We start from the raw sequence: 144179 nt of genomic DNA, 5'->3' as shown, positions 1-144179 counted from the left end.
TCAGATTACTCCGGAGCCTAACATCTCTTAACTTCATCTTATGCCCTCTCATTGCAGAATTTCCTTTCAAATGAAAGAGACTCGACTCATGCACATTTATATTACGTAGGTATTTAAACATCTCTATCATATCTCCCCTCTCCTGCCTTTCTTCCAAAGTATACAGATTGTCACAAGCCCAGCACTACAGCTAGTCTTGTTCCAGCCAGAAAGCAGAGAAACTTAACCCTGAAGCTTAAGAGAGCTCTCCAACTAACATGGAGCAAGACCCTGTTTCTGTAGAGTTTCCCAAGAGCAGGAGCCCTGGGAGGAGTGGGAGCAGGATGAAGACAAACACTCCTTTAAACCTAGACTAGGCACTAGTAAGACACAACTTAGGAAACAGGCTCCAAGTCCTTTAGGCGCACACCTGCTGAAACTGATTGAAGAGCTGAAGAGAGCTGAGGGAAAGCTGAAGCATGCCCATCTCCCACACAGGCTGGGGTGTGTGCCTCACAGAGCAAGACAGGTGGAGCAGTGCAAGCCAGGGAGAGTCAGAGCTGAGCAGCAGAGAAAGCAGACTAATGCCTATGTGCTCCAGAGACAAGGCAAGGGAATGAAGTGGAAATGCAGGATTCAGAGGAATCCTTACTGATAAACCAGCCAGACTGCCTGAGGCCAGAGGAAGCCATGGAACCAGTTGATGACCGAATGGATGAAAGTTAAGTTTTCTTTTTGCTTTCAACTGCACTGTGTTGTTAGAAGAAGGAACTGTTTGCTGGCTGTTTGAGAATTTAAAAGCACGTTGCAGGGAAAAGCTGCTCTGTCTGAAAAGGACTTTGGACTGTGGGGTGTTTTCCTGTTTTGGAAAGTTAAGCCACTAGTTGCTACAGTGGGGATTGTGGGGCAGAATCCACATAAGATCCACAGGGTTGGGATTGCGGGGCCAATTTGGCTGTTTTGAGAGTGGATTCAGCAATTCCCCACCCCCACCAACATACTAGGGTTGGTAGGGGAAAGCCTGACTATATTTAGGCAGGCACAGTGTGCTTTTCAAGGTCAAGTTGGTTATTTGTTGGACTATGCAATACTCACCAATTTTTGAAGGTTCTTCTTTTTGCTTGAAAGAAGCCGGTGAGGAATTTCCAGGACTTACCCTGAGGCAAGGGTGTGGCCAGCCTTGTGCTGACTTGGCAGTCAGAGGGACTGCAGGGCTACTAGCCAGAACAGATGAACTGTTTGAGTTGTTTTTTTTCTTATTTTGGATATATTTTGAACATTGGCTACACTACTAAATAAAGCCTTCCTTATTGTAACAGAGACCGAACGTGAGCCTTATTGTGTTGAGAGAACTGTGACCATTCTGACTATTATTCTCTCGGAACATTATTATCCCAGCAGGGCTTTCAACTTTTGAAGGCACGCCAGAGTTAGTGATTTGCGCTCTGCCCGGTATCCAACTCAGAACCCGATATCGGGAGTGCGACAAGATTGAGATCTTTGTCTGTCCCCATACGCATTATCACAAAGACCACACACCATTGTAGTAGCCTTCCTCTGGACCAACTCCATCCTTTTTATATCTTTTTGAAGGTGCAGCCTTCAGAATTGTACACAATATTCTAAATGAGGTCTCACCAGACTTATACTGGCCATACCTCTCCCTATGCAACCTAGCATCCTTCTAGCTTTTGCTGTCACCTTTTCAACCTGTTTGGCCACCTTAATAGCATCAAATACAATCACACACAAGCCCCGCTCTTCCGTTGTGCACATAAATTCTTCACCCCCTAAACTGTACTATTCCCTCGGGTTTTTGCAACCCAAATGCATGACCTTGCATTTCTTAGCATTAAATTTTAGCTGCCAAATTTCAGACCATTCTTCAAGCTTCACCAGGTCTTTCTTCGTGTTATTCACAGCATCTACTCTATTGCAGATTTTGGTATCATCCGCAAAGAGGCAAATCTTACCCGTCAACCCTTCAGTAATATCGTTTATAAAAATATAAAAAGAATAGGCCCAAGAACAAAACCTTGAGGCATACCACTGGTAACATCCCTTTCCTCAGAGCGATCTCCAATGATTACTACCCTCTGTCGCCTTCCACTCGGCCAGTTCCTGACCCAGCCTGTCACTTTGGGATCCATCCCAAGGGCACTCAGTTTATATATAGACATCTGTGTGGAGCACTGTCAAAGGCTTTGCTAAAATCTAAATATACCACATCTGGTGCACATCCTCTATCCAGTTCTCTGGTCACCCAGTCAAAGATATTGATCAGATTTGTCTGACAAGACTTACCTCTAGTAAATCAATGTTGCCTCCGGTCCTGTAATCCAGAGGATTCCAGAAACTTCACCATTCTCTGTCATAAAAGCGTTTCCATTAATTTGCTTACCACAGAAGTCAGACTTACCGGCCTGTAATTCCCTACTTCTTCCTTAATTCCACTTTTGAGGAGAGGGACCACATCTGCCCTTCTCCAGTCCTCCATTACTACTCCCGACGTGTTGAAAGGTCAGTCAGCAGAGCTATCAGAACTTCCCTAAGTTCCTTCAGCACCCTCGGATGTACACAATCCAACCCCATCACTTTGTTTACCTTTATTTTAGCTAGCTCCTCATGAACACAACCCTCTGAAAATTGATCAGGGTCTTTTACTCCTCCATCCCTATTCACATTTCTCTTCTGTGGTCCAGTGAGCCCTCCAGAAATACTTTTCTTCCTATCTTTCCCATCTCACCTTTAGCGTATGCTGTGATGGATCCTCCTCCACTGCCATCCCACTTTCGGTCAGTGTACCTCAGGGCTCTATCCTGGGACCACTTCTTTTGAATGTCTTTTTGCACAGTTTTGTTTTATTTTGCAAAGTGTGTGCCCTCCTTGGTATTCAAATCTATCTCATGAAATCCAAAGGAGATGTGCAAGATATGTAGGAGGTGAGAGATTAATAAGCACAGCTTAAGAGAGGGCCCTTGGGGTGATGGTGTCTGAGAATCTCTAGGTGACGAAGCAATGCGCCAAAGATGCTGGGCTGCATTGAGAGGGGTATAGCCTTCAGTCTATTCCAGTATGGCAATTCTTATGTTCTTAATAATTACAAAATGTTCTTTTTAACCTTAAAAGACAGGAAAAAAAACAAAATTTGTGATTTTGTATTGTCAATAGAGTGCACTCCTTTTGAGCAAAAGGGTGCACTATTTTTTTTAAAAAAAGGCACATTATTTTGGAAAAAAAGACACATTTTCAGCAAAAAGTTGAACTCTTTTGAAAGAGTGTATGCATATGCTGAAATAGATTCTGAACTGCAAAAAAAAAAAAAAAAAAAATAGAATGAAATGAAAAAAATCCATTTCAAAAAACATGGGAAACACATCAGAAACAAAGGGCTCCTTTTACTAAGGTGCGCTAGCGTTTTTAACGCACGCACAAGATTAGCGCACGCTATAGTGCGCGCTAGCCAAAAAATTACCGCCTGCTTAAAAGGAGGCGGTAGCAGCTAGCGCGCACAGCAATTTAGCGTGCGCTATTCCGCGCGTTAAGGCCCTAACGCACCTTTGTAAAAGGAGCCCAAAATGTTTGTTATACTCATCCCTAGCTTCCTTATTCTTGTAGAAATACATAATCATGATTAAGATAGGCTGTATGTTTCCACATTAAAATTCTTTGTCACTGAGAAATCCATGATAAAAGTGGGTTTCCCACAACTGTTAACTTGAAATAGCAGTTGGAATTATTTGCTTGCTCCTCTCGGAACTCTCCCTGGGCAGTGGCTCTGGAGTCTCTCGTTTATACTTTACCAGTGGCTGTTTCTAAATGTTTCATGAGCCATTATGCCTTCAGCATTATCATTTCATTAGACTGCTGGATCTCTTGGTGTTTCACTGGGTTGGCATTTTTATGCTCTACAGTTTTGCAGAGGTGTGTCATTTTCTCTTGTCTTAGACCTGTAAAAGACAAAACTGAAATTTGAAATTCCACGTGGAAGGAAGGCTAGAGAGTGAAGTAACTTTAATCATCTTAGTAGAGCAAAAATCATTTGCAAGTCCTACCATGCTAGTTTTTCTTTTTGGATAAATCCAGGGGCTGTAATTTTGAATCTATAACTCTTTCTTGCCCAATGAGTATCAGGGCAGATTCAGAGTAGAGAGTGACGCAGTAACCATTACCATAATAACATTGCAGTTACTGCAATAATGGAGAAAACATTCTGCGGTAGTGCTGCGGGAATGGGAACTGATACTGTGGTAATCCCGCGGTAATAGGGAAGAGGCCAGTCCTCCCCAGACCTAACTGTACAAACTTGGTGGTCTAGTGGCCTCTCTGGGGGCAGGACAGAGCCCCACTCTTTCCTGCCCACTGCCGCTGATGTAGCCACCATCAATGCTTTTTCAAAATGGCTGCTGAGACTTCATGTGGCAGCCTTGCGAGATTCGCAGATGTGTCATGAGGCTGCCACATGAAGTCTCAACAGCCATATTTTATTGCCATAGCTGCTTATTTTTCTAGTTGCCTATAGGATTAAAGATTAGTTTTCCCATGGTTCATTCTGGTACAGATGTGTTCTCCTTAAGCAGTTTTACTATGCAATAACATTTTTTTTTCCAAATAATTTTTGTTTTGCACAGAACAGAAGGGAAATGTATTACTGTTTCTAGCTCTCTGATGTTATACTGTATGCAGAGTCCAGTTTCTTGGAGGTTTAGTTTAACTTTTGTCTACATATATATTTTTATAGTTTGTAAATATTTATCCCATGCTTGATGAAGATCTGTCAGTGTGAAAGAGGCCAGTTATTTTGATAGCATTGAATGTCTATGTAGAATCAATCTGTACTACCGTAATTCAGTTGTTTAGTAGGTATATTAGCATTCTTGTGTTTGTTGAAATGTTTACAGTGCTACGTTTTCCTTGGTAGGCCCTTGTTGTGCAACTCTTGGAAATAAGTGCTATGATAGTATGGTATGTAATCTTTTGTGGTTTTGTATTGTCTACTATTTTAGGTCCCGGGTTCAGGTCTCAGAGGCAGTTGGAAGTAAATTAACAAGATGACAACCAGGTGGTGCAGAAAAAGTATATTATATAGGCATAGGCTTTTATAAATATAGAGCATAAATTGGATTTACAGCTGCTTGTGTGCATGTATAAGAAAATGTGGCTGTCCTTCTGAAAATGGCTGAGGAGGGTCTGGGTGTAGATGTGTAGATATGAAGAGGCTGGAGAAGAAAGAAAGAAGAGAAGGAGCAGGGGAAGAAGCTGATCTTTTTTTTCATCCTCCAAACTTACAAACTACTCTTCTGATCCGATTTTCCACCCGTCTACGCAGCACTATCTCTCCTACTTTTAACCCTTCTATCTGTCACATCCACAGCAACTGTCCCTGATGTCTTCAGACATGCTGTAGATACTCCACTCCTCAAGAAACCATCACTGGACCCTATCTGCCCTTCCAACTATTGCCTCATCTCTCTCCTCCTCTTCATATCCAAGTTGCTTGAATAAGCTGTTCATCGCCATTGGCTTGACTTTCTGTCATCCCTAGCTATTCTCGATCCTCTCCAATCAGGCTTTCACACCCTGCAGTCTCCATCGACCTGTTTCAAAGGCCTCCATTCTATCCTCATTCTTCTCGATCTATCCGCTACCTTTCACACTGTTGACCACCACTTTCTTCTTTATACCCTGTCCTTACTTGGATTTCAAGGCTTTGTTCATTCCTGGTTCTCTTTTTCTCTCTCACATCACACCTTTAGTGTACGCAGTGGTGGATCTTCCTGCACTGCTATCAGTCAGAATACTCCAAGGCTCTGTCCTGGAATCTCTTCTTTTCTCCATCTACACTCATTCCCTTGGTACTCTGATCTCCTCCCATGGTTTTCAATATCACCTCTATGCTGATGATTCCCAGAGCTACCTCTTTGCACCAGATATCTCTACAGAAATCCAGACCCGAGTCTCAGCCTATCGGTCTGACATTGATGGTTGAATTTCCTGCCGTCACTTAAAACTGAACATGACTAAGACTGTGCTATCCTTCCCCCTAAACCCACTCCTCTCCTCCCCTTATTCTTATCCTCCCTGTCTCATCAGCTCGCAACTTTGGGGTTATCTTTGACTCTTCTCTCTCTTTTGCTGCACAGATCTAACAGACCACCAAAACCTGTCATTTCTTTCTCTACAACATCTCCAAAATTCGACCCATCCTCTCTGAAAACATTACCAAAACCCTTATCCACACCCTTATCACCTCTCTCCTAGACTACTGCAACGTGCTTCTCACAGGTCTTTTATGTAACCATCTATCCCCCCTTCAATTCATTCAAAATTCTGCCGCACAACTTATATTCTGCCAGTCACCATGCCCACATCACCCCTCTCCTCAAGTCACTTCATTGCCTCCAAATCCATTTCCGCATACAGTTCAAACTCCTCCCACTGACTTATAAGTGCATTCACTCTGCAGCTCCTCGATATCTTTTCTCTCTTATCTCTCCCTATACCTCTTCCCATGAACTCCATTCATCGGGCAAGCCTCTCTTATCTGTACTCTTCTCTTCTACTGCCAGTTCGAGACTACATTCCTTTTCTCTTGCTGCACCATACACTTGGAACAGTCAATACATCAAGCTCCATCTCTGGCATTATTCAAATCCAAACTAAAAAAAAAAATACCTTTTCAAGGCTGTGTTTATTTGTTTCTTTCTCACCCGCCCTTATCCAGGGCGAGTTACATATTAACATACAAAATAAAACTTCTACATTTGTCGCACAAAACACTTCAAGGACACACTGTAACGAATTACATACTTGCATATCAAATCAAACTACATGTAATATACATGTCACATCAACGACAAATATCAGTTAAGGCCAAAACTGGCCAAACCCACACATACATCAAACTATCGAAATCCATAAATCATACAAGATGCCTCAATAACAGAGGCATCCTTAAGCAGTTTAACTCCTAATCCCCACTTACTGTAACGTAATCATCCCTGAGACACTCCCTAACCCACTACTTGTCCTGTATGTATATTTGATTAGATTATAAGCTCTACTGAGCAGGGACAGTCTCTTGAATGTTTTAACTTGGAGTCCATTGACAAATTTTGTTAACGATGATTAGCTGGATTATTCTCTTGTTTTTTTTTATTTTCACATCCAGGGTGGAGGGATAGCAGATTTTGATCAATATGTTCAATATAATTGTTATTACTTGTCTGAAGTAATGCATGTGGTTTTTTGTTCTGGTGTTGTTGGGGTGGAAGTGGGAATATGTCTTGAAGTATTTTGATGATTGATTCAAGTGCAATTTTAAAGTTATTTAATATGTATATGTATATTTAATGCGTTATTTTTGAATAAAAAATCAGTTTTTTAAAAAAAAGAATGTTTTAATGTACAGTGCTGTGTACGTCTAGTAGCACTATATAAATGATATGTAATTGCAGCAGTAGTGGTAGAAGTAGTAGTAAGTGTTCCAAAAGGAGTATCATTGGTGAGGAAGAAATTTTCCAGCAGTCTTCTTCTTTTTTCTTCATACGACTTGCTGCGGTTCACATTTATTTGTGGCCCCAAATAGAACTTGCATTCCTATTCAGTTGAGCACAAGGATATGCGAGAAAGAAAATTAAAAACTCCATGGATGACGAGGGGACATTGAGGAGATGGAGTAACGAAGTGCACTTCACTGCAGGGATGGAATGGGACTGGGAAAAAAAATCTTTGTTTGCAGGGAAGGAATGGGAATGAACCTTTGTCCCCTTAGCTATCAAGTCACCCATTCCAGGATGGTGACTTATGGTCAGTTCTGAATTTCTGCCAACTTCTTCCTGGTGCATTACATAAAAATAGCCATAATGGGTCAGACCATTGGTCCATCCATCCCAGTATCCTGTTTCCACAAATGCCTGCAGAAACCCAAGTAGTAGCAAAGTTCTATTCTGTCAGTTCCATAAGAACATAAGAATTGCCATGCTGGGATAGAATGAAAGCAAAAAACAAAAGGAATTGACCCCAAAACGCAAGCAGTGTCTCACTTCAGGCTTATCACACAATTGTTTCCCATGTATTAACCTTTATAGGACCCCCAGGGACCCCTGAAGAAGACTTTTTGTCGAAATGTGGACTGTGTTGGGTCCTGTATCCCTAGCGGACTAGGTCTTTTAAGGCTTATGTAGATGAATTTATTTTATGTGGATGATTTCAGTGTACAGTCCATTTTGGAACATTGTCACTCCACAGAGTTTTTTTGGTTTTCTCGGATTAGAATGAAGGTCCATCAAGCCCAGTATTCTGTCTTCAACAGTGGCCGACCAAGGTCCCAAGTAATTAGTTAGATCCCAAGTAGTACAACAGATTTTATGCTGCTTATCCTAGGAATAAGCACTGAATTTCCCAAAGCCATCTCAATAATGGTCTAGGGACTTCTCTTTTAGGAAATTATCCAAACCTTTTTGAACCCTGCTAAACTAATTGATTTCACCACATTTTCTGGCAATGAATTCCAGAGTTTAATTACACATTGTGTGAAGAAATATTTTCTCCGGTTTGTTTTAATTGTACTACCTAGTACATTAATCGCATGCCCCCTAGTCCTAATTTTTTGAAAAAAGAAAACAAGTGATTCACATCTACTCTTTCTACTCCACTCAGTATTTTATAGACCTCTATCATATCACCCCTGAGCCATCTCTTCTCCAAGCTGAAGAGCCCTAGCTGCTTTAGCTTTTCCTCTAAGGGAAGTCGGCCCATCCCTTTTATCATTTCTTAGCATTAAATTTTAGCTGCCAAATTTCAGACCATTCTTCAAGCTTCGCCAGGTCTTTCTTCATGTTATTCACACCATCCTGGATGTCTACTCTATTGCAGATTTTGGTATAATCCACAAAGAGGCAAATCTTACCCAACAGCCCTGTAGCAATATCGTTTATACAAATGTTAGAAAGAACAGGCCCCAAAACGGAACGAGGCACACCACTGGTAACATCCCTTTCCACAGAGCGATCTTTATTCATCACTACCCTTTGTCGCCTTCCATTCAACCAGTTCTTGACCCAAACCGTCACTTTGTGAGAAGAGATTTTGTTGGTACTCCATCGACACGAGGATCTGCTGAAAAGTTCTCAGCCCAACCAACAAACCTGGGGCAGTCTCCATTAGAACATAAGAAGTTGCCTCCACTGGGTCAGACCAGAGGCCCATCTCGCCCAGTGGTCCGCTCCCGCGGCGGCCCATCAGGTCCGCGACCTGTGAAGTGGTTTCTGACCACTTCTATAACCTACCTCAAGTTCTATCTGTACCCCTCTATCCCCTTTTCCTCCAGGAACCTATCCAAACCCTCCTTGAACCCCTGTACAGATTTCTGGCCTATCACATCCTCCGGAAGCGCGTTCCATGTGTCCACCACCCTCTGGGTAAAAAAGAACTTCCTAGCATTTGTTCTAAACCTGTCCCCCTTCAATTTCTCCGAGTGACCCCTAGTGTTTGTGGCTCCCCTCAGTTTGAAGAATCTGTCCTTATTCACTTTCTCTATGCCCTTTAGGATTTTGAAGGTTTCTATCATGTCCCCTCTAAGTCTCCTTTTCTCCAGGGAGAACAGCCCCAGCATTTTTAACCTGTCAGCGTATGAAAAATTTTCCATACCTTTTATCAGTTTAGTCGCCCTCCTCTGCACTCCCTCTAGTACCGCCATGTCCTTCTTGAGGTACGGCGACCAGTATTGAACACAGTACTCCAGGTGCGGGCGCACCATTGCGCGATACAGCGGCATGATGACTTCCTTCGTCCTGGTTGTGATACCTTTTTTGATGATGCCCAGCATTCTGTTTGCTTTCTTTGAGGCTGTCGCACACTGCGCCGATGGTTTCAGTGATGTGTCGACCATCACCCCCAGGTCCCTTGGGCTATTCTTAGGGCTCCTTTTACTAAGCGGCATTATAGTATTTTACCGCAGGCTGGCAAGGTAAATGCTGTGACACGCATTGAATTCCTATGAGCGCCAGAGCATTTACCTCACTAGCCCACGGTAAATGCTCTAATGCCGCTTAGTAAAAGGAGCCCAAAGTGTATAGCCCTCGATGGAGACCACCCCAACTTTGTTGGTTGGGCTGAGAACTTTACAACGGCTCCTCATGTGTATATATACACACTGAAGCAATGGAAGTAAGAGGACAGATAGAGACTTCCGTTGAAAGCAATGGAAGTAAAACCCGGATGTCTCAATCCATTCTCTTTTTCTGGAGTCATATGGTAACCCTATGCTTCACCCCCTCTATTCAGCGGCACTAAACAGGACACTACCACTACCACTACTCATAAAAAAACGTGGACGGGTCAGGGGCAGTACTGGGGCTTGGGGCGGTATTATGGAGAAGCCTGGGGTTATATGAATGCCGGCAATATTCAGCTGTCAATTTATCACACTATATCATGCCACTATCTGATAAAGCATACTTAAAACACACATGGGGAATCTCAGAATGCCACCTGTCTGATACAGCACAGTGTGGCAGCACTCTTCACTGGCTCACCCAATCGAATTGTGCATTTACTAACAAAATCTAATTCTCTTAATCTTTTTTGTCTTTTATACCTTTTGTATTTTTTACTTATTGTGTGTTTTATATTTTTTTCATGCTGGCCAATTCAACTTGTAGTCTCTATTGGGGCTTTTTAATCCTGAACAGCGCTGAACTTTTAAATTCTAAATAGCTCACGTGTTTTGATTGGGTGATGTCATCGGGGGTATATCATGCAGGCAGGCAACGCCCTGGCCATCTTTTAGCTATTGGCTGGGTGTTTCTATATCGAAAGAGCAGAAGCAAAGTAGTTGGTAAGTCTCCTGTTTAAAGGTGTATTGAGTGTTAAAGACATGTTTGTTCCCCTTGAGTGAAAATTTTGTATTATTTGTTTTGTTACAGTAATGGCACTTTCCTCATCCTGAAGAAGTCGAAACGTGTTGGTGGGGGTGTAGTGTAACCGCGACATTGAATAAGCTAAGTTGCTTAAACCTTTAAGGGGAATTAGTTGAAATGAACTGCAAATGAATTAGAAGATAAATCAGATATGTAATCAGATATGTTGAAAAAGTAAAGATGACCCATGAAAAGAAATTTTATTCTATTTAATTAACTCATTAGATTGCCAGCATGAAAAAGATATAATAAAAAGCACAATAAGTAAAAAATACACAAGGAATAAAAGACAAAAAAGATTAAGAGAATTAGATTTTGTTAGTAAATGCACGATTGGGTGAGCTAGTGAAGAGTGCCGCCACACTGTGCTATATCAGACAGGTGGCGTACTGAGATTCCCCACGTGTGTTTTAAGTATGCTTTATCAGACGGCATGATATAGGGCCCCTTTTATCAAGCCGCGCTAGCAGTTTAACGCGCGTAATGGCGCGCATTAAACCGCCAGCCACGCTTGCCACTACCGCCTCCTCTTGAGCCGGCGGTAGTTTTTAGCCAGCACGGGGGTTAGCGCGTGATGAAAAGTCACGCGCGTTAACCCCGCTAGCGCAGCTTGATAAATGGAGCCCATAGTGTGATAAATTGACAACTTAAGTAATTCGTAATTTTTCCGGGCGCCTAATTTCAGTGCGATTGGCAATATTCAGTGCCAGCATCCGCATAGCTAAGCAGTCTAATTTAGACCACTTAGCTTTGCAGATTCTGGCACTGAATATTAGGCTGGCAACCGCATAACTAAAAAAATCTTTTAATATGCAATTATCTCCCTCCTGACCCCCCCCCTTTTCCTTCCCATCCTCCCCATCCCATATCAAGTTTAACATCCCTGCAACATCACCTCCCCAAACTCATCCTCAACCCTATCTTTCCAGGTAAGCTCCCTCAAGGCTACCTTCTAATCCCTTGTGGTTCTGAGGTTCATTGGGGATAGGAGCACAGCCCTCTTGTGAGGCTAGCTAGCCTTACAAAATGGTTGCCACACTGACAGTACTACACAAAAGAGATTTCTTTCACTTTATAAGTCTTGTTGGTTTAAACCTAAAAAAAAATTATGAATGGAAAGATCAAATTAAATAATGTGACAGCAGGTGGGGACTTTCAAAACCAGAGGAGCAATCATGAAAAAAAACCAAACAAACATAAATTCAGACTGAAAAAAGTAATTCAAGATGTTTTTGCTTGGTGTTACAACCAAATGATTTATCTCACTGCTTTAAAGCCTACACAGATGCCCCTCCAATGGTTTTTCAGCTGTTGGCCTTGCTAGTGAAATGAAGTCTGAACAGCAAAACACGGGAAGCAGAAAGGAAACAATAGTTTATCAGTCTTTTTTCTTGGTCCTGCACTGACCTCTTCTGGTCATATAGTAACATAACATAATGAATATCAGCTGATGAGGGCCATTTAAATACAGCCACAATAGTTATCCTATCTGTAGCACCAAATTTATGGAATTTCTATCCTGTCAAATTCTGATTTAAACAAAAATAGCGCGCCTTAGTAAAAGAGGGGCTCCAACAAGATCTTTAAGATCTGAGGAGAAATCTCTCCTCTCAGCCCCCTCACTAAGATTCATTTACTCGAGGAGAGACACGATCTTCTCTGTTACGGCACCTCAAACCTGGAACTCGCTTCCGATCTATATAAGGGAAGAAAAATCACTTAGGGCTCCTTTTACTAAGGTGCGCTAATGTTTTTAGTGCATGCAGGATATTACCGCACGCTATGCGGCTAGAACTAACACCAGCTCAATGCTGGCGTTAAGGTCTAGCGTGCGCGGCAATTCACCACACGCTATTCCACGCGTTAATGCCCTAATGCAGCTTAGTAAAAGGAGCCCTTAGTAAATTCAAAGGTCTCCTGAAAAGCTGGCTTTTTAAGGACGCTCTTTACTGAGCTGCTCGAATTCCATATATACTTCTCCCTCCGAATTCGCGGTTTCAGCATTCAAGGTTTTGATTATTCATGGTTTTTAGCTTGCTGGCTCCTCCCCCCCAAATTATGTCAGCTTGCCTAGAGAAATCGCTGATTCCAAGCATTTACAGAGAAAATCGCCGATTCCCAGCACTTTCTTCACCGTGTTTTGCCTCTCCTTCAGGAACAGGCCAGGTCTCCCACCATGTTATTCGCGATTTCACCATTTTCACAATGGTTTTTAATAGAAAATAGCGAATAACATATGAAAAAGTTTTTCTGTATTTGCGGTTCTGTTAAACCCCTATCACAGCAAATACAGAGGGAGAAGTGTAACTCAAACCATCCTATAGCGGACTAAAATTTCTCTAAATGAAAATGAAGTGGGTAACTCCCATCCTATTGTTTTAACCCTATGTTTATTTTATTTGTTTATGAATTGTATTTAAAGCTATCCTCCTCTTGTGTCCCATAGTGTCTTAGGGCTCCTTTTACAAAGGTGCACTAGCGTTTTTAGCGCACGCACAAGATTAGCGCATGCTATAGCGTGCGCTAGCTGAAAAACTACCGCCTGCTTAAAAGGAGGCGGTAGCGGCTAGCGCGCGTGGCATTTTAGCGCGCGCACTTGTGCCCCTTTGTAAAATGAGCCCTTACTTTTAACAATTGTGCGGTTTTTGTTTTTTGTTTATTTTCTTTTTCTTACCCTGATTTTATTATTATTTGTAAATCACATTGGATTATGATATTGCGATCAAATAAAATTTTTAAACAAACTTGAAACTTAAACTTGTTAGTGCCGCTGAATATCACCACAGATCGCTAAAATGAAAGCCTATTGAGATAGACGGGAAAGCCTCTGCTTTCTCTAGGAATGGTAGCATGATATCTTGGAAATTACGTACATTACAATCATATTTTGATTTTTCATCTTTCAAATTGTTGGTTCGATCTTTAATACTGAGCACATTAGATTGCTGTAACATCATCTACTTAGGATCGTACAAAAAAACTATCAGGAGATTAAGAATTATTCAAAATACTGCTGTGTGTTTGATATTCGGGTTGAAAAAAATCAGATCACGTTACCCCTTGTTACAGAAAATTACATTGGTTGCCAGTGGAGGCCAGAATTATATTCATATTTGCATGTTTATGTTATAAAATGCTGGTAGGACTCGCTTCCGTTTACCTTGTTAATTATTTTGTATTTTTTTTATCATTATTATTATTTATTTATTATATTTTCCATAAACATATCAAGTGTCCACGTACAGAAAGATGAAGTTAATTAAAGCATAAAACATTACCAGTTATATATATATATATAACCACAATCAAGAAATTTTTAAGAAAATAAAGCTTAACTTCAGCTCAAGTCCTCAATTCTCAGATCCAAGAAGTGTGATCAGCGAGCATTACTACATATAAATCAGAGAAATAAAAAGGAGAAGAAAACAGGGAATTCAATCAACTGAGGAAAGTGTCCAAATTAAACATTAAGCACTCATGTTGTCCCAGGTGTGCAGTCGACAAAAGTTTCAAGTTTCAAGTTTATTGATTTTTGATATCCCGATCATAAAACAAATATCTGACCGGTTAACAATTAAAAAAATTTAAAATAGGAGAGTAAGAACTAGTTATTGGTGTCCAAATTAAACATTAAGCACTCATGTTGTCCCAGGTGTGCAGTCGACAAAAAGGTTGTCAGTTGGGTAGGATCAAAGAAAACATATTTTGGCCTTTGATACAATATCACACATTTTCATGGATGACAAAGAAAAAAGGTTGCTCCAAGAGCAATAACTCCCGGTTTTAAAATCAAAAATTCACGACGACTTTTTTGAGTGTCTCGTGCCAGATCTGGAAACATTTGTATTTTATATCCCAAGAATTCTTTTAGTTTATTTTTGAAGAAAAGTCTCAGCAACCAGTTTTTATCTGGTGCTAAGGCAATTGTAAGAAGCAATGTTGCTGGTGTCGCCATTTCCCTATCTGAACGTTCCAACATCATTGAAATGTTTAGTGGCTGTTGATCATCTTGTAATTTTTGTTGTTTTTGGTGTTGTCCTTCTTCTTTTCGTGTAGGTAGATAATAAACCTGGGTAAACGGTGGCAACAGTTCTTCTGAAATTTCCAGTATTTCCATCATATAACGTTTCATTTTGTATTCTTTACAAATTTTCATCCCAAGCGGAGAATTTCTTTGTTTTGTTTTCCTTTGTTAAAAGGATGTATTCTTAAAAGGTTTCTGGATAAAACTTTATCTTATCAGGCTGGTGTTTGGAGCAAAACCTTAAGCGGTTTATTTTTGATTTCATTGTCTTATCAAATGTTTAGGCAATCTGTGAAGTGCTATTTCTATGATAAATTTGTTTATGAAATTTTAGTCATGCGAGTAATAGATTTCTGTATATATATCATCTGCGTCTGGCAGATTCTTAAGGGGGCATGTTAGAGGTGTGTTTGTGTGGAATTAGGGCAGGTTTAGGACTTGGACATTCTGCAGGGAAAATCAAACTTTTAACAAATCGTCCAGGGCACCATTTAGACGTTTGGGGCTAGAACTGTTTTAAAAATGAATAAGGGTCAAAAAATATGCTCAAACTGACAAGATGGCCTCTGGACGGATTAAGGCATGACCCCCCCCCCTCCCCTCCCCCCCCCCCCCACACACACACACTCCCCCAGTGCTCACTGACTCACCTCCCCCCCCCTCCAAGATCTGAATGAAACAGTACATACTTGTCCCTATAACAGCAGCACATGGTATGGAAAATTCTAGTAGAGCAACAAGCAGGTGTCTGGAGAGTAGATGTCTAGCAGGTTATTAAAAAAAAAAAAAAAAAAAGATAGATAGATAGATATCTTACAGTTTTGAAATTGGACATTTTCTCTACTGAATTTTTAGACGTTTTTCCCAAAATGTCCAAACTCAGACTTAGACATCCTATCAAAAATGCCCTTTCATATTATTCTTAGTACTGGACTCTGCAGGCTGGCCTGTACTACTCCTTGGGTCTGATTCCCCTTTACCCTTGGTTTAAGTGGCTCCCCTGGCTTTGCTGAACCCCTTCTGGCTCTGCCAGACTCTCCTGCTCCTTTGGACTCTTTTGAAGGACAGATGACCCTGGGCTCTTGATTCCACGGCTATTTCTATTTCCCTCCCAGAGACTGAAAGACAAGCCCATCCTTTGTTAGCTCATAGTGCCAGAATGTCAGGTTAGGAACAGTGACTTCAGAATGTTCCATTTTGTGGACATAGAAGGCATATTTTGGTGGTTCTGCTAAACTCATGCAATTTAGTTGTTGCATGATAAGGCAGGAATTCAAACTTGGGGGTTCCTCTTTTATACTTTAAAAAAATTAAGGGGATATCATGGACACGTTAGCGTTTAGTGCGCACTAAAACGGCTGGCGCACCTTAGTAAAAGGACCCCCTAACTGAATAAACCCTTTGAATGTTTTTGACTATTAGAATGTTAATAACACTGGTCAACAAAAGTTTTTCTTTGCTACTGAGAACCTAAGAAGTGTTCTTAGTTAATGTAATGACGCTGATTTCAGATCTGTAATTGAAATTCAGCTGACATGTCAGGTTTCTGAGATACACATTACTGATTTTTTTTAGACAGTTTGTCATATCGGCACAATATTGCGAGTATGAACTGTGTCTCACCAAATTTGTGTTATGGAGTGAAAACAAACACGAAGACATTAAGGAGACATGTTACAGCATATCTTTACGCCTCTCTTAACTCGCACAATTCTGCTTACTCCTTTGACAGTGACAAGTCTCTAACCAGTAAGCCTCCTGTTGTGATGGGAAGGGGCAAAACGCGGACCTAACGGACCTGACGGACCTCGCGGATCTAAACCCGTACGGCCTTAAAAATCTGAGGTCCGTGTCGGTCCGTGTCGGTGGCGCTTGTAGTTTCTGTCGCCGACAGACCTTGATGAGATTTTAGCGCTGACGGATCCGTCTCAGCGTAGGGAGGGAAAAGTGTTAGGATCCGTCAGCGCTAAAATCTCTTCCAGGTATGTCAGAGCCAGAAACTCGTGCTGGAGCGGCAGAGCAGAAGCCAAGAGAGCGGGGACGTAGGTTTTGGACCTGCGTTATGGAAAAGAAGTCTCCAAACTCCAGCATGAGTCTCTGGCTCTGACAGACCTGGAAGAGATTTTAGCGCTGACAGATCCTAACACTTTTCCCTCCCTGTGCTGAGACGGATCCGTCAGCGCTAAAATCTCATCAAGGTCTGTCGGCGACAGAAACTACAAGCGCCACGGACACGGACTGACACGGACCTCAGATTTTTAAGGCCGTACGGGTTTAGATCCGCGAGGTCCGTGTTTTACCCCTTCCCTGTTGAGATGAATGTAAGAAGAAATTCTTTGCAAAAACTTCTTATCTTTAAATACTGATTTTTATATACTGTTTTTGAAAGCTAAAAGACCTCGAGTGTTCACGGCCGTCTGTCTTTGGAACAAGTCCTGTCAGAACAACCACCTTCTTACGCTCATCACAACAGGAGGGTTATTGGTCTTTGCCTTATTATTTTGAGGATAATTTGTTTACACAAGTCTCTAATCAGATCATTAAGATCTTCATGAGTTAGCAGGTGAGGTTGTTTTTCATCCCACTTCAGGTTCAGAGGCACATTCTTCATCTGAACTTTCGGCACATTGTGATGCAGGTGTGGAAGGAGGAATTGGAACTGGATTCTCCGAGTCATGAGGAATGGGTTTAATTGCTGACGGGCAATCAGGATACACAATTTTTGATTTATTCCTCTTTATGAATCCAGAAATTTTTGTCATGCAAAAATAACAGTCTGAGTGATGGTTTGCTGGTTCACGCCCAAAGGCATCTTCTTCCGTTTCCCATTCAGCCACTTAATCCGGAATAGCAGACAGTGCAGCACACATGAGATGCTCTCGCTTTATCTTCATCGCCAACTTTACAGCCAATATAATGCTTGTATGCACTTTGAAGTCTGCTGGACAGATTCGTTCGCTGATCTTGTGCAGTAAATTGTCCGCAGACACAACAGAAATTATCAGGATGGTTAACAGAACCTTGTCTGTTCATAATAATTATAATATCTTAGACAAAGACAAACAAAATATAACAATTCACAAGTAGAAAAAGCAGCACAATCACTTTTTAGTATAAACTGTCAAATTACTAGTACATGTGATCGATAAGCTGTCCTAAAATGCAATATTGTGTTCAAGAAACAGTAAAATACCGATGCTTCACGGTAGCATTATTGACGAAAATGATATAAACACAAACTGATGCATAACTTAACAACAGGATGTGATAGATGAAAACATTTTTCAGATTTAGAGTCATCATGTGGCCCTTGTTAAGGTACAGGTGACAGAACTCCAGTAGCAAAATGCTTGTTGACCAGTGTATAATTAACCCTTTTTAATTTTCTTTTTAAACTAAATATTTTGTTTTATTAGTCATTTTGTAAGTACAGTAGCCTTTTCCACTTTGCACATTTTAGGGGAAATCTATATATGGCACCAAACATTAGGTGCGACTTTCACACTGAATGTTTGGTATGAAAAAGCTTTCTAATGGATGTAAGGTGCCAAAACAGGGCAGAAACAGCAGTTCATTGTGAAAATACCTACAGGAGCCAATTTATAGACTAGGACTTGAAGTTTCTAGTACTGAGTTCAGAGTCATATTATCACTTTAGAAAACAATTGAAGACATATTTGTAATGATCATTCTTAATGATTATATGTTTTTTAAACTTTTGTTAACCAAATAGAACTTATTAGGTTATGCGGTATAGAAGTTATTTGTTATGTCATGTAAGTGTGCCACATGGATCTGCCAAGGGGGTGTGGCCATGGGAGTGCCAGGGGCAATCCCTGAAAATGTGAACATATGAATAGCCATACTGGGTCAGATCAATGGTCCATGTAGCCCAGTTTCCTGTTTCCACAGTGGCCAATCCAGGTCACAGCAATTGTCAGAAACCCAAATTGTAGCAATATTCCAAGCTACCTATCCCATGGCAAGCAGTGGCTTCCCCCATGTCTGTTTCAATAGCAGACTGTGGACATTTCCTCCAGGTACTTGTCCAAATCTTTTTTCAAGCCCGGCTATGCAAAACGCTGTTAATAAATCTTCTGACAATGAGTCATGTTGGAAAGTCCACATTTGCCCCATGTGCAGCTTCCTGGCTGATGAATTCAAATTCTCCTCCAATATTTTCTGATAAGGTGCTGCAGTCATCCTGTCATCAGTTTTGACTAAATTCCCTGTGCTGCTGTAGCTCACACATCCCCCAAACCACCTCTATTCTTCACAATAAGCATCGTGTGCTTCTCTTCATACACTTTGTTGACTCCTCTCCAAATATAAGAACATAAGAATAGCCATACTGGGTCAGACCAATGGTCCATCTAGGGCAGTGGTCTCAAACTCGTGGCCTGGGGGCCACATGCGGCCCGCCAGGTACTATTTTGAGGCCCTTGGTATGTTTATCATACTCACAAAAGTAAAATAAAACAGTTTCTTGATCATATGTCTCTTTAGCTATAAATGACAATATTATTATTAAGACTTAGTCAAAAGGAAAGATTTATAAACTATAAAGAGTTTTACCTCATGCAAAATTGTTATTTCTTTAATAATACATTAACTATTTTTTTTCTGAGGCCCTCCAAGTACCTACAAATCCAAAATGTGGCAAACCCTGCAAAGGGTTTGAGTTTGAGACCACTGATCTAGGGTTACCATATGGCTCCAGAAAAAGGAGGATGGATTTGCTTTTAAAACAGGTCTAGTTCCAAGCATCAAAAATGGTGTCCTAGACATCTTGGTAAATGTGTGATTATTGCCACAATACATCCAAGTGTTAAGCATACCCTAAGCCAGTGTTTCTCAACTCGATCCTGGAGTACCCCCTTGCCAGTCAGGTTTTCAGGATATCCACAATGAATATGCATAAACGTGATTGCATATATTGCCTTCATTATATGCTAATTTCTTTCATGCATATTCATTATGGATATCCTGAAAACCTGACTGGCAAAGGGGTACTCCAGGATCGAGTTGAGAAACACTGCCCTAAGCCCACCCATAACACGCCTCCAACACACACATAAGTTGGTTTTGAAAATGACTACTTGGACATCTTGGCCTCTAAGACATCCATGTGCCACTTTATGACACTTTTTGACATCTTTCGTTTTTGAAAATGAGTCCCATATTAACACAGTAGATGACAGCAGATAAAGACCCATGTAGTCCATCCAGTCTGTCCAACAGTCACATTCATTTTGAAGCAATGTTAAGCCAACAATTCAGCAATTGTTCATTTTACATCTGCCATCTTTATATTTTGTTCAGTATTGGAGGATATGCACCACTGTTTCTTCACCCCCTAAACTGTACCGTTCCTTCGGTTTGTAACACAAGCCAGCATGCTGAATGCTCTGCACTGCTCCAATGGTCACAGAATTCCTATGATAGTCAGAACAGCACAGAACATTCAGCCCGCCAGCCAACGCTAAAAACCTCTTAGGTGCCTTTGTAAAAAAAAAAAAAAAAAAGGGGGGGAGGGAGTTTAGATTGTGATTACTTATTCTATACTGGGTGAGGGTGGTTCTGTATCCACTATAAGGTGTTTTTCCCCTCTCCCCTGAGATAGGCAAGACCTGTATACAGACTATATGAATGTGGTAAAAGAAAGTGTTTTCTTGCTTCTGATCCATATTGCCGCACACAGGACATAGGCCATAGATGTCCGCCCGGCATCGGCCCCCATCATTGGAAGTCACTGTACAGGCTAACTCCAGCCTATCCCAATCCTTCTTGCCATGAACATGGACCCAGACATAGAAGTCTATCCGGCATCGGCTTCACTGCTGGGGCTGCTCTCTAAGCACTACTCCTGCACACAACTGCTCATCATAATGAAGTTATAGCTCTAAAAACATAGAAAGATGATAGCAGAAAAGGGCTATAGCCCATCAAGTCTGCCCACTCTATTGACCATCCCTTTAAGTCTACTGACCCCCTTAAGTATAATGCCACTCTACTGACCCGCCCCTTCAAGTCTATACCCTAGTGACCCTATTCCTTGACTTGACCCTCGTAGAGATCCCACATAGGTATCCCATTTATTCTTAAAGTCTGGGATCGATCACCTGCTGGCCTCGATCACCTGCACTGGAAGCTTGTTCTAATGATCAATCACTCTTTCCGTGAAGAAGTACTTCCTGGCGTTTCCACAAAATTTCCCTCCCCTGAGTTTGAGCGGATGCCCTCTTGTGGCCAAGGGTCCTTTGAGAAGGAAAATATCATCTTCCACCTCGACACGTCCCGTGATATACTCAAATGTCTCAATCATATCTTCCCTCTCCCTACGTTCTTCGAGAGTGTAAAGCTGCAATTTGTTCAGTCTTTCTTCGTACGAGAGACCCTTGAGCCCCGAGACCCGAGTTTTGTGCATTAGTATCCTCTTTCTGTTCAGGGATCATTTGTGTCTATCCCATGCATTTTTGAACTCCAACATTGTTTTTGCCTCTACCACCTCGCTAGGGATGGCATTCTAGGCATCCACCATCCTCGCCATGAAAAAGTATTTCCTGACGTTCCTTCTGCGTCTACCACCCTGTGATCTTATGCTCTCTAGTGTTTCTCCGCCTCTTGAAGAGATGTGTTTGTAGATTAATACTCTTTTAAGTATTTAAATGCCTGTATCAAATTTCCTCTAGCCCTTCTTTCCTCTAGCATATATATATTCCGGTATTCAAGACTCTTCTCATACGTCTCTCAATGCAATCCAGATATCATTTTCGTCACCTTTCATCAGAATCACTTCAAGCCTTCTTATATCCTTAACTAGATACAGCCTCCAGAACGGAACACACTATTTCAGGTGGGGCCTCACCAACTTCTTGTACAGGGGTATTAATATCTCTCTTTTTCTGCTGGTGATACCTCTCTCTATGCAGCCCAGCATCCTTCTGGCTACAGCCACTGCTTTGTCACATTGTTTTGTAGCCTTGAGATCCTCAGAAATTGTCACACCAAGGTACTTCTCTCAGTCTATGATTATCAGCTTCTCACCCCCTAATCTATACAGCTCCTTTGGATTTTTACTCTCAAAATGTATCACTCTGCACTTCATTGCATTAAATTTTAACTGACAAATGGTGGATCATTCTTCTAATATTCACAGATCTCTTGTTTTCTACTCCCTCCAGCATGACCACTTTGTTTCTAATCTTGGTATCATCTGCAAAAAGACTCACTTTTCCTTTTAAACTTTCAGAAATATCATTCACAAATATATTAAAATAGGCCCCAGTACTGATCCCTGGGACACATCACTACTCACCTTTTCTTTCCTCCGAGCAAATTCCATTTACCACCACTCTCTGTTATCTGTCGGTCAACCATTTTCTAATCTAGGTCACTACTTCAGGTCCAAACTTCAGCCCACTAAGTTTTTATTGATAAGCCTTCTATGAGGGGCCAAGGCAAAGGCTTTGCTGAAGTCCAGGTAGACCACATCTAGTGCACCTCCTCTACCCAGTTCTCTGGTCACCCAGTCAAAGAAGTCAATCATATTCATTGGTACAATTTTCCCTTGGTGAAGCCATGTTGTCTTAGATCTTGCAGCCCATTTGATTTCAGGTAGTTCACTATTCTTTCCTTCAAAAAATTCCAAGATCTTTCCAATCACTAAATTGAGGCTCACCAGCCTGTAGTTTCTGACTTCTTCACTGTTCCCACTTTTGTGTAGATGGACCACATTTGCTCTTCTCCAATCCCAAGGAACCTCTCCCGTCTCCAAGGATTTATTGAACAAATCTGAAAGAGGTTCTAGAATGTCTCCTAGGGTGGATTTCTTCCAGTCCCATTGCTTTGTCCACTTTTAGTTTTTAGGCCTCAATATTTGCATCTCCACCAAGACCCTTGATAGTATTTTGGTGCCCTGGCTTGCATTTTTGCCCCATTTTCATCCTGCTAAAAACAAGTCACCCCTTTATTTTTCTTAAGTGAGCTGGCTATACACACAAAACTTGATATGTGTATAAAATCTAGCCAAATATTGTAAGTAGAGGCAGGGCTAGAGGCATTCATGGGCCTGTTAACTTTGGGGGTCATCAGTGGGAGCTCCACTAATATGGAACATGAAGATGTTACTGGTAGAAATCCTGCAAACAACGGAATGGTTAGATAGGCTGGAGTGAGCTTGGATGGCAACTTCAGCATTGGAACCTAGGACAATACCAGACTTTACTGTCTATGGCCCAGAAATATCAAAGAAGAGACAAGTTAATCTATTCATGTATTTTTTTTCTTATTTATTATTTTTGTAGATATACATAAACCAGTATATGTATGTGTGTAGTTATCAATCTCTCAATAAAGCCCACAATATGGAATAAACAATTCACATTCTATCATGGAATCTGATATCTAACAAGGAAACAAAGAAAAATCATTAGTGTAGTGTTACATCTTCAACATTGTTTTAAGGACCTACGTCACTGTGGTGGCACTGGAAGGAATTACTCCTTTCCCCTCTAGGAAAAACCGTAACTGAGAAGGGTAAAAAAAAATATATATGAATGTTGATCCAAAAGGATCAAACATTTACAAGGATATCTAAGCTGATATTCATGTATTTTTTAATGGGTATAACTTATGGGCAGACTGGATGGACCATTTATCTGCCGTCATTTACTGTGGGCTCCTTTTCCGAAGGTGCGCTAGCAGTTTTAGCGCACGCATCCAATTAGCACGCGCTATAGCACGCACTAGCCGAAAAACTACCACCTGCTCAAGAGGAGGCGGTAGCGGCCAGCACACGCTGCATTTTAGTGCGCGCTATTCCGCACGTTAAGGCCCTAACGCGCCTTCGTAAAAGGAGCCCTATGTTACTAAAGCTTATCATATTTAAGTGCCGTGTGGCCCATAAGTCCAAAATAGGACATGCAGCATTTAGCTCACATTAATTTCATGATAAAGAAGGGAATTACGAGTAGATCAGAGAAAGTTATAATACCGCTCTACAGAGCCATAGTCAGACCGCACCTGGAATACTGTGTCCAGTATTGGTCTCCATACCTAAAGAAGGATATAAAACTGCTAGAGAGAGTGCAGAGACGAGCAACGAAGCTAGTGAAAAGTATGGAGAACCTGGACTACGAGGAATGACTTAGGAGACTGGGGTTGTTCTCCCTTGAGAAGAGGAGACTGCGAGGAGACCTGATCGAGACTTTCAAAATACTGAAAGGATTCGACAAAATGGAGCAGGGAAAGCAGTTATTTACAATGTCCAGTGTGACACGGACAAGAGGACGTAGACTGAAGCTGAGGAGGGACAGGTCCAGGATGAATATCGGGAAGTTCTGTTTCACGCAGCGAGAGGTGGACACCTGGAATGCTCTCCCAGAGGAAGTAATTGCAGAATCCACCGTTCTATTATTTAAGGGTAAACTAGATGCACATCTCCTTAAGAGTGGCATAGAGTGATACGGTCAAGGGTAAATTAGATGCACATCTCCCTTGAGAAGCATACAGTGATATGGGGACTAACACTACAGCAGGGTACACCTGGCGGGGCCTCCGCATGTGCGGATCACCACCCAGGGTCTGATCCGGAGATGGCAATTCTTATGTTACTGTATGCCATAATTCCTGTTGAAAAGTTGGATAAATCCAGTTAACTTATGCACAGGCCAGCTTCTTGACTATGAACCCATAGTCCCTAATCAACTACAATGTGAATTTTTGTTTAATCCTAATCTAAGATCCTATTGACTGCTTAGGAATTACAGAGAGAGTGCTAATATTTCAAGATAGACTCGCAGAAATGACAGAACTGCTGCTGAACTCCTATCAAAGATTTTGCCAATATATTCTTAATTGGTTTTGCCAGTAAGGATACCAAAAAGAACCCCTTAATGCTAGCAACATATCACATGCTGCTGCTCATGGAAGCAACACACACCTACCCCCTCTTTTGCTAAGGTGTGCTAATCGAATTAGCGCACGCTAAACACTAATGCGTCCATAGACTAACATGCACGCGTTAGTGTTTAGCGCACGCTGATCAGTTAGCGCATCTTTATAAAAGAGGGCCTTAGTAGATTTTGCTGTCAATTAAGATATAACTTGATGCAACTTCCTAGATTTTGTCACTCTGAGTTTAAGGAGAACCAAACTGTTTTCTATGTCTCACTGCAGGAGGCAAAACCAAGAATCTACAAAACCAGTTCAAACTCATTTTATACATAAGAACATAAGCAGTGCCTCCGCCGGGTCAGACCATAGGTCCATCCTGCCCAGCAGTCCGCTCCCGCGGCGGCCCAAACAGGTCACGACCTGTCTGTATCATCAGAAGGGGCTCCCTTGCCACCTTGGTTTCTCATTGAAGTCCTATCTTCCCATCGAAGTCCTAACCCTCTGGTCTTGCACATGCACGACCTGATTTGGTTTCTATACTTATTACCTGGTTAGCTTTCTATACTTGTGTTACATCCCAGCACCTCTCTCAGTATCCCACGATCCCTTTATCCCTCAGAAATCCGTCCAATCCCTGTACCGTACTCTGCCTGATCACTTCCTCCGGTAGCGCATTCCAAGTGTCCACGACCCTTTGTGTGAAAAAAAACTTCCTTGCATTTGTTTTGAACCTATCTCCCTTCAGTTTCTCCGAATGCCCCCTCGTACCTGTTGTCCCCTTCAGCCTGAAGAATCTGTCCCTATCCACCCTCTCTATGCCCCTCATGATCTTGAAGGTCTCTATCATATCTCCCCTGAGCCTCCTTTTTTCCAGAGAGAAGAGTCCCAGCCTATCCAACCTCTCAGCGTATGGGCAGTGTTCCAGTCCTCTTACCAGTTTCGTTGCTCTCCTTTGGACTCTCTCAAGTACCGCCATGTCCTTCTTGAGGTACGGCGACCAATATTGAACGCAGTATTCCAGATGTGGACGCACCATCGCTCGATACAATGGCATGATGACTTCCTGCGTCCTGGTTGTTATGCCCCTCTTTATGATGCCCAGCATCCTGTTGGCTTTTTTCGAGGCTGCTGCGCACTGTGCAGTTTTGTCAGTTTTGCCTTGAGGGGTTAGACCAGGGGTGTCCAACCTTTTGGCTTCCCTGGGCTGCACTGGCTGAAAAAAATGTTTCTGGGGCCGCACAAACACGCAAACGCTGCAGCAAGACAGAGGAGGGAGCCAGCAAGACGGTAAACACTCTGGGGCAGCAGAGGAAAACACTGCATCGCCCTCGACCGGGGCTGCACAAAATACTTCACAGGGCCGCAGGTTGAACACCCCTGGGTTAGACTTTCTAAAGCTTGTTTATTAAAGAAGACCCCCCTTTTACTAAACCGTAATAGCGGTTATTAGCACAGGAAGCCATGCTGAATGCTCTGCGCTGCTCCCAACGCTCATAGTAAAAGGGGGGGTCTGTTAAGTAAAAATATATTTGCCCAAATATTTGAGGATACAGCATACAAAGCTATTGCGTTGAGTATTACAATACAGTACATGGCCAGAGGCATGCTATATTGGAGCCTCTATGACACATGTTAACAGGGTAAATGACAGCAGTAAAGGCCCGCAGTAAAGACCAGTGTCTCCAACAAGTCGGCTAAAGCCACGCCCTTCACTCTGTGGGCTCTAGTCACCCATGCTCAAGTCTCTCAAATTTTGCTGCCAGTATTCAACTCACCAGTCAGAATGTCTTCCCTTTCCCTCTCACTCGCAGCATGTGATAATAAAGTGATCTATAACACTGGAATTGCCTTTTGCCGTTTGTGGGATGCAGATTATAGAAATCGGTCCAGGGTCAGCCTAGATTCCCCCCATCCTGGAGATACTGAATAATTCTTTTGGTCTTTTGCCATTTGCAGGACAGACTGTAGAAGTCTATCTGATATAATTAACTAATATTGGGGTCCCTTTACTAAGGCGCATTAGCTGTTTTAGCATGCTAATAGTTAGTGTGAGCTAAAACAGCTGTCGCGCTTTAGTAAAAGGACCCTATTAGATATTTGTACCCTTAATAATTTTATTGTAAATCACTTAGCTGTAATATGAATTGCGGGATATCAAAAATAAATAAACTTGAAACTTGTCTGGCATCAGCCTCTGTTCCCACTACTCTTGCCCAAGATAACACCTCAACAGCCATGTTGTGTTTCCATCCTCCTTCTGTTTATGCATCCCCCACATTTTTTTAATTCACTTAACCATTTTGACTCTACCATGTCTCCTGAAAGGGTGTTCCAGGTATCTACTACCCTCTCTGTGAAAAAGTATTTCCTGACATTACTCCTAAGTCTACCTCCCTGCAGCCTCCATTCATGTCCTCTAGTTCTACTGCCCCTATGTCTCTGGAAGAGATTTGTTTGAAAATTAATATCTTTCAAGAACTTTAATGTCTGTATCATATTACTCCTTTCTCCTTTTCTCTAGCGTATACATAGTCAAGTCCTCATCTCATATATACTGGACTAGATGGACCATTGGTCTGACCCAGTAAGGTTATTCTTATGTTCTTATAGAAAGTCCATAGTCTGCTGTTGAGATAGAAATGGGGGAAGCCACTGCTTGCCCTGGATCGGTATCATGGAATTCTGCTATTATTTGGGTTTTTGCCAGATACTTGTGACTTGGATTGTCCTCTGTGATAATGTGGTACTGGGCTAGATGGACCATTAGCCTGACTTAGTAAGGCTATTCTTACGGCATAAACTCTGTATCATTTTTGTCGCAGTCCACTGAAAAGCCTGAAGTCTTTTGACATCCTTGAAGAGATATGGCCTCCAAAATTGGGCACAGTACTCCAAGTACTGACTTGTACAGGAACATCAACACCACCTTTCTTCTGCTAGTTATGATTCTCTTTATGTGGCCTGGCATTGCTCGGGCAACAGCCACCATCTTGTCACATTGTTTTGCCACCTTGAAATCCTCAGACACCCAGCTCTGGGGTCTTCGATCACTGTGTGTATTTTCTTTCTTACTGTAGGGCTGCCTTTCTTCATAGGGAGCAGAGGGGTGATATTGAGCATGTGCCATAGTGGTACTGTTTTGTTTTTTTTACAGGTTTGTATTTGGATAAAGGGAAGGGGGATGAGATTTGATAAACTGCTTTTCTGTGGTTACAATCAAAGTGGTTTACATATTATATACAGGTACTTATGTCAGCATGGAGGAGTAGCCTAATGGTAGTGCAATGGCCTGAGAACCAGGGGAATGAGTTCAATTCCCACTGCAGTCCCAAGTGACTCTAGGTAGGTGACTTAACTCTCTGTTGCCCTGTATTTAATACGTAAACTGCTTTGATTGTAACCACAAAATCATTCGTTTTGAATATCCTTTCCTAACATAGCAACCTGACAGACCAATACTTGAACAAATAGTTTCATCTTTTGGTACCTTTGGGAGATGGAAAAATAGAAAGATTTTTATTTGGATTTCTAGGACTTTTATCTCTTCTCTTTAAATTAAATTGCAAGATAATCCAGTACAGTATTATACGTCTAATGCCATGTTTTACTGTTTTGGGATTATGTAGGTTTATTTTGTAGTCCACCAAGAAACAAATTGATAGTGCAGAACAGAAGTGTAATAAATCAATCAATCACTTTGGGGTCCTTTTATTAAGGCAAGCTAAAGATTAGCGCGGGCTAAATGCTAAGGCATCCATTATATTCTATGGGCGCCTTAGCTTTTAGCGTGCGCTAAATCGGTTAGCGCACCTTAATAAAAGGACCCCTTTGTGTAAGAAGCAGGATAATTTAAAAAAGAATCCTAACTTTCATTGGTGTTATTCTATAAGTTTTATCTAAGGAGTAGATTAAACACAATGCTGTATGTTGTAGTGTGAAGTATTTTATATATTTGCTTTGAGCAGCTCAGGTATATGATATTACAATAATCAAGTTGGCTTAGAATTATAGTTTTGAATTGATCAACATTAAGGCCCCCCCTTTTGTCAAACTGCATTAGGGGTTTTTTTTATCGCAGATCGCTGCGGTAAAAGCTCCGATGTTCATAGGAATTCTATGAGCGTTGGAGTTTTTACCACAAGCAGCCTGTGATTTTAAAAAAAACACCTTAACACAGCTTAATAAAAGGGGCCTAAAGTATTTGCATCTCTCTCTTAAGGGTCACTTTTACAAAGTCACGGTAGCAAGTCTCAGCATGGCAAATGTGACGCAGCCCATAAGAACTGAGTGGGCTGCGTCACTACTGCGGCTTTGTAAAAGAGGCCCAAATTTTCCTCAATTGGAAGTTTTTCTAATTAGCTGATTCTAAAGTCAACAATTTGTCTAAATAAAAAATCTAGGACCTTAATAGAGGAATCTAACTTATATGATTAAGAGGAATTTGACTCAATGAATTTCCAAAACACATAAATTTAGTTTCATCAGTATTTAATTTTAGCCACATATGGCCATCCAATTTCAATTATCTGTATTTCTAAATGAACCCTAGATTTTCCCATCTTCAAGGAGTTGGTCAGCAGGATGAGGATTGAAATATCATCCACATATGCTTTGAAGTCATTCCTTTTGAATTCTAATCCCAAAGAGCTAATAAAAAGAAAAAATGAAACAGTATCAGGGATAAAGGATAATGTTGGGCATCCCATAAGGATTGTACCAGCTATTTGAAAAACCAGTTCTGTAAGAAATCCCTTAAGCCAGTGGTATCAAAGTCCTTCCTCGAGGGCCGCAATTCAGTCATGTTTTCAGGATTTCTGCAATGAATATGCATGAGATCTATTTGTATGCACTGCTTTCATTGTATGCCAATAGATCTCATGCATATTCATTGGGGAAATCCTGAAAACCCGACTGGATTGCGGCCCTCGAGGAGGGACTTTGACACCCATAAGAACATAAGAAATGCCTCTGCTGGGTCAGACCCGAGGTCCATCGTGCCCAGCAGTCCGCGGCCCAACAGGTCCAGGACCTGTGCAGTAATCTTCTATCTATACCCCTCTATCACCATTTCTAGTAGGAATTTGTCCAATCCTTTCTTGAACCCCAGTACCGTACTCTGCCCTATTACGTCCTCTGGAAGCGCATTCCAGGTGTCCACCACACGTTGGGTAAAGAAGAACTTCCTAGCATTTGTTTTGAATCTGTCTCCTATCAACTTTTCCGAATGCCCTCTTGTTCTTTTATTATTAGAAAGTTTGAAGAATCTGTCCCTCTTTACTCTCTCTATGCCCTTCATGATCCTATAAGTCTCTATCATATATCCTCTAAGTCTCCTCTTCTCCAGGGAAAAGAGACCCAGCTTCTCCAATCTCTCAGAATATGACAGGTTTTCCATACCTTTTATCAGACGTGTTGCTCTCCTCTGAACCCTCTCGACTAACGCCATATCCTTCTTAAGATACGGCGACCAATATTGGACGCAGTACTCCAAATGTGGGCGCACCATCGCCCGATACAACGGCAGGATAACTTATTTCGTTCTGGCTGTAATACCCTTTCTTAAACCAATCAAGCACTTGACCTGTTATTCACAATTCCTCCAGAATTGTTAACAGAAGAGTATGGTCAAAAGCACATGAAGGTCAAATTGAAGAAGTGCCTATTTTTCCTCACAAAAAAGAAGCTGTGTATCATTAATTAGAGAAAAAGTTCAAAGAACAGTGAACAAGATGATAAAGGGGATGGAACTCCTCTCATATGAGGAAAGACTAAATGATTAGGGCTCTTCAGCTTGGAAAAGAGACATCTGAAGGGAGATATGATTGAAGTCGACAAAATCCTGAGTGGAGTAGAACGGGTACAAATGAATTGATTTTTCACTCTGTCAAAAATTACAAAGACTAGGGGACACTCAATGAAGTTACAAGGAAATACTTTTAAAACCAATAGGAGGAAAATAATTTTCACTCAGAGAATAGTTAAGCTCTGGAACACATTGCCAAAGGTTGTGGTAAGAGCGGATAGCGTAGCTGGTTTTAAGAATGGTTTTGACAAGTTCCTGGAGGAAAACCCATTGTCTGTTATTGAGAAAGACATGGGGGAAACCATTGCTTGCCCTGGATCAGTAGCATGGAATATTGCTACTCCTTGGGTTTTGGCCAGGTACTAGGGACCTGGATTGGCCACCGTGAGAACGGGCTACTAGGCTTGATGGACCATTGGTCTGACCCAGTAAGACGATTCTTACGTTCTTAATTACTGTTTCTGTACTAAACATAGACCGAAATCCATTTTGCGAAGAATATAAAATGCTGCCATCACAGGGCCACAGCTGCACTCCTGCCATCAAACACCAGCGATCTGGTGACTTTTGACCCAGTGACTTAACTCTCGAGAATGCAGAGCTGTAGTTTTCTTCCTGTAAGCAGCCTACTGGATACTCTTGTTTTGCTGTAGTAATGAAGATGACAGAGCTCTGTTAGTCTTGTGGGCTTGAAGAAATTGTGCCCTCCTTAACTGTACAGCAAATTCTGTCCCTTGTCCTGCCTCTAGACTTTATCTCTGGAGTGAACTATGCAGTGATTGCGTCAGTCAGTCAGTTCTGTGGGTCTTCAGGCAGCCTTGGCTATTGTTTCGCAAACCATTATCAAGGCTATTATCCAGCTCCTTACAAGTGCCCTATACGCTGCACACACACTGGTTCAACTTAAGAGCTCTATAAGGTGCTCGCTCAGATAGGTGAAAACCTATGGAGCGGTATTACCAATAACCTAAAAGTCAAGGAATAGAAATGTGCTCTTTTGGTTTATGTAGTTGTGCCATTGCACTATAATGCCAGCTGCCACTGGGGGCACACAGACCCTTTCATCTTTGATGAAGTCTTATAAGGGTTCATTGTGTCCAGTAGCAAAGGCTTGGAATGACAAAGACTCATTGTCAGAGCATTCCAAGGCAGTTGTTGTCAATCAATTCCTTTTCAATACAGCCCTGGTCATCCCATAGAGCAGTGTCTCTCAAACTGTGTGTCCCGGCCTAGTAGTGTATCCCGAAGAGATTCCAGGTATGTCACGAAAGATTCCGGAATTTTACTTTAGTTTTAAAAATTCCCTTCATAAGTATACACTAGACTAGATGACATGTACGTCGCGTATGCAAGAGTCTGTCAATGTTATGAGCGTCTGTGTGCGTAAGGATACAACCGCCCAGACAAGCATCATTCTTTGACGTGATTGGTCCTTGAAAACTAACGGCAAGTCATTTTTATTTTTATTTTTTTATGCAGTAGTTATCCTAATTTGAGAAACAAAGCAATCAGGGCTCTGTTACTGTTTGGATCTTCTTATCTTTGCGCACTTGCGAACAGAAAAAAAGAGAACGACTGCAGAAGGAGGAGGATGAAATGCATGTTTGCTTGTCATCTATTGAGCCTTGTTTTGTACTCAAAACCAAACACATCCATCGCATTGATTAGTAATTCTATTCTATCTACTTTAGTTTCACTGTTACAATTATCAATATATAACTTACCCCCCTTTTTACTAAACCATGATAGCGGTTTTTAGCGCAGGGAGCCATGCTGAATGCTGCACGCTGCTCCTGACACTCATAGGAACGCTAAAAACCACTATCGCGGTTTAATAAAACGGGGGGGGTGGGGGTTAAAGAACATTAAATAAATAACTCTCGATTTTTATTTTTTGTTGGTTTTGCAATTTTATAATTTCAGTTATAATGTGCCATGAAAAACATTTGCTCCATTTAATGTGCCAGAGCTACAAAAGTTTGAGAGACACCGCCATAGAGGCTGGGCTGTCCTCCTCCCAAAGCAGCACCTGAGATATAAAGTGGAATGCCAGGCTGTTTTGCCATTCTAAATCTCAATGGCTTTATTTTGCTAAAGTAGCTGGGCTTCAGCAGTCGATTCTTAAGAGTCAGTTTCTCAGACAGCCAATCCAAACCTAGGCAGAAGCTTGCCAAACTATCTCAGATTACTATTACTGTAGCTGTGCTTAACCTAAGCTTGAGCAGCTGAGAATCCTGGACTTTCCAGGGTTCACTGGTGGAATACAGATAACTTTCTGTATACAGCCAGTTCAGACAGAGGATTTCCAGAGTAAGCTGATACGAAGCTTTATAGCTTCGGAAAAGGTGAATTGTGTCCACTGTACTTGGATTCAGACAAAAGCCATCTGTTTGATTTCAAAAAATATAAATTATGACTTCAGGAAAAGGAAAATTCACTGCAACTAGCAAGCAAGGGTGTAGCTACCATTTAGTGAGCCCAGCAAAATGTCCAGGGCCGCTTAATGGTAAGGACTTCCTGCAACTGAACCCTCCCCTTCCAGGTGCTGAAATCCAGCACCTCCCCAGGGTACCTGCAAAGCCAATGGAGGAGGAAGATCTGTGTGAAAGAGCTGGACGCAGAAAAGTAGATGATGTGGATTATATTTATAAAGAAAGAAAATAAGTGCCTACATGCAAGGTGCAGATGTTTAATTTTTAAAACTAGCTTCTGGGGGTGGGGCTAAGGGCAGGCGAGGGTGGGGACGAGGTGAAGTGAGGGTGGGGTCATGTGTCCTATTTTTTTTCATTTCACAAATATGGTAACCCTTTCTAGGAGCAACATAGCAGTGGGAGAGAACCATTAGTACCCACATTTCAAAATGACTGAAGGTGCCAAACACAGTACAAAATTACCCCTTCCTAGGCAAAATGAAGAATCTTCAGCTAGCACCCGCTGGCACCCAAAGAGCTGACCCCTGTGAAGAGACTCAAACTGCCTCACACCCCCTAAAAGAAGGGCATATGAAGCAAGATGATGTCATGCACTGTGCAGCCAATCAGAACCCAGAGCATGCAATATTGTTTTTATAGGGATCCCTCCTTCAGGAATAGGACAGTGTTAACATACAATGATCAGAACTGGAAGACAGGAACTGTAAAAGCCTCAGATCTTTCCTTTGGCAGCTGGTGACGGCAGGGCTCCAACTTTCCCATGTGGCAGTGTGTGCTTTTGCCTTTAATGCCAGTGAACTGGCTTGAAAGCAAATAGTTCTAAAGAGTGTTTGCAACCAACTGTCACAGCTCAGTGCCTCTCCTGCAGTGCCGCAGTGGGTAAGCTCCCACATATTTATTATGTTTTTACATGTAAAGTTGAATGTGTAGCTCTTCTCTGGCATTAGTTTGTCAGATCATCATGTGAACTTTTCTAGGGTTAATGAGAGGAGTAGCCTAACGGTTAACACACCAGGCTGACAATCAGCATAAGCACTGTTCACATCCCGCTGATGCTCCATAGAAACATGATGGCAGATAAAGGCCAAATGGCCCATCTAGTCTACCCTTCCACAGTAACCATTATCTCTTTTTCTCCCTCCAAGAGATCCCAAGTGCCTGTCCCAGGCCCTTTTGAATTCAGAAACAGTCTCAGTCTCCATCACCTCTTCTGGGAGACCATTCCATGCATCTACCACCCTTTCTGTAAAAAAGTATTTCCTTAGATTACTCCAGAGCCTATCACCTCTTAACTTCATCCTATGCCCTCTCATTCCTGAGCTTCCTTTCAAATGAGAGACTCGACTCATGCACATTTACATTATGTAGGTATTTAAACATCTCTATCATATCTCCCCTCTCCCGCCTTTCCTCCAAAGTATACAGATTGAGATCTTTAAGTCTGTCCCCATACGCCTTATGATGAAGACCACATACCATTTTAGTAGCCTTCCTCTGGACCGACTCCATCCTTTTTATATCTTTTTGAAGGTGCGGCCTCCAGAATTGTACACAATATTCTAAATGAGGTCTCACCAAAGTCTTATACAGGGGCATCCATACCTCCTTTTTCCTACTGGCCATACCTCTCTCTATGCAACCTAGCATCCTTCTAGCTTTCGCTGTCACCTTTTCAACCTGTTTGGCCACCTTAAGATCATCACATACAATCGCGCCCAAGTTCCGCTCTTCTGTCGTGCACATAAACTCTTCACTCCCTAATCTGTACCGTTCCCTCGGGCTTTGCATCCCAAATGTGACCTTGAGCAAGTCATTTAACCCTGCATTGCTTCTGCTACCAAGTTACTTCATGAGCCCTTTCGGGATCATGAAATACCCACTAGAGCTGAAAGTAAGTCACCCTGAGCTGCTACTGTAAAAAAAAAAAAAAAAAAAGGCATGAGCTAAACCAAAGAAGAGCTTTAGCTTTGCTGCAACTGGCCAACAGTTCTCTGCCCTCACCATGTGCAGATGTGTTTACTTTATAAATGAATCAAGGGAAAGGGGTTGTCTTATTTTTACTAGATCTGCATTTAAAAAAAAAAAAGTTTAAAAATATATTTGTAAGGTAGGCAAGAATTCCATAGTTGTGGAAAAATGTGTGATAGCTGAGGCATAACCCCAAATCAAGGGCGGAAAAAGCCACAACACATAGGCTTACATCTTGAATCATACGTCTCCTATAGTGACTTTGCCAGTTACAGTTGACTGGGTATTTAAGTTTCTATCACCTGCATAAAAATTTAATTGGTGTAATCGACATTTGTGAATGAATCAAAGAGGGTGTGTGTGCTGTTACGTGAAGAGAGAATGATTAACTGAACCAGAGAAAAACAGTGCAATGGAACACAGTACTGAACCAGCTTTATTCAAGAGAAGGAAGCCAAAATTGCTCGATTGTTATAATTATAGTGCAAGGATAAATCAGGACTTACGTAGCTTCACACACTCCAGGCTGATTCCAGCACAGCTCTGTAGAAGACTGGTCTGTTTCAGGGCGCAGAAGCCAGAAATAATTAATTAATGCAATTCCCATGCGTTTTGTTTGCACGTCAGGGTGTAGCTTCTCAGCTAAAACGTGATTTGTTTAAATTTTATGCCCTGGTTCCAAAATGTCTGGGTTGTTTGTGCAAGTGGAGAAAGGCTTGAAAATTGTACTGATAAAGGGGTGGGGGGAGTTATTCATTTATATTCCACTTATAACCTAAGTTTTGCACATTCATATACTCATTTTTCCCTATCTGTCCCAGTGGGCTTGCACTCTATCTAATGTAACTGGGGCAAAGGAGAATTAAGTGACTTGATAACTCACCCCACACTCACAAGCACAAAGGAACTGTAATAATAATTTTAAAAACTCTCAAATATCCTTAGTGCAAATCCTGTTCTCAAAAAAAGAGATTTCACTTTTTATTCCTTTACAATAACATAATTTTAAACCTCTTCCTAAGGCTCAACAACGCACTGTGGACTTAAAAACTCAAAAAGCCACTACTATGCTTCAGGAATCTTATAAATGGGGTGAAAAAGCCTCAGACTGGTGCCTGCTGCTAATTTTACAAGCATTCAGGCTACTGTTAGTTACCTCATCCGGCATAAAAAACCCCTCCTCCAAGTATTCCTATATTCAGTAATAAATATTTTTTCAATAATAAATACTTTTAAAATATTCAAATATTTCAATAAATTCCCATCCACATTTATTTTTTTTAATTTATTTATTCAGTTTTCTATACCGTTCTCCCAGGGGAGTTCAGAACGGTTTACATGCATTTATTCAGGTACTCAAGCACTGGGAGCCCTACTCTAAACTCTTAAAGAACAGCTGTGTCAGAAGCGACCATAAAACAGTGCTACGGTAAGGTGGAGGGAGGGAGATGGCGGGGACCGCGCGATCTTGATTGCCTCACTGCGGGGACAAGTCCATTCACCGCTCCACGGGACGGTGAATGGCCTTGTCCCCGTCCCGCAGAGGCCACTATTTTTTCTTCCCCGTTTCGGCGGGTTACCCGCGGCTAAACGCAGCTAGCCGCGGATAACCGCCACCGTGTCATTCTCTAATCAGAACCAAAAAACAAGGCAATGTCAACAATAGAAGAATAGCTAAGGAAGCAAAACATCCAGGAGTTTACATGTGAGACCTATCAAAGGGCAAGGTAGAGTGGAAGTTCCCAGATTAAAACAGACTCGGGAGACCAGTCAGAGAAGTTGCATTCTCAGACGAGCAATTGGAGCAAGCTGCATCATTACGGCATGGCTATGAAAAGCATAAGAGGCTTTGTACGAATGTCACTTTCTATGCAAAGGGGGCATCCTGGAGCAAAAGCACATTACAAAGAGCATCAGGACAGCTGTACTGGTTAGTGTCTAGACCCTTTCCTTGGTTTTTGCCCTGGGCCCCAGTGTGTCTTAATGTTGACCAGTGGCATACCTAGCATATGTGACACCCGGGGCCTATCATTTTTGACACACCCCAATCTATATGAAAAATATGATTTTTAGTAACAATCCACATATCGCACAATAGTGTACCTAGGAAAAGGCAGCATCTTAAACACTGCAGTGAGCACTAGAAAACCAACACATACATTGTAAAACTAAACAAGCCAGATCCCGCACAGTCAATTGATTCTGCAGTCAATGCCAACTGAAAACTATGTTCTTTTCATGCACACTGAACAGAGATACACCCTCGCCCAATATGGAATAATCACAAACTAAAAATAGAAATATGTAGACAAAAGTTAAACTGAACCGCCAAGAAACCAGACTCTGCATACAATGCAACACCACAACACCACAAAAACAGTAACACATGTCCTCTAATACTGTGCAAAATATAAAGACAGTAGATGTAAATTTGAAAAAACTGATACATAACAATCACCACTTTACAAATTAACAAATAAAAATAAAACAAATAACAAGAAATAAGAAAATACCATTTTATTGGACTAATCCATTTTTCAATTAGCTTTCAGAGGCCAAATCTTTCTTCAGAACAGTACTGTTATGGTATCCTGTCCTGACCTGAGGAAAAGGATTTAGTCCAAAAAATTGCCTTATTTCCATTTCCTATTTATAAACTTTTATCAATACAGTTACAATAATTGATTCTAAGTAAAGCAACAAAAAAATCTTTCTACCTTTTGTCGTTTCTGCTTTAATTATCTTCTCTTTGCTCTCTTCTTTCTATACAGCATTTGTCCTCTCTCCCTTCCATGCAACATCTGCCCTCTCTTTGCCCCTTAAACCCAGCTTGTGCCCTCTCTCTCTACCCCTTCCATCTACTGTCACCCTCTCTCTGCCCCTTGCATCCACTGTCCACCCTCTCTCTGTTCCATATGGCATCTTCCATCTTTCTATGTCCCTTCAATAAACTGTATATCCTGTGCCCTTTCTCTCCTTTGTACATGATTCATTTTGGCTTCCCCCCCCCCCCTCCCCTATGCTCTGGCATCTCTCTCTTCTCCTTTCCTTCCTTCCTTCCTTCCCACTCCACCCCATGGTCTGGCATCTCTATCTCCTTGCCTTCGCTCCCCCCATGTCCTGGCATCTCCTCTCCTTTCTTTCCCCCTGGTCTGGCATTTTGTCTCCTTTAGTTTGCCTTCCTTCCCCCCCCCCCCATGCCCTGGCATCTCTCTCTTCTCCTTCTGTATCCCCCTCCCACTTCTTCTGTCTCCCCCTCCCATTCCATTATCTAGCATCTCTTCGCCTTCCTTTCTGTCCTTCCTTCCACCTGGTCTGGCATCTGCCTCCTCCCCCTCCATGGTCTGGTAGCTCCTTTCCTTTCCTCCCATGGTCTCGGCATCTCTTTCCTCTCCCTTCCCTTGTGTTCCTACTCCCCTCTCTCTCCCCAATTGGGTGCTGCTGCAGCACTTCTCTTACCCTCCCCAATTGGGTGCTGCAGCAGTACTTCTCTTCCCCTCCCCCCTCCCCAATTGGGTGCAGCAGCAGCACTTCTCTTACCCTCCCCAATTGGGTGCTGCAGCATTTCTCTTCCCCTCCCCCCAAAAAATTGGGTGCAGCAGCAGAACATTTCTCTTCCCCTTTCCCTCTCCCATTGGGTGCAGCAGCATATATCTTCCCCCTCCCCCCCTTGGGTGCAGCAGCAGCATTTCTCTTTCCCCTCCCCATCCCCAATTGGGTGCAGCAGTACTTCTCTCTTGCCCCCTCCCCAATTGGGTGCAGCAGCAGCATCTCTTTTCCCCCCGCCCCCCTCCTTGGGTGCAGTAGCAGTAGCATTTCTCTTCCTATCTCTCCCATCGGTGGAGTCACAAGCTTCCCTCCATCGCTGACCTGTTGCTGCTCTTCCTTGCTTCGGGCCTTCCTCTTTGCCGGGTCCTGCCTTCACGGAAACAGAAAGTAGGCAGGACCTGGCAGCCAGGAAGGCCCATAGCATGGAAGAGCAGCAAGACAAGTAACTTCCCTCTGTCGCTGACCTGTCTCCCTTAGCTTCCCCCCGTTGCTGACCTTAGCCCTAGCGAACACATGCTCCAGGGCTCGAACATGTGCGTGCCTTCTCTTCTCCTCCCCCCACCCACCCCCCCGGAGGGAAAAGAAGGGAAGCTGGCATGCACACCTTAAAGATCGAAGCATGAGTTCGCTTTGGGCTAAGGTGGGAAATCACCAAGCCGGTGAGAGGTGGGGTTGTTGGTTTTTTTTTTTTTAATGTTGAGCAGCGGCAGGATTCGCAATAGATGGCAGCCGGGCGATCATCTAAATTAGCCGGGCACAGCGCCCGACTAAAAGGCCCTAGGGCAGTGGTAGGCAAACTCATTAGTCAAAAGAGCCAAATCAACAATACAACGATTAAGATTTTTTTTGACAGCCCATACCCCGTTCCCATTTGCGCTACGACGGCTACATCAGCCTGACTGACACCCAGCTTGTCTGCACGTATTCGAATCTCGATTCGTGGAAGAGCCTAGAGAATAACAGGGGGGAAAAATTTGTCTCCATCCCCTCCCCGTCCCCGTAAGCTTGGTCCCCATCACCGCAAACCACCTGATTCCATCCACACAAGCCTTGAATTGTAATATATTGAACTTATTATATTAAAGTCTACAAAGAAACAATATTCTGTACAATTGTCAATTTATAAATCAGCGTCTTCTCCCCACTCTCTCTTCTCCATTTCCTTTCAGCGTCCTCAGCCCACTCTCTCTCCACTTTCCTTCAGCGCACGCACATAAAAACAAGCAAGTAATTTTATATCATTTTCATTCCATTCATTCATAGAAATTAAAGTCTAAATAATGCCAGTCACATAACAAAACATGATTTTACAAAAATAATTCCCTGCACAGTCAAGCCTAAAAGGATTACTAGATGTCTTTCAGCAGCTCCCCTCCCTCCCTCCCCCTTACCTTTTGTGGCCAAGTCAAAATGATCTACCAACAATAAAATTTTAAAAACACAAAGCACACTGTACGCAGAGAAAATGTTAATTATCATTTATATTCTGCAGGTTTTCAAAGAGGTCAAGACAGATGACTTTATGCAATGTCACCTTAGTAACAACTATACAAAAATAGACAAATATACCCCCTCCCTTTTTACTAAACCGCGATAGTGGTTTTTAGTGCAGGGAGCTGCACTGAATGCCCCACACAGCTCTCGACGCTCATAGGCTCCCTGCGCTAAAAAACGCTATTGCGGTTTAGTGAAAAGGGACAAACCAGTTCAGTCTGAATCCTACCGCCACTCCTTGTTCCCTTGCCTCAGGTACAAACTCAAAAGTTGATATTGAAATAAGAATAGTCATATAGGGTCAGACCAATGATCTGTCTAGCCCAGTAGTCAGCTTCCAACAGTGGCCAATCCAGGTCACAAGAATATGGCAGAAACCCAAATAGTAACAACATTCCATGATACCAATCCCAGGGCAAACTGGCTTCCCCTGTGTCTTATCTCAATAGCAGACTATGCACATTCCTCCTGGAACTTAAAACCTTTATTAAACACAGATACGCTAACCACTATTATTGCCACATCCTCTGGCAATGAGTTCCCAAACGTAACTATTCTTTGAATGAAAATATATTTCCTCCTATGAAGGGGTGCTGAAAAGTTCTCAGCCCATCCAACCAACTTCCTAAATTCTGAGCACTATTTTGCCACTGTACCTGAAAAGAGTGCTATTTGCAGAACCAAAATTCTATGTTTTGATATTGAACCATATCCACACCATTCTCTTCTTGGTTGGGCTGCAAACTTTTCAGCACCCCCTCGTATTTGTTTTAAAAGTATTTCCATAAAGGATTTGCATACTAAAATCACCTTAATACTTTCCACTTGTTATTTGTGCAGGCAGCAGAAGAGGCAGTTAAAATAATTCTGAAAATCCCAGATGTGGACATTGGTTTATTCCTCCAACCTACAAACCCATCAGAAATGTATTTTGTTAACTTGACTAAAAATAAATGTATTCATACTGTAAAAGCCCAAGTCTTCTTTAACTTGAAGGAGGAGGATAATTTTTAATTAGGTCCATTTATTCCAAGTGAATCTCGGTTTGCCTTGGTACTCATAAATATTTTTCAAACTTCTCATCACTTTCATCAAGGGGATTTTTTCTTTGAAGCTAAGCATGAAAAATTTTAAAGAAAAACAACTATTCCTGGGATTGCTGATAAATCATATATTTTAAGAATTACAAAGAAATAAAGTTCACAGTTGCTCGTGTACTTCATTCCGAAGCATTAGAATAAAAGTACCATTCTAATTTAAAACTACCTAGTTTTAATCCAACATTCATCTTGAAACTGAAGCTAACAAGTTGTAACAGTTCTTTGTACAACTAGATTTCTTCTTATTTCAAAGAAGTCAATGAATGGAAGATCTGACTCCATAGCTTGCTTCATTATTGATACTGTGCTCAGCACCTCTCCTCAACCTCTAGGTTTTCTTAATTGCAAGCACTGATAATGGTAATGGCAAATAAAGGATCATGAGTGTGGGGTTTCTCTTGTCCTTGTTTTTCTCCTGCTTAAAAATATGCAGAAGTTCTGTTTTATTTATTTACTAGTCTTTAAGCCCGTTACATTAACAGGTGCTAGAACATATGTGTGTGTGTCTGTCTTTATTTCTTTCTCTCTCTCTCTCCTTAGCCGCTTTCTTTCTTTCTGCCTTTCTTTTTCCTTAGCTGTCCTCTGTTCCTTTTTCTTCACCCCCCTGTTCAGCAGTAGGCATCCCTTGCTTTTTTATCCCCCCTCCTCCTTCTTATCCCTATGATACTCTTACCTTGCTCTATCCCTGAGCAGAGGTTCCCGACAGCCGCCCAGTTGCACCCATTGGAAAAGTTCCCACTGCCGCATCCCGCACCCCTCCTGACGCGGCTCCCGCTGTCCTTTCTGTCTGTCTCTGTCCCTGGCCCCCTTTGCCTGTCTGTCTTTCTGTGTATCTCCCTGCCCCTGTGTCTTTCTTCTTTCTCCCTCTGTCTGTCTGTCCAAAGCAGCATTCCATCCCCCTCCATTTCCCTCCCCCCACACCAGTTCCCTGTGCACCTGCCCCTGTGTCTTTCTTATTTTCTTTGTGTTTCCCTTCCTTTCTTTCTGTCTGTCCAAAGCAGCATTCCCTCCCCCTCCATTTCCCTCCCCCCCCCCACCAGTTCCTTGTGCAGCAGCATTAGCGTTTCCTCTACCCCCCCCTTTCCCTTCCCGCGGTCCGGACTACAAACGTGGTGATTCCAGCAGCGCTTGCATCAGTCTCCACACGTTGCTTCGGGTCCTTCTACTGCCCTGATTTACTCTGGCATGTCCCTGATGACATCATCAGAGACGCGGCAGAGCAAATCAGGGCAGTAGAAGGGCCCAAAGCAGCGTGTGAAGACTGATGTACACGCTGCTGGAATCGCCATTCGGGCCCGCGGGAAGAGAAGGGGGTGGTTGTCAAAGGAGGAACGGAGATCGGCGGCGGCAGGAGGAACGGAGATCGTCGTCTGGCTGCGGTCCGGCTTGTGGAGAGCAGGGAGGCTGTGGGGAAGAGAAGGGGGTGGTTGTCAAAGGAGGAACGGAGATCGGCGGCGGCAGGAGGAAAGGAGATCATCGTCTGGCTGCGGTCCGACTTGTGGAGAGCAGGGAGGCTGTGGGGAAGAGAAGGGGGTGGTTGTCAAAGGAGGAACGGAGATCGGCGGCGGCAGGAGGAAAGGAGATCATCGTCTGGCTGCGGTCCGGCTTGTGGAGAGCAGGGAGGCTGTGGGGAAGAGAAGGGGGTGGTTGTCAAAGGAGGAACGGAGATCGGCGGCGGCAGGAGGAACAGAGATCATCGTCTGGCTGCGGTCCGGCTTGTGGAGAGCAGGGAGGCTGTGGGGAAGAGAAGGGGGTGGTTGTCAAAGGAGGAACGGAGATCGGCGGCGGCAGGAGGAACGGAGATCATCGTCTGGCTGCGGTCCGGCTTGTGGAGAGCAGGGAGGCTGTGGGGAAGAGAAGGGGGTGGTTGTCAAAGGAGGAACGGAGATCGGCGGCGGCAGGAGGAACGGAGATCGTCGTCTGGCTGCGGTCCGGCTTGTGGAGAGCAGGGAGGCTGTGGGGAAGAGAAGGGGGTGGTTGTCAAAGGAGGAACGGAGATCGGCGGCGGCAGGAGGAACGGAGATCGTCGTCTGGCTGCGGTCCGGCTTGTGGAGAGCAGGGAGGCTGTGGGGAAGAGAAGGGGGTGGTTGTCAAAGGAGGAACGGAGATCGGCGGCGGCAGGAGGAACGGAGATCGTCGTCTGGCTGTGGTCCGGCTCGTGGAGAGCAGGGAGGCTGTGACGTATTAAGCGAGCAGGTGGTGACGTAAAACCCGCGCATGCGCAATCGTGTTTTCGCAACGGATCAGGGAACATGTTTTTTTAGTGCGCATGCGCGGCCTATCATTTTATTATATTAGATTCAATATTCTATACTGTTCTCCCAAGGAAGCTCAGAATGGTTTGACACGAGTTCATTCAGGTACTCAAGCATTTTTCCCTGTCTTAACCCAGTGGGCTCACAATCTATCTAATGTACCTGGTGCAATGGGGGGATTAGGTGACTTTGCCCAGGGTCACAAGGAGCAGTGTGGGTTTGAACCCACAACCTGAGGGTGCTGAGGCTGTAGCTTTAACCACTGTGCCACACTCTCCCCTGTGCACCTCTTCACACGCATCTATCTGGCAGTTTCCATTCTACCACACGCACAATCAACTACATCCTGGATTATTTGGAAAGATGGATGAATAACAAAACTAACACATTACATCGGGTTTTCACCAGAGTTGTGCAACTATGGAACTCTTGAGCACACAAGGAAAATAATGAAAGTTAGTCATCTGTTGTTGTAGAAAGATGTATTGTATTAAGAACATAAGAACATAAGCAGTGCCTCTGCCGGGTCAGACCACAGGTCCATCCTGCCCAGCAGTCCGCTCCCGCGGCGGCCCAAACAGGTCAAGACCTGTCTGAATCATCAGAAGGGGCTCCCTTGCCACCTTGGTTTCCCATTTAAGTCCTGCCTTCCTATCGAAGTCCTAGCCCTCCGGTCTTGCACATGCACGACCTGGTTGGTTTATACTCATTACCTGGGTAACTTCCTATACTTGTGTTACATCCCAGCTCCTCCCTCAGTATCCCACGATCCCTATATCCCTCAGGAATCCATCCAATCCCTGTTTGAATCCTTGTACCGTACTCTGCCTGATCACTTCCTCCGGTCGCGCATTCCAAGTGTCCACGACCCTTTGTGTGAAAAAAAACTTCCTTTGTTTTGAACCTGTCTCCCTTCATTTTCTCCGAATGCCCCCTTGTACTTGTTGTCCCCTTCAGTCTGAAGAATCTGTCCCTATCCACCCTCTCTATGCCCCTCATGATCTTGAAGGTCTCTATCATATCTCCCCTAAGCCTCCTTTTCTCCAGAGAGAAGAGCCCCAGCCTATCCAGCCTCTCGGCGTATGAGCAGTGTTCCAGCCCTCTTACCATTTTCGTTGCTCTCCTTTGGACTCTCTCAAGTACCGCCATGTCCTTCTTGAGGTGCGGCGACCAATACTGAACGCAGTATTCTAGATGTGGACGCACCATCGCTCGATACAATGGCATGATGACTTCCCGTGATCTGGTTACTATGCCCTTCTTTATGATTCCCAGCATCCTGTTGGCTTTTTTCGAGGCTGCTGCACACTGTGCAGATGGCTTCAGTGATGCATCCACCAGCACACCCAAGTCTCTCTCGAGTCTGCTGTCTCCCAACAATACCCCCCCCAATTTGTAGTTGAACAACGGGTTCTTTTTCCCTATATGCATGACCTTGCATTTGTCCACGTTGAAGCGCATTTGCCATTTGTTTGCCCAGTCTTCCAGCTTGTCCAGGTCCCTTTGCATGTCCTCACACTCCTCCCTGGTCCTAACTCTGCCGCACAGTTTGGTATCGTCTGCGAATTTTATAACCTCACATTTTGCCTCCTTTTCCAGGTCATTGATGAATATGTTAAAGAGTAAAGGCTCCAGCACCGATCCCTGTGGCACACCGCTCGTGACTCCCCGCCAGTCAGAATATTGACCCTTTACTCCAACCCTCTGCAGTCTACCCGACAACCAGTGCTTGATCCATCTGTGCACATCCCCTCCCACCCCGTGGTTCCACAGCTTCTTAAGAAGCCTTTCATGTGGCACCTTGTCGAAAGCCTTTTGAAAGTCGGGGTAAATGATGTCTATGGGCTCCCCATTGTCCACCCGACTGCTTATTCCCTCAAAGAAGTACAGAAGGTTTGTTAGGCACGACCTTCCCTTACAGAATCCATGCTGGCTTGTTCTCAGTAGGCCATTCCTCTCGATGTGCTCGCAAATGTCGTCCTTGATCATAGCTTCCACCATCTTCCCTATAATTGAAGTCAGGCTCACCGGCCTGTAGTTCCCGGGGTCACCCCTCGATCCCTTCTTGAAGATGGGTGTGACATTTGCCAATTTCCAGTCCTCTGGTACCTCACCAGTTTTCAAGGATAGGTTGCAAACATGTTGGATTGTGCCCGCTATTTCCTGTCTTAGTTCTTTCAGAACCCTTGGGTGGATCCCGTCCGGGCCTGGTGATTTGCCACATTTTAACCTGTCTATCTGTTTGAGGACATCCTCCCTACTTACCTCTATGTGCTCTAATTTTTCAGCCTGTTCCCCACTCATGAGCTCCTCTGAGTCTGGTATATTAGATGTGTCTTCGCTCGTGAAGACCGACGAGAAGAACGTGTTCAACCTCTCAGCTACCTCTTTTTCCTCCTTAATCACTCCCTTCCTGTCCCCATCGTCCAACGGCCCTACCTCCTCTCTCGCTGGTCGTTTCCCCTTAACGTAACTGAAGAATGCCTTGAAGTTTTTCGCCTCCCTGGCCAGCCCCTCTTCGTACTTCCCCTTTGCTTGTCTAACCTCCCGGTGGCATTCCTTTTGGCATTTCCTATGCGCCTGATGATTTTCCTCTGTTGGATCCTTTTTCCATCTCCGGAAAGATACTTTTTTGTCCTTTATCGCCCTCTTTACTTCTATTGACATCCAAACCGGGTCCTTTGATCGCTTGTTCTTGCAGCCTTTCCTATATTAGAATATATTAAATTAATGCATATCTTCAAAGTCCATATGATGAAAGAAAAGAAACGTTTACAGATAATTCAAAACATTGCCGTTAAACTTATTCACAACGGTAAAAAATATGATCATGTAACTCCTTTCCTGGTCGATTCACACTGGCTTCCCATTAACCACTGGCTTCCCATTAACCATTAATTTAAAATTCTACTCCTAGAATTTAAAACCTTATCTACGAGCGAACCGCAATTTATAAATAGGATGCTTATTCCATATAACACATCCCGCTCTCTTCGTTCTATGGCCCAAGGACTACTCGCAGTCCCTTCCTTAAAAGTTATTGGCACTAGGCGTCATGATATGTTTTCAATAGTGGCCTCCCAGGTCTGGAACTCCCTACCTCAATACATAAGAGAAGAAAAAGACATTAGCCATTTTAAAAATAAATTAAAAACTTTTTTAACCTCTGAATGGAATATATACAGTGCAGTAGACTCCCTACCAAAAATTAAAAAAAAACAAAAGAAAGAAAAATGGATATCCCTCCTTATGTTTTTCCCCTCTATAGTTCCTTTTTATCTTCAAAATTATTAATTTTGTAACTTTACCCCTTTACTCCCTTCGTATTCAGTCTTGTCTGTTCGTCTAACCCCTTTTTTCTTAGCTAAATTTTTAAATTGTATGTTTACTTTGGATTTTACTGTAATTCGCTTAGTAAATTATGAATAAGCGATTCATCAAATTTCTAATAAACTTGAAACATGAGGAAGTTTTGTGGTACCACATTTTGCCCCATATTAAAGCATGTTTTACATGCAGAAAATGGTTTATTATATAAAATGCAGGCCCACAACACCTGATACCAGCTACCTGATTAGAGATTTCCAAGAGCATAGTTTGGAAGAAGTAGGGGCAGGCTTGCGGTGTACATATGTTCTGCCCCCGTTTTATGTAGGTATTTACTCAGTTTCTTGTACAAATGTTTATGCTAAGATGTACGAGTAAAGTGTGCTCTGTGGACTTAAATCCCCAGAAGGCTTTGGTTCACCCAGACAGCTAGACTGCAACCACAGAGCTTAAGCCTGCCCCCTTTCTTGTTCAGTCTGAGAGAGAACAGTTGCCATATTTATAGACCACATGGCTGTATGAGAACCTAAGTTTAGCATTGCTCTCCTACCACCTTTTCTCCCTTTTTTTGTAACTGGCCTGACGCATGCACAACTTAGTCACAGGCATTTAGGCCTGGTTTTAGTTGGTCTAAAATGGACGCATCTGTTATGTGATGCACACAGATGCATAATGTGATTTTATAAAAGGTACTTGTACCTTGTCGAATCATGCTAAGTGCCATTCTAGTCGGTGCCGATTTTTTGGGCATTCTATATACAATCGGGCTCAGATTGTCTAAACAGCGCCATTATCAGCGGCTGCTGATCGCATGTCAACCACGCAACGGCGCTGTTTAGAGAATCCAGGGTTTTCAAGGCCATTTCCAGCGCCTACCTTTTGATGTGAACCGCGCCTCCATAGGCGCATTACAGCACCTAACTCCACTTCCAGCATTAGCCGTGCCTAGTGGGGTTAGGCGCCATAAAGCACCTATGGAAGTGCGATTCTGGCACCATTTTTGTAAGGCACTGGTAGGAACCTTGAAAATCAGTTTAAAACATTGTCTAAACAGCATTTTTCATTTTGGGGGGGGTGCCTTCCAGCGCTTAACAAGCCGGTGCCATTTCTAGAATATAGGTTTCAATGAGTAAAGATGAGCAGCAGGTGTTTGAGCATGGTCTATCATTTGTATTCACTGTACAATATGATTCACTCATGGCAGGATTCAGTCATTTTTTTGTTTGTTAGAGAGCCCTCCCTTTTTTTCAACTTAAATCGTATTTGCTTGATCTTTCAGTGGCATCCATCCCCTCATGGTGGGTACCTCTTGGACCCGAGGATCCTACAAGTATAGGATTTTGATGGGTGCTGGCCAGGGTCAAGAGTAAGACAACATCCAGGGCCCCCATCCTATTGCAGTCTTTCGCTACCTTGTATGCCACAGTCTTCCTCCATCTGATCTGCCATTGAGGACAAGTTCAAAGATAGTTCTTTGCACTTAATCTCTCTCTCCATTTTACTCTACCAGGCGCATAAGTTCCTGACAAGATCACTCTCCAAGTCACTGGGTAAAGCATGCATCTCTACCACAACGAGGCAATAATCCTTGGAAAAGCTAAATAAACATGTACGGTAGGCCACAAGAAAGGAAGTATCTATTGAGAAAAAAATCCAACAGAAATTCTCATAACTTTGAAGCTAATTCTTTCTGACTTAGAAAGGAAGCTGCGGGACTTTTCTTGGCTTTACTTCTTTTGCAAATTTAAAATCCCCAACTTCTCAGAAAGAAAGGCATGTACATTATTCTTTTGTTTTGCTTTCTGTACTAGATTGAATCTAGTCCAAATACCCTGGATCCCTGCATTGAAATCTGGTTTTCTATAGCAGACTTGGCTAATTCTGCTCGTTGAAGACCTCCCTCCCATAGTTCAGGAGGAAAGAAGAGCAGTTCACTAAAATATACAAATGTAATTGAGAGAGCTATACTTTCTGTATCAGAACTTGGAAAGTTTCAAGTTTAATTTCAAGTTTCATTGGGATTTGATATAATCAGTTTTTTCATAAATTACAAAGCGATGAACAATAAAAAATTGGGGAGGGAGGACAAACAATTTTTGGAGGGGAATCACAGTCATAGGGCTAGATTCACTAAGCAAACCGATCATGTACTGATCAGTTTGCAACCCCTTTGTGACCCGATTCACTAATCTCTCCTGCGATCTGCTTCCGATCCGTGCATGCAAATTAGGGGACACAGCATGCAAAGTAGGCAGGGACGCGATTCATTAAACAGAAGAAGGAAGACCGATTGAGCTTGCTGATCCAAAGTGAAGCGACTGCTGAGGACCAATTGCTTCACTTCTGACCGACTCTCATGCCCTTTAAAACCACGGGCTGGCAATGCGCTTTTGCAGAATTCTTCCTTTTTAAAATATTCTGTAAAATGTATTGCCAGCCAATGCCCCCTGCATAGTTCCATGCATTGATGCCCCACATGATGCCCCCCACACTGATTCACCCCCTGTGCCAATGCCCAACAAAAGGCAGGAGGGATGTCAACTCCCTTCTGCCATCTCAAACCCGTCCTGGCCGGGCCCGGCCCACCCCCTCCCTGTACCTTGAAAATTATTGGGAGCAGAAGGGGTGCTCGGTCCCTCCTGCTCCTCCAGCCTCCTGCCAAAAACAATGGCCAATCAGGGACTTCTTAGACTCCTCCCCTAAGGAAGTCCCTGATTGGCTGAGGCGCCCCAGGCCCCTCCCAAGGGAGAAGCCCGAGGCCGCCTCAGCCAATCAGGGCCTTAAGCCCCTCCCTGTGCATCAGATGATGCATCGGGACATGGCCTAAGGCCATCATTGCTGCGCAGGAGGCTGGAGGACGAGAGATCGACCACCCCTCCTGCTCCCAATGATTTTCAAGGTATGGGGAGGGGGTGGCTGGCCTAGCTTAAGCTACAGGGAGGGAGGTGGGCTGAGCCGGGTCCAGCCAGGAAAGGTTTGAGATGGCAGGAGGGAGTTGGCATCCCTCCTGCCTTTTGTTGTTCGGCGGGGCATTGGCACGGGAAGGCATTTTTTAGAGGTTTTGGGAGGTAGGAGGCACTTCGGGGGGGAGATTTTTTTTTTTTTAACTAAGTAGTTATTTTGTGTGTGTAATACACACAAACTATCTGCCCGATTTTTAAAAAAATTTTTAAAGAGCCGGCAGAAGCCCTGATAGCAGTGACAGGAGGCTGCTTCTCCTATCACTACTGTCAGGGTCTGCGCATGCTCCAGGATAGCTCTCTAGTGATCCATGCTGTGGGGGGGGGGAGGGGGAGTGTGTCAACGATCGTCTCCATTTGCATGCAGGCCTTTTGTGAATTTGTCAGCCTGCATGCAATCGGGAATGGATCCGAGACAGAATCGGAGGTTAGTGAATCTATCCCATACTTTCCACGAGGGAAATGGAAGGAGGAACTACAAATTAGTATAGGAAAGAGAAAAAAGGAGGGAAAAGACAAAAGGGTATTTGTTTGATCAATGCTTGCCTGCTTCGAGTGGAGATGTCAGATGGACTCCAAAATTAGATTAATTAAAGGCGTCCCTGAATAGATAGCTTTCTATGTTAAACTAGAAAACCACCATCTGAGATTATTTTGACTTGTGAAAGCACAATCTTCTTCAAGAAAAACGCCACACATACACTGCCATCACTAGGAGCAAAATCTGTCCCTCCGCAATGCGTGTCCATTTCCGCTGCTTGTCGTGAGGTTTCCCGCATTCAACCTCTGAACACTTATTTGCCCATAAAGGTGGCTTTGCATAATTCCATTTCAAATAGATCCTGAAAGAAAAACAATGAGCATGTCTGGGCTTTCTAGCCTTGTGACATAAGGGGACCCCTGAGCTCAGGGTTAAAAAAGTACAGTGTGTGCATTCTGTACTTCCCCAGCAACCAGGGCAGCATTTCCTCTCCAGCTGACACTGAGTCACTTCATCTTATCAGGGGGGTCTGCCAGGGCTTTCTCAGAATCATCACCCTATAGAGTAAAGGGACCATGAATGGAATATCTGAACTCATTCACAAAATTTTATTTTTTTTTAATTACTTATATTTAGAAGCTCTTTGGGAGTTGCCAGACTTTAATGTCATTACAACCGCTCTCTTTCTTTCACTGTTCGAAAACTGACACCACAATGGCAAAGAGCTTCAGATGTAACTTTTTCTCAGCCTCTTTTATTCATTTGATCAAAGGAAATTTCAGAGAAAGGGTAATTCCACGAAATGGCAAATTTATCAATGATAGTGTCCATTATACGATGCTGGTGTTTTTCTTGTAACACACACCAATTACTTTTGTCTCCAAGTCATTTTTATAGGCTACGTCTGCAGTATTTTCATATGTTGCAATGGCGATAACAGGAAAGAGACAGTGAGAAGCAGGGTCTGGCTGAATTTATGTCTTGCACAAAAGTGTTTTGCATTTACAAGTTTGAAAGTTCCATTAACTGGAATAACCAGTAGGACCAAAATATTTTTTTTTAGAAATGCAGAGGGTTAACAAAAAAGATATTCCAAATTTTCAGTTACAATTACAAGGTAGTTCAATTAAAGTTCCCTGGAGTAGCCTGGTATCTCAGAGCTAGATGCACTAAAAACGGTCGTTAAGACTGTGTAGGTTGCTGTGGGCCGATTTTTTTGGCTGATTTATAAACAGCAATTGATGTTCAAACGGCTGGCTATGCAAATGAATTTTGCAGAGGGCAGTCATAATCCCATCCGATCGCTTGTTAGAAACCAGCTCACACATTCACAGAGCCAGTTTGGGGAAGCCCGAACAACTGCCACATTAAAAATAAGCGAGTCCACCCTCCCCCCCCCCCCCCAATGACGCCCTCCGGAAGAAAAATAAAGAGTGGCATGAGATACCCACTCCCCCCCAGGACCGCCCTCTGAAGACAATACTCAGGCTGGAAGAGCGTCACCAGTGGGATACCACAGGGCTCGGTGCTTGGCCCCGTGCTTTTCAATATCTTTATAAATGATCTAGACATAGGTACGACGAATGAGGTGATTAAATTTGCGGACGATACGAAGTTGTACAGAGTAGTGAAGACACAGGGGGATTGCGAAGATCTGCAACGTGACATACTCAGGCTCGAGGAATGGACATCGACATACCAGATGAGGTTCAACGTGAATAAATGTAAAGTGATGCATGTCGGTAACAAAAATCTCATGCACGAATACAGGATGTCCAGGGCGGTACTTGGAGAGGCCTCCCAGGAAACAGACTTGGGAGTTCTCATCGACAAGTCAATGAAGCCGGTGGTGGCGAAAAGGGCAAACAGAATGCTGGGAATGATAAAGAACAGGATCACAAACAGATTGGAAGTTATCATGCCGCTGTACTGGGCCAAGGTGCGCCCTCACCTGGAGTACTGCGTCCAGTACTGGTCACCATACATTAAGAAGGACCTGGTACTACTCAAAAGGGTCTAGAGAAGGGCAACTAAGATGGTTAAGGGGCTGGAGGAGTTGCCGTATAGTGAAAGATTAGAGAAACTGGGCCTTTTCTCCCTCAAACAAAGATCGAGAGGGGACATGATCGAAACATTCAAGGTACTGAAGGGAATAGACTTAGTAGATAAGGACAGGTTGTTCACCCTCTCCAAGGTAGGGAGAACGAGAGGGCACTCTCTAAAATTGAAAGGGGATAGATTATGTAAAAATGTAAGGAAGTTCTTCTTCAACCAGAGTGGTAGAAAACTGGAATGCTCTTCCGGAGTCTGTCTTAGGGAAAAACACCCTCCAGGGATTCAAGATAAAGTTAGACAAGTTCCTGCTGAACCAGAACATATTCAGGTAGGGCTAGGCTCAGTTAGGACGCTGGTCTTTGACCAGAGGGCTGCCGCGTGAGCGGACTGCTGGGCAAGATGGACCACTGGTCTGACCCAGCAGCGGCAGTTCTTATGTTCTTATGTAATTGGCAGAAGAGATGCCCGCTCCCTCCTGCCTCTGCAACCCCTCCCCCTTCCTGCTGAACTGACTGACCCCCCCCTCCCCTCACAAGACCCCCCTCTTCTTCCCCACTCCCCCTACCTTAGAAAAACTTAGTAAGAGGGATGTCCACTCTCTCCTGCTTCCGCAACCCCCTCCCCTCATAGGACCCTCCTCTCCTTCCCCACTCCCCCTACTTTAGAAAGAATCAGCAAGAGAGATGCCCATGCCCTCCTGCCACTGGATGCCCCCACATATGTAACTGTATTTTCCTTTCTATCTCCTTTACTATCAGTATGACATTTGTGAACCATTGTGATAGTTTTCCAAATAACTGTATATCAAGTGTATATAAACTCATCACATGGCAGATTTTTATCCATTACATCCAAGGCCACCTCATAAGAAAAGACTTACGAGCATGCTATTAAAAATATACATGTTTTTGAAAGTTGGTATATAGAGAAGCAAAAATCTGGGATTGAATTTGAAGCTGCTTCTGTCTTCCTGTACTGCAATCAGCTTCCCTGGGAAAGAGGTGTGACAAATCAGGGGAACTCTGTATCACCCAGGGGAAAGTCAAAGTAAGTCCAGCATGTTGTACGTATGATTCACACTGTAATCACATGACACTGTATGAATAAGATTTTAAGCCAGCGTTGGAGGGAATGCTCAGGACTGGGTTTTTACCAAGTAGGCTCATGATGCCATCACTAACTCTTCACCATGTGTAAAGAATGACAAATAATCACACACACAATCATAAATACTCTCTCAGCTTAGCAAGAAAATAATCAGTAAGGAGTTACATAGCTAAGAAGACAAAAAAAAAAAAGAGTAAAAAAAAAAAATTGGATTAAAGGGTTCTTGAAACCAGATGTGATTCATACACCCTCAAGGTTAAAACAGGTGATTTTTTTTTTACTGTCCTAGTGCTGTAGGTGGGCAAGTGTGGTTCACTGGTAGAGCTGCTGCCTCTACGCCCAGAGGTTGTGAGATCAAGTCTCATGGTGCTGCACCTTGTGACCCTGGGCAAGTCACTTAATCCTCCAGTGCCCATCACTGTGAATGCCAAAGCCACAAAAAGGCAGTATACAAGTCCCCATTCCCATAATATCATTACAGCCTTTTTTTGTTTTTTCTAGGCACTTCTTTTTCCATCATCCCAGTTGCTTTTTATTCTGCTCCTGGGAAATCTATTTACACGCTTATAAGTGCCCTCAGTCTATTCTTATGGATTCATGTAAAAGCCTGTTGCTTACAAATATAGATTAAGTCCACTTTTTCTAGGCTGCTTTTAACTCTGTGAGAAATACCCTAACCGTTATTTGTCCTGTTTGTCAATTTTAATTAGGTTGTAAGCTCTATTGAGCAGAGATCATCTCTTACATGTTTAATGTACAGCACTACATATGTCTAGCAGTGCAATAGAAATTATAAGTAAGACACATGTGTTCTAAGGTTAGTACTGCACAGTCAGCATTACATATCCATATATAAGCTTCTCTATTATATATATATATATAATCATCTTACTGAACTTGGCTACTAGTTTATCAATGATAATAATGGCAGTGTGTTCAGAAGCTTCGATAATTTTGAATTTGATTAAAAAGATGGATGCTATATTAGATATTGTTGCCAGTTTTAAAATATAAGAAAAACAGCCAGCCCCTTGCCCTCTCCTACACAACCAAAAACAATCTCTAAACTTTCCCTCCCCCACCATTTTTTCCATCCAGCTCATAGTTTTCCTTCCCCTGCAGACTTACTGGTTAAGTAGAGTCAAATCTCATATAGGTATGTACATGGAGGGGCATAATCAAAAGAAACGTCTAAGTCCGTTTTGGGCCTAAGTCGCAAGTCGCCCAAAGTAGGACAAAAGTCGGACATGGGAAAAGGTCCATTTTCGAAAAATACGTCCAACGTATTTTTTTTTGAAAATCATCTAACTGTACATCCAGCCGTCTGATCGTCCAGACCACTAAATCGTCCATCTTTATACCCCATTTTCGTCCAAGTCACAAAAAAGTGATAGACTGGACACCCAGAAATGGCACCAGAGTAGTGGGGTACCTTACAGGGCACTACTATGAACTTCACAAAAAGGGTGCCACATAATCATCTCACTATAGCTCCCTTATAGGTCATGGTAAGCCCACCAAAACACCCCCAGAATCTACTAGACCCACCTATCTACCACCTCAATAGCCCTTATATAGCAGTACAAAAGGGTTAAGGGGGGTTTTGGGGGTACACATTTTTCACCATGATGCAGTGTTTAGAGTGGCTTATGGGCCTGTGTCTCCTCTCCATGGTTCACTAACCCACCCCCAAGACCACTTAAGCCATCTCTGTACAGCTCCACTAGGCTTTCTTATGCCAGGCGCTGATGTTCTGGAGGCAGATATGTAAAGTTGTTATTACGATTTTTATGGGGGTAAAGGGGGGGGGCCGTGATCACTGGGGCAGTGTGCGGGGGTCTGTACTTTGTGTCTGCAGTGCTTATCTGGTCACTTTGGATACCTTCTTGTGACTTAGGCCAGTGGTAAGCAAACTCATTAGTCAAAAGAGCTAAAGCCAGCCTGCTTGCCTCCTTCTCTTAAGCGCCAAAGCCTGCCCCACCCCCCCGGACCAGCCCCCACTGCTGCAGCCTATCGCTGCTTCAACCCCCCCCCCCCAGTCCACCACCGCTGCCGACTGCCACAACTAAAGAGAAGGAAAGTCTAGGCGACGGCCCACAACCCTTTTTCCCCAACATCAATTCCAGACCAGCGATTGGCTGGTCTGGAATTTCATCTCCAATGTCAGAATTGACATCGGGAAGGTTTGTGGGCCGGCACCTGGACCTTCCTTCTCTTTAGTTGTGGCAGACGGCGTTCGGCAGCAGTGGCAGACTGGGGGAGTGTTTGAAGCAGTGGTAGGCAGCAGCAGTGGGGGATGGTCCGGGGGGGCAGGCTTTGGCTTCAGCGCTGGAGATAGGGGAAGCAATTGCCTGTCTGGTTGTCCCCACGCACACAGGGCAGGATTAATTCATCGAGGGCCCCTAGGCACACAAGTACACTGGGTCCCCTGCCCCACCCCACCCCACTATGCGCCCAGGCGGAAACAGGAAGCTGTGTCAGAGGGAAGCTTTGGGCAAGCAGAACCACTTGCACAATTACAGTTCCCATTGCCTTTCTTACCTGTATTGCTTGCTTGTCTTACTTTCCGTCGATGGGGGGGGGGGCCGCATTGCCGATCGGGAGAGGCCCGTGTTGCCGATTGATGCTGGAGGGGCCCATCGCCGTTTGGAAAAAACAATTTTGATGCCCTCCTTCATCGGGCCCCCCTGACCATTTCGGGCCCTATTCACGTGCCTACTTGGCCTATTGGTTAATCCTGCTCTACACGCAGAGCTTCGGGACACTGTCCCTGAAAATGGGACATTTCGGCGTCCCGAAGCTGTGCATGGGGATAGCAGGACAGGGGATCTAAAAAGGGGACCGTTCAAAACGGGACATATGGTCACCTTATCTTTACGGTAAATGGAAGCAGGTTGGGCATCCCTGCTCTAGCTAGCTGAACCGCGAGCCGCACTCAAGTGGCTAAAGAGCCGTATGAGGCTCACGAGCCGCAGTTTGCTGACCACTGGTCTAGGCAGTGTTGTAAAACTTTTGGTTATACATGCAGTATGACTAAGTCTAGGACGGCCCACAATCCACCTACATCCTGCCTTCGACACTCCTCCTGCCACACCTCTTTTAGCTCTGGTCATTCAGCAGCATGGTGAAGGCCTAGGTTATTTTTAAATATGTCTAAAACCCAGTTCAATTATCAGCACTTGGACGACTTGTCTTTTAGATAATCCAAGTGCCGATTTAGGCCGGTTTTTAGACATTTTTCTGTTTCAATTATGAGCCCCTTAGGGTATACACATTTTCTGTTTTTTTATATTTGGGCTTTATTCTCAGATAATCAGATATTGTTTTTGGTAAAATTTTAAAATGGGCATTGCAACATTTTAGTGTATGTAAAATGGCATGGCTCCTTTTACAAAGCTGCGTTAGGCTTTTTTTTTAATCACCAGCTGCGACAGTATTAGCTCTGATGAGCAGTGGCGTAACAAGGGGTGGACGGGGGGGGGGGTCTGCCCTGGGTGCATGCCCCAAGGGGGTGCATAACTGGCCACCCACCGGAGAATAGGCTGCCACTGCCGCCATCGGGAACAAGCCAGCGCTGAATTCTCCCTGCTTTTCTTCCCCACGGGGCTGACCAACTCTCGCCACCCGACGTCAATTCTGACATCGGAGAGGACGTTCTGGGCCAGCCAATCGCTGCCTGGCTGGCCCAGAACGTCCTCGCTGACGTTAGAATTGACTTCAGGCAACGAGAGTTGGTCAGCCCCGCGGGGAAGAAAAGCAGGGAGGGAGAACTTGGCACCGGCCTGTTCCCGATGGCTGCAGTGGCAGCCTTTCCCCGGCGGCAGTGGCAGCAGCATGTTTCCCAATGGTGGTGGCATGGGGGAGGGAGGGAAGAAAGAAATGGGACACAGAGAGAGAGAAAGACAGACAGAGAAAGAAATGAGGCATGGAGAGAGAAAGAAAGAAGGGGGCAGGTTTAAAGAAAGAAATGGGGCACGGAGAGAGAGAGAAAGAGAAAGAAATGGGGCATGGAGAGAGAAAGAAAGAAGGGGCAGGGTTGAAAGAAAGAAATGGGGCACAGAGAGAGAAAGACAGACAGAGAAAGAAATGGGGCATGGAGAGAGAAAGAAAGAAAGAGGCAGGGTGAAAGAAAGAAAGAAAAAAATGGGGCACAGAGAAAGACAGACATACAGAAAGAAAGGGGGCAGGATGCAACAAAGAAAATGTTGGGGGAGGGAATGAGGTCTGGAGGAGAGGAAGCATACAGGAGGGAAGAAATATTGAATGCACAGTCAGAAGAATAAAGTCCAACCAGAGACTGATAAAATTACCAAAGGTAGGAAAAATGATTTTATTTTCAATTTAGTGATCAAAATGTGTCCGTTTTGAGAATTTATATATGCTGTCTGTATTTTGCATTATGGCCCCCTTTTACTAAACCACAATAGCGGTTTTTAGCGCAGGGAGCCTATGAGCCTATGAGCGTCGAGAGCAGCGTGGAGCATTCAGTGCAGCTTCCTGCGCTAAAAAACACTACTCACGGTTTTGTAAAAAGGGAGGGGGTATATTTGTCTATTTTTGTATAGTTGTTACTAAGGTGACAGTGCATAAAGTCATCTGCCTTGACCTCTTTGAAAACCCATGGAATATAAATGATAATTAACATTTTCTCTGCATAGTGTGTTTTTTGTTTTTAAAATTTTATTGTTGGTAGATCATTTTTACTTGGCCACAAAAGGTAAAGGGGAGGGAGGGAGGGGAGCTGCTGAAAGACATCTAGTAATCCTTTCAGGCTTGACTGTGCAGGGAATTATTTTTGTAAAATCATGTTTTGTTATGTGACTGGCATTATTTAGACTTTAATTTCTATGAATGAATAGAATGAAAATGATATAAAATTACTTTGCTTGTTTTTATGTGCGTGCGCTGAAGGAAAGTGGAGAGAAAGTTGAGCTGAGGACGCTGAAGGGAAATGGGGAAGAGAGAGTGGGGAGAAGACGCTAATTTATAAATTGACAATTGTACAGAATATTGTTTCTTTTTATACTTTAATATATAAGTTCAATATAAAACAATTCAAGGCTTGTGTGGATGGAATCAGGTGGTTTGCGGGGATGGGTACTGAGCTTACAGGGATTAGTCCGATAAAATAGTATTTTCTTATTTCTCATTATTTGTTTTATTTTTATTTGTTAATTTGTAAAGTGGTAATTGTTATGTATCAGTTTTTTCAAATTTACATCTACTGTCTTTATATTTTGCACAGTATTAGAAGACATGTGTTACTGTTTTTTTGGTGTTGTGGTGTTGCATTGTATGCAGAGTCTAGGTTCTTGACGGTTCAGTTTAACTTCTGTCTACATATTTCTATTTTTAATTTGTGATTATTCCATATTGGGCGAGGGTGTATCTGTTCTGTGTGTATGAAAAGAACATAGTTTTCAGTTGGCATTGACTGCAGGATCAATTGACTGTGCGGGATCTGGCTTGTTTAGTTTTACAATGTATGCGTTGGTGTTCACTGCAGTGTTTAAGATGCTGCCTTTTCCTAGGTACACTCTTGTTGTGGATTGTTACTAAAAATCATATTTTTCATATAGTTGGGGGGTGTCAAAAAATGATGGGCCCCGGCTGTCACATATGCTAGGTACGCCACTGCTGATGAGAGTCGGAATTAATACCGTTGTGGCCGTCGATTAAAAAAAAAAAAAAAAAAGCCTACCATAGCTTTGTAAAAGGAGGGATTAATGCACATTAAGGTTTAGGCTAATGATCATTAAGATCCTATTTAATATAGAACCTAGAGATCAGAATTTAATTTAACTATACATATCTATATTCTTTTCCCCTTAATTTCTCTCATGTCCTATTTGTCTTTTACCTGCTTGCCTCCTCTTCTTCCCTGAAATTTTATTGTGAACTGTCTACACCTAGACAGTTTCCACATTTCTAGTGGTATTTTAGAAAAGAATCTACTAATACAGAAACTTTCCTAATATACTTGCTGAAGTGTGTGTGTATATTTTCTGGCACATTCCATAGGAGCAGACATTTTATAAATGTACACATTGAAAAAATGAACAGCACCGTCCTTAAACCACACACCTTATAAGTGATTTGCCATAGTTGGGCCATGGACTATCTGCTGTTCCAAGAAGAAAAGGTCCATGAATCTGAGTGGAAGGCTCAGGGCTGGTCCAAGGGTATTAGGCATCCAAGGTGAACCTCCAGTCTTTCACCCCCTCTGTTAAGTTTAGACCCTTTGGCCGATTCTACAAAAGACGCCTAAGGTTAGGCACCTAGATCAACGTGCCATAATAACACACAGTAAATGACGGCAGATAAAGACCTGAATGGTCCATCCAGTCTTCCCATAAGTTATACTCATTAAAAAAATGCATGATTAGATTAATTTCTCTCTTCTTTGACATTTCTGGGCTGTAGCCTGTAAAGTCTGGTATTGTTCCAAATGCTGAAGTTGCCATCCAACTCACAAATAATGTGGGCAGAAACATTCAAAACTTTAAGTACTTCACAAATAATTCCTTAGGAAACATTGATGGTGGTACACAAGGAAAATCAGCCACTATCCGATTAGAATTTCTAGTCACATATTAATGATTATTTATTTTACTTTCAATGACTACCTGAGACACTGTACAATATACAACATTCGCTCCAGCCAGTCAGTGAATGGCCTCCTCCAACAGTTCTTTCTTTTCCACAGAGCTAAGAAGCTGTGTCTTCAGTGTTCTCCTCGGCATATCAAACTCTTCCATTTTTGGTGCTCTCTCCTCGTTGTTATTCTAACCCTTTCTACAAAACTGTGATAGCAGTTTCTAGCACAGAGCCATGCTGAATGGACACTCAGAGTTCCTATGAGCATCGGGAGCAGTGCGGGCCATTCAACACGGCTCCCCGCACTAGAAAATGCTAGCGCAGTTTCATAGAAGAGGGGGTTAGTTTTTGTCATTCTTTCTTTTTATTGAGCTCCTCTATTTTAACAATTTTGATTTTTGAAAACTTTTGCATTTTTTACCTTCAGGCTGCTTTGAGCCCTTTTTCTTCTCAGGAGCATCTATCATTTTTGGGTTGCTTTCTACTCAAGTTCCCCAGCCATTGAGCCCTTTGCATTTGCACTGGCCATTTCCCCCTCCTTGGCAAAATTATTATATCTCTAAGCATCGCTACAATCAACCTTCTTGCTCCTCTTCTTGGCCTACCACTCAACAGTCCTACTTGAGACAACAGACCATAAAAATCACAACCTCAGTCTCAGTCCAAGCAGCTAGAGAACATAGCCAATATTTCCCTCCCTCTTCCTCCCAATCTTCCCATAGGATGCAGACTACTCTATTTTCACTAATGTTGGACTCTAAATCACATCAGATCAGTGGGTATATCAAGTAGTAGCTCAAGTTGTATAAGCCTACGTCAGGCAGGAAGGCACTGGCACGTGCTTGGTAAAGGTAGTGCCTTTAAAAAATGTAACATTAAAGTATACTTGGTATACATTTTCTTTCCTCATTAACCTCTACTGAGTTATGTATTAGGATTCATTTACTGCCTTTATAAATTCACACAAGGTGATGTACAACAAGATAAATCTGAATAGACAATATCAACAAGACAACAACAACAACAACAAAAACTATTCAGATAACAGTACTTACAATGCCAACACAATAAAACATCATAAGACAGCTTGGCTATAGACAGATAAGATAGGATAACAGAAGTTAGATAAAGAATAAGGGAGCTAATTCAAAATTTGGTGCCTGAAAATGATCTCAGCTAGGGTAGGAATGGTTAAGCAAGTCCTGCTACAATGTTTGTACAGTATTTGTAACTGGTTTTGTAAGACTCTTTTCCCATTCACCTTTGTGCCTCTCAGTGCCACTTTTGGACATCCTCTTAACCAGTAGCAAAGTCATAAAGGGGGGGCCTGGCCTAGCTACTTTGGGCTCAGCCTCCCCCCCCCCCCCAAAAAAAAAATTGTGGTTGCATTGCTTTGGCTGCCTTGCCAGCAGAAGAGGTCCTCCTCTAGTAGTCAGAAAATCCCCTCTTTTTGCAGTTGGTGGCATTGCCATGCCATACCCCTTTTGCCCCATACATGCTCAATTTTTTTCACATATGCAAAAATCAAGCATGCCACCAACTGCAAGTATAGGAGAATTTCCAGCTGCTAGAGGAGGACCTATTCACCCAACAGGGCTTGGGGATCTGTGAGTCAGGGGTTGCAGAGAGGAGGGCACAGAGAGTACAGTTGGGCAGAGATTGGGGGAGGGGGCTACATTTTGTACCCAACCACTTTGGGCTCAGGCCGCCAAAAATTAAACCAAAGTCTTTTCTAAGCGTAAATGTGTAACTTATTCTTGTGTAAGGCCCTTGTTTTAGTTGACTCCACTGAACTGGTTTGTCATCAAAAAATATTAAGGGCTCTATTTTCTAATATACCATATGTTAACATCCTAATACTTAATGTGTTTTAACACACATTAAATAACAGAAGCCACATTATTCGCTATGGGACCTACAGTATTTATTAAATATACACGTAATCCAAATTAGCACATTAATATTATTTCTCAAACTTCCTCTCTATACTCCAAAAAGAGCGCTATGGTCCCACAATGAAATACGCCTGCATACACCCTCAGGACATGCCCTCTAACCAAACAGCGTGGAAACGATCCTAGTCCTATTTTCCTCCCAAATCTCTGGACTAGCCTTCCTCCCCAGATCAGATCTCTTGAAGGTCTCCTAAACTTTAGAAAAATTATAAAAACCTATTCCTTCACCTTGCCTTTCCTTCTACTGTCTTCCACCCCACCCTACTTTTTTGTTACTGCCTCAGCAAAATTATACATGGACTGCAGCTAAATGATTAGACACACGATGTGACTGATCTTTTGTATATCATCTGTACCCATCCATGGATCACGATGATGCTTAAATCTTATGCCCCACTCATGCTGGATGCTATTTTTATTTGCTGAAATTATGCAATTAGGCAGTACCTTGTATCCCCTTCCTATCCACCATACCCGTACCACTCTTGACTCTAAAGTGACCCTCTCCAAGAGTCCTCTAAATCTACGCAATGTTTAGAGAATAACCTATGTAAGGTTAGGTTGTAATGCTACAAATGTAACTTATATTGTAAACTGTAACCCATTTTGAGCTCTTGGGGGGGGGGGGGGAGGACGAGTTATCAAACCAAATAAATGAATGCTGTGAATCCTCAATTTTCAGACCTCATTTATCCAGACTTTGGATTTAACTGACCACATACAGCAGGGGTGTCCAACCTTTTAGCTTCCCTGGGCCACATTGGACAGAAAAAAATTTTCTGGTGCCGTGCAAACGCTGCAGCAAGACAGAGGAGGGAGCCGGCAAGACGGTAAACACCCGGAGGCAGCAGAGGAAAACACTGCATCGCCATCGACCGGGGCCACACAAAATACTTCACAGGGCCGCAGCTTGGACACCCCTGACATACAGTTTTCGGCATCAGGCACTTCTGCAAATTGAAGTTCAGGCGTTTCCCATTTCTGGCAGCAAATTAAATCTTTTCCGCTTTCGGGAGAAAGATCAGTATAATTGAAAACAGTGGTGCGAATCTTTATACAGTGATAAAAGTGGCCACCGGCATGACCTACAAGGTTTAGATCAGAGAATATCCCCGAGTGCCAAAACAGGGCTAGGTTTGGGGATGCGCAGCTGAGTAAGGTTAGTTGTTTTTCAGATCAGCCATTTCAGGGATATTCAGATTTTCCGGACACTCACAGTCTGTTAAATCGAGGGTTTACTGTAATGTGTGTTAACACAACAGCTTATTAAATAGATCCCTTACTTACATACTTACCTGTGATATTTGTTTAGCTGACAGCATCTCAGTGGCATCACACCAGCAGTTCCCTCCCCACCCACCCGTCCCCTTTTTTAGGGAAGTTCTTTATCTTTTTCTACTTTTACTGCTTGTTACATCAAATATCAGTTCAATGTAACAAGCCCTTCCCCCATATCCTTATAAGATGATGCAGGTCATGGAACCCATTTGTGTGACATCATGGAACTGCTTTTATTAGAGAACAAACATAACCTGAACAGCAGTCTGGATGAGTGGACCTTGAGGACTAATGTGTGGGAATCACTGATCTGGAGCAGCTGAAGAAATGAAGCAAAAATTTAAAAAGAAAACCACTGTGACCAGCAATTCCAGTTACGTAGGTGCAGATTTATTTTCTCTCTTGTTCAGCCTGGCTGCTGTTTACACTATTTTGTTCTCCTTTAGTGTTTGTATGAAAAGTCAAAAAGTACTTTGGCTAATGGGAATATAAAGATTTTTCTGCTTTATTTAGCCTCTTTCCCACAGAATGCCACTGTAAAGATATCTGTGTGACCACATAGAGAGCATTAAATTGGTGGAAGCCTTTCTACTAGTAGAATTTGCAAAGACTTCAGCTATTCAACTGGATTTTGACAAGAGGTAAGTGAAATGTCGATCTGGTTTCTGCCTCATGACATGTGGTCAAGGGAGGATGGGTTTTGATCCTTATCTTGAAATATCAAGGAAATCTAGTTTAACAACCTACCAAAGGCCAGCATAAAGTGATCTTGCAATAAAAGGGGTTTCCCTCATTGCTACAAGATGAATCATATTCTCTTCCTATGTGACTCTTTTGCAACATCTAGACTATGAGTCTTGTTATAGTTCCTTATTTTTAAACTTGTTTTTATTTATCTAGAGCAGTGGTTCTCAAACCTGTCCTGGGGGGACCACCAGCCAATTGGATTTTGAGAATATCCCCAGTGAACATGAATGAGACAGATTTGCATACCTGTCACTTCCATTATATGCAAATCTCTCTTGTGTATATTCATTATGGATATTCTGAAAACCCGATGGGCTGGTGATCTCCAGGACTGGTTTAAGAACCACTGATCAAGAGGTTTCTTCCATTCTCTACCTGAGGAAATAATTTTAGATACCCGAGAAGATCCTCTGCTTTCTTCTTCCCCCGCTCAATATTCACTCTGTAAAGACTACTAATTTAACCTTTGATTTGTGGATCACACTATGGGCTCCTTTTACTAAGGTGAGCTAGCGTTTAGCGCACGCTAAACAAAAAAATACTAATGCAAGCTCTAGGTAGGCGTTAGCATGTAGTGAGTGCGGTAATGTAGCACTCGCTAAAACTGCTAGCACACCTTAGTAAAAGGAACCCTATGTCTAAATAGGTTCAAAGAAATTTACAATGTAAGAAAGCCCATCAAGAGCATGGGGAAGTTTACATTGGTCGTACAAGTCTCTATCATCTAATACATTGTACATTTATAAATTTATATAGAGTCCTCCCCTGAAATTCACAGGGGTTCCATTCCAGGAACACCCACAAATTTGAAAAACTGCAAATATGGTTTTTCAGTTGATCGAGGGCAGCTGGGGTGTCGGCAGGTGCTTAAATTGTACTTACAAAGCCAGACACATTTTCTGACCACCTCTTCCTGGTACTAAAGTCATGGTTACACCAATCACGAGCTGCTTTGACATGCTATCTGGCATATCAAAGCAGCACCTGATGGGGGTAACCATGACTGAGTCCGCGAACTGAATTCACAGGGGGTTACTGAATTGTGGATTAAGGGAAGGAGGAGGGATAAGCGGAATATCCTTGGAAATGATAGAAAAACAAACTTATGCAGTGCAATATTTCTATTTGCTACAGTGTTTGAATTTTACTCATGAACTTTTTTAGATCCACATTTTGTGAACAGATATTTTTTGTTCCCTGCCTGAAAAGCTAAGTACAGAAAGAACATGGTTCTCTAAAACCTGTACCTCAGACCATTCTGCCACAAACTTTCTGCTCCCACTTACAAATTCTGATGCACACTAGAGAACCTTTTCTTGCTTCTACACTTAACCCTATCGCAAGAATAAACTGACTATTGACTCCTCACATTCAGAATGCTCCTATGGTTTCGCTTGTCCTGTATCAGCAAAAAATCATTTTCTTTAAACTGGATACTTAAAAATTCAACAGCCCAGTTTTTATTTAAAAAAAAAAAAAAAGCTGATTGGATGCTGACCAGCTAAACCACTTGGTCAGGGCTAGCCACTAATTTTCAGTGGAACTTAACTGGCAAAGTGCTGTTGAAATTCAAGATTAGCACCTGACTCAAAGTCGGTTATGTTGGAGGAGGGTGGCAAGACTGGAGAAGAGCAGATGTGGTCCCTCTTCACAAAAGTGGTTGCATAGATGAAGCAGGAAATTATAGGCCAGTAAGCCTCACTTCAGATATTGGAAAAAATAATGGAAATGTTACTGAAGGAAAGGATAGTGAAATTCTTAGAATCTAATGGATTACAAGATCCAAGGCAACATGGATTTACCAAAGGAAAATTGTGCCAAACAAATCAGATTGAATTCTTTGACTAGGTGACCAGAGGATTGGATCAAGGACGTGCATTAGGTGTAATTTACTTAGATTTTAGCAAAGTCTTTCACAGCTCCTCATAGGAAGCTCTTAAACTACATGGGCTGAAGTTAGGGCCCAAAGTGGTGAACTGGATTAGAAACTGGTTGACAGACGGATACCAGAGGGGTAGTGGTTAATGGAATTCACTCGGAGAAGGAACAGGTTAGTAGTTGAGTGCCTCAAGGATTGGTGCTAGGACTGATTCTGCTCAATATGTTTGTGAGTGACATTGCTGAAGGGTTAGAAAGTAAGGTTAGCCTTTTTGCGGAAGATACCAAGATTTGTAACAGAGTGGAAAACATGAAAAAGGATCTGCAAAAGAGAGAAGAATGGTCTAGCATCTGGCAACTAAAATTCAATACGAAGAAGTGCAGAGTGATGCATTTGGTGGGTAGAAAGCCAAGGGAACCATATGTACTGGGAGGTGAGAAGCTGATAAGCACAGATGGAGAGGAACCTTGGGGTGATTGTGTCAGAGGATCTAAAGGCATCTAAACAGCTAAGGCTACAGCTAAGGCGGTGGCTGTAGCCAGAAGGATGTTAGGATGTATAGAAAGAGGAGTAACCAGCAGAAAAAGGGAGGTGTTGATGCCCCATTATAGGTCGGGGCGAGACCACATTTGGATTATTGTATTCAGTTTTGGAGCCATATCTGGTGAAGGATATAAAAGGACTTGAAGCGGTCCAGAGGAAGGCGATGAAAATGCTAAGAGGTTTGAACACAAAGTATGAGAAGAGACTGGAAGACCTAAATATGTCTACTCTGGAGGAGCGAAGGGACAGGGGAGATATGATACAGACATTTAAATACTTGAAAGGTATCAATATAGAACCAAAACTTTTCCAGCGAAGAGAAAATGGTAAAACTAGAGGGCATAATTTGATGTTGCAGGGATGAAGACTTAGGAGGAATGTTAGGAAATGCTTCTTCAGAGAGGGTGATAAGATGCCTGGAATGCTCTCCCAAGGGAAGTGGTGGGAGGAAAACGGTGATGGAATTTAAAAAAAGCATAGGATAAACAGAGTATCTCTAATTAGAGAATGGAGGATGTAAATTAAAGCACTAAGGCCACTATTGGACAGATATGCAAGGTCTGTGATTTGGTGTAGGATGGCATCGATGGGAACTCCACTAACTTGGAACATGAGAATGTTACTGGCCAGACTTTGGTAGATATCCTGCAAAACAATGAGATGGTTGGATAGGCTGAAGTGAGCTTGGACAGCAACTTCAGCATTTGGAACCTAGGACAATACGAGGTTGACTTTACAGTCTATGGCCCAGAAATAGCAAAGAAGAGACAAGTTAATCATGTGTTTTTATTGGGTATAACTAATGGGCAGACTGGATGGACCGTTTTCAAGTCTTTTATCTGCCGTCATTAACTATGTTAGTATGTAAATGTTGATATTCAGCATTAAACAGACAGATTTAGCACTCATGGGCCCACATAAAAATCTTACCTATCTTTATGCATGTGCTGAATATTGACGAGTGGCAATTTGTTAGCTGGCTCAAAAATAACTGGATATTCAAAGCCAAAGCCACCACCAGCTGAATATTGGCTCCAAGTTCCTACACGTATGCTCTTATGTCAGGCTCCTAAATTTGTGACCTATTTTTAGACAAAATGTAGGAGCATAAAATGGCAATTTTACAACTGGGCCTCCATATTCATGAGCCATTTACATGAAAAGGTACAAAATACTGGCACTTTTGTGGGTACATGTGCATTTTTCAAGTTTGTTAGTCTGCTGATCAATTTTCTAAGCAGAGTACAGAAAATTAAAATCTGGCTTATACGTTGTAGACAACAAAGACAGATGTATTTGACACATAAAGAGATAAGGAGGAGAACAACATCAATGGATAGAACAGAAAGACACTAGTGGCATTAAAGTGACTAAGCACCAGTGGTGTAGTAAGGTTGGGGGGGACCGCCCTGGGTACCATCATTGTGGTGAGCATCAGCACCGGTGCATCTCCTCTCTGCCCCCACCTCCACCTTCTTCAAATATTCATCGGCACATGCAATATTTTCCACTTGGGTCAGCCTCTGCTTCCTTCTGGTGTTACTTCCCAATACAGGACCAGGACATGACATCAGAAGGGAACAGAGGCTGATGTTGAAGCATTTTGGCTTCCTGGACAATGGAATGTTTTTCCAAAGGCAGGGATGGTATGCATCTATCAAAGAAGGGAAGAAGTGTCTTCAGCAGCAGACTGGCTAATCTACTGAAGAGGACTTTAAACTTGAAGCGATGGGGCAGGGTGATCAAAGCCATCGGGTAAGTATAAGCCCTCAGGTAAGTAAATCACCGAATACCACTGTGATGAAAGAAGATGAATTGGATATAGTGGTGATCACACAGACACATGACTGGGATGTAGTTATAACCGTATTATAATCGGTTCAGAAGAGACAGGGTAGTAGCGTTATAAGTTACAGATCATAAAAAGCCACACAACTGCAGGATCTGCAGGGCAAAGAAGAGACAGTGTTGATCAATTTGGAAAGAGGGAATAGTAAATATATATTTACACTAGTCTTATAGCCCGTTACATTAACGGGTGCTAGAATATGTGTGTGTGTGTCTGTCTTTATTTCTTTCTCTCTCTCTCTCCTTAGCCGCTTTCTGTATTTGTCTTTCTTTTTCCTTGGCTGTCCACTACCATCCCGCACCCCTCCTGACGCGACTCCTGCTGTCTTTCTTTCTGTCTGTCTCTGTCCCTGGCCCCCTTTGTCTGTTTGTCTTTCTGTATATCTCCCTGCCCCTGTGTCTTTCTTCTTTTCTTTCTGTCTCCCTTCCTCCCTCTGTCTGTCTGTCAAAAGAAGCATTCCCTCCCCATTCCATTTCCCTCCCCCCACACCAGTTCCCTGTACAGCAACATTAGTGTTTCCTCTACCCTCTTTCCCTTCCCACAGTGACGACTACAAACGCGGGTCCGAGTCATTTGCCGCCGCCCCCCCCCCTTCCGTTCCCACAGGCCCGACTGGCGATTTAAGCAGCGTGTGCATCAGTGTTCACATGCTGCTTCGGGTCCTTCTACTGCCCTGATTTCATCCCCGGAGCAAATCAGGGCAGTAGAAGGGCCCGAAGCAGCGTGTGAAGACTGATGCATACGCTGCTTAAATCGCCAGTCGTGCCCGCAGGAACGGAAGGGGGGGGGGGCAGCGGCAAATGACTCGGGTCCCGGGCAACGGAAAGTTGCTGGGCTCCGCAGGCCTCCCCACCCCACCATCCTAACGTCAAACTGATACCTGAGGCCATCCACCACCACCACCACTTCTGCAGCTCGCTCGCGCTTCGGCCGGTAGGTGGAGAGCAGGGAAGCTTTTGTGATGCGCGAACACGCAGGAGCAGGACGGACCAGAAGCCGCGCATGCGCACTTCCTATGTGTCACTACAGCTCATGGAAAAGCGGCACACACTTAGGAACTGCGCATGCGCGGCCTAGCATTTTATTATATTAGATTGGTGTGCTATACAGGCCTCCTTCAGACGGAAGAAGTGAACAGAGATTTCATAGTAGACATTCAGAATATATATAAAAAAAAGGGGGGATGTTTTACTAATAGGTGATTTTAACATGCCTTATGTTGATTGGGGTATTGCGGTGACTTCTAGAAGTAGGGATATCATGGGTCATACTGGACTTAGTTCTGATGTTCCAGTGGGTGATCATTGGCATCCAGTGATCACTGTATGGGTCAGTTTAATATTAAGAGGGGTTTAGAGAGGGCTTATTCAAAAAAGTAAAGGTTCTAGACTCAAACAAACAACCCACAAAAAAAGCCACCAAAAAACCAACTAACTTTGTTCAGATGGAGGATTACGTCAAGGGATTGTTGTCTGGATGGGAATGTTTGAAATACAGTGGGTAAAACTAAAGGAGTTATTGTAAGGGCGACAAATCTTTTTGTGATTTAAGTAAGAGGAAACAAAAGCCGCTTTGGTTCCCAAAAGTAGAAGCTGTATAAGACTTTGGTGAAACCTCATTTAGAATGGAGTCAGTCCAGAGGAAGGCTACTAAAATGATATGTGGTCTTCATCATAAGGTGTATGGGGACAGACTTAAAGATCTCAATCTGTATACTTTGGAGGAAAGGGGGGAGAGGGGAGATTTGATAGAGACTTTTAAATACCTACGTAATGTAAATGCGCATGAGTTGAGTTTCTTTAATTTGAAAGGAAACTCTGCAATGAGAGGGCATAGTTAAGAGGTGAGAGGTGAAGTTAATAGGTGATAGGCTCCGGAGTAAGCTAAGGAAATACTTTACAGAAAGGGTGGTAGATGTGTGGAACAGCCTCCTGGAAGAGGTGGTGGAGACAGACTGTCTGACTTCAAGAGGAACTGGGATAGGAATGTGGGATCTCAGAAAGAAAGAGATAATGGTTACTGCGGATGGGCAGATTAGATGGGCCATTTGGCCTTTACTTGCCATCATGTTTCTATAAACTTCAAAAAAATTGCAGAAGGATAAAGAAAGGCAAAAATATCTGGAAAAGTTAAGAGAGGCTAGTCGAGTAGTCAGGAAAGCAAAGATGCAAATGGAAGAAAAAATAGCTAACATGGTAAAATGGGAAGACAAAGACATTTTTTTAGATATATCAGTGATAGGAAGAAGTGCAAAAGTGGCATTGTGAGACTGAAAAGTGAAGGGAAAGAATATGCAGAAGCTGCTAAAAGAAAAGGCTGAATTGCTTAACAAATATTTCTGTTCTGTGTTCATGGCAGAAGATCTGTGAGCAGGACTGCAAAAACAAACGTAAATAGGGATGGTGGAGTGGTAGACCTTGATCAATTTTCAGAGGGTTGTGTTCGTGAGGAGCTAGCTAAATTGAAGGTAGACAAAGTGATGGGGCCAGATGGTGTACATTCGAGGGTGCTGAAGGAACTTAGGGCAGTTCTGGTAGCTCCACTGACTGACCTTTTCAAGAGTGTACCAGAGGACTAGAGAAGGGTGGATGTGGTCCCTCTACACAAAAGTGGAAGTAAGGAAGAAGTAGGGAATTAAAAGCCAGTAAGTCAGATTTCTGTGGTAAGCAAATTAATGGAAATGCTTTTAAAACAGAGAATGGTGAAGTTTCTGGATCCGGTGACAACATGGATTCACTAAAGGTAGTTCTTGTCAGACAAATCTGATCAATTTCTTTGACCAGAGAATTGGATAGAGGGAGTGTGCTAGATGTAGTATATTTAGATTTTAGCAAAGCCTTTAACAGTTTTCCACACAGGATTCTAATATATAAACTGAGTGCCCTTGGGATGTGCCCCAAAATAATGGGCTGAGTCAGGAACTGGTTGAGTGGAAGGTAAGAGGGTAGTGGTTAATGGAGATTGCTCTGAGGAAAAGGATATTGCCAGTGGTGTGCCTCATGGTTCTGTTCAACATTTTTATAAGCAATATTGCTGAAGGGCTGTCGGGTAAGATTTGCCTCTTTGCGGATGACACCAAAATCTGCAATAGAGTAGAAACCTCAGATAGTGTGAATGATGAAGAAAAACCTAGCAAAGCTTGAAGAATGGTCTGAAATTTGGCAGCTAAAATTTAATGCTAAGCAATGCAAGGTCATAAATTTGGGCTGCAAAAACCTGAGGGAATGGTACAGTTTAGGGTGTGAAGAACTTATGTTCCGTAGCAGTAAAAGTTCCAACGCTCATAGCAATTCTTTGAGCTTAGGAGCTTTTACTGCCACACCTGGCGATAAAAACCTCTAATGTGGCTTCATAAAAGGGGAGGGGAATTGGGTGCATGAATCCTTTGAATATTAAGTTCTTGTTTATTCACTTTTCACAGTTTACCTTAATATGTAGCATTTTGCTATTTCATATGAGATGCTCTGTAAAAACATAAATCAAATAAAGATGTTATACAGTGAATTAATAATCATTGTTCTTAAAAATTCTTGTTCACCACAATCCAAACATATTTGAGATTTGAAGCCCCCTTATGTACAAGATGTGGAAGTAGTAATTGGACATCTACATATACTGAGATGTTCAGTTTTCTCAGTATTTTACAAAAGGCTCTACCAAATGTAAAAAATTTTATAAAACACATAAGATGCCAACAAATACATATTATTTTCCGTCATGTACAGCAGGAACATCCGAGTCGATATTCAATCATTGTAGTCAGTTTTTGTTTTTTTGGGAGGGTTTAAACACTGGCTGTGACATTTTAAATATATATCTATATCTCTGTATAATTCTCACAAAAGAATGAAACAGATCAGACTCTGGAAAATTATTTTAGTTCTATTGCGCTAAATAGATTTGCTTTAATTAACAAGCCAAATTATGCAAATGTGTGCCTGATTTCAGAGTCTATCCCCGAGTTGCTGTAGGAAATTGTAGTCTATGGAATCCTTCTATAAAACTGTAGAAAAGGCAAATGGGTGCAGTTTGCACCTGTTGCAATTGTGACTTTATTGCTTACCTCTTTGCATACACTGAAGGGTAACAGCCTGCATGTGATGATTGAACACTGGGAGACACAGGAGCTGCAGGGCAGCTGGCGTCATCTTGAATAGTATGGATGATATGCATGCTGACAAGAACACAAATACTTTTGTGCAGACTGTGTACAGGAATTCCTGGGAGCAGTCTGGATGGAACTGTGATAGATGTGTATACTTTAAAAAAATATGCACATACATGCTTGGATGGGCATAATCAAAAGAAACGTCTAAGTCCCCTTTTGGCCTAAGTCCCTAGACACAGAAAGTAGGCAGCAGGGAAATATCCATTCTCAAAAAAAATAAATAAATAAATAAAAAACATCCAAAATGAATTTTTTTTTTTAGAATGGCCTACGTTCAGCAGTTTAATTGACCAGACCAACACTATGTCTATCCTTAAAACACGTTCCCGACAAAAAATAAAATAGAATAAAATCACCCAAGTCCCAAACGCCCAGTCCTTCACCTAAAAGCAGGACTCCCTAACTGGCATCTGTCGAACAATGCTGGTTACAGAATCCTGGAATCCCAATCGCGGCAGGAGAGATGTCTAATCTCTCCTTCTGTAATTCTTCCTAACCTCCGCAGCAGAAGAGATGCCAAATCTCTCTGGCCAGACACAAACCACTCCCTCCCCCACCAACACTCACATGATTACCGGCACGAGAGATGCCCAATCTCTCCTGCTGAAGAACAACCCCCCCCCCCCCCCAATCCATCATCGGCAGGAGTCCAAGCCCTTCTGGCGTAGAATCACCTCCCCCGCACCGATCAGCAGGAAGGAGCCCAAGCCTTCCTGCCAGACAACCCCCCCCCCAAACCCCCTTTCCCCCAACTGTGCACCCAACCCCGCAGGTCCCCTAACCCCAACCCCCTGAACCCCACCTCTAACCTTAAGATGGAGGGTCCTCCCTCTGTCCATCCAGCAGGCCCGCCTTCCTCTGAATGGTGGGCCTGCCCCTTCCCAGTGCATTCTGGGATTCACCGGGGAGGGGTCTAGGACCTGATTGGCCCAGGTGCCTAAAGCCCTGCCCATAGGAGGGTCCTTAAAGGCCTATGGGAGAGTCTTTAAACAACCTGGACCAGTCAGCCTCAGGCCCCACCCTGGTGCATCCCATGATGCAAAGGGGAGGGGAATTCGCATTTATGATGCAGTAGCAGCTCCGATGAGGGTGTACAGGTCCCTCCAGCTTTTCGATTAAGGTAAGAGGGAGGGGGTGGCAGAGATGGGGAGTGGGTCACTTGGGTCGCAGCGGGTAGTTAATGCAGCAAGAGAGAGTGGGCATCTCTCCTGCTGCCAGGGGGGGGGGTGTCAAGTGAAGGGGTAGTTCAACAGGTGAGAGTTGGCATCTCTTACTGTTGGAGTGGTCAGGTTGCGGAGGTTAGTGCAACAGGAGAGAGTAGGCATCTCTCCTGCTGCAGGAAGGTTAGGGGTATTGTGATACAGCGGAGAGATGGGCATCTTTCCCTCTGCATCACAACACAGGCTTTAGCAGTCTCCACACACTGACTGGCACCCCTGGACCAGTCGCTTTTTTAAATTGCCAAAAGCTGATGCCACTTTTTTAAAAATGGCTCTGCATTTTTTAAGAATCCAGAGGGCTCATTTCAATGTTGAAGAGACATTTGCATGTCAGTGTCGGAGACTGCTAAAAACCTCACTAAAGCCAGAGATAATCCATTTTAATAATCTGTTGGATGGGAAAAAGGAGACAATGTCTAGAAAGCAGTATATACTAATGCTTGAAGTATGGGAAACAAGATTCTGGATCTAGAAGATGTGATGGAAGAAGATGAGTTATACCAAGCCACACAATTGCATGATCTGCAGGACAAGGAAGAGGCACTGTGGATCAATTTGGAAAGAGAGAATGGTAAATATATTTACATTGGTTTGATATATAGGCCTCCTTCATAGACAGAAGAAGTGGACAGAGATTTAGTAGTAGACATTCAGAATATATTTTAAAATGGGGAAGTTTTACTAATAGGTGATTTTAACATGCCGGATATTGATTGGGGTATCCCTATTGGGTCTTTTAGAAATAGGAAGATCCTGGATTCTCTACAAGAACTGTTCCAGCAGTTGGTAATGGAACCTATGCGGGAAGGGGTCATACTGAACTTAATGCTTACAAACGGAGAAAGTGTTTCTGATGTTAAGTGGGTGATCATCTGGCATCCAGTGATCACTGCACAATACAGTTTAATATTAAGATGGACTCATTCAAAAGCAGCTGCTGGGTCAGACCAGTGGTTCATCGTGCCCAGCAGTCCGCTCACACGGCGGCCCTCTGGTCAAAGACCAGCGCCCTGAGACTAGCTCTACCTGAGTATGTTCCAGTTCAGAAAGAACTTGTCTAATTTTGTCTTGAATCCCTTGAGGGTGTTTTCCCCTATGACAGACTCTAGAAGAGTGTTCCAGTTTTCTACCACTCTGGGTGAAGAAGAACTTCCTGACATTCGTACGGAATCTATCCCCTTTCAATTTTAGAGAGTGCCCTCTCGTTCTCCCTACCTGGGACAGGATAAACAACCTGTCCTTATCAACTAAGTCTATTCTCTTCAGTACCTTGAATGTTTCGATCATGTCCCCTCTCAATCTCCTCTGTTCGAGAGAGAAAATGCCCAGTTTCTCTAATCTAGACATTTAAAAAACTAATTTTGGTTGGGGGATTACATCAAGGAATTGTCTGGATGGGAATGTCTGGAAGCAGTAGAAATGCAGTGGGCAAAACTGAAAGTAGTAATTGTAAGGGCAACAAATCTTTGTGAGGCAAGTAAGTAAAAAGTAAGAGGAAAAGAAGGCTGCTTTGGTTCTCAAAAGTAGTAGCTGAGAAGGTAAGGAATAAGCGGTTAGCTTTCATAAGCTATAGAAGATCACAGAAAGAGGAAAGGCAAAAATATCTGGAAAAGTTAAGAGGTTGGTTGAGTAATCAGGAAAGCAAAGATACAAATGAAAGAAAAAAATAACTTGTCAGTAAAATGGAGACAAGACATTTTTTTAGCTACATCAGTGAAAGGAAGTGTAAAAGTGGCATTGTGAAGCTCAAAAGTAAAGGGGACGAATATGTAGAAGCTAATAAAGAAAAGGTTGAATTGGTTAACAAATATTTCTGTTGTGTTCATGGCTGAAGCACCAGGAGCAGGACCACAGAAAACAAATGCAAATAGGGATAAACTCTGATCGATTTTTAGAGAGTTGCGTTGAGGAGCTAGCTAAATTAAAGGTAGACAAAGTGATGGAGCCGGATAGTGTACATCCGAAGGTGCTGAAGGAATTTAGGAAAGTTCTGGTTGCTCCGCTGACTGACCTTTTAAATGCTTTTCTAGAGTCGGGAGAGGTACCAGAGGACTGGAGAAGGGCGGATGTGGTCCCTCTCCCCTCAAAAGTGGAAGTAATGAAGAAGTAGGAAATTACAGGCCAGTAAGTCTCCCCCTCCTCTTTCCACCACTGGAGCACCCCCTGCATATATTTTGCAATGTTCACCGGCACAAGCAGTATCTTCCACCTGCTGCTCACGCTGGCCACAACTCCGTTCTGAAGTCACGTACTGGTCCCATGACTTTAATTTTCTGACAAGTCTCCCATGAGAAAGATGGAGAAAATTGCAATAAAAATGGAAAATCTCTTCTGCCTCCACCAAAACAGATGTTTAGCTTCCTAGCATAACACCTTCCACCTTAGGAAAACAGTGGAGCTTCATAGGCCCCAACAATACATTTTTTGGCTTCACAGGTCCCCAATCTGTTTCCCTTCCCAATCAGGCTCTCACTCTCTCCTTGTTCACTGTGCCCAGCAGCTTTCCTCCTCTCTTTCTTGCCCTCTGCCCTTAGCTCTATGCCTTCCATCCCTTCACCCCACTATCCTTTCTTTGTTCCCATTTCTCTTAACATTAACATTTTCCTGTTACCCCTCCATACACTTGCCTCCACAATCATCTGTCTCACTCCCTAAACTCCTCTTCCACTCATGCTCTTTTTTGTCCACTTTCCCCTCTGTAATCCCCTCCTTGCATACCCTCCCCTGAAGCTTTCCTTCTTTCACCCCTGCCCTTCAATCCCCTCTTTCTGCCCTGTTAACTCTCTCCTAGCTCCCTTCTATGCCCTCAACCCCTTCTGTCTCCTACAAACCCTATTTTCTTCCTCACCCTCGCTTCTCTATGTCTCCATTCTCCTCTTTTCCCTGCTGTCCCCAACCCCTCTCCCAGCTTCTCCCACCCTTTAACCAGCAGCCGCATTTTCCCACATAACCCCTTTTTCGTCTTTCCCCTTCTCATCATGTGTAATGTCTTGTACCTCTCCTCCAATCTTCTCACATTGTCTGACAATACTAGTCTTCCTCCTTCCCAATCCATAGAAGTAACCTTCAACTTTAAACTGTGGAAAAGAAAGCCTCCCCATACCTCCTGTGACCCTTATGCATCTCTCTTTCTCCAAAGGGAGTTCAGTGGCAGCTGGAGTTTGAGCTGGAGAAGAGCATTCAGTGACAGCAACAATGGGTTTGCTTAGTTCAGACAGGGAAGGAAGGAGTTCTCTACCTGCAATGGAAAACTTTGGCAGACTCAGGGGTGCAGCTGCCATCTCAGCAGTAGCAGCAATAGGGGACTGAGAGGGATTTCAACAGCTAAGAAGGCTTTGCACAATGTAGCTTCTCCTGCATAGTGCATATGTATCCCCCCATGCCTGCTCTGCTGCTTCACTACCTGATTGGTTGTTTCTGTAATTCATCAAAATTTCCTTTCCTGGTGGGGGGAAAGATGCTGCCTAAAGGATGTAAATGTGCCCACCCATGTGGAGCATATTGGTTGTAGCCTAAATTTAACACATACAGAATATTTTCCCACACAATGGGGAAACTGCATCATTTGGCCAGGGAGGCAAGGAGCCATAGAGAACATTTGAGGATTTTATATACTTGAAAAGTTCTCTCCCAACCAAATCTCTTGCCTTTATTATAATATTGGACACTATGGAAGCTGCTTCACTGCAGCAACCAGTGATGTCATGGCACAGTTAAGGAACTATTGTTTTGCTGTAGAAGAGCCTGGGGACCCCTGCAGGTACCCTTAAAGCAGGACCCCTATGGTCTTCACAGGAAAGTCAGAAAAAGAGGAAGGGGCAGATAACATGAGGACGAACAGGAACTTGAAGCCTTGGAGGAAGCCAAAGCAAGGCCCTGATCAGGCATGCATTATCTGCATATGCAAATTCAATCTAAATTTTTTGTCCTGCTTTTAGAAATGTCTTGCTTTTTGGAACAGAGTGCTCTCATTTTGGGGGTACACTGAGCTGACCACCCAGAGATAAAGGAAGGACTAGATCAACTTAGGCAAATATGGATTCAGCTAATAACCTTAAGGCCAACAATTGGATCAAATTCGCAGGACAATCCTGGGTTTACCCTCTTTGCCTGTAGGGACTTGTAGTTCCGATTTTACCTCCATTGGATTCCCTGAAAACAGCAAGACTACAAAACCCAGCATGCACTGGGGGAAAAAACATCCCAGGACCGGGTTGGCAGCCTTAACTGTAAGGAGGCATTGTGATCAAAATAAATGCAAAAAAAAAAAGCGGTAAAAAGGAAGTCGTTTTAAGAACGGCGCTCGACCGCAATCTATTGTCAGCGGGACAACACCGAGCTTCGCCTACTGCGCTCGCAGCGCACAGGAGCACAACGGCGGCCCAAGCTCCTCCTCCGTTGCCAACGTCACCAGCTGGAAAGTCCCCTGGAAAGCACCGGCTCCAGCAAAGGAGATCAGAGCTCAGTCAGAACCGGAACTTGATCGGGTTGCATCCTGCCAGAAATGTGAAGCGCTGACGGAGCCCCCGGATCCTCGCCTTCTTGGAGCTGCAGCTCTTTGCATGGGGAATTACAACCGGCGAAGAGGCTTTGCAGCGATAAGAGGAGGCCGGGTAGAAATCTGCAGTGCGCTTAGGAAATTTGCCCACCCTCTTCCCGAAGCCGATTTTGCAGACAGGTAAAGCCCAAGGCAGTTGCTGCAGGTGTTTGTTTGCTGAGCTGCAGGGACGAGGCGAAGCCAAAGGCTGCATTGGGTTCCTAATGCTGTGTTGGCTAGCAGAGCTTATCTAGTGCTACAGTGACATACATATTGTATGTGTACGTCAGCGTGTTCATATATGTATCTTCTGCCGGTTATGGAAATGTGCCGTACAGTTTTTAAGATCAGGTAGCCGATGACATGCGCTGTTGCATGCTTTCGTGTTTTTAAGCTTCTTGTTATTTTTCATTTGTATAAGAAAGCATCCACCTACAGTTGATACTGCAGCAGTCTTGGGGGGAAGATTCTTAAAACTTTACGATAAAATCGTAAACGGGCTGCTATCGTGGACGCTATTGTAGCAATTTCCAAAAGGCGACCCACCCCATTTACAAATGAGGCGCGCCAATGGGTCTCGCTAAATTTATTTGAGATACACCCACATATTTTTTTAAAAACCAAATCAAAAATTGGTAGGAGAGATACCCACTCTCTCTCTCCCACCGCACTTGCACAATCGCCGGACATTGTAGCAGCGGGAAGAGATGCTCACTCGGTCCTGCCGCGTTGCATAGTCCCCTAACACACCTGCCTGCAACAGGAGGGAATGCCCAACCCCCTGACCACTACCCCTCCCTACTTACCTTATTAATGAAGTCCGGCCAGGGGGACGCCTACCTACTCCAGCTGGCAGGCTTGCCTCTTACAAAATGGTGGCTCTGCCCCTTCCCCGTGTATCCTGGGATGGGTAGAGACCTAAGGCTGCGATTGGCCCAGTTGCTTAAGGCCCCTCCTAGGAAGGGGCTTAAGTGCCTAGGCCAAGGAGGGGGCCTTAAGCACCTGGACCAATCAGAGCCTTAGGCTATGACAACTCAGACCTGTTAACAAATTTGGCCACAAATGTGGCACAACTGAGGGAAATACTTGGTAATGATAGAGAATCGCTGGGAGTGCTCATTTTAATATTAATGACCTCATTGTACAACATTTGCACTGCAGAATCAGTGACTGCTAGGAAACTCGGAAAAGAGCACGATAAGCCGTTTTGAGAATCAGCCGCTAAAATACATTCATGCTAATCCAGCTAGAACCGGTTTAGCCAGGGCATTTAAGTTTTGAGAATCTTCCTGTCTGTCCCTGGCGTTCACTGTGAGCCCAATACCCAAATGGCTAACCCATCAAAGAAAGCCTTTAGACAAGGTATATTGGTATAATAAAGCCAATCCATGTTTTAACAATTTATATACTCCTTAAATTATTATTAATTTGGATTTAGTTCACATCTTTTCAGTAGTAGCTGAAAGCGAGTTGCATTCAGTTTTGCTAGGTATTTTCATTGTTCCTGGAAGGCTTATAATCTAAATGTATGCACAATGCAATGAAAGTAGGGTTACCATATGGCTCAATAAAAAGGAGGATGGATTGAGACATCCGGGTTTTACTTCCATTGCTGTCAATGGAAGTAAAACCCAGATGTCTATATCCATCTTCCTTACTTCTATTGCTTTCAATGGAAGTAAAACATGGATATGCCAATCTGCCCTCTTTTTTTTCTGGAGTCTAAAGTGACTTGCCCAAGATTACAAGGAGCAACAAGTGAGTGTTCTAATCACTAAGCTGTTACTCCACTCCATTTGTCTTGAAAGGCCACATGTGTTATGGCAAAGAAATATGGCAAGATTACATTGAATTCTGATATTACTGCATTCACAGGAATAATTAAAGGATTGGTTTGCAGTTTAATAAGGTAATCAATGTGTACACCTTAGGGGCCTCTGAGGTCCTTTTGAGAAGCATCGCTATCTGTAGATTCTAAACTAAACTAAACCTTAGGTTTGTATACCGCGCCATCTCCACAAGCATAGAGCTCGGCACTATACCCTCATCAAAAGAAATTGCACAATATGAGTTCTCAGCTTTCTCAGGAGTAGCTCCCCACCCTGGGACTCACTCATGACTGCCTTTACTTCAGGAAGCAGGTGGAAGCCTGGCTCTTGTCCCAACCATTTACTACATGTGACAACTGACTATTCATTTATTCTGCCTCTGGACTAGCTGACGGCACTGTCTGTAATTTAGACCAGTTCCTTAGATCGTATTCAACTGCACATATAATTTGCCTTCAGTTTGCCTATCCATCTATTTATTCCAACATCTATTGTATCTCAACTGCACCTGCCCCAGGATGTTTCATTGTATTGTATGAAAACATTCAGCATCATATTTCGTATATTTGAATGCTCTAGTGCATACCTATTAAGGTATTTTCATTTGTACTGTGTTGTCATCATGAGTATCATATCTATGATATATGAATGTTCTTCCATGCTGCCTATTATGGCATCATTTGTATTTTGCTAACATCTATCATATTTTTGTTAAATGATTGTTTATTTGTCTGTTAATACTATTACTAGGATTCAATCTGCCATCTCTAAATTTAACTCACTAACTGTATTTATGCTTATATTTGGTCATTTTATTATTGTTTTTAATTTTATGCTAAGCTGTACCTGCGGTACACTGATTTGGTTGAATCTCTTCATAAAGGTGGTTAATAAATAAGCAATGAGAGGCAGGGAAGGTGAGTAGTTGCTAGAAAGTGAGGCATTAAATTAGCATAAAAGCAGTTTCTTGTGATTATACAACCTCATACTGCACCAAAACATTTGCTATTATATAATAAAGAGGTCAAAAAGATTTGATATCTGTAGTTTGCATAATCAGTGTTTTATGGCCATATGTGTTATCTCTGCTGAACTGTACAATAGGTTTCAATAAAGACTTACAAAGGGAACAAGCAATTCCTGCCCTCAAAATTAAGAGATCAAAAGCAGAGCTCAGTCTCCATGGGTCAAGGACTTCTTGTCTTCATACTCTTCAGGAAGGTTATGATCATAAACAGAGCCGGATTAAAGGTTAGGCCGAGTAGGCACGAGCCTCGGGTCTGAAAACATCAGAAGGGGTCACCGGCATTAGGGGAAGGCAAACAGGGCAGCTGTTTGGCATTCTTCCCCTTACCTTCATGGCACTTTTCCAAGCTCTTTTTGAGGGGCCCTTACTAGTTGCATGAGCACGACTGCCGCAAAGCTTCTCCTCTGACGCGATCTTGCAGAAACCAGAAGTTGTGTCAGAGGAAAAGCTTCGGGGGAGCCGTATGTATGCAACTTGTGACAACGGCTTCCCCATCAGGGCCTGTCAGAGTGAGAACTTCACTTTTAGAAAGTGTCCACGAAGGTGAGGGGAAAGAAGGGAGATGGCTCGATAACAGGAAGAGGTTGAGTGGTGCTTTAGGTTTAGGAGGACAGACACTGAATGGAAGTGGGGGGGAGGGGGGGAGGTGAAAGAGGAGGACAGACGCTGAATGGAAGTGTGGACTTGTGTGCCTAGGGGTCCTTGACGAATTAATTCTGCCTGATCATATATAGCAGTTGAGGGGAATGGAATTTGGTAGATAATCTCATTTTCAGCCTTAAATTGAGTTCATGTTTAAAAGAACACTGCAGTTAGTTATACTGTACATGATGCAACAAGCTGTCAGCTTGTCTCCTTTTTCCTGCAGCAGTTACCAGGGGGCTAGACTTGAATTAGTCTAAGGTGAGGCTGAAGGCCTACAGCCCCCAAAGCTCCATCCATTGGCAATACATAGCTAGCAACCATTTGAATGAATCTGGTACATTTCTGTAGTGGCTGGTTTCTGGGACCTAAAGACATACAGAATGTGTTTCATCCATGGATGCAAAATGAGGGAAGACCTTTTGTACATGTGGACCTTAACTGAAGTATTTTTGCACATGCCATTTATTATTCTTTGGATCTTAAGGGGTTTTGTTTCTGAGATTGTGTCTACAGGAAAGCATGCTGATTGTCTCTATTTAATATCATAGTAACATAGTAGATGACGGCAGATAAAGACCCGAATGGTCCATCCAGTCTGCCCAACCTGATTCAATTTAAATTTTTTTTTTTTATTTAATTTAATTTTTAATTTAATTTTTTTTCTTCTTAGCTATTTCTGGGCGAGAATCCAAAGCTTTACCCGGTACTATGCTTGGGTTCCAACTGCCGAAATCTCTGTTAAGACTTACTCCAGCCCATCTACACCCTCCCAGCCATTGAAGCCCTCCCCTGCCCATCCTCCACCAAACGGCCATACACCGACACACTCTTACTTCTTCTGCCTCTTCTTAACAACACTTTTGCCATAGGCACAGACTAACAGGGGTGGGCAACCTCAGTCCTCGAGGGCCGCAATCCAATCAGATTTCCCCAATGAATATGAATGAGATCTATTTGCATACACTGCCTCTGTTGTATGCAAATAGATCTTGTGCATATTTCATTGGAGAAATTCTGAAAACCCGACTGGATTGTGGCCCTCGTTGCCCACCCCTATAAGAGCCCCTTCTGAATATAGAGCGATGTATCATTTTACATGCATGTTTGTTTTCCATTTTAACTTTGTTCATCAAATGGCCTCTATGGACAATACTGGAAGAAATAATTGCAAGATTAGTGTTTTACATTGCAAGGGTTCTTTGTTAGTTGTCCTTGGTTGGTAATGAGAGAGAGTTATCGCCATCTGATGACTAGTAAGTGGCCTTCCTTTAAGGTATTATTAAGGCATGGTAACCTAGCAATGTGATATACAGTGGAATCTTGGTTTACAAGTATAATTCGTTCCAGAAGCATGCTTGTAAACCAAATTACTCATATATCAAAGCGAATTTTCCCATAGGAAATAAGGGAAACACGCTTGATTCTTTCCCACCCACCCCCCGATGCCAGCGGCACTGTTCCACGCCCCCCACCAAGAACCGGCATCACTCCCCCCCCCCGCACGCGAATGCCCCACCCCATTGCGAAATGGCATCCCCCACCAGCCCAAACAGAAGCCTTCCCAATCTGGCACCGGCACGCATCCCCAGGACATGCCGGTGAACGAAGATCCTTGCTGTTGCCTGGGCCTTGAGCATCTGCGCATGCTCAAGGCCTTCTGGCTCTCGCTTTCTTTGAGATTCAAGGATCTTTGTTCACCAGCACATCCTGTGGGCTGCATGCCGGTGCCAGATGGGGTAAAGGCTTCTGTTCGGGCGGGCAGGGGGGGTGCCGGTTCTCGGGAGGGGGGTGCTCGCAAATCGAGTCAATGCTCGGTTTGCGAGTCACAATTCGCGAGAATGTTTTGCTCGTCTTGCAAAACACTCACAAACCGCGTTATTCGCAAGCCAAGTTTGACTGTATCTATATCTTGATGGTGCGGAAGAGTGTGCTTCCTGTACTGTTAGGCCGGTATATTTCAAAATCTTTCAAAGGCTCATGAAGAGCATTTCTAAAAAGAGCACCTAAAAGTAAGGTACCAGCTTCATGCACTAACATATATGTGATAGTAGCATGATGTGATAATATTATGTAAGTACTTTTTGGTAGCCGCTTTGTATAAAGCGGAATATAAACCAGTAAACTGTACTGTATAGATGGAATAAATGTGTTTATGTAATAGGCATGTGAATGACATCACACTAGTCATGGCTCATAACAACCCGGGCTGTAGAGTTGGAGTTGGAAGCAATCTTGGGTGGAGTTGATAATTTTTATTTTTAATGTTATTTGAATTTTTAACATTATAATATATGGTAATGTGAACGGGCCAAGTGGTCATCTCCCATCACATTACCAGCACATGTAGGGCTCCTGGCCAGGTTTTCTAATAAACCTTGCGTACTCACAAACATATTCTGGACACTCTTAGAAGGTATAATGAAACCTGTTTCCTCCCAGGCTCAGGGAAAAGGAAACTATACTTTTAACTTTTATCTCTCAGTCCAATGCAATAGTCGGTTCTCTAGGCAGTATCACTTTACATTCATTTCAACAATCCTCAGTTTTTTAGTCAATTAATCAGCTTCCAGCTTTTTCAAAGGAGACTTGGCAGAAGGGCTTCGAGGTAAAATAACATTATTCGCCGATGACGCCAAACTGAGTAATGTAGTGGGCAAATGCACAACAGACGAAGATTCAGTGCCCGACAACATGATGCACGACCTACTCCTACTGGAGCAATGGTCTAGGACATGGCAACTCAACTTCAATGCCAAAAAATGCAAAGTTATGCACCTGGGCAGCCAGAATCCATGCAAGTCTTATACCCTTAATGGCGAGATCCTAGCAAAAACGGTAGCAGAACGAGACTTGGGGGTAATCGTCAGTGAGGACATGAAGTCTGCCAATCAAGTGGAGCAGGCTTCATCCAAGGCAAGACAAATCATGGGCTGCATACGAAGGGGTTTCGTTAGTCGTAAGGCGGAAGTCATTATGCCATTGTATAGATCCATGGTGAGGCCCCACCTGGAATACTGTGTGCAATTCTGGAGGCCGCATTATCGCAAGGATGTGCTGAGACTGGAGTCGGTGCAAAGAATGGCCACCCGGATGGTCTCGGGACTCAAGGATCTACCATACGAAAAACGGCTTGACAAATTACAGCTATACTCGCTCGAGGAGCGCAGAGAGAGGGGGGACATGATCGAGACGTTCAAGTATCTTACGGGCCGCATCGAGGCGGAGGAAGATATCTTCTTTTTCAAGGGTCCCACGACAACAAGAGGGCATCCGTTGAAAATCAGGGGCGGGAAACTACGAGGTGACACCAGGAAATTCTTTTTCACTGAAAGAGTGGTTGATCGCTGGAATAGTCTTCCACTACAGGTGATTGAGGCCAGCAGCGTGCCTGATTTTAAGGCCAAATGGGATCGGCACATGGGATCTCTTCACAGGGCAAAGGTAGGGGAGGGACATTAAGGAGGGCAGACTAGATGGGCCGTGGGCCCTTATCTGCCGTCTATTTCTATGTTTTCTATGTTTCTATGAATGGCTTATCTCAGCCAAACCAGATATTAACTTTCTCTTTCTCAGCAATATACTGTAAGTCTCTTTAGTACACAGCTTCAACCAAACAGCCTTTAGTGTTCAAACCTTCCATACATACAGCAGGCTTCTCACCCAGCCAGACTCTCTCTCCCAGTCATCCTGGAGGTTTCTTCCCTGAGACCTTTCTCTCTTTCTGAGGCCTCTATCCCATAGGGACCTCTCTGAGGGGAAGATTCTCAAAGCTTCGCAGTAAAAACCGACGGGACGCTGTCAAAGCCATTCTTGTAATGATTTTTAAAAGGTGAGTTATTCTCCAAACACAGCACATGCAGATGAGATTTGCGGAGCGTAGGCTCTCTAAATTTACTTGAGATGGCTCACTGGTGGTAGTGATCAGCACATACACAGAATGCACCCACATAAAAAAAAAAAAAACAACAAATCAAGGATCGGCAGGAGAGATGCCCATTCTCCTGCCGCAACGCACAACCTCCAGATACCCACCCCTGGCAGCGGGAGAGATGCCCACTCTCTCCCACTATGTCGCACAACCCCCATCCCCAACAACTTCCCCCGTGCCCCCGACTCTACACACACACACACACACACACCATAGGAGAGACCTTAAACAACCTGGGCCAATCGGAGCCTTGGCCCATCCCCGGCTCATCCCAGGATGCACCGGGAAGGGGAAGCCTTGCCATTTTTTAATAGGCGGGACTTCCAGCAGGTGGGAATAGGCGGGACCAGGGAGCAGGTGGGAATCCCTCTGGCTGGACTTCCTGAATAAGATAGGGAGTGGCAGGGTGATTGGGTGATGATGGGAGAGAGTGGGCATTTCTCCCGCTGCGGGGTCGGGGATGTGTGGAGTTGGGGCATGGGGGGAGTTGTCGGGGGGAGTGATTGGGCAAAAGCGGGAGAGAGTGGGAATCTCTCCTGCTGCCAGGGGAATGGGGGGTGGTAGCAGCATCAGGTGATTATGCGATGTGGCAGGAGACGGGGCATCTCTCCTGCTGATCTTCATTTTGTTTTTTTTACTATTATTATTATTATTTTAATTTGCATGGTGGGGGGTCTGAGCTGTCAAACCTTACTTTCCTGTTAGTGCCTAAGCCAATCAACGCTCAGGCACTGATCAGAAATTAAGACTATGACAGCTCAAACCTGTCGGCAAATTTTGGCTACAGATGTGACACAGCGAGGTTAGGGAATCACTCAGCGATGATAGAGAATCGCTTGGTGTGCTTATTTTAATATTAATGACATCATTGTACTACATTTGCATGGCAGTATTGAAGACTGCTAGAAAACTCGGAAAAGACCATGGTAAGCCATTTTGATAATCCACCGCTAAAATACATGCACGCTAACTGGTTTAGCAAACTCGTTAAAGGCAACCTTAAGTTTTAAAAATCTGGCCCTGAATGAATTCCAGACTGGGCATATGAACCTCTTCCTGCCTGGGTCCCACCCCATGACTCTGCACGGTAGCCTGCTCATGAAGTTTAGCTCCACCTGCTGGATGATGGTTGAGTTCTGACTTTGTAGTTTATCCACTATTGGGCCTGCGCTCCCTGCTGCCCATTGACACAACAACAACACTCGTGAGGGAGAATCTCTGACTCCCTCACAGGTAAATTTTATCATTTTATACTTTTTTTGTTCTGGATCTAAAGTATAACCTATATTTTCAAGTACTTTTGATCCAGGACAAAAAAATTCAAAGCCTAATATCAGTAGAAAATTAGAGGAGTCGAAGGTTTGGTATACCCACTCCATAGGCCTGGTTGTAGCAGTAGGCAGACCCTGGGTGTGTCGTGGGTGTTCTGCCTAGCATATTTTGTAGTATAGTATCAGATGTGTGAAGTTAGATGCGTCAGCTTATGCCTGCCATTGGCATGGTGTAAGCTGTTGCCCCTAAGTTTAGGCACGCTAAAGCAGCTTTGCACTAATATTCCATAATAAGATAGGCACTCTTTTTAAAGCTGCTGTAAAATTGGTGCTAAGTGCGCTTTTAGGTCACACCTACATGTAGATGGCTGTAAATAGAATTATCTCCCTTGTAGTTGGATTAGTATTGTGTGTGGTGTAAATCTGATTTGGAGGCAGGAGAGCTGAATCTAGGTTGCTTTTGTAAACAGAAATTAAAGAAGTCTGAGCGACACCATTAATATCATTGGGAATTCTGAAGATAGTTGGCTCAGTAATTGGCGATGCTACTGGACAGAAAATTTTGCTTTTTTTCATTGTCATCATTGTTTGACCAATACCTTTAGCTGTATTCAGAGCTAACTCGCAAAAGACCAAACATGTACCCTAATTCTTTTTTTTTTTTTTGTACTAATTAAATAGCATAGCGAGGGTAGGAAGAGCCTGGTGTGATGGCACCCGTGCTCCTTCCCCCCCCTCCTCCCCTGTATGTGCATGCCTTCCCTTTCTCTCCGTACCTCTTTAACTCCACTGGTGTGAGCAGCATCTCCTGCTACCCACACCGGCCTCTGCTCTCCCTCTGATGTCTCTTCCTGGTCCCACTCATAGGGAGAGCCGAGGTCAACGCAAGCAGCAGGTTAGAGATGCTGCTCACACCTGTGGAGTTAAAGAGGTACGGGGAGAAGGGAAGGCATATGCTTGGCGGGGAAGGAACCGGGGCAGTAGAGAGGAGAAGAGGTGCTGGCACCCTCATCAAGAAATGCTTTTTAAAACCAATTGGAGAAAATTTTTTTTTTCACTCGGAGAATAGTTAAGCTCTGGAACGCGTGGTAAGAGCGGATAGCGTAGCTGGTTTCAAGAAGGGTTTGGATAAGTTCCTGGAGGAAAAGTCCATAGTCTGTTATTGATGAAAACATGGGGGAAGCCACTGCTTGCCCTGGATCGGTAGCGTGGAATATTTCTACACCTTGGGTTTTGTCCAGGTACTAGGGACCTGGATTGGCCATCGTAAGAACAGACTACTGGGCTTAATGGACCATTGGTCTGGCCCAGTAAGGCTATTCTTATGTTTAAGATGGCGCCTGGGGTAGTCCGCCTCCCCCCTACCCCCTTACTATGCCATTGGTACTAATTATGCCTTAGAACGGTGGTTCTTAAACTTGTCTTGGGAGACCCCTCAGCCAGTCGGGTTTTCAAGATATCCCTAATGAATGTGCACGAGGCAGATTTGCATATAATAGAGGTGACAGGCATGCAAATCTGCCTCATGCATATTCATTAGGGATATCTTGAAACCCCGACTGACTTGGGGGTCACACAGGACAGGTTTAAGAACCACTGCCTTAGAATTTTATTTTATTTATACAAATAACAGCTAGTAATGCTGACAGTTCAGAAATTGTGTAGCGAAGGGCTGCTTTGTGGGATGTATACTACCAAGGTGTTAAATAATCATGCTTGAGCCATTGGCATTAGCTTTCAGAATGAATAGCGTGGAGTAGACAAGTGGAAGGCTTGTTGTGTGACCTTTTTGTTCTGTGCGCTCGTGTTGACACCCACTCAGTAGTAAGTCACAAACAACAGAACTTGCTCTACGATGGAAAATAAATTACTTTCTGGGTGAAGGGGAAATGCAGAACTGCAGCTACATAATAATAGACCCATATGTTCATCCCACTTTGTGATAACAGAGTTAAAATCTCAGTGTTTGCTCCAATGTTCCCTCTTAAGGACAGAGTTCATGTGACAAAAATTTTCTGTTACATTACCCTGATGATATTATACAAACTGTACATTACAAATTAAGAATTACAAATATAAATTGAAAATAAGATGATATTTTATTGAAAGGACTTAAAACATTTTTCAGTTAGCTCTCAAAGGCCAATACCTCCTTCCACAGGTCAACAGTAGCTGTCCTGACCGGAGAAAGGTGGTTTTGGTCTCTGACAGTTGGTCAAAAATGTATTAAAATTAGTTAAATGAAAAATATCATCTTCATTCTATTGTTTGTTTATATTTATTGACCTGTATAAACCCATGGGTAACTTACTACTTTATTTTGAATTAAAAAATAAATTATTTTTTCTACCTTTTGTTTTCTGGCCATTTACTTCTCTGGTTTCTGCTTTATTCAATTTTAATTCTCTCTTTCCAGGATTTTTCTCCTTTTTTTTTTTCGTCTTTCTTCAGTTTATTTTTCTACCTCTTATGTCCAGATTTAACTTATTCTTACTAACTAGTCTTCAAGTTCCTTCTCTTTTATGGTCTACCGACAGCTTTCTATCTCTTTCACCCTGGCTGTCCTATTTACTTTCCCTTATTCCCAGTCTTTGCTAACTCTGCCCTCTTTCTCTCCACCTTCTATACAGTGTTTGCTCACTATACCTGCCTTTTCTTTCCCCTTCTATCATTATCTCCCTTCTTTCTGTCTCCCCTCCCCCCTCACAAAATCTGCTCATTTCTCTCCCCTCTTCCATCCAGCATTTGCCCCTTCTATACAGTGTCTGCCTCCTCTCTCCACCTTTCCATCCAGTGTCTCCACACTGTCTCTCCCCTTCCATCAATATCTCCCTCCTCTGTCTCTTCTCCCTTCCATACAGTGTCTGCCTCCTCTCTCCCCCTTTTCATCAATATTTCTCCTTCCATACATCTGCCCCCCTCTCTCCCCCACACCTTCCATCCAACATCTGCCATTTCTATCACCTGCCATCCCCATTCTATCATTTCTCTCCCCTATTCTATCTAGAATCTGCCTTTCCACCCCACATCCACCAGTGTCTACCCCTCTCTCTCCCCCACCCATCCTAAATCTACCAGCATCTGCGACCTAGCATCCCAACTGCTGCTGCTTTCCCGAAGCAGCAAACTGAAACAAATCAGCTGCGCGAGCTTCCCATACACATCTGCAGCTGCTGGCTCTGCCCCAAGAAGAAGAAATGACATCAGAGAGGGCGGGCTGGTAGTCATGGCAGGTTTGTTTTTAGTTTGCCACCGCTGCTGCTACTTTGGGAAAGCAGCAGCACAAGGTGGGTGTTGGGTACCGGAGAGAAAAGAAAGATGCTGGTCTTGATACAACCAGCTGAGCAGTGGGGCTAACCAGATGCACAGCCTCCTGTTAAAAAGGTGTGCGGCCACACAGCTGTGCTTCTTAGAAGGAACATTGGTCAGCGCCCTTTCACTTTGGTTGGATGCAACAGGTCAGGAATGTCTTGTGATTGTAGCCTTTAGTGGGAGAAGATTCTAGTGTTTGAAATAAAGAACCATCATTTGGTTTTGCTAAGCATCCTCATCCTAATAATTAAGAGAGGCTAGTATTAGGATTTCAGTTTGCAGTATATATTCATCAAGGTAATCACAATGATGTCAGTTTGACATGCAAACTAATTTCTTAAAGACACAGACACCAGATGTGGCTGCGTTTCAGCCTCTCCCTGCATTAGGGGTACAGTAAAATTGCAGGTCTCCTGAGTCTTGCAGATCAAACAACCTTTCTCCAATAAAACGCTCCAAAGCCAAATCACACTGAGTGTGTGTGTTGCTCAAAACATGCCAATAAACTATCAGTGAAAGCACTTTGCTTAAAATCACCATGCAGTCATGTTTGGTGTCTTCAATACATTACTGTATTTGCCTTCCATACTGCCATTGTTTTCTTTCTAATCCAGCCACTATCTTGGTTTATCTCATTTGCTAGTCTGTGCCTCTTGTGTTTTTATGTCTATTCATCAGCGGTCAGAACTGTGTGCGTGTTGGGGACAGGGGAGAAATGACCAAATGAAACAGATTTTCAAACCCTATCTCTTTCTCTTTTTCCCTTCACGCTCCTCAAATGGAAATGGAAAATAAAAGGGTATACCATCACTTCTTTCAGATCCCTGAGTCTTTCACCCACTCTGCACCCTTTAGCCTGTCCATGGAAGTATCTGTATCCTCTCTCTCACTCGCTTTCACTTTCATCTTGATTTATAATATCTCCTCCTAACACTTATTCTTTATCAGCTGTTCAGGTTCATTTCTCCTCTCACCTTCTCGTCCATGTGCATTTCGTTCTTTCTGCATCCTCCTGTCCTCCCCCCCCCCAATTATTCTCAACCATTTCTTTTCCCCCATCTCTTGTCCCCCACCATTGCCCCTCCATTTTCGATTCCCCAGATAGATTTTCCTTCCTCGCCATCTTCTTTAATATAACAAAGCATATTTGGACTATCGCCTATCCCAACAAGTACACACAATTTTATAAAATGAAAATAATTTGGCAAAGTTATAGCTTTTAGCAGCTTTATTCAGAATTAGTTGTGGGGGGGGGCTTTCTATATTTGTTGTCCAAGTTTATATTTCTTCATTATGCTGTTCTTAATAGGTGCTCTGATTCTTCCCCTGCCCTCTCTTTCTCCTTCATTGCCTCGTTTTCACCTCCTTCAAACCTTGCTCGTCTGATTTCTTTCCATAAATTCTCTCCTCCATCTCCATTTATTTACTTGACCACCAATCACACATCATGGACGGTTAAAAATGAAAAATCAATAAGGCGCGTTCATCCATCATCTAGTCACACTGCTATGTATCAGCAAAACCATAAAATATCCCCCAGGAAGGGAATGAAGGAATAGGTTTGCATCTTTCTGAGGGTTTCTGTTCAGCAGTCAAGCAGGTTGAGCTCCATTGAACAACATCAGCTTCAGTAACTGTAGCCTAGTTGTACAGAGTCTTTCCCCCTTCCCACCAGCCTTTCAGCTTTGAGCTCTCTGTGGTCTGCTGTCCTCGCTCCTGCCTGGTGTCAGGTCAAAAGCGCGCCGGGACAAAGGCGCACCCAGACAATTGAGCGCAGCGTGGAGGCGCGCACCGCTCTAAATTACTGTGTGGGGGGGGGAACCCCCCCACTTTACTTAATAGACATCGCGCCGCGTTGTGGGGGCGTTGTGGGGGGTTTGGAGGGTTGTAACCCCCCACATTTTACTGAAAACTTCACTTTTTCCCTGTTTTTAGGGAAAAAGTTAAGTTTACAGTAAAATGTGGAGGGTTACAACCCCCCATAACGCCGCCGCGATGTCTATGCGCGCTTTTGACCTGACACCGGTTCATAGTAGAGAATGACACGGGGACAAATTTTTCCCCAGCCCTGCGGGAACTCATTTTCCCGTCCCCATGAGTTCTTTTCCTGTCCCCGCCCCATTCCTGCAAGCTCTGTCCTCATCTGCACAAGCCTCGAACACTTTAAAATCATAAGTGTTCGAGGCTTGTGCGGTTAAGGCAGAGCTTACAGGAATGGGACAGGGACAGCGACAAAACTCACAGGGACGGGATGGGGAAATTGAGTTCCTGCGGGGATGGGGACAAATTTGTCCCTGTGTCATTCTCTAGTTCATAGCACTGGGTCAACCTCTTAAGCTTAAGCTTTGCTCAACTTCTAGCCCTTTGTGTCCAGATCCCTTGTCATTAGCTCTAGCATGTGAGAAATGGCTCAGTGGGTTCCTTGTGATATCCTGGACTGGATCCTGCTGGCCACAGCTGCTGCCCCTCTGTTCTCATGCCTGCCCTGGACCAGTGCTGTCTTTGCAGTATCCTCAAACATCAGGAGAATTTGTGGCATGCTGAAGTCAAAAACTCTTTTTTGCGTTATTTTATCAATACATCTGAAAAATGCTCAGCACTTTCGTGAAGTGGGAGTTGCCTTGTGGAAATACCTCCACTTACTTTCTCTAACAAAAGGAGGTATCGACACCTTTCTTTGACAGGAGGACGTGTTAGACTTCTGCCAAGCTACTGAGTTAAAAAGTAAATGGTGTGCTTCAAATAACAAAAAGAACTGACTTTCTGAGACTGTGGTCAAAATGTTGCTTTTTCTCTTTCTCCAGAGATTTGCATTTACTGATCTTTAAAAGTGATGTAACTGTATTGCTCTGATATGACTCAATTTGACTTCTTGATGGAGTGTATAGTGATGCATAGGAAACTCGGATTAGCTGTCCTGATTCTGAACAGAAGCAGCGGCAGGGGATTTCTGGTAGGGGTTTTATATAAGACTCGCAGCACTGTACATTGACATACAACTCAAGGCAATGACTGTTATTCCTCTGCTGTTTTCCAGCAAGATGGCCACCCAGCAAGTCCTCCCTCAGGCTTTGTATATGAGCAATATGCTCAAGGCTGTGAAGATCAGGGAAAGAATGCCTGAAGATATCGTCAGGCCCAGCAGTGGGATTATACATCACTTTAAAACCATGCACAGATACACGCTGGAAATGTTCAGGACTTGTCAGTTATGCCCAGCTTTTCGGGAGATACTTCAGAAAGCCTTGATAGACAGAAGTATGCAGACCTCGCTGGAGTGCCGCAAGAAACTGAACTGGTGCAGAGAAGTCAGGAAACTCGTGCCACTAAGGACTAATGGTAAGTTTCTTTTCTATTTGTCTCTAAATGGATGTGAACCTAGAGTGTACCTTTGATATGTCGTGTCTATCGGTAAAGCACTTTGAGGGTAAATTAAAATAAAAGGAGCTGTCTGGTCTTGTCTTGGTAGTACTGGGGACCTGCCTTTCAAACTCTGCCTGTTGATATCTGAGCTCTTCTTAACTTACAGGAAGGATATTAACCAGCCTTCTTAGTGCTTTGGGATGGAATAAGTTACCAAAGAAGAATATTCCAATTCTTTTGGAATATCCAGTGTGTGTGTTGTAGATAGATAGCCCTGACTCAGATATGTAGAAGCATCAGATTTGTTTATCTGCCTGACTTGTAGCCCAAGAACCAAATGCCTTTTCTAAAGGGTTTGGTTTTCTTAATTCATAATCTCGGAGCCAATGAGATCTTGTTTTCCCAAGACTTCTCCCCATCTATGGGAATTTGACCGCACAGTCCTGTGTGACTCCAGTGTCCCTGGATATTTCCATATAGAAACAAAAGAAATAGGCTAATACTGCAGTACAGGTGACATTTATCCAAAATGCCTGTTATGTAAAAATGTGCCTGATATTGTTATGAATTTGCCTACTATAAATTACAATAATTAATTTGGCAGAAGAGCTTGCAGTTGTACTTATATGTATGTTTTTAAAAGAACCATAACCATATAATTATCATAAATAAGCATCCCTCTGAAACTAGAATCCCTTTTATGAAGAGTCAAGAACAATTGTGTGTGACAGAAAAAGCCTTCTTGTCATGCTGGTATAAATATCTCCTACCTCTGCTATAAAAACATACACCCAGTCTGGCTTCTAGGATTGTATTAGTACAAATGTACTCAGCACTTGTGTGTGATTGTGTGAGCCTGTGGAAATGTTGGTTTTTTTGGGGGGTGAATCACCACATATGCATTTGAGGATATGAGAGTTTAGCAAATGGGGAAGACAGTAGGTGGTTTAAATATTGAAACTTCATATAAAGAAGAAGAAAAATTCCAGCCTCTATTGGTTGCAGCAATTTCACTTGTGCAATGAATCCCAGCTTAGCCTAGCCACGCCCACTTGGAAATTCCAGTGTGTGCACTTCTTGGTTCAAATGTCTGCCTGTCAGACAGAGAACACAATAGCTGTTACCCAATTGCAAGTCAAATAGATATTGCTGGGGAATTCCAAGTGATACTTAGGGAATTTTATAATGGTGATTTTCAATCTCTAACTGAAAGTAGAGGTAAAAGAAAGTCTTATCTTTGTTCTTGATTTTACGGGGGGGAATTCTGCAGGGTGCAGCGCCTGCCGTGTTTAAACTCTTGTAGCTTCTTATAGCTATAGCAGCGTGCTTTTTCCAATATCGTGTGCAGGCTTGCAGGTGCTAGTAATCATTTTTGCTTTGGTTTGAGATTTGTCTTAAGTGAATGATTTATTTTTGTTTCATTTTGGGAAGAAAGGGCCAGGGAAGGCAGTTAGTGTGGAAAAAGCCCAGGGGAAGCATTCTAGGCTTCCTTAGTTGTAAAGAAGCCAGAATGGCAGTGCTGGCAAAGCATTCTAAAATGTTAAAATTTCTTTTGGCAGCTGCCAAGTTCCCAAGTACAGATGGATAAAGATGGATAGATATAGAGATCTATATTAAATCAAATGCTATATTTTTTTAATATGATATTTTTGAAATGTTGTCGAATGCCAGAGGAAAGATAACAGTTGCACCTTTCCTGCAGTGTGTGGATTTCATTGGTAGGACCAAGAGATAAGAATTGAGACTTGCAGTTTAGGACATGCTCAATTCCAGTGGTATTGTAGAAATAATCTGGCAACATAGAGCCAGTTTGAAAATATGTATGAGTGCACATGTAAGTGCCAGCACATGAAAAAGGTCTATAAAATCCTTAGTGGGTAAACGTGACTCGCTTGTTTACTCTTTCCCAAAATACTAGGCCTAGGGGGGGGGCACACAATGAAGATACTAAGTAGTAGATTTAAAATAAACTGGAGAAAATATTTCTTCATTCAACCTGTAATTTAAACCCTGAGATAAGTAGAAAACACAAAGCAGACCAGTAGGAAAGTTGCACTTTATTAAAACAATCAAAACCAAACAGAGCCACATTTCGCCTTTTAGGCTGCATACATCCATGGTGCAGCCTGAAAGGCAAAACGTAGCCATGTTGGGTATCGATTGTTTAAAGTACAACTTTCCTGATACTACTGGTCTGATCCGTGGTAAAAGCAATTTGCTTAGCAGGGTTTAAAAAGGGCTTGGATAATTTCTTAAAGAAAAAGTCATTGTTGAGATGGACTTGGGAAAATTCACTGTCTATTTCTAGGATAAGCAGCATAAAATCTGCTGTGCTCTTTTGGGATCTTGCCGTGTACTTGTGACTTTGATTGGCCACTGTTGGACACAGGATACTGAGCTTGATGGACCTTTGGCAATGTTTATGTTCTTAGGAGCAGCTATTTTACAAAGATACACATTGAAAAATGAATGGCATGAATCCAGCAGCTTCCAGGTGGAGGTACCATTTCCACATATAGCTGCCTCATTTTACAAAGGTGCACATGTAAGTGCTGCCAGTTATGTAGTACAGCTGCAATTTTAACATGGCTTCATTTTGAGATGGAAATAAGAGTACATGGGAGAGTGATTCATTTCAGTCCCTCATGTATAAAGCCAGTGGCGTAGCGAAGATAGGAGGCGCCTGGGACATGGTAGTCCCTTGCCCTTCTTTTTGCGCCCACTCCTTCCACACCAACCCACTGTGCCCTCCTCTCTACCACCCCACTCCTTCCGCACACCCACTCACACCCTTCCTTCCCACCCTCGTGCCTCTTTAAATCTTTGCTATCGCGAGCAGCTTCTCCAGCCTGCTGCTTGCACTAGTGTTGGCTTTCCCTCTGATGTCATGTCCTGGCCCCGTGACCCGGAAGTGATTTTCAGAAGGAGCCAGGCCGGCACGAGCAGCAGGCTAGAGTAGTTGCTCATGCTGGTGAAGATTTTAAAGAGGTATTTGGGGGGGTTGAGGCGGAGAAGGAAGGGCGTGACATGGGGCTGAAAGGTGCCAGTGCTCCCACCAAGGCAGCGTCCAGGGCAGTCCACTCCCCCTTACTATGCCACTGTATAAAGCCCTTTTTTCAAACCCCATGCATGTGGCTTCCCTTTGTAAAATAAGGGATTGCAATGTAGATTTTATTCACGCCAAAGTATGCTCTGTCAAAATCTAAATAGCAGCTTTGTGAAACTGGTGGTTTTTTATGTGATTATACACATGTAAATGACACTATTTACAGATGGATATGTTTCTAAAATAATGGCCAAAGGGTTGAAGGGGCTCTTTCTTTTTCATTGTAACCGTGATAAAATCAGCCAGTCAGCGATGCTACCCAGGTGTGGTGGAATACCAAGGTATTGTGATACATACACTTTCCCCTCCATATTCGCGTTGGTTAGGGGCAGAGCCGGCCCGTGAATATTTAAAAACCATGAATAATATTCGGGCTGGTTCTGCCTCTAACCACCACTTCCCCCGGCTATTTTAAGCCCTGAAAGTCCCCCTTTAAGCCTTACCTGGTGGTCTAGCAGGTTTTCAGGCAGGAGCGATCTTCCCACGCTCCTGCCCCGTGCAGATCGCTCACAGGAAATGGCTGCCTTGAATTCCCATAGTCTCTCGAGCCATTTCCTGAGAGCGATCTGCATGGGGCAGGAGCGTGGGAAGATTGCTCCTGCCCCAAAAACCCGCTAGACCACCAGATAAGGTTTAAGGGGGGTGGCTTACAGGGCTTAAAATAGCCCTAAAAATGAAAAAGCATTTTTTGTTTTAAAACCGTGAATAATCGAAACCGTAGATACGGAAACCACGAATACGGAGGGGGAAGTGTACTCACTTTTAAGCTGAGTTCCAGGGCCTCGCAGAGCTAGCCAGAGCTGCTTTTGGACCATGAGAACAACAGTGGTTCTTTAGCACATGTTAAGCCCTAACTCATGCAGAAAACTGTGTTTAGTGTGAGAGGATTTTTTAAAGCCCCCGTTTTCTTACTTAGGTAGAGTGTGAGCCCACTGAAACATATAGGGAAAAATGCTTGAGTACCAGAATGTAAAAAACACTCAGACAACCTCCATTGATAGGTGGTATATAAATAACTAATAAACTTGAAAACTTATTATTGAAACCCCCCTCCCCCCCCACACACACATATAGGAAATCTGGGATACTACTAGTTTCCCTCTCTGATCAAGGAGTGAAGGGAAAGGATGTTTTTTCCTTGGGCCCAAAGACCTTTAGAGCCGCCTTTCTACTAGTAAGGGTCACTTCAGCAGTGTTTGTCGTTTTCTCTCCCACCCAAGATCTCAACTCATCCAGCTGTCAAAACACGCAGAAACCCCAGTAGTCGGGACAAGCTTTTGATAATGTAAAGGGTGGGGCAGGAGGACAAGCAAAGCGAGGGGCCTGCTTAGCAAAGCTGAGCGATGTGATGGAAGTGGACCTTAGGATGCCTGTTACTGGCTGGGCCCATTGCATAGTACTGTATATAGTACATTGCATTGTACTGTATATAAATTAACCCTACAGAGGTCCCTAGATAAACATATTGCAAGCCCCCACCATTGAAATATAAATATGTTTTTAAACTCCTATGAATGTGACTCTGAGAGGTTCTGAATGCAGAGCGCTGTTTGCTAGCTTTTCAAGCTAACTGGAGGACAATGTACAAGGGGTGTGGAGAACAGAGAGCTCTGTGGCCTGCAGTAGCTCTAGTCCCACCTCTTTCATTCTTTCTATTTAGCAGCTGATTTAACAGGGCAAAAATCTGCCTCCGGAGCCATTGAACTCCGTGTATAAGAGGGACTCAAACATTTTGGCCTAGGCCTATATCTAGTTTGTCCATGCTTGATTCCTGCTCCATCCCTGTGCCACAGTGTCCCTGCATTCTGTAAATGGCATGGCACCCAAAATAATTAAATCATTGGAGCCCATTAACTAATTATTGGATCTAGCGAGTACTTAATTAGCACTAATTATGATTTGGGCCTCGATCTGACTATGCATGATTCTGTAACAGTGGGCGCCTAAACTGTATCGTCTGTAACTTAATAGTGGGGCGTGGCCATGGGCTGGTTCAATTCTCACTTGACACAAAAGAATACAGAAAAATTTATGCATTTTTTTTCTATTGCACAAAATCTATTAAGTCATCTGAGTTCATAACATAACATAGATTTTTATATACTGCAACTACCTCACGGTTCTGTGCGGTTCACAAATCAAGAAATGCTAATCAACATAGTATGATCACAGCAAATTAGTCAAAATATTTGCTGCGAAGAGCTTACAATCTAACGTAGCTTCTCATTGCCGTTGATTTTTGTTGCCTCAGTGGCAAGAGTTAGGAAATCCTGTACCATGGTTTACAGAGTTTTGCACCACATTTTAGCAAATTTGTGCACCGCCTGCTCAGTAAGCACAAAATGATATTTTTATTTTTATTTTTTTCCCCATTATTTTTTATTTTCAAATTTTTCATAAAGTGAACAAACTATTAAAATACAATTGATGAATATACAATATCACTTTTATATCTAATACATCATGTTCTAAATATATTTTTCTCCCTCTCCCTCCCCCCACCCTTCTATTACTTTTCAATCATATATTACATATTATATATCATATTATATCATATTATGTATACATTATTTTCACTACCTCCCCTCTATGTGTGTCACTAAAAAATTATTAAAAAGAAGAAAAGAAGAAGAAAAATTCTATTGTTTATTCATTGCAATATTTTAAATGTAAACATTTTGCTTGTGTTAATTGGAAAAATAATGGGGGCCAGCATAATAATGTGCAGAAGTTGTATAAAAAAAAACCCACCAAACTCATAAGGTAACAAATAAATTTGGGAATTCTCAAAGATACTATTTTTTCCAACCTTTTCAAGCACACCTGTATAAACAGAATGTTGTTTGGACTGTCGGCCTTTGTACTTCTGGCAGTGTTAACTTGGAAAGGACTCATATAGCCAGAAGAAGAGTTAAGGAAATATTGAAATCCCCACCAGAGGTTGGAAGGGCTCAGAGGACGTGGCACAAGAGGGGAAAATGGAGGTGCTGCTATGCCTACGTTGTGGGTACTGCTCAAGTCAGTATCTAGTTATCTATGCTCTACATGAATTGCCTTCCTTCCTGAAGCGTGGGAAGCAACAGACAGCTTGTGACAACTATACTTTTGCTTAGAAAGGAGCTTTCGCACACCAAAGAGCTAGTGATGGTGATCTTGTTGCTGTGGGGTGCTAAGAGCTGAGCACATGTGCTGATCTCAAATTTTATCAAGACTAACCCACTCCTTTACAAAGCCACACTAGTGTTTTTAGCGCCGGCTGTTGCGGTAACAGCTCTGACGCTCATAGAATGCCCATGAGTGTCAGAGCTGTTACCGTGGCGGCACTAAAAACGCTAGCATGACTTGGTAAAGGAGGGGGGGTAAAATAAACTTGAAACATTGGAGACTTTTTATTTTTTTTTTTTTTACAAAGAATAGTGTTTATTGTTGTTCATATTGTGCTGAATACTTTACACACACACACTTTTTTTTTTTTTTTTTTTTTACAAAACCGTGCAAGAAGTTTTTAGCACCAGTCGGCACGCTGGATGCTCTGCGCTATTCCAATGGTCATAAAGTTCCTATGAGCGTCAGAACAGCGCAGAGCATTCAGCGTACCAGTGCTAAAAACCTCTTGCTTGGTTTTGTAAAAGTTGGGGGGGGGAGGGGTAGAGTGGTAAATTTTGTGAACGAATTTGAAAAACGACTTAGGGAAATTTTTTAGGACTGATGATTGAGGTTAAGTAAAATCCCATTATAAGTTAAGGATTTTTAAGTTAATGTCCTTTATCCCCCATATTTTGAGCGGAAAAAGTATATTTCCATCTATTCTTCTCTGATTTATTTGTTGATTTGGGGGGAGGGGGGTCTATTTTTACACTATCCAGATAGCATCAGAGTGGTATGTAGTGATTTGCAGTGGTGTAATTCTGATAATGCTGCTGAAAATCTAGTTTATAGCCACAGTCGGCACTATTTATCCAGTAGTAGATGCTGCTGTCCAGAGAAATAGCTTTAAATATCGAATCCATAGGTCACACTGGTTCTCAGCCCAGTCCTTGGGGCACACCCATCCAGTCAGGATTTCAGGATATCCACAAGGAATATAAAAACATAAGAATAGCCTTACTGGGTCATACCAATGGTCCATCTAGCCCAGTATCCCGTCTTCACGGTGGCCAATCCAGGTCACAAGTACCTGGCAAAAACCCAAATAGTAGCAGCATTCCATGCTATCAATCCAGCAGTGACTTCCCCCATGTCTGTCTCAATAGCAGACTATGGACTTAACCCTCAGTTGCCCCAGGTACAAAATGAGTACCTGTATATAACATGTAAACCATTTTGATTGTAACCCCCAGTAAGGCAGTATATGAAATCCCCATTCCCTTACCCAAGATTGAAGACATAGACACTACACCCTTTTAAGTGCAGGTATAAATATTAGCATGTAATTTTTAGACTAACTCAGCCATAACTCCTAGCCCAAAATCGCCCACTGTAAAATTTTATTTATTTGGATTTAACTCACATCTTTTTCAGTAGTAGTTCAGGGTTAGTTACATTAATATTTCTCTGTCCCAGAGGATTTATAATCTTTCCTGTACCTGTGGGAATGGTGGGTTTATTGTATCTTTTTTTTCCCCCCCCACAAAAAATAGTGTTTATTGTTGTTCATACTGTTTTGAATACTTTACCACCCCCTTTTACAAAATGGCAACTTACCCAAGGTCTCGAGGAACAGCAGTGAGATTTGAACCCTGGCTACCCTAGTTATCAGTCTGGTTCTCTAACCACTAGGTAGCTTGTTTGACCTAATTTTTTGAGAGCCTATTTATGTATCCCCAAAACAGTATGTAAAATTACCCTGCTAGAGTGCAGAGTTATACGTCCCTGATTTGAGAACATGGCCAGCTGATATGGGTCACTGTGAGCATCAGCTGCCTTGATCTTTGTGATAGATTTCATCACTGGGGAGAGAGAAGAATGATAGCAACAACCCACTGGCCTTAGATGACATCAACATTAGTATTGTCTTGATGCCTTAGCTAAAAAGCATGAGCTCTTGCCTTAGGAGTCCACAGTTAGGAGAGCCACCCAGTGTAAAAAAGCAGCAAAACTCATATACAGTCAAACCTCTGTATTTACAAATCAACATTTGACCACGTCACACCGCCGCTAATGGAACTACACTGACTACCAATAGAAAAGCGAATGGAATCCAAACTATGCTGCTTGGCATTCAGAATACTATTTGGTGACGCCCCTAATAGCGTCCTCAGATTTATTATATTATTAGGTAGATCCGTTATCGTTGTAACTCTGATCGCTTGAGCCTGTCATTCCCAATTCTGAAAGACATCAAATACAAGACACCGCATAGCAAATCATTTAGCTACCAAATTGCAAAAGTATGAAACTCCCTTCTTATCGAAAGACGTGGCTTTTTAAGAAGTCTCTTTTAGGAGCCTAGGCAGGCTCAGACTGTCATGCTATAGAGTAAATATTTATTACAATGCTAATGGTTACTTCTTGCCTTATCTTACATTACAGGTATAATTTTATGGAACATGTATAACTCTATGGAACATATATGATTTTATGTAGCGATATGCTGCTTGTAACCCACCAAAACTCTGATTTGTGAGGAATCGGCGGTATATAAAGTTGCACATAACAAAGAAAAAAACATAGAAACCCCCCCCCCCTTCCCCAATAATTGAAAACTGATTGATAATACTTTTAAGAGGGACATCATGGTTATGCTCGCAGAAAGCTAATCGGAAAATCTAGAACAAAGAGCAGTACAGTCACCAAGCACCATTCTGCAGTGACCCTGCTTCACACATGGTTTCCTTTAACATACAGAAGGCTAGAATTAGGCATCACATTTTCCATTTTATGGTAATTCAAATGAACGCACATTTCCCATGTTCTTTTTCATGCTGTTTATTTTCCTGAAATGATAGGGGAATAACAGAACTTTCAGGTTTTTTCCTAAGTCATAATTAGTACAGCCTCTATTTACAATATTGCCCCTAAGAAAGAAATAGCAAAACCTGGAATTCCTGTAAGCAATATGGAAAATGAAACAAAATGAGAACGTTTTGTCTACATGTCCTTAGTTAGAATAGTTCTTTGTTTAGAAAGGAAGCTATTTATCCACTTAAACGGCTAATTATATTGGTAGGAGCAGGGTTCTTTGAAAATTACCCACTCTGTGTCCCTTTTACAAAAGCTTAGTGCGTGCTAAGGGAATTAGCACATGCTAAGAAGCCCATGGGTATAATAATAATAATAATAACAACAACAGTTTATATACCGCAGGACCGTGAAGTTCTATGCGGCTTACAATGATTAGAAATGCTACAAATTGAGTAGAACTGAAAAGTAAAACTAGTGAATAGCGGCTCTAGAGATCAATTAAAGTGGGAAAGATTGTACAAATCAGCTGCCTAAGTACTCCAGGAACAGATATGTTTTTAGGTGTCTCCTGAATTCTCCATAAGTATTAGCATGCATAAGTAATCGTTCCAGGTCTTTACCCCATAATGCTGCTTGATATGAGAGAAGATGTGCATTTATTGTGCACTAATTCCATTAGTGTGCACTAAGCTTTAGTAAAATGCCCCAATGTGTGTTGTGATGTCCCAGGATGAGGGTTAGATCAGGGGAGGTAATAATATGCATACGTCATAATTTTCAAACCTACACACGCAGTTTTTCACTGTAAAATTACCCACACAAAAAACAGGTGTTGAGGGAGTAGTTTTTCCTTGGGCAGTTTTTAAAGGAGAAAGCATGTGCATACTTTCTCTATAAGAACATAAAGAGTTGCCATACTGGGACAGAGCGAAGGTCCATCGAGCCCAGTATCCTGTTTCCAACAGTGGCCAACCCAGGTCACAGGTACCTGGTAAGATCCCAAAGAGTATGAGAGCCGGTACAAAATCTTGGTAAAAATACCCACAGGTTTGACATCAAAATGTAGAATTTTGAAATTGTTCTTCTGGAGGGGTAAGTTCCTAGTTTTTTTTTCCCATACCGAAAGCCCATTTTACAGTCAGAAAAGGACTTTTATAAAATTGTGTGGCCACGTGTGCTTAAAAAGTACACCTGCTTTTACACAGTCATCATGTAGGCATTCCTGGGGGTATAGTGTTGTGCAGAAGAGGGAAAGGGTATGGGACTGCCTTTTTGTTGTTACAGTCAGTGGATTACATATTATAGTATACATAGGTACACTCCTCCCTCCATATTCTCAGGGCATAGATGCAAAATCCAGCCCACGAATAACTTTAGGGCCGACTCTGACCCTCCCCCACCTGCCTTCCAGACCTCTCCACACCTTACGTAGGGCTGACTGACCCGCCGCCACCTGCCTCCTGCCACCCTCCCACCTCCTGGACTTCTTCACACCTTACTTTTAAAGCCTGATGGTCAAGCAGTGAAGCAGGGCAGGAGCGATCTTCCTACGCTCCTGCCCTATGCAGAGCCATGAACGAAATCGGCTGCCGTGAGTTCCTGCTGTAGTCTCGCAAGACAACGGAAACTCATGGCAGCTATTTTGTTCACAGCGCTGCCGGGGCAGGAGCATAGGAAGATTGCTCCTGCCCTGCTTCACTGCTAGATCAGCAGTAAGGTATGGAGAGATCCGGGAGGCGGGGTTGGGTCAGAGTTTAGAAACTCGCGAATAACCAAATACAAATATGGAGGGGGTACCTGTACTTTTTTGTACCTGGGGGCAATGGATGGTTAAGTGACTTGTCCAGCAAGGGCAGATATGCAAATATTAATATTTTACACTTCCCTCTGAGCAGGTGTAAATGTGTGTGTGTTGTGTGTCAGAATTTACACATTGGATGGACTACTTAGGTTTTTGTCTGCCATCACCTACTGTGTTGCTACAGAAGCTGGTTCTAGGAGCCTCTTTTGTAAAAGACATGTGAAAGGCTATTCTATAACTTGGCACTCTCATTTGCACACCCCTTGCCTGGGTGAACATACAGAATACTGGTACTTTTATGGATTCTCACTGGCAGCAATCAATGTGCATTTCTAAAAATACTAGCTGCAGTTTTTTGTTTTTTAAAAAAATACTATCCTTTATATGTATTCGTGACTGGCACTGAATACACCTAGAGATGCCAATTTTATATCAGGGAGGCTGATTTAAGAGGACAAGTAGATTCCTACTTAAGTGATATTTTATAGAAAACTATAAGCACCTATGTTTCTTTATAAAGTACTAGAAAAACCAACCCAAGAACTATAGCAGACAATTAAATCACATCAGAAAACACTGCTAAAAAGCAATAAATGCGAGGTCGTATAACACACCTAAGATCTCACATAAGGAGTATTCAAACATAGAATAAGAAGTATTCAAACAGAGAATGTCTTCAACTATTGATAAATAAGTAAATCATTCTAACAATTGCATGGCTCATATAATTCACATAAGATAAGATAAGGAGGAAAAAGCCTCAGACCCCTACCACTACCCTATATAACAGCGGAACCTGGATAGGCCTGCTCCCTATATTCTAGCAGGGTGCTTAACTGCTATTCTGTAAGGGGCACATAAGTAGCAAAGCACTTAAATGCATGGGTGGGACATGGGTGTGTCCCTGCCACATTTATGAATCCAAAACAATGAAATCACCACCTACATTGTAGAAGTCACTCGGCACGGTTGTCAATCAACTGCTAAGCATCCTTTATGGAATCCCACTTAGCAGCGCCTAGGTGCGCTTAGACGTCGCTAGGCATCCTACAGGTAGGCGCCGGTACATTAAACCAGGTTCTACTTGACCTAATTTACTGGCACCTAATTCAGACACCTAGTGACACCCAATTTAACCACGCCTGTTCTTCACCCCCTAACCATGCCTGCTTTTCAGGTAGGTGTCGTTAGGTGTCAGAGGGTGCCTCGACTTGGACATTGCTAGGCATCCTAAAAGTTTTGCATGGAACTCTTAATTGGTAATATAACTTTTTTTTTTTTTTTTTTTTTTTGATTGGCTGAAAACTGGAGCGATCAATTACCACGCCAATTATTTTAAAAAGCTGTGCACGGATTCCAAATTTAGGCATTGCTAGACGTCTTTGATAAGTCACCTAATGTAGACGTCCTATATAGAATCTGGTACATAGGGCCAGATTGTATAAATGGCGCCAACTTGTGTCTACATTGAAGGCGCCGCTCTGCGCAATTGTAAATCCCCAAATTGCACCATTTATAGAATCGCACCTTGTGGCGCCTAAGTGGACTTAGGCATTGCTAGGTGTCCTAGACATAGGTACTGCTCCATTAGGCCAGACACCTAATAATGCCTAAGTCAACCAAACCAACCCACTCATAACCACGCCTATTTTTAAATATAGGTGTCATTAGGTGTCCTAAGAGGTCGGTGCCGAATTTAGCTGTCGCTAGGCATCTGCAATTGGGGTGCCTAATTTAGACACTGCTTATAGAATTCTCCAGATAATGCATGAGAGAGAAAGAGAGAGGCTCTTGGGGAATGTATGTATCTGTTAACTTTAAGTATATGTCTATTCTACCTTTTCCAAAAACAAATGTGCAAAGCAAGGACCAATGTTAGAGGAAAAGGGAAAAGACAGTGTAGATTGAACAAATAACATGTGTACTGTATTTTATATTTATGTATATAATTGTTTTATTTTTTTTTCTGCTTGTTTGAATCCCCAAATTTTTGGAATGCCAGTTATCCTTCCCAGCATGCCCTTCCCAGCCAGGAATATCATTGTAAGAGTTGCCATTGGCTCCACCCCTTTGTGCGGCACAGCAGCAGTAATCATTTTGCCCCTCCTCAGGATTATATGCACTGCTTCTATGGCCTGATTGACCCCAGGTAGCCAAGTTGGAAGGAGAATCTAACTGAAGAGTCCTGTGCCATGAGGCAGTCCAAACAGATATTGGGTCTTTTCCAGATAAGCCCCGCCACTAATGCAAAAAGTGCACGGGCGAAAACTTAAGCCCCGCCACCTTATAAATTATTAAACTATTGAAGCCCTCCAAGGAAATTATTCACATGATTTGAATAATGACTCGGGGAGGGGGGGCTCAAGGGGGGGCAGAGCCCCTCCCTTGTATATCACTTTCCCCAAGTATTCACTTAGCATGATGTTAGCTAAAACTGTGGCGGGGGTTACCTTTTTGGCGGGGCTTATCTGGAAAAGATCCCAGATATTTATTGCTAGGTTGGGCCATAAGAAAAAAATAATCTCTGCTAAAGAAAACTCTACTGCAAATGGTGGGGAGGAAAAGAGTGTGGCATAGTGGTCCAAGCTACACTCTAAGATTGTGGGTTGAAACCCATTTTGCTCCTTTTGACCCTAGGCAATTCACCTAATAACACCCCCCCCCCCCCCCCCCCATTGTCCCAGGTACATTAGATAGATTGTGAGCCCGCTGGGACAGATGGGGAAAAATTCTTGAATACCTGGATAAACTCATGTAAACTATTCTGAGCTCCCTTGGGAGAACAGTATAGAGAACTGAATGAATAAATAAATGTACTGCATGAGGCTGAATGGGCAGAGTAAGCCCCATGCTGGTCTTCTATGCAATGAACATGACTAGAAGGTTACATAACATTTATTTTTCCCCTTTTAGGAGATGGAAATTGCCTCATGCATGCTGCTTCACAGTACATGTGGGGTGTCCAGGACACTGACCTGGTTTTGCGAAAAACTTTGCACAATGCTCTGAAAGAAACAGATGTACGCAACTTCAAGTTCCGATGGCAGCTGGAGTCTATTAAATCAATAGAGTTTGTAGAGACAGGACTCCAGTATGATACCAGGGTAAGTTACAGTTAAGGAACTCTAAATGACACTGACAGCTGAACTTTCAGATACACGGATTCCTTCGCTTTCAAACTAGTCCATGGGACACACCCAGCCAGTCAGGTTTTTGGGATACACACCGAGATAGATTTGCATACGCTATCTCCATTATACGCAAATTAACTCATGCATATTCATTGTGGATATCCTGAGAAATTTGACTGGTTGGGTGTGTTTCCTAGAAGGAGTATCTATTCCCTAATACTTCCAATTGGTGGGAATACTTTGCTGACTAAAAATGTGCACATAACTTTTAAATATTCAAAACTCGGAATCATTTGAGTACTGATGTCTTAAATTTTGCCTGAATGTTTTTGGGTAGCCTATATAGGCACAGAATAAGTATGTTTTTGAAATTCTTCTAAGTGCCTTATGGGAGTAATGTCATAAAGGGATTTTCACAGCAAAACCTTATTTTCATTGTGTGAAAGGCCTCTTACTTAAACTATTTGGGGTTTTGCCAGGTACTTGTGACCTGGATTAGCCACATTGGAAACTAGATGAACCATTGGTCTGAGCCAGCATGGCTATTCTTAAGTTCAGTCAAAACAAATTGCCCCAAAGTTTCATGAGTAAGAATTTGCATGAGTGAACACCTACCCCCACCCCCATGTGACTATGTATCAGGATGTAGTTTGGGCAATCTGTACATATTTTCTAAAATACACACCTATACTTATAGTCCACCTGTGTATATTTACACCTGTTCACTGGAATGTTTTACTCAAGTTTCTGAGAGTATTTTATAAAGAGAAGCATTTAATAGCCTCAAATTAGGTTAAAATCCAAGTAGGTGCCTAAGCACCCTGTTATGAAATGACCCCCCTTTATGTGCAAGCGGGTACAGAATAAAACTTAAATAACCAGAGCCTCTACTACTTGGGGTGTATATGTTAGCAGGGAGCCCTGAGCATGGCTCTGCTTTTCTTTTTTTTCCAGACCAAATAGCATTGGATAAGGGGGGACAGCTCTGTACTGCATTCTGTCGAATATTTCAGAAGTACAGCAGCAGACAGGAATGCTCATCCTCTGGCAATTACTAGCAAGACATTATTTTTTTTGAGCCTTTACTTTGTTCCCAGATAATTCCCCTGAAGTCCAGGCAGCAACTGTGTTTATAACAGCTGCAGATACTCGTATAAAGAAATGGATTTTTGTTGTTTCAGTGCAAATCCTCTGAACCTGTAGGAGCAGCTGTGTCCCTAACTGAGTCATATATTACCTCATAATCACTAGATCAGCTTGGATCATGTGGGCTGTGTGTCACAGACTGCATCCTGTGACATCACAGCCCACATGATCCAAGCTGATCTAGTGATTATGAGGTAATATATGACTCAGTTAGGGATACAGCTGCTCCTACAGGTTCAGAGGATTTGCACTGAAACTACTTGATGAAACTGAAAATAGTAACTTCACAATTCCGTTTTTAATTGATAACAGCATGAATTTTACTGTATGTACTTTTCATATATTATGTAAATCATGCAGTTTTTCTTCTGAGGTGCATGGTAATTCTGCTCACAAGGCCCTGTGTACTTGCAGTGCCATTAAAACAGAATTTGAAATATAATAAGCTTTCCTCTCATTTGTTTAACTTTTTGACACTGTACTTTTTCTGAAGTGAATTGTTGAGACTCTTCTTTTAAATGTCTTGGCACTTTTTTTTTTTTTTTAGAACTGGGAAGAAGAATGGGAAAACCTTGTCAAAATGGCTTCCACAGAAACATCAGTTGGCCACGCCGGACTTCAGTATAACTCACTTGAACAAATACATATATTTGTTCTGTCTAACGTTCTCCGGAGGCCTATTATCGTACTTGCAGGTGAAAAGAATGTTTTGTGTTATCTTTTTTTTTTTTTTTTCTATATATGTAAGTATTGTAAAATAATACACTAGGTTCACATGAAAGGATTAGTGGGCATTTTGGTGGATTGTCAATCTATACTCTTAACTTGTGCCCTGAAATATATGTTAACTATTGTTTGTGATGTACAAGCAAGTTTGTTAACAGGTTTTAATCTGCAAACAATGGGATCGTCTGTTTTTATTTTTATTTTTATTCTCCCTATGAACAGATAATGTATTGAGAAGTTTAGAGACTGGTTCAAGTTTTGCACCTGTAAATGTCGGTGGGATATACTTGCCTCTTCACTGGCCAGCACACGAATGCTACAGATACCCCGTTGTCCTTGGCTATGACAATCAACACTTTGCACCTTTAGTCACGCTAAAGGACAGCGGTCCAGGTATGAGAATTTGATGATCAAATTAACCAAAACAAAGTCTGAGAATTTCTTTGCTTGTCTTCCTGTAACACTGATTATGTTGAACAGTGTAGAAGGTGCCTTGTTGGACATCACATCTGTAACATCACTAGTTAGCTGCTAGCCATAAGAACCATTTTGTCTGCATGAAAAGGGCTTTTTGAAAATTGCCTCGCACGATCCCCCTCTTCTACTAAGGCGCGCTAACCGATTTAACGCGCGCTAAATGCTAACGCGTCCATAGACTATAATGGGCGCGTTAGCTTTTAGCGCACGCTAAAGTTGCTAACGCACCTTAGCAAAAGGACCCCTATATGCGGGTACAATAATGAACAGTGTTCACTGTGTGTGTACGTTTGACTTCATTTCCTTGGGGAGGATTAGGCCCAGGGAAGCAATGTCATGTCATTTTATTCCATTGTAAAAATTATCCCTCAGACTCTATATAAATTGCCCAAAGTTGGACATGGATAGTCAGTTAGTCATTAACAATCAATAATTGGTATTAATTGGCAGTAATTTTGTTTTATTCATGGATCTGCCTTGCACTCTATTCTATAAAATGTGCGCCTGAATTTTATAGCACACAGCTCATAAGGGGAGCAGAGCCGTGGCGTGTTTGCGGGGAGGGAAGAGCGCCGGGGACAGACTATGGGGGTGGGGCAGTGGCATAGTAATGTGGGGGGGGTGGACCGCTCCAGGCACCTTCTTCATGGGGGCACCAGCACTTCTCCTTCTCTCTACCCCCCTGCTCCTTCTCACCGCTTCCCTGCTGCCGTGTTCGTGCCTTCCTTCCCAGCATGAGCAGGAGCTCCAACCTGCTGCTCGCGCCGGCCTCAGCTCTCCCTCTGACATCACTTCCTGGTCATGGGATCAGGAAATGGCATTGAAAGGAGAGCTGAGGTCGGCGCAGGCAGCAGGTTGGACCTGCTGCTCATGCTGGCGAAGGGCTAGAGGTATGGGGGGAGAGAAAGCACGAACACGGCAGCAGGGAAGGGGGGAAGGAGCGGGGGGTCAGAGAGGAGGAGAAGTGCTGGTGCCCTCACCAAGAAGGCGCCTGGAGCAGTCCAAACCCCCCCCCCCCCCACCTTACTACACCAGTGCCCCACCCCCATAATCCGTCCCCAGCGTCCTTCCCTCCCCGCAAACACACCACGGCTCTGCTCCCCTTATGAGCTGTGAGCCCACCAGGACAGATCATGGAGTCTTTTGAGTTGTAAAACTTGAGGGCGCCCCCCCCCACACTCCTTCCCCGCACCACTTCCCTTCGCCCCGTACCTCTGGGATAGGCACATGGGATTAGAGAATGACACGGTGACAAAATTCATCACCGTTCCCGTCCCCGCGGATAACTGCGGGAAACCATTTTCATGTCATTCTTTAAGGAGAGAGGGAAGAATCAGAGTATAATTGGGCACAACCACTGACCCGCAAGCTTTGCTTTGAAGAATGCTGGTGTAGAAGGACCGAGGTTGAAATAGACACTAGAAAATGACATGGGATTATTTCCCGCGGTTATCCGCGGGGACGGGAACGGTGATGAATTTTGTCACCGTGTCATTCTCTACATGGGATCTCTCATATAGAGAAAGAGATCTTGGTTACTGCGAATGGGCAGACTAGATGGACTATTTGGCCTTTATTTGCCGTCATGTTTCTATGTAACATTTCTTGTGCGAGCAGCAACCCCCCCCCCCCCCCCCTCAAGCTGCTGTTGCACCGGCATTTGCAATTCCTCTGACGTTGCTTCCTAGGCGCGGGTCCAGCGACTGACATTGGAGGAAGAGCCGATGCTGGCGCGACAGCAGGTTGGTGGTTGCTGCTCGCGCCAGGAACGTTACAGAGGCATGGGGGAAGGGAAGTGGCATGCACCTGTGGCAGCAGGGGGGTGGCGGAGAGGAGGGTGTGTGCCAAGACCGTACCCCCCTCTCCCTTTACTATGCCACTGATTATAAATCAGCTCCACTCGCTGGTTTGTGCATACTGTGCAGCTTTTTGTGCTATTACCTCTGTTTTCAGGTAGGCAGGATGTCAATGTCTCCACATGTCTTTTTTTTTTTTTTAGATTCCGTACAAATCTTTATTCATTTTCTTATGTTACAACAAGTGTTTCAAATAAGCTTATTAGAAACTTGAATATACACACTTGATTAACTCACATATTAACATCAAATTTAACATTTTTTTTTTAAAATTAATATTATATAAAGTTATAATATTATGTAAGAAATCTAAATTTATATAATTCTTATTGAATATAATAATCCCACACCCCTCCCTCCCTCCCTCCCAATCAATAATATATAAAATCAACTTTATTGAGAATTCATTCAATTATTGGTATAGTATGTAATAATTAGAAATAAAATCCCACCCCAATCTCCTCTAATCAAAAATCTTATCATGGGAAAATTTAATCATTCATTACAGAAATCTGTTAACGGTCCCCAGACTTTTTGAAATTTACTCTACATGTCAAAGGCCCTTGAAAAGAAAATTTTGGCTAAACCAAAATCTTGTGTTTTTTTGCATAGAAATTCGAGCTGTCCCACTGGTAGGCAGTGAACGGGGAAAATTTGAAGACCTGAAAATTCACTTTATGACCGAAGCAGAAGGGAAGACAAAAGAGAAACTGTTAAAGGAGTACCTGATGTTAATTGAGATTCCAGTTCAAGGCTGGGACCATAGCACTACTCAACTAATAAACGCTGCAAAGTAAGTGTTGCCTTGTCAGCCCCATTACTATGGCATTAACCCGCAAGTCTTTATTTTTCATCTTCCACATTTTAATCTGTAATGCCACCTGATTTTGTGAAAACATATTGTATCGCTGGTGATAGCGATGGGCACATGCGCAGGAAAAACGCAAAAATAAAAAAACCCACAACAACAGCAGGAGAGATGTTTAATCTCTCCTACTACCAGCCAACACCACCCCCTCCCCTGCAGCGGGAGAGATGCCCACTCTCTCCTGCTGCCAAGCAAACCCCTCCTCCAGCAATGGGAGATATGCCCATTCTCTCCCACTGCCAAGCGAACGCCCCCCCTCCCCCCGCAGCAGGAGAGATGCCCACTCCCGCTGCTATGGGGGGTGTTGTGTGCAGGGAGGATGCTGTGTGGCAGCGGGAGAGAATGGGCATCCCTTCCACTGCAGGGGGGGGGTGTTTGCTTAGCAGCGGGAGAGAGCGGGCATCTCTCCCATTGCAGGGGGGGGATCGCTTCACAAAATGACTTTTCTAGCAGTCTTTGACACTTCCATGCCGGGGTTTTAAATAGTGCTGTCACTATACCAGCACCCCTGGATCAGTCGCTGATTTTTTTCACCAAAAGCCAACACCGCACTTGGAGAATGGCTCGACGAATTTTAAAGAATCCACCAGAGTGCTCATTTTAATGTTGAAGAACCCATTTGCATGGTAGTGTCAGAGACTGCTAGAAACCTCGCTAAAAACAGAGATAAGCCCTTTTGATAATCCGCCACTAAAATGCATGCAGGTTAAACCGTCAGAAACAGTTTAGCGACGGCGTTAAAACTTTTGAGAATCTGGGCCTCAATCCATAACTGAGTAAAAGCAGTGCTATAATTTTATCTCTTGTGAGGAAGGAGTATGGAGACTGGAACTTCTGAATCAATAATATTAAGAGAGCAGTTATCAAAAACTATTTACCAGCATCAAAAGGCTGTACGTGAGTAAAAGTAGGCATAAGGTCCAACATGCACCACCCAGGGACAGGATGTGGACATGGCAACACTTTGAATTTGGCATTTTCAAAACTGTGCACTTTGCTGCTTTACAGGGAAAAAGTATCTGGAGAAAAAGCAGGTGTAGATTTTCGCAGGTACTTTTCCCAAGGTAATTTTATGTATTGTAAGATAAATTAGAAAGATTGTCAAGTGATGTGTTTAATTGTATTGTTTCACTGTTTGTACATTTGATGTAAGATTGAAAATGAATAAAGAATTAAGAAAAAAAAAATCACTTTAATTTCTACCAAGGCAGCTTTCAAAGGGGAAGGACCTGTGTACTTTTCCCTGCAGACATTGCACAGGTTCTAAAAGGAAAGTCTAGAAATTTGAGAAATGCCTCAAAGATGTGCCTGCTTAGTTTTATTTATTTATTCAGTTTTCTATACTGTTCTCTCAGGGGAGCTCAGAACAGTTTACATGTTGAAAAATCATTTGAAAAATCATTTTTATGCTATGATTTCATAATGGACATAGTAATGGTGGTCTGATTTTGTATGGATGTTTGCTTGTTTGTGATTTTGTGATCTGATTTGTAAAAAAGCCGACAATAAATAAATAGACTATAAACTACTGAAGCTTTTTTCCATGTCTGTCCCTGTGGGCTCACAATCTATCTAATGTACCTGGGGCAATGGGGGGATTAAGTGACTTGCCCAGGTTTGAACCCACAACCCCAGGGTGCTGAGATTGTAGCTTTAACCACTTACCACACTCTCCCCCTATTTGTTCTTTCCTGCTTAAGGCCAGCTTTACTAAAATGCTTAAGGCCAGCTTTACTAGATCAACATGTATTATTACTAAATACAGTGGAACCTTGGTTTATGAGCATAATTCCTTCCAGAAGCATGCTTGTAAACCAAATTGCTCGTATATCAAAGCGAGTTTCCCCATAGGAAGTAAGGGAAACTCGCTTGATTCGTTCCCACTTCCGCCCCCTCTCCCCCGAGACCACCGGCGCTGCTCCGCCCCCCCCCAAGAACCGGCATCGCTCCCCCCCCTTTCGCGAACTGGCATCCCCCGCCTGCCCAAACAGAAGCCTTACCCCATCTGGTACCGGCACGCAGCCCCAGGACTTGTCGATGCCAGTGAACAAAGATCCTTCCTGTTGCCTGGGCCTTGAGCATCTGCGCATGCTCAAGGCCTTCTGGCTCTCGCTCTCTCCGAGATTCTCGGAGAGAGCGAGAACCAGAAGGCCTTGAGTATGCGCAGATGCTCAAGGCCCAGGCAACAGGAAGGATCTTCGTTCACCGGCATGTTCTGTGGGCTGCCTGCCAGTGCCAGATGGGGTAAGGCTTCTGTTTGGGCGGGCGGAGGATGCCGGTTCGCGCAGGGAAGCATTCGCGAGCGGGGGGAGCGATGCCGGTTCTCAGGCGTTCGCTGGTGGGCGGGCGGGGGGTAGCGAATGCCTGAGTCAACGCTCGGTTTGTGAGTCACGATTTGCGAGAATGTTTTGCTCGTCTTGCAAAACACTCACAAACCGCGTTACTCGCAAACCGAGGTTTTGACTGTAGGTTCCTTTGCATAGAATGACACCTGTACTATATAGAATGCATGTTAAAGAGTGTAGTGTACATAAAACCAAAGCTCTCATTGTGCTCCCTTGATTTCTATTGCCTCTGTCATCTCACCCTAAATTTGCTTTTGTATTTTCCTGTCATTCCTAGGCTGGATGAAGGCAATTTACCAGAAGAAATCAATCTCATGGAAGATTATTTTCAGCTGGTGCAGCACGAATACAAAAAGTGGCAAGAAAACTCTGAACAGACAAGGAGAGGGCCCTGTATCAGGGACAGACTAGAAGTGTGCCTCTCCCAGCTTTCACTGGTTGAAATGAAATGCGAGACCCTCAACTGCCCTTTCTACATGTCCGTGAGTACTCAGCCTTTCTGCCATGAGTGCTTTGACCAAGTACAGCGAGAGGATAAGTCTAGTAAGTCGAGTAAGTCGAGCACAAAAACTGTTAATGAGACATCAAAGGCTGTTAGAGTTGCATCTTCCAGAGGTGACTTATCCAACCACTCGGAACGGACAGCTGAAGAGTCAGTGTCAGGCCCTAGGTCTGCACCACCGACGGCTCCTAGCCTCTTCCTTTACAGCGAAACCAATGCAATGAAGTGCAAAAGTCCCAACTGCCCATTTACCTTAAATGTGGAGCTCAATGGATTTTGCGAACGCTGCTATAATTCTAAGCAATCTCGCACGAGCAACAACTCGGAAAAGGCCAGACAACTGGACATTATGAAGTGCAGAGAGTGCCTTCAGGACACCACAAGAACCTTTAATGGCATTTGCAGCACTTGTTTCAGGAGGACTACGGAATACCCCACAAATATCAGTTCCAGTTTTCCACCCACAGCTCATCAGAGGTCCTTATCTGACCCTTCACATTTATCAAGAAGTCTTCTCCAGCTGTCATGTCATGCCCCATCCAATAGTGGACCAGGGGATATTCTTGTTCCACAGCAACCACAGGCTCCATTCAACTCAGGGGACAGGTCAGGAAGCCGCAAGTGCAGAAAACCAAACTGCCCATTCTTTGGAACTCTACAGAATGAAGGATTTTGCACATTGTGCTTTGTCGAGTTTCAGGAGAACGCCGGTAAGCGAATGTTTGTCACTCATATAATGCCATCTGATGAATGTGATTAGAGGGTTAGAAAGAAAAATAGGGTCTTGCCTGGCTCAGTTTGGGGAGGGGGATGCATTACAGGCACTTATTTGATTTAACGTCAAAATAATTTTCATGGTTTTAAACCTTTGCCATCTTTGATACATTTATGGTTGCTTATATTGCTGTTCACTGCTATATGCGTTCAGATGTATTTGAAGTGTCACATATTGTAATAAATACACATCATTATTGGCACTTTAATACGCTATTAGTGAGGAAACGATTGAATAAAAAAATACTATATTAAAATAAATATTAGAAAAGAATGAAAGAGTATGAAAAACCCACAACTCACTATTAGATAAGTTAATGTGAACCTTAAATAAATAATCAGGTTGGAGTTTCTGTATAGATGAGGTTTTTTGAGGGTCCATGAGTGAAAGTTGGAACTGATAAGTCTCAGACTTAAATCATTTTCATTTCTATCAGTATCTGAGCAGTTTCTGAGACCCTTTTTCCTCTCTTACAGTCAACATCTATTACCTGTTTTTTTGGATAAGCCACTATTCAGTTTAAATGCATTACAGGTTCCACATACAGACAGAAAACACTACCAAATTTACACAGCACACAAGCTACCCTGTATTCTCCTTGCTTTCTCAGCTGCAGGACAAACATCCACTAATGCAGTGTCCCACAAACTTTTTTTTTTTCTCTCTAGCAACACTAATGGAGCAAATGTGGTTGGTTTGTTTTTCCTGTGGCCACACCCACAGCCCCGCCCTTCCCCACCCCAGCCCCACACAAACCTCATCTCATTTTCCCTTAGCTCAGGGCTGTGTGTGGCGGGCCTCCGAGCATGTGTGGACGTCGATGTAATAACGTTGCACGCATGCACATGGCATCATCACGATGTCCGATCATGCTCGGAGGCCCTCCAGACACGGCCCTGAGCTCAGAGAAAATGAGGTTTGTGTGGGGGCGGAGAGGTGCCGATGCTAGAAGTGATACTCGTGTCCTTCAGTCCCTGGTAAAAAACAAACCAACAAACTGCAGATAATGTACAAGATGCAGGCGTAGTTTATTAATAAATGCAGTAACATATACAACCTTATAGCCAACCAAGGGACCTGACACGGTCCGTGTTTTGGATGACACGCCTTCCTCAGGGGTCCATGGTGGTTAAGGTATTAAGCAAACTGCCTTTTTTTTTCCCACTGTGCAAGACTTGTTTGACTCCATTTGATTGTTTATTGGCGTGTATTTGTTACCTTTTATGAAGTTTGCTTAATACCTTAACCACCATGGACCCCTGAGGAAGGCGTGTCATCCGAAACACGGACCGTGTCAGGTCCCTTGGTTGGCTATAAGGTTGTATATGTTACTGCATTTACTAATAAACTACGCCTGCATCTTGTACATTATCTGCAGTTTGTTGGTTTGTTTTTTGCTTGCTGTTTGTCACTGCAGACCACGTTGGATTTTCTTTTTTCTTTTGTGCGTTCTCTTCAGTCCCTGGTGGCACACCAGGAATCTCACCGTAGCACAGTCTGCGATTCACTGCTCTTAATAGCTAGCCTGCTCCAGAACCCCTTTGCCTATCCTGACAACAAAGCTCTCACTGAAGTCCTGCTCAGGATCGTGGGCAGTATTTTTTTTAATGCTTACAGGTATAAACTGCAAAAATAAGGACTCCAGACTGAAAAGAAATGGGCCATAACTGCAGCTCCCTAAGCAACGCATTATGGCTGAAGATTACAATTTTCAGGAAATGTATCATGCCACAGAAGGAATTCACTGTTAGAGTGGCCTTTTTGGAAAACTGGCTATAATAAATAGTGTGGGTGATATGATCACTTTGGGGTTAATATTCATTCCATGGCAATCAGTGTGGTGGCTTTAGCAGAGTACTTTGGCTTAGGTTCTTGGTTTATTAACTTATTATAGTCCACATCGAAATCTTATTGTAAACCACATAGATTCCTTGCAGAAAATTGCAGTATATAAAACACTCTATTGTATAAGGTAAATTTTATTTATTTATTGGGATTTATTATTTATTCATCCTTATGAAGAGATACATCCAAGGCAGTGTGCCACTGATATAATTTGGCATAAGTAACTTATATTGCGTTGACAGCATAACAATAGTAAAATGCTCAAATGTAAATATAAAACACAATCACATTAGGTAGACCTGCAGATAGGCAAATTTAAATCCTTGTAATAGCAATGACATGATGCAGTATCCTAAATATGCATATTAAAACAGCACAGTAGAACATTCATATGGCAGCAATATGATAAGTCAGCACAATACAAATGAAACACCTTAAGAGGCGTTCCTTAGAACTTTTACGATGCCCACTCTATCAGTACAATGCAATGAAACATCTTAATAGGGAGGGGGAGGGCAAGGGCTGTTGACATATGGATAGGATAAATGGATGGGGATAAATAAATGGATTACTAAATAAATTGGAGACTTAACAATGTTATAATGGCAAGACAAACAATGTTATCCAAGGCAAGACAAATAATGGGTTGCATACGAAGGGGTTTCGTCAGCCGTAAGGAGGAAGTCATTATGCCATTGTATAGATCCATGGTGAGGCCCCACCTGGAATACTGTGTGCAATTTTGGAGGCCACATTATCGCAAGGATGTGCTGAGACTGGAGTCGGTGCAGAGAATGGCCACCCGGATGGTCTCGGGATTCAAGGATCTTCCATATGAGGAACGGCTTGACAAATTGCAGCTATACTCGCTCGAGGAGCGCAGAGAGAGGGGAGACATGATCGAGACGTTCAAGTATCTTACGGGCCGCATCGAGGCGGAGGAAGATATCTTCTTTTTCAAGGGTCCCACGACAACAAGAGGGCATCCGTGGAAACTCAGGGGAGGGAAACTGCGAGGAGACACCAGGAAGTTCTTTTTCACTGAAAGAGTGGTTGATCGCTGGAACAGTCTTCCACTACAGGTGATTGAGGCCAGCAGCGTGCCCGATTTTAAGGCCAAATGGGATAGACACGTGGGATCTATTCACAGAGAAAGATAGGGGAGGGTCATTAGGGTGGGCAGACTAGATGGGCCGTGGCCCTTATCTGCCGTCTATTTCTATGTTTCTATGTTTCTATGTAATGCCTCAGTATTGCTCCATGGTGCGACCTCACCTGGAGTGTTGCATTCAATTCTAGTCTCCTTATCTCAAGAAAGATATAGTGGCACTAGAAAAGGTTCAAAGAGGAGCGATCAAGATGATAAAGGGGATGGAACTCCTCTCATATGAGGAAACACTAAAAAGGCTAGAGCTCTTCAGCTTGGAAAAGAGACGGCTGAGGGGAGATATGATTGAAGTCTACAAAATCCTGAGTGGAGTAGAACGGGTACAAGTGGATCGATTTTTCACTCTGTCAAAAATTACAAAGACTAGGGGACACTCGATGAAGTTACAGGGAAATACTTTTAAAACCAATAGGAGGAAATTTTTTTTCATTCAAACAATAGTTTTGTTTGTTCGTTTGTTTATTTATTTAATTCGATTTCTATCCCATTGTCCCCCAGGAGCTAATTTCTATACGAGTTTGCGATACAAGTTTTTATCCTAACTTGATACATACTAGGGTCTAATATTAATATGCATAATATACAGTTTACTGGTTACAGTTTGCTATAGTTGTCCTAACGGTGCAAGGTTTTTAGTACAAGTCGTATCCTAATCTGACAAACAAAAAGTTAAAGTGTATGATACAAGTTATCCTTATGTGACATATACTGGTTCTGGTACCAATATACTACTGTACATTTCTTTGTAGTCTTATCAGTCAAGGGTAGGAGTTTAGGTGAAGAGGTACGTTGTTATTGCTTTTCTAAAGTTGAGGCGTCCTTCAAGGGATCTGATCCCTTGATTCCAGTGGCTCGGCACTGCCAGAGGTGGTGGTAAGAGCAGATAGCGTAGCTGGTTTTAAGAAAGGTTTGAACAATTTCCTGGAGGAGAGGTCTTTGGTCTGCTATTGAGAAGGACATGGGGGAAGCCACTGCTTGCCCTGGGTAACATGGAATGTTGCTACTCTTTGGGCTTTGGCCAGGTACTAGTGACCTGGATTGGCCACCGTGAGGATGGGCTACTGGGCTTGATGAACCATTGGTCTGACTCAGTAAGGCTATTCTTATGATCTTATGTTCTTAAATTATGTGTACAATTGAATAAAGTATGTATAGGCATTTAGTTAAGGGGGCTAGTACAAGGCATAGAGAGGTTTCAGTGTAAAGGAGAGAGCTGTTGATAGCATGACTTGTTTTTCAGGGTTCATAGACAACAACGCGGAAGACAAAGGCGCGCGCCGACAACTGAGCGCAAGACGGAGGCGCGCGCCAAAGAAAATTACTGTTTTTAGGGGCTCCGACAGGGGGTTTTGTTGGGGAGCACCCCCAGTTTACTTACTACAAATCGCGCCGGCGTTGTTGGGGTTTTGGGGGGTTGTAACCCCCCACATTTTACTGTAAACTTAACTTTTTCCCTAAAAACAGGGAAAAAGTGAAGTTTTCAGTAAAATTTGGGGGTTACAACCCCCCAAACCCCCCACAACGTGGCGCGATTTGTATTAAGTAAAGTGGGGGGGGTTCCTCCCACGCCCCCCCCCCCCGTTGGAGCCCTAAAAACAGTAATTTTCTTCGGTGCGCGCCTCCACACTGCACTCAATTGTCTGCTCGCGCCTTTGTCCCAGCGCGCTTTTGACCTGACACCGTTTTTCAGTGTACTGAAGATTGTATATGTCCGATTTTACCTGATTATGGATGTTTTTATTTTTATTGTAAACAGCCTAGGTGGTAGGTGGGTAATAAATATTGGAAATAAAATAAATAAATAAATAGTTACAGAGTGTGGCGCAAGCTAGTCCCATTTTATATGTAAAAAGGCTTTTATCCCAGGACAAGCAGGCAGCATATTCTCAACATATGGGTGATGTCAACCATGGAGCCCCAATGCAGACAGCTTCACAAGCAGACTCGCTTGAAGAACTTTTGGAAAGTTCGCGACTGCCGCACCGCGCATGCGCAAGTGCCTTCCTGCCCGACGTAGGGCGCACGTCTCCTCGGTTCTCAGTTTTCTGCGGAACTGAGAAGCCTTCGTTTCGACGCTCTGTGCGAGATTTAGTTCATAAAACCGTGCCTTCTCTTCGCTGCAGCTCGTGTTAGTTTATTATTTTTTCTTCTTCAGTGTGTGTAAAAAATAAAAAGTCTTAATTTTTTTTGGTTGTGTCACAGTGGGGCCTGTTCCACGGCCTCAGCCTGCGGGCTTCGATTTAGCCGTGGTTGTTTTCCATTCCATGTCCCGGCCGGCCACAGGGTTCAAGAAGCGTAGCCGGTGTCTCTCACTGACCCACATAAGTGGTGTGTTCAGTGTTTATGACCTAATCATTGTCCGGAGTCATGCACCCACTGTGCTAGACTTCAAAATCGAGCCTTTATACGCCGTCGAGTTCAAATTGAAAAGATCTTTGGGGCCATGGATCTTCCTCCAAAACCCTCGACTCCGTCCTCGAATGTGCCGAAGTCTTCTGCGGGACTTAAAGCCTCGACCTCGCTAAAGCCTCCCTTGATGGGGAAGTTTCATCTTCAGGGAAATCTGCAAAATCATCCCCCGAGGGGCCGCTCTCCTCAGTGTCTCCATCAGGTAATTTATCGAAGTCAGCCCTTCAGGAATCACAGTCCACTCCAAAAGCAAGCTCAATGGGACCCATTGCTTCGAGGCTTCCCAAGAAACGGGTCTCTAAATCGAGGAAACACTCGTCCTCGAGGTCTTCTTCCTCAGAATCTGTAGCCGCACTAATTGCACCAGCTCCAGTGGTCTTGGTGCCGACTGCAGAATATGTTGGAGGCCATTCTGCATCAGGAGTTTGGTAACATGCTTGCCAAATTGACTCTTGCCTCGACTGCTTCCTGCAGTCCAGCCTGAGCACTCAGCAGTATTACAAGGAGTCGAGTCCTTGTGAGTGCCTCGAGTCCAACCTGATCATTCTATTCAAGGATTCGAGCCCTTGAGAGTGCCTAGAGGTCAATCTGAACACTCTATACAAGGAGTCAAGTCCTTGCAAGTGTCTTGACCTCGATCTTCAACTTCCAGCCCTACCTCTTAACATAAGGCATTGCCTTCTTCGAGACACAGGGCGAGGACTCCCCGACATTCCACATCGAGGCTGGATTTGAGATCACTGCCTCATTCTTCGAGGCACAGTTCATCTCCACAACATCTGTCAAGGCATTCATCTAGACCCAGGTCTTCTTCCCGAGGCAGACCTCGTTCATCGAAGCATCAAGACTCCTCGAGGCCACCAACTCCTTTCTCAACAAAATCTGTTGTGGAACCTCATATTCAGACACCACAGGTCTCTTGTCAGTCGAGTTTCTCTCCTGCAAGGTTTTCTTCACCAGCTGGTTCTTCAAAACGAAACATTATGCTTCTCCCACTCATTCTAGAAGTGGTTTTTCATCTTCATCTTTGCCTATGGATTCAGATCTGCGGTACCAATATTCCAGAGAGGCTTCACCTTCTTTATCTGCTGTAAAGGGTACCTCGAGGGGTTCTTGTTCACCTTCACCTCAACAAGGTCACTCCTCTTCTGACCCAGTGACCTTTACTAAGTTCTTATGTCAAATGAGTAAAGATCTCAACATTACCTTGGAGTCTGAATTTAGAAGAGCTGGGTATGCCTAATTCTCCTAGGGATTCTCTCAAATTACCTATGAATGGCATTCTTTTTTAAACTTTCAAGAGGAACCTAGATACACCATACTCCATTCCTGCTATGCCAGCAAAGCTGGAATCTCGATATAAGATGGCCATTGTAAGGGATTTAAGAAGTCTCAACTATCCCATCAATCTCTTCTCATGGAGTCTTCTTTAAAAAGAACCAATCCTGCCAAGGTTTATGCCACCATCCCTCCAGGCCGAGAGGGCAGGACCATGGACAAGTTTGGCCGTTGGTTGTATCAAAATTCTATGATGTCAAATAGGATTTTAAACTACAATTTTGTCTTTACATCATATTTCAAGCATTGGATCAACGCTATGCCTACTTTCTTTAAGTATCTTCCAAAACATCACCTACCAGAGTTCCAGCATATGCATTCAACTCTAGGTCAACTTCGCATGCATATGGTTCAGGCTGCATATAATGCTTTTGAGATGCTCCAGGGTCAAGGCGTTCTCGGTGGCCATGCATCGTCTAGCCTGGTTACGCACTGTGGACATGGATCCAAATTTGCAAGATCGACTGGCCAACATTCCATGTCAGAGGAATGAGTTGTTTGATGACTCCATTGAGGCAACCACAAAACGCTTATCTGAGCATGAGAAATCATTTGCCTCTATAATTCAGCTGAAGCCAAAGTCTTCCACTGCTAAGAGTTATAGACCTCCTCCATCTTATAAGAGGCGTTATCCTCAGAAGTCAGCACTTTATTTAAGACCGCCTCCTAAGAAACAACAGCAACAACAACAAAGGCAGCATAAACCTCATACTCCTGCTGCGCCCAAGTCCACTCTGCCTTTTTGACAATATAACACGGAGCATAACCTCAATTGTTCTGCCTCTGTCCTCTCTTCTTTCCATAAGAGGTCGTCTCCATCATTTTTATCAACGATGGGAACTAATTACATCCGACCTCTGGGTCCTCACAATCATCAGGGAAGGTTACTCTCTTCACTTCCTTCAGGTTTCACCAGATCTCCCCCCCCAAGAGAGTATCCTTCCAATACGTCGCAGACCACCCTTTTTCTTCAGGAAGCTCAAGCTCTGCTTCGTCTCCGTGCCATCGAAGAAGTACCTCTGGAACATCAGAGCATGGGGTTTTATTCCCGTTACTTCCTTGTCCCAAAGAAGATAGGGGACTATGACCTATATTGGATCTCGGAGCTCTCAATAAATTTATTGTCAAACAAAAATTTTGAATGCTGTCCTAGCATCCTCTTCTGGATGCTGTCCCTAGTATCCTCTTCTGGATCACAATGATTGGTTATGCTCTCTGGATCTCAAAGAAGCTTACACTCATATTCCCATTCATCCAGCCTTCCGCAAGTTCCTCAGATATCGGGTGGGAAATCATTTTCAGTACTGAGTGCTACCTTTCGTCCTGGCATCATCTCCCAGAGTTTTCACCAAGTACCTAGTAGTAGTAGTAGCAGCAGCAGCAGCAGCTCTGTGCAACCATGGTCTTCAGGTTTTCCCGTACCTGTATGACTGGCTCATCAAAGATTCAACATCTCAGGGGGTTATTGTAGTGACCAAACAGACTATTTGGTTCCTCCAAAGTTTGGGGTTCGAAATCAACTTTCCAAAATCCCAGCAACACCCCTCTCAAACTCTACAGTTTATTGGAGCTGTACTGGACACTGTGCAACTCAGAGCATTCCTTCCTCAACAAAGTCAGGATATTCTCATACAACTTTGCCACAAAGTGTTGCCCCTCACTTCGCTCTCAGCAAGACACATGATGGTTCTCTTTGGTCACATGACCTCTGCAGTTCGCATGACTTCTTTTGCCAGACTTCACCTCAGAATTCCTCAGTGAACCCTAGCCTCTCAATGGGCACAGGCTTCCGATCCTCTCTCTCAGCACATTACTCTGACTCCTTCATTCAAACAGTCTCTCCATTGGTGGATGCTTTCTTCCAATCTCTCCAGAGGTTTACTGTTTCAAACGCCCCCTCATCCGAAGGTTCTCACAACAGATTCCTCGACCTATGCTTGGTGGGCTCATCTCGATGGTCTCCATACTCAAGGGCATTGGTCCAGCACAGATCGTCGGTGTCACATAAATCTGTTGGAACTCAGAGCGATTTTCAATGCTCTCAAAGCTTTTCAACATCTTCTTCACAATCAAGTAGTCCTTATTCGTACAACCAAGTACCCATGTACTATGTCAACAAGCAGGGAGGAACAGGATCTCTTCCTCTGTGTGAAGAAGTTCAGAAGGTTTGGCATTGGGCAATTTTTCACAACATCTTTCTGAAAACCGTCTACATTCAAAGAGAGAAAAACTTCTTGGCGGACAAATTGAGTCGTCTTCTACAGCCTCACCGTATGGCGGTAGATACCTTTCTTCTGGAATGGATGAACAAGTTTCTATATGCGTTTCCTCCATTCCCTCTCATTCTCAAGACACTCGTCAAACTCATAGAAACATAGAAATAGACGGCAGATAAGGGCCACGGCCCATCTAGTCTGCCCACCCCAATGACCCTCCCCTACCTTTCTCTGTGAATAGATCCCATGTGTCTATCCCATTTGGCCTTAAAATCAGGCACGCTGCTGGCCTCAATAACCTGAAGTGGAAGACTATTCCAGCGATTAACCACCCTTTCAGTGAAAAAGAATTTCCTGGTGTCCCCGTGCAGTTTCCCGCCCCTGATTTTCCACGGATGCCCCCTTGTTGCTGCGGGACCCTTGAAAAAGAAGATATCTTCTTCCACCTCGATGCGGCCCGTGAGATACTTGAATGTCTCGATCATGTCACCCCTCTCTCTGCGTTCCTCAAGTGAGTACAGCTGCAACTTATCCAGCCGTTCCTCGTACGGGAGATCCTTGAGTCCCGAGACCATCCGGGTGGCCATTCTGTGGACCGACTCCAGTCTCAGCACATCCTTACGGTAATGTGGCCTCCAGAATTGCACATAGTATTCCAGGTGGGGCCTCACCATGGATCTATACAATGGCATAATGACTTCAGGCTTACGGCAGACGAAACTCCTAACCTCCACCTATGATTTGCCTTGGATGAAGCTTGCTCCACTTGATTGGCAGTCTTCATGTTCTCACTGATGATCACTCCTAAGTCTCGTTCTGCTTCAGTTCTTGTTAGGATATCGCCATTAAGGGTGTAAGTCTTGCATGAATTTTGGCTGCCCAGGTGCATGACTTTGCATTTTTTGGCATTGAAGCTGAGTTGCCAGGACCTAGACCAGCGCTCCAGTAGGAGTAGGTCGTGCATCATGTTGTCGGACATTAAATTTATGTCTGTTGTGCTTTTGCCCACTACATTGCTTAGTTTGGCGTCATCGGCGAATAATGTTATTTTACTTCGCAGCCCTTCTGCCAAGTCTCTTATAAAGATGTTGAATAGGTTCGGGCACAGGACCGAGCCCTGCGGCACTCCACTGATTACCTCCGTCAAACACGAACATGCCACCATGATTTTGATAGCTCCTCGGTGGCTCAGACAATCTTGGTTCTCCCTTCTACTTCAACTCAGCAGCAGGGAGCCACTACTTCTACTAGTTTTTCCGTCTCTGCTTACACAGAATCAGGGGTCTCTGCTTCATCCCAACCTGCAGTCTCTGCACCTGACAGCTTGGTAGCTTTCAACATAACTGCTCACCTACAGTTCTCTCAATTGCCGCCTTGAACCGCAAGGTAATGGCGGAATAGAAATCCCTAATGTAATGTAATGTAATCTGTAGCAGACATTTTAGAAGCTTCCACCAGACAATGTTACAACCAGAAATGGACTCCGTTTTCTGTTTGGTGCGCTCTTCATCACAAGGAGCCTCAATCTACCTCCTTGCCTTCAGTTCTGGATTACCTGTTTCACTTATCTCAATCAGGCCTCAAATCAACATCCATTCGAGTACATCTCAGTGCAATTCCTGCTTTCCATCAGCCATTCGAAGAGAAACCCCTCTCTGCTCATCCTGTGGTTTCCAGATTTATGAAAGGACTTTTAGATGTCAAACCACCTCTCAAACCGCCTCCAGTGGTTTGGGACCTCAACATGGTTCTTGCCAAATTGATGAAGCCTCCATTTGAACCAATTTCTACTGCTCATCTGAAATATCTCACCCGGAAAGTGGTTTTTCTCATTGCTCTCACGTCTGCTTGCAGAGTCAGCGAGCTACAAGCTTTAGTAGTGGACCCTCCTTTCACAGTATTCTATCATGACAAGGTGGTCCTCCGTACTCATCCTAAATTCTTACCAAAAGTTGTTTCAGAATTTCATCTAAATCAATCCATTGTTCATCTAAATCAATCCATTTCCCAAAGCCTCATTCTCACCCTGGAGAAACAGCTCTTCATACTTTGGACTGCAAGCGTGCTTTAGCTTTCTACTTACAAAGGACTAAGCCACATAGATCTTCTCCTCAACTTTTTATCTCTTTCAATCCAAATAAGTTAGGACATCCAGTGTCAAAGCAAACCATCTCCATCTGGTTGGCTGCTTTCATCTCATTCTGTTATACTCAGGATGGGCTGCATCTAGAAGGTCGAGTCACAGCCCATAAAGATAGAGCCATGTTGGCATCTGTAGCTTTTCTTACATCTACTCCTATTGAGGAAATCTGCAAACCTGCCACTTGGTCCTTGGTTCATACATTCACCTCTCATTATTGTCTAGATTCTTTTTCCAGAGGAGATGGCCACTTTGGCCAGGCAGTATTACAAAATTTATTCTCCTGAATTGCCAACACTCCCACCATCCCATTCTGGTTAGCTTGGAGGTCACCCATATGTTGAGAATATGCTGCCTGCTTGTCCTTGGATAAAGCACAGTTACTTACCATAACAGGTGTTATCCAGGGACAGCAGGCAAATATTCTCACAACCCACCCACTTCCCCTTCTTAGTTAGCTATCTGAACTGAGGAGACGCACACCCTACGTCGGGCGGGAAGGCACTTGTGCATGCAGTCATAAACTTTCCAAAAGTTCTTCAAGCAAGTCTGCTTGTGAAGCTGTCTGCATCAGGGCTCCGTGGTTGAGGTCACCCATATGTTGAGAATATCTGCCTGCTGTCCCTGGATAACTCCTGTTATGGTAAGTAACTGTGCTTTATGAGATTACCCTCATAATGACAGTAATGTATGATTTAAAACCTGCTTGTAATTCTGAATTGCTTGAATTTGATTTGCTTTGCATGCAAATGTGAATTGACTTTGGAATCGATCACTTGATCTGACGTCTTTTGTTTTTTAATTGGTGAACTTTGTCTTGACTTAATTTACTGATATTTTATTTGGGGGGACGATTATGATATCCAGACATGTCTATGTTATATGTGGAAATTGTAGGTAAACAAGATTTTATGTATGTGATATGGAAACCGCATAGTTGTATGCGGTATATAAATTTTTAAATAAATAAATAAATAATCAGAATCTATCTAAAAAAGAGGACGTTTTACTAATAGGTGATTTAAACATGCCGGATGTTGATTGGAGTATCCTATTGTGGGGTCATGCAAATGAAATCGGGAGATCCTGGATTCTCTACAAGGAGATCTGTTCTAGCAGTTGGTAATGGAGCCCACACAGGACAGGGTCATACTGGACTTAGTGCTTACAAACTGGGAAAGTGTTTCTAATGTTACAGTGGGTGATCATTTGGCATCCAATAATCACTGCATGGTACGGTTTAATATTAAGATGGATATAGAGAGGGCTCATTCAAAAGCAAAGGTTCTAGACTTTAAAAAAACTAAGTTTGTTCGGATGGGGGATTTTTTTCAAGGGAATGTCTGGAAGGAGTGGAAATGCAGTGGACAAAACTGAACGGAGTAATTGTAAAGGCGACAAACCTTTTTGTGAGTCAAGTGAGTAAAAGTAAGAGGAAAAGAAGGCCGCATTGGTTCTCAAAAGTAGTAGCTGAGAAAGTAAGGAATAAGAAGTTAGCTTTCATAAACTACAAAAGATCACAGAAAGAGGAAGACAAGCAAAAAGATCTAGAAAAGTTAAGAGAAACTGGTCTTTTAGTCAGGAAAGCAAGATACAAATGGAAGAAAAAATAGCTGACATGGTAAAACGGAGAGACAACATTTTTTAGATATATTAGTGATAGAAAGAAGTCAAAAGTGGCATTGTGAGACTCAAAGGTGAAGGGGAGATGTAGAAACTAATATTGAAAAGGCTGAATTGCTTAACAAATATTTCTAATCTGTGTTCATGGCTGAAGCACTGGGAGCGGGACCACAGAAGACAAACGTGACTAGGGATGGAGGAGTAGTAGACCCTGATCAATTTTCAGAGGGTTATTTTCATGAGGAGCTAGCTAAAATAAAGGTAGACAAAGCGATGGGGCCAGATGGTATACATCCAAGGGTGCTGAAGGAACTTAGGGAAGTTCTGGTGACTGACTGACCTTGTCAATGAGTCTCTAGAGTTGGGAGTGGCACTGCAGGACTGGAGAAGGGTGGATGTGGTCCCTCTCCACAAAAGTGGAGGTTAGGAAGAAGTAGGGAATTACAGACCAGTAAGTCTGAATTCTGTGGTAAGCAAATTAATGGAAATGCTTTTAAAACAGAGAATGGTGAAGTTTCTGTAATCCTGTGGATTACAGGACCGGGGGCAACATGGATTCACTAGATAGAGGTCTTAGTGTGCTTCAAGGTTCTGTTCTTGAACCTGTTCTTTTTAACATTTTTATAAATGATATTGCTGAAGGGCTGTCAGATAAGATTTGCCCTTTTGCAGTTGATACCAAAATATGCAATAGAGTAGACACCCTGGATGAGGTGAATAACATGAAGAAAGACCTATCGAAGCTTGAAGAATGGTCTGAAATTTGGCAACTAAAATTTAATGCTAAGAAATGCAAGGTCATACATTTGGATTACAAAAACCCGAGGGAATGGTACAGTTTAGGGGGTGAAGAACTTATGTGCACAACAGAAGAGCCGGACTTGGGTATGATTGTATGTGATGATCTTAAGGTGGCCAAACAGGTTGAAAAGGTGACTGCGAAAGCTAGAAGGATGCTAGGGTGCATAGGGAGAGGTATGGCCAGTAGGAAAAAAGAAGTATTGATTCCCTTGTTTAAGACTTTGGTGAGACCTCATTTAGAATATTCTGTTCAATTCTGGAGGCCACACCTTCAGAAAGATATAGAAAGGATGGAGTTGGTCCAGAAAAGGCTACTAAAATGGTGCATGGTCTTCGTCATAAAGCAAATGGGGACAGACTTAAGGATCTCAATATGTACACTTTAGAGGAAAGGCGGGAAAGGGGAGATATGATAGAGATTAGTGCTGCCTGATTCAGGAAAAAAAAATTCGATTTGATTCTGACTATTGAATTGGTTTTTCAATTCGATTTTCCTGCCCAGTTGGGTGTTTTTTTTCAAACATACTGGTGGGTTTATTTTATAGCCTCTTCACCCCCTTTGCCTTCTCCTAACCACACTGGCGCTATGGTGTAAACAAAATAAACAAAAATGACTTTTCCTCTCTCTGTTAATTCCTAGCTCACGTTTGCGGTCTAACACCAGCTCTGGCAGGATACACGTTTCAAATCTGACATATTGTAATCACAAAACAGAAAATAAAATTAGTTTTTCTACCTTTTGTTGTCTGGTCATTATTTAAATCTTGTTGGTCCCAGGCTCCGGTTGTCTTCTGATAACTTGCTTGCCAGGGTCTCCTTCTTTCTTCTTTCTCCATGCTAACCATTCATCTGCCATCTCTGTCCTCCCCTTCCATTTCCCTTCCCTCCCCCGGAGACCTGGCATCTTTCCTTTTTTTCATCTCCCTCCACAGATCCACCTTTTCTTAACTCTCTCCTTCCCCACCACCCCAGGGTCCACCATCTCTCCCTTTCTTTTCCCAACTACCCTCCTATCCAGTATCTCTGTCCCCCCCTCCACACCATCCCTTGTGTCCAACTTCCCTCCCTTTCTGTTCCTTCCCTCCCTAAATCCCAGTGTCCATCATCTCTCTCCCTCTCCTCTATTTTTAGACCCATTATTTCTTCCCGCCCCCAAAGTCTGGCATATGCACGTCTCTTTGAACCCCCCATTTCCCTCCCTCCCTCCGTGTACGTCTACACCAGGGCCCCCTTCCGCTGAAGGTCTGTCCCCCCTGAAGGCCTGTGCCACCATCCCTGAAGGCCTATCCCCCCCTTGAAGGCCTATCCCCCCCTTGAAGGCCTCTCCCCCCCTTGAAGGCCTGTCCCCCTCCTTGAAGGCCTGTCCCCCCCTTGAAGGCCTGTCTCCCCCCTTAAAGGCCTGCATCCCACCCCTGAAGGTCTGCCTGTCCCCCCTGAAGGCCTGTCCCACCACCTTTGAAGGTCTGCATCCTCCCCAAAGACCTGCCTGCCTGTCCCCCCTGAAGGCCTGTCCCCCCCCGACCCCACCCCGAAGGACTGCTCACCCCACCCCCACCCCTGAAAGCCTCCCACTGATGGCCGGCTTTCCCCCTGGCCTCCCCACACTGTTTACCTTATAGGAGCAGCCTGTAGAGAAGATCGCGGTGCTAGCGATCTTTGCAAACTGCTTTGGAGCTGTTTCCTCTGCTGCGGTCCCACCCCTCCTCTGACATCAGAGGCAGAATCGCAGCGGAGGAAACAGCTCTGAAGAAGTTTGCAAAGATCGCTAGCACCACAATCTTCTCTACAGGCTGCTCCTATAAGGTAAATGGTGCGGGGACGCCAGGGGGGAAGCTGAACACCAGCACTTCCTGACTGACCCTCCCCCCTCGCCCTCTAAAGCAGGTGCGGCAGCGGCCGGCCAGCAAGAGCAGTGCTGCCGCTCCTTTAGGGGGCGAGGGGGGAGGGTCAGCCGAATCGGGAAGATGATTTTTTTTGTTTGTTTTGAATCAATTCGAATCGATTCACCCGAAGTGAATCGGTGAACCGATTCGAATTGTGAATCGGGCAGCACTAATAGAGACGTTTAAATACCTACGTGATGTAAATGTACATGAGTAGAGTCTCTTTCATTTGAAAGGAAGCTCTGGAATGAGAGGGCAAGTTAAGAGGTGAGAGGCTCAAGAGTAATGTAAGGAAATACTTTTTACAGAAAGGGTGGTAGATGCGTGGAACAGTCTCCTGGAAGAGGTGGTGGAGACAGTCTCCTGGAAGAGGTGGTGGAGACAGAGACTGTCTGAATTCAAGAAAGCCTGGGATAGGCACGTGGGATCTCTTAGAGAGAGAAAGAGATAATGATTACTGTGGGTGGGCTACTGGATGGGCCATTTGGCCTTTATCTGCCATCATGTTTCTATATAACTACTCAAAAAGACAGAGGAAAAAACTCCACAGTCAATGCAAACAAAAAAGAAATAGTAGAGATGACAGAGATCAAGTCCACGTGTAGCTTTATTCAGAAATTATGGCATCTCATTAACTCGATGAGAAGCCATAATTTCTGAATAAAGCTACACATGGACTTGATCTCTGTCATCTCCACAGTTTCTTTAGTTTCCTTTTTGATGGCCCTTGTAATGTCATTTAAATGGCTAGTGAACTTGTAGGTTTTGATGCTGCTTAAAATTTTTGTTTTAATATTAATATATTAAAAACACACTGATTAATCATTTGATTTCTTTAACAAAGAAAGTGGATTAATTACAACATAAATACCTAGGGCAATGTGTTTCTTACGTCACCTTCCTGTGATACAGACAAAACAGCTTACATATTATATAGAGACACTCTTTATCCCTAATGCTCTCACGATCTCTGTTTTATACCTGGGGCAATGGAGGGTAGAGTAATTTGCCCAGGGTCACAACAAGCAACAAGTGAAAATCAAACCACCGGTTCTCAGCTCATTGCACTAACTATTAGGTTTCAAGTTTCAAGTTTTTATTAAAATTTGATGCTATTACTTATGCAACTTCTAAGCGATTTATAGATAAAATCATCAGGAATACAGAATAAAATTAAAAAAGACCAGCAATAATACAATTAAAAAAGATTAAAACAACTTAAGTAAATGGCGTATCACAAATAAGACAAAAATGAATGAAGCTAATATGATACAGAATGAAGATGGGGTAGAAATACAATTGATATAGGATAGAAAATGATTACAGAATTGACATCTTTACAGCTTTTTGTGCATTTTTCCCTTGGACTTTTTTTTTTCTGAAAATGGTCCTAATACTCAAAAACGTCTAGCAAATGGCCACTTTTGAAACAAAACACTGAATGTTTTTCCGGTTCGAAAGTGGTCATTTTCTCCACTGGAAATCAGATTTAGACCACATATTGAAAATGCCTCTGCCCAAATTATGAAGTTGTGCTTCTCTCTTTTGCAGGTGATCCCATACCGATACAGCAAAAATTATCCCGCAGGAATTCACCCACATCTGGTCTTTCTGAGTCTTCTGCAGCTGTATTCCGCAGCACTTCTTCCTGCTTGGGAAAAAGGTGTAGCACACTAGGAAGCACTGTGTTTGAAGGATATTGCCAAAAGTGTTTTCTTGAAGGACAGAGTAAACGATATCATGAGGCAAGAAGGACCGAAGAGCACTTGGTCAGAGAGTCAGAAGTAAGGAAACTTTTAATTGACCACTCTAGGTTTACTTTGGAGAGGGTGTATCTTAATTGGTTGATGCTGGCATGATAGAATTTGATCTAGGCTGATATAAATTTACCTTCCTTCTGCTAATGGCTACATAAAGTCACTTGATTTTGAAGATCATCTGCTACCATAACTTCAAGAGCTTTTATCCACAGAGAAACTGAGCAGGTTCTGGACCTTTGGACCTGGATAGTACCAGAATGTGAATACAGTGTTCCCCCGGTTGTTCACGGTTCGCGATCCCGGTCATTCACGGTATTTTCCGACCGCGAACCGCTGACAAGGAGAGGGCAGCGGGAGAGGCAGGAAAGAGCAGCTGAAGCGCTGCAAGTGCAGGAAATCTCTCACAGTATGCTCCGACAGCCTATTCCTGCACTAAGTCAGGCTTTATCCAATCAGGAGCTGCTTTGACACACAGCTCCTGATTGGATAAGGCCCGACTTAGTGCAGGAAGAGACGGTCGGAGCATACCGCAAGTGATTTCCTGCACTTGCGGCGCTCTGGCTGCTCTCCTGCTGCCCTATGAAAAACCGTATTCGCGGTTTATCAAGATTCACGAGGGTTCCTGCAACAGAACCCCCGCGAATATCGGAGGAGTACTGTACTCCAGGGAACAATGTAAAAATGGTTGTAGATGGCTCAGTAAGGAGGGAAGCCTTTCCCTGAGACACTACTGGACCATTATCCTAGCAAGGATTCAGAAGTCATTTGTCTATTAATACTTTCTGTTATTTCAGAAAAATAAGTTATGCTAAAGGGCTATACAGCCTGATTTGCCAAATATGGCCTTCTGTGTTATAGAAGGGACCAAATTACGCAGAGGCAGTATTTTGGGCAGAAGGGTCAGGCTGGTCTCATTCAATAGAATTCAGGTAATGCAGTTCTTATGTTTTTAATCCTTTATCTCACACTGACTCCTATCTTGGACAGACTAATACAGAAAAGGACCGAGTAACAAGATAAAACAGTGAAAGGAAGGTTGCCTTTAGCTGAACAAAAACTGCTAGTGATAAACTAGACTATTTAATGATACACTTGATAGGCTTGGCCAGTTTCCAAGTTTCCTGTTGAATTATGATGCATGCTGCTTTGAAGGTCCAGTTTGAAAGAATCAAAGTAACCTCAAAGAGACAGAGTCCATACTTTGGAATAAACAAGGCCCTGGTTTAATTGGGGACTTTCTAGAAAGATGATGTAAATTCCAGTGGGGAGTAGAGAGTTGAAAACTAATTTAACTGCCAGCTTTGATCATTGCAGATCAGTACTTCCAGCTATTCCATAAGGGGATTAATGCTAATAATTTCAAACAAAATAGTCCCTTAATAATTAATTACTATATATTCACATGATCCTCAGCTGGCTCCTCCTTCATGCATTATAAATGTTATATACATGGGCCATTATCGTCTTTGGACCTTTTCTTTAGATATATATACCTTTATATCAGTGGTCTCAAACTCAAACCCTTTGCAGGGCCACATTTTGGATTTGTAGGTATTTGGAGGGCCTCAGAAAAAATAGTTAATGTCTTATTAAAGAAATGACAATTTTGCATGAGGTAAAACTTTATAGTTTATAAATCTTTCCTTTTGGCTAAGTCTTAATAATAATATTGTAATTTATAGCTAAAGAGACAAATGATCAAGAAACTGTTTTATTTTACTTTTGTGATTATGATAAACGTATCAAGGGTTTCAAAATAGTACCTGGCGGGCCGCATGTGGCCCCCGGGCCGCGAGTTTGAGACCACTGCTTTATATGTATTTTTTTTTACTTTTCATATAAATATATAAAGACTTTATTGATTTATTTAATCACTAATCTTAATGAATGCTGTTAACTGCCTCTCCCGACATTTCAATTAACCTTCATCAGGGTCGAGACTTTCTGTTTATCACAGCACTACTTTCTCATTCGTAATTCATATCGACCTTCTCAGTACCACAATGCCTAACTTACCTCCCCTTTTACTAAGCAATGGTAGAGGTTTCTACCACAGCCCAGAGTGCTAAATGCTCCAACGCTGCTGTGACACTCATAGAATTCCTATGAGCATCGGAGCACTTAGCGTTCCAAGCCATGGTAGAAACCTCTACTGTGGCTTAGTAAAAGAAGGCCTTAATTTTCTTATTTGGCTTAATCGACACCATTAATTGAAAGCACTATTAAAAAATATTAATTAGCCAGTAGGTGTCTACCACTTCAAGGTAAAGTGTCTACCAGCAAGTAGGCCTGGTTAAGGGTGGATTTTGGCTATAGTTTGACGTGGGTGCCAGTAGGTGCAAAACTTAGGCCCACTCATTTAGGCCAAGAAAACTCTGGCCCAAATGGAAGTGTGCTTAAGGTTTTAACACCTACTAGCAATTAAGACCACTTATGTACTGCTAGGCACGATTCCATAAACGATACCTAGCGAATGATTGATAATTGTGCTCAACGGTGCCTAGGAATTAGGTGCTGTTTATAGAATCATGCCCTTTGAGATGAGCCTTAAATTTAAGCAGAGAAGGCTCCAATTTAGTATATAAAAGTAGTGAATTCCATAAAGTAGAAGTGATAACAGAAAAAGCACTGATATGACCAGTGTCAAGACATACCTTTCAAATTTAAGAGTCCACAGATCTTCTTGCCATAATGAACCAAATATTTCAATGAGCCAAGATGAGTAAAGTGTTCTTTAGGTTAATTGCCTGTTGAGCAAAGATGACTATGTACAGTAGCAATGCAGTATTCACTGTTAATAGGACTGACTTAGGAAAGACGTGTAATCTCTGATATTCTTTTTCAGAAGTCAAGCCAACATCGAGATCTTGGCACATCTAGCGTACCCAGAAAATGTGTCAAGACTTCCTGTTCGAATAATGTGATATACAGAAATGCTGAATTATGTGTAGAATGCGAGCGAGGAAGAACTCTGGATCACACAACCGAAGAGCCCCCAAAGCAGCACTGCCGAGCACCCGGCTGTGATCATTATGGGAATAATAGGTGCAATGGATTTTGTAACGAGTGTTATCAGTTCAAACAGTTATATGGATAGCATTATCCTGAAGCCTTCAAAAAAAAAAAAAAAGACCTGCTAATACTAGAAAAATGGTGCTATGTTCAAAACACTTTAATTATATTTCTTTGGATACATATATATATATAGGCACTAGCACTCTTCTGAGTACTCAATCATTGTATGAACATCCTAGAATGTCTCGAGGCAAAGATATATGTTTGCAGCCCTTCTCCCCCCTCCCCCCAGAAGAAATTGTACAAAAATCTTTCTATTCAAAAATAAAAACTAGCAAAATATGTAATTTAAAAAATGTAGGACATTCTAGCAGGATGGCAGAAGAGGCATCACTGTCTAGCTACATAATTTGACACCTATCTGGAGGGCACATGAATAAATTGTACCATTTGTCTCAGCCAGCATTCTCTGACTTTTGAGTAAGCTGTTTTTGTAGTATTTATTTCTGTATATAATCATAACTAAAAGGGGTATAGTTTGTTTCAAAATGGTCTTCTGTGAAATATTCGTCTTTAATTCTTTGAGCATCAGAGTATCTTGAATTGCAGACCTGACCAATACATTGTGTTCACCAATGCGAATTAAAAATGCAAGCTTTGATCTTCTAGTCCATTTAGCAGCCACTATCCTATGAAGTGTGCATTCAAATTGAAGAGTATACTCAGCGAATAGTTTTAGCAAATTACAAGATGACATACTCCTGGGGTAGGGGGATAATTATTATAAGGGATTTTTTTTTTAGCATGTACACCCTTCCTTACACACATAAAAGACCTCTTATAAAATTACTCCAGGTATAATGCATGATGACAAGAATGCGCAGTTTTACATAGCTTGGGTATAGGTGTGTTCAGGGACAGAATTTGGGTTTGGGTGGAGTGTAGCTAGAGTCACGATTTTATAAATGCGTGCCTGTACTTTACACATGAACATTTATGCCTAAATGACCACAGCTTCAGATGGCATGATTTCTGCCATGATTTGCGCTTAGAATTTTATAAAACATACAGGTACCTATGTGATTTTATAAAATTGGCTACCTCTTGCTCTCTGTCTCAGCAGCCTGTTATAAAATTATCCTCATGAGTATCATATACTACTCAGAAAATTGGATGTTCTTTCATTAACAGTGAAGCCCAAATGTCCCTTTCTGTTTTTAATTTCCAATAAGTCAGTGTGCAAATTCTATAACTTCCCCAAGTTGGATCTCAGGAGCCGAATAACTGCTGTTCACCTCTTATGATTTTGTATTCCTACTGCATTGATGAGCTTGGGAAACAACCATGGGCAGGATGTGATGCTTGGGGGGGAAAGGGGGAGGAACTTGGTATTTTCTCTTTGTTATACTGTTAAAGAAACCAATCCCAGATCTTGAAAGAGGGGTCTTGCTTTGCTAAATGATTGTTTCTTCTAAACAAATTGAGCTTAAATTCAGTCCTTTTTTTTTTTTTTAGAAAACATTACAAGCTGGAAAAGAAAAAAAAAATTGCACTAAACAGCAAGTAATCAAAACCAAAATACAAAGTAAAGTAAAAGTGAACAGTTTAACTATGGAAGCTCAAATGACCAACTTTTTACTGTAGGTGGAGAAGTTTTGAAAAGCTGCATTTTGATAAAAGTTCACAGGTCATTTTACTTATGGATTTTGTACCACTTTTCAAAGGAAAAAAATGCATGTGCTTTACCTTTGAAATGTCTTAGAGAAAAAATAAGCTCAGAAATTGTCACCTGGTTTTTTTTTCTCTCTCTCTTCAGTTGATTTTCCCCTGAAAAACAGCATGCAGATTTCTGAAAATATGAAATTGCACATCTTTCTCTCCTGACTTAATCCCCAATACAAGAACACCTCTCTGAAAAGTCAGCTCCATTATTTTGTGATGCACCTACTTTACCCACCTACAGAGGGGGTAGTTAAAAAAATAAACCCACACAGAAAGCCATTTACACAGGCTTTAAAGTATTCTGATTTTATATATCGGCTGACAATTGCAAAGTGTTTTTATTTTTGGCTCCTATTTTCATTGTGTTTATCAATTGTACTCTGCCTTGCTGATTCTCATTTGCTTTGTCAGAAAACAGGATTTAAAAATCATTACCACTGATGGTCTGAGGCAGGAGAAAATTATGTTGCTTGACTTTGATTTTCTTCAAAGTTGTCTGACAATTCTAATCATTTTGCTGGGTTCCTATATAGTTTGTTTTTAATTACCTTGATTTCCTTGTTGCAATGTATTTAAATGTGAATACTAAAGTATTTATATATTAAAACATATATTTTAATTAACATTTGCACACCTACATTTTTTTAAGGATATTTACATAACTAAGAAATAATTTCTATTTTAAAATATCTGCATTGAGAAATAAAATATTTGACAAAGATGGAAATGATATTTCGCATTCATTTGCAGTAGCAGAAAATGAAAAATTGCCTTTTTTATTAAGGATTTTTCTAATAGGATGACGCCAACCCTAGAGTCTGGAACCTAGGGTTGATTCTATAAAAGGATGCCTATAAATAGGCTCTAAACAGAGCACCTATTTTATAAGTAAAAGTAAGTGCCCACTTTATAGAATAGAAAACAGAGAAGTAGGGTTAAATAAGTGGATTGCTATTCTCCAAAGAGAAAGACAATGTGCTGGGATCAGCACTTAACATATATACCATATCAATGATCTGGAAATGGCAATAACGAGCGAGATGCTTACATTTGCTGATGATGCAAAGTTACTCAAAGTTGTTATCACAAGAGGGTTGTGAAAAATTGCAAGAGGACCTTTATGAAACTAGGAGAGCTGGCCTCAAAATGGCATTTAATGTGAGCAAGTGCAAAGGAAAGAGGAATCCAAACATAGCTACGTGATGCTGGGTTCTATATTAGAAGTCGCTACTGTGACAGGGACGCTCCTGTCATGGCTAAAAAGACTGCTAGCCCAGTCAAAAATACAGCTCAAACTTGCAATCCCTAGAATGAAGCCTGTACACCCTACTAAAAGTACAGCTTTCATACAACCAGGGAATAAGGAGAAAAGGCAGGTGATGTCACAGGCAGGGAGGGCACAAAAAACACAATCTATCCACTATTATTCCTTTCCCAGAGCTATAGAGAAACACAAGATCAACCCAGAAGGGGGGTGAACCCCAAAGCTCAGGTGAATAAATTAACTGCAGGTGAATAAATTAACTCCAGCTGACTCTAGCGAGGAAGGCAGGCATACGAGGAGCAGCCCAGAAAACTTCCCTTATCCACAATGCAGGAGTTTTGTTCCAGGTCAGGAAGGGCAGGAATATTCCCTTCAGAGAGGTATGGTAATACCCCATATAAGCCTTGGGAGGTAGGGCTAGAGGTGAGCTCCAGCCAGGAAGAATGCACCTTTAATCTGGCCCAAACACCCAAGAAGGGGTGGGAGGTGGAAAGTGAAACAGGAGACTTAATGGACTATAGCCCCAGTGATACAGGGTGGGGGAGAGATAGTGAGGCTGAACCAGAGTTTAGTGTGCTCAGGGAAGGCATGGAGATGTGATTCAAAAGTAACAAATTATTACCTTCCTCAAAGTAAAGTCAAGCCTCTGCCCAAAGATGCCTGAGCCTATTTGCAGCTGCAGGAAATAGCAAGGCAACAGTGCCTGCAGGGGAAAATGTTTGTAGCCTTACTAGCAAGGTCCTCAAAGCATAGAAATATACTGGACTTTGGGGGCATTTGGGAGAGCCTGAAGAGCTTAGTGCAGAGGGAGGCTCAGGGGAGATATGGTAGAGATCTATAAAATACTGAGTGGACTGGATACATGTGAAACGCTTGTTTACTTTTTCCAAAAATACAAGGACTCGGGAGCATGCAATGAAGTTAGTAAGCCGTAACAAACCGGAAAAAATATTTCTTCAGTTAAAGTGTAATTAAATGCTGAAATTTGTTGCCAGAGAATATGGTAAAAGCAGTTGCTTTAGAGTTTAAAAAAAAAGGTTTAGACAAGTTTCTAAGAGAAAGTCCATAAACCATTATTAAGGACTTGAGAAAATCCACTGCTTATTTCTGGGATCTTGTCAGTACTTGTGACCTGGATTGGCCACTGTTGGTTGGTCTGTCCAGGTATGGCAATGCTTAAGTTCTTAATAGAGGGTGCCCACAAAAACACTCCTTGATTTTAAATGGTTACAAAATCAAAACTTATTGGAATATGTTTTTAAATAAGATGACAGCAAATACAAGTCCCAAGAAGCAAGATCTAGTTAGCAAGATCTTACACAATCGCTTGCACTTTCACCCTTATAAGCTGCATTTGGTGCAGAAGTTACAACCTTCAGACAATGCAATGCAACAAAATGACCAGGTGTTCCTCAAGTGTCCCCCGCAAATCAACGGACATTACTGTTTATGACTTTTTCCTTTGGGGGTACGTCGTGAAAGACAAGAGTGTACGTACCTTCCCTACCCGCAACTATGGATGATCTGCAGGAATGCATCACTGAAACTATAAATGCAATCACGCCGGATATGCTTTGAAAAGTCTGGTCCGAGCTCGATTATCGCATCGATGTTTGCCAAGTAACAGGGGTGCACATCAAGTGTATGTAATCAACAGATACCATATGAAACTTTGAATTGATGAAACTGTAGTCTCAAAGGTGAAAGAATACTCTAATAAATTTTGGTTTTGTAACCATTTAAAATCAAGGAGTGTTTTTGTGGGCACCCTGTATTAAGAACTTAAGCATAATGCCATTGTACAGATCCATGGTGAGACCCCATCTGGAATACTGTGTACAATTCTGGTGGCCGCATTATCAAAAAGATGTGCGGAGAGTTGAGTCGGTTCAGCGAATGGCCACCAGGATGGTCTCAGGACTCAAGGATCTCCTGTATGAGGAACGACTGGGTAAGTTGCAGCTGTACTCACTCGAGGAACGCAGAGAGAGGGGAGACATGATCGAGACGTTCAAATATGTCACAGGCCGTATCAAGGTGGAAGAGAATCTCTTTTTCCTTAAAGTACCCATGACAACAAGAGGGCATCCGTTGAAAATCAGGGGTGGGAAATTTCATGGCGACATCAGAAAATATTTCTTCACCGAAAGGGTGGTTGATTGCTGGAATAATCTTCCACAACAGGTAATTGAGGCGAGCAGTGTGCCAAATTTTAAGAAAAGATGGGATTGGCATGTGGGATCTCTTCATGGAGGTAGTTAGGGGGTGGGCCATTAGTGTGGGCAGACTGGATGGGCCGTGGCCCTTTTCTGCCGTTATGTTCTATGTTTCTATGTTTTTGTGGGCACCCTGTATATAACCAGGCATGAGAACATAGGCTATCTTTTCTTAGATGTTTATAAATGTAAGCATAGATGTCATACCTTGAGAGATTCACAGGTGCCATTGGCACCCTCAACATTTTCTTCTTCCACCATGAGGTGTTTATTCCCTACTTCCATCCCCCTTGGGCAGCAACACTACAAGTGGTGTAAAAAGAGGCATGACATGACCTGCCAGTGTATCTCTTGAGCATCGGTGCATGCTCAAAACCTGCCATCTTCCACTTCCTCCAAAAGAAGTTTGGAAAGGGCAGGGCTGGCAGAGGCCCCACACTAGCTGGCCACGTAATGCTTCATCTTATGCCAAGTGTATTGTCACTGCCCCAGGGGCGAGAGATAAGGAAATACCTTGCAAGTGAGGGGGTGGAAGTCGTTAGTTGCAGCTGTATTCACTCAAGGAACGCAGAGAGAGGGGAGACATGATCGAGACGTTCAAATATGTCACAGGCCGTATCAAGGTGGAAGAGGATCTCTTTTTCCTTAAAGGACCCACGGCAACAAGAGGGCATCCGTTGAAAATCAGGGGTGGGAAATTTCATGGCGACACCAGAAAATATTTCTTCACCGAAAGGGTGGTTGACTGCTGGAATAATCTTCCACAACAGGTAATTGAGGCCAGCAGCGTGCCAGATTTTAAGAAAAGATGGAATTGGCATGTGGGATCTCTTCATGGAGGTAGTTAGGGGGTGGGCCATTAGTATGGGCAAACTAGTTAGGCTGTGGCCCTTTTCTGCCGTCATGTTCTATGTTTCTAAGGCTGCTTCTGGCCAGCTCCATGTTTCTATGTTTATACAGTAAAGTGCTAATATTCAGTATAAAGAGTATTCAGCCCTCCTCCCCAACAACTTTAAGAAAAAAGTGAGTGGGAGGGATGCCCACTCCCTCCTGCCTCAGCCACGCAGACCACCCCACACACCTCTGACTGATAACCTGGACCCTCCCCCTACAACCTCCGACACCAAGGCCCCCCAACAACCCCTCCCACCACCCACCAAGTCACCAAGAGAAGGCCCTCATGGTCTGGTGGGCTGGGGAGGTCTGGTCAGAACCCCCAAGTTCAACCACACTCCTCCAGACTCTCCCAAACCCCCCTCATACCTTATTGAAGAAAGCCAGCAAAAGGAATGCCCACTCCCTCTTGCTCGCGCAGCTGCCTCTTCAAAATGGTGGGCCTTCCCTTCCCAGTGCATCCTGGGATGCACCGGGGAAAGGCCTACAGCCCTGATTGACCAAGATATATAAGGTTCCTCCCATGGAAGAGGCCTTAGGCACCCGAGCCAATTACAGCCTTATACCCCTTCCCAGTGCATCCCTGGGATGCACTGGGAGGGGCCTAAGACTTCAGTTAGTTAAGATACCTAGAGCCACTCCCATAGGAGTGGCTTAAGGTATCTGAACCAATTGGAAGTCAGGGTGTGTGTGAGGGGGTCTGGGTGGCCAAGGCAGGAGGGAGTGGGCATCCTTCCTCCTGGCAATCTTTGCAGGTGGTGGGTTTGGGAGTGAAGGTGTTGGGTAGCTGCAATCTTCACGGGGGGGGGGGGGGGAGAAGCATGAGGGTATGGGTTTCTGAGGCAGGAGGGAGTGGGCCTCCTTCCTCTTGTTTTTTTATGGCGGACCTGTTGGGTTTTTGGGGTCGCTATTAGCTGTCACTAAATTTAGTGCATACCTTAGCAATTTTAGGTCATCGAACGGAGTGCTCATTTTAATATTAGTGACTTAATTTTAATACTAATGAGGTCATTTGCATGGGAGAGTCAGAGAATGTACAAACACACAGAAAGCAGCTGGTAAGCCATTGTGTACATTGGGTCAACAAATTAGGTCATCGTTAAGCCAGTTCAAACTGGTTTAGCAACAACCATTAGACGATCAGAGTGTTTAGTGCATCCGAGCCTGAGTGTGAATTTTTTCCAGTACTTACTTTTCAACATCATGTACCGAATCTTGCCCTTGGTGCACGTGTAGACATTTTAAATTTTTCTGCCACATTTTAGACACAGCCTGAAAGTCCAAATTAGATTATAGCCACCAATAGATTTTCTTAAATTATAACCCTTTCTCAGAGATTTTAGATAGAGCAGGTATTGAAAAATACGGAGAAAAGACCTCAGTGTTTCCTAAGCATAAACTCCGGAAACTACTATGACAAGTACAAAGTTGTCATAGATAACACATCCTCGGTCTGAGAAAAACTCCGGTAAAGTTCAATATAAATTCAGATCTTAAATTTTCATAATCTTTCAAAATAATATGAATAAAGTCAAAAAAGACCCGCACTTATCTTATATATCCTCCGGTGTAGGCAAGATCACCGCAATGCAGTGAACAAACTCCCGGTTCTGTCTTCTTTCAATATACCATCGCACTGGGAGTAATCTTAGTATTTCCGACAGGCCCTGTTTCGCGGTCAAGCTGCATCAGGGGAATATTCTAAGAACAAAAAACATACATAAGTAGTGCTATAATAAAAAACCTG

At 43.1% G+C, this 144179-nt stretch overlaps 1 protein-coding gene across 2 annotated transcripts; it reads left to right on the top strand.

Annotated features, from left to right (window-relative positions):
• Nucleotides 1-77985: 77985 nt before the first annotated feature.
• TNFAIP3 (TNF alpha induced protein 3) lies at nucleotides 77986-138681 on the top strand. Of its 2 annotated transcripts, none has more exons than XM_033939283.1 (9): nucleotides 77986-78267; nucleotides 93176-93477; nucleotides 107226-107416; nucleotides 109137-109284; nucleotides 109538-109708; nucleotides 112261-112441; nucleotides 115139-116073; nucleotides 133113-133345; nucleotides 136167-138681. In XM_033939283.1, exons 1-9 carry the CDS (start codon nucleotides 78152-78154, stop codon nucleotides 136416-136418), a joined length of 2529 nt encoding a protein of 842 aa, XP_033795174.1. In that variant the 5' UTR covers nucleotides 77986-78151; the 3' UTR covers nucleotides 136419-138681. The 2 variants fall into 2 exon arrangements, with proteins under 2 accessions (XP_033795174.1, XP_033795175.1); XM_033939284.1 differs by having other exon boundaries at nucleotides 78137-78267; nucleotides 93180-93477.
• Nucleotides 138682-144179: the final 5498 nt, after the last annotated feature.

Source organism: Geotrypetes seraphini, chromosome 3 (genome assembly GCF_902459505.1).
Source record: "Geotrypetes seraphini chromosome 3, aGeoSer1.1, whole genome shotgun sequence".
NCBI classification, from domain to species: domain Eukaryota; kingdom Metazoa; phylum Chordata; class Amphibia; order Gymnophiona; family Dermophiidae; genus Geotrypetes; species Geotrypetes seraphini.
This window is presented reverse-complemented; position numbering and strand designations above follow the sequence as displayed.

Coding starts and splice junctions, on each gene's coding strand:
- TNFAIP3 (XM_033939283.1), top strand. CDS start 78,152: ATGGGGAATTACAACCGGCGAAGAGGCTTTGCAGCGATAAGAGGAGGC. Junction 107,417..109,136: donor GACTCCAGTATGATACCAGG/GTAAGTTACAGT, acceptor TTTTTTTTTTAG/AACTGGGAAGAAGAATGGGA. Junction 133,346..136,166: donor ACTTGGTCAGAGAGTCAGAA/GTAAGGAAACTT, acceptor ATTCTTTTTCAG/AAGTCAAGCCAACATCGAGA.